General features: G+C 46.6%; 3 protein-coding genes across 5 annotated transcripts; 2 read left to right on the forward strand and 1 right to left on the reverse strand.

The window, feature by feature from the left end:
• Window positions 1-5,716: 5,716 nt before the first annotated feature.
• Window positions 5,717-9,165, forward strand: CLPS (colipase). The gene is made up of 3 exons (XM_045016729.1): window positions 5,717-5,818; window positions 7,169-7,291; window positions 8,367-9,165. Exons 1-3 carry the CDS (start codon window positions 5,732-5,734, stop codon window positions 8,496-8,498), a joined length of 342 nt encoding a protein of 113 aa, XP_044872664.1. The 5' UTR covers window positions 5,717-5,731; the 3' UTR covers window positions 8,499-9,165.
• A 2,929-nt stretch (window positions 9,166-12,094) lies between these two features.
• Window positions 12,095-19,800, reverse strand: ARMC12 (armadillo repeat containing 12). The gene is made up of 6 exons (XM_045012788.1): window positions 18,132-19,800; window positions 15,806-15,954; window positions 14,520-14,654; window positions 14,075-14,248; window positions 13,277-13,348; window positions 12,095-12,508 (listed from the first exon to the last, which is right to left on the reverse strand). Exons 1-6 carry the CDS (start codon window positions 18,268-18,270, stop codon window positions 12,170-12,172), a joined length of 1,008 nt encoding a protein of 335 aa, XP_044868723.1. The 5' UTR covers window positions 18,271-19,800; the 3' UTR covers window positions 12,095-12,169.
• A 26,662-nt stretch (window positions 19,801-46,462) lies between these two features.
• FKBP5 (FKBP prolyl isomerase 5) lies at window positions 46,463-102,190 on the forward strand. Of its 3 annotated transcripts, none has more exons than XM_045013512.1 (12): window positions 46,463-46,525; window positions 64,063-64,207; window positions 75,746-75,874; window positions 77,239-77,383; window positions 79,019-79,161; window positions 80,645-80,759; window positions 90,067-90,223; window positions 91,253-91,343; window positions 92,688-92,771; window positions 94,984-95,169; window positions 99,083-99,322; window positions 100,618-102,190. In XM_045013512.1, the coding sequence occupies exons 3-12, from the start codon at window positions 75,770-75,772 to the stop codon at window positions 100,705-100,707; spliced, it is 1,356 nt and encodes a 451-aa protein (XP_044869447.1). In that variant the 5' UTR covers window positions 46,463-46,525; window positions 64,063-64,207; window positions 75,746-75,769; the 3' UTR covers window positions 100,708-102,190. The 3 variants fall into 3 exon arrangements, with proteins under 3 accessions (XP_044869447.1, XP_044869448.1, XP_044869446.1); XM_045013511.1 differs by lacking the exon at window positions 46,463-46,525 and adding an exon at window positions 51,065-51,422; XM_045013513.1 differs by lacking the exons at window positions 46,463-46,525; window positions 64,063-64,207 and adding an exon at window positions 51,064-51,422.
• Window positions 102,191-102,603: the final 413 nt, after the last annotated feature.

The raw sequence follows: 102,603 nt of genomic DNA on the forward strand, positions 1-102,603 counted from the left end.
GAATGGGGTCAGGGGGCTGTGCCTAAAACAAGGGACAGGAAAGGTGGGGAACCAGCCAAGCGGCTCTCGGGGCTTGTGGGGGGAAGGACAATATGGTTATAGGGCCAGATCTTCAGCTGGGAGGAAATCACTGCACCTCCATTGAAGTTAATGGTTCATTTAGCCCAGCTGAGGATCTGCCCTACAATCAGAGAAGTGACTGTATATACAGCACCATTTCTGTGCAGGGGGGCTGGAACAATTTGTGTAGTGGGGGTGCTGAGAGCCATTGACCCAAACTGTCAACCCTGGATATGATGGAAACCAATTCAAGCCAGGGGGTGCGGCAGCCCCTCTCATTCCAGCACCTGTGTTTTTATGTTTTAGTGCTGGTGAAAGTGCTGGATTGACCCTCCCACATGGGGAAGTCCTGTTTGTTCGCAGCTCAGATACACCACCAGTGAGTTTTCTCCTTCTTACTCAGCCTAGCTGCCCCTTACCTAGCTGTATCTCTGCTGGCAATTTGGTGGGAAATCTTCCCCCATTGCACTAGCCTCAATAGTGCTAGCATTGGCCACAGCAAATGGTGGAGGCAGGATATTATGCCCGTCTCATCTAACCCTGTCCTGACATAGGTGTAAAGCAACCTTAGCCCCATCTCTGTGGCTGCGTCCAGGGGCAGAGCAGCATCGTTGTTTATTTGTATTGCCATATGCATAAGAGCCGCAGTCCTAGACCAGGACGCCATGGCGTCAGGTGCTGTACAAACCCAAAACAAAAGGACAGTCCATGCCCCGAAGGACCTACAAGCGAAGTGCAGTGCAACACACAGCGAGATTTCCCAATGATGTCGTTGCTTTCCTGGGGGGAGGGATTTAATCGATACCTCGGTGTTAGCATTCAATATTGTCTGAACTCCTTTAAAAGGAAGAACTTTATTATTATTCTAGCTCATTTAGAAGGGATAATTTCATGTGCTGTAGCATATACTACTTACTGGATGTTTCACTCCATGCATCTGATGAAGTGGGTTCTAGCCCACAAAAGCTTATGCCTAAATAAATGTGTTAGTCTCTAAGGTGCCACAAGGACTCCTCATTGTTTTTACTGTTATCTGAGATGATTGCACTGATCTGGAGAGGTTTCAGAGGACAGGGGAAGAGAGTTATACCAGAAATGCGCTTGACCCACAGGGATTGCCTTTCTGGTTTCCCAAGGGTGCTGCGTCTACCAGGAGCAGGATGATGTTGACTCTGACGGCCAAGGTAAATGTTGGGATGGTGCTGAATTATTATGAATGACTGGTTGATATGAATGTAGTAAGGCTTGGTACATCTGAATTTGCTAAAGGATTCTGGGAGCAGGGTTCTCTTAGTATCAGATAGCATGCTGAAATTGCACTTGAATGCTGATAGAACTATGGATTATAAATGGTTAACCAGAGGCTCTATGTGTGTGTATTTTAGCTGATGCTTTTATCATGATTAAAGCTATGTTTTAGTCATGGGTATTTTTAGCAAAAGTCATGGACAAGTCACGGGCAGTAAACAAAAATTCACAGCCCGTGACCTGTCCATGACTTTTGCTATATACCACTAACTAAAACTTGCGGGGGGGGACGCAGGTGCTCTGGGGGGTGCGGTCCGGGGGTGCTGCAGGTGCTGGAGGGGGTGGCCTGGGAACCCCACTGTGTTGGGGGGAGACGGGCAGCAGTGCACAGCCCGGGACCCCTGCTGGTGCTGGGGATGGGGGAGGAGGGCAACGGCAGCATGCAACCTGGGACCCCTGATGATGATTGGGGGGAGGGTTGGCAGGCTCCCTACCTGGCTCTGACCAGCATGTCCCTGCAGCTCCTAGTGGGAGGGAATGCCGGGGTGGGGGGCTCCACGCACTGCTCCCACCACAAGCGCCTGCTATGCAGCTCTCATTGGCTGGGAACCACAGACAATGGGAGCTGCCGGGGTGGCGCCTGCAGGCAGGGACAGCGTGCAGAGCCCCTGGCCCCTCCGCCTAGGAGCTGCAGAGACATGCCGGCCACTTCTGGGGAGCCCCAGCCCCCAAGGTAAGCACTGCCCCAAACCCCTGCCCCAGCCCTGAGCCCCCTCCCACACCCAAACCGCTGCTGTTGCTGTCCCAGGGGCTGCCCAGCCACAGGGCATATTTCAGGGGCATGTAACTCCTTTGAGAGTGAGGTGTATAAGTACTAATAACATCATATGTGCAGTGGCAGTTCCCCAGTTAATATCTAAAGAAGTCTGTGACTCTGTGGGACGGGGTCTCGGGGTAGTCAACACCCTGCTATGAGGGATTTTTGTGGGACTTTTGGACCAGAGGGCTTCAGGGTAGCCAAAACCCAGCTCTGGGGGACATTTGACAGACCAAGTACTTGAGAAGAGAAGAGAAGAAGAGGTCTCCATCGAGGACCGATAGCTATACCTGCTTTGTTTGCAATCAGGATACTGTGTAGGGCCAATGTTGTAGGGCCTGAGGGTTTATGCTTGGGGAATTGAGGCTTGTTGAGAAGACATATTGTATAACCTTTTACTGCTTGTGTGAGTCTTTCTCAAATAAATTGCTGTGCATTAAGCAAATTGTATCTGAATTTTCACTGGTACAATCTGCCCAGCTGTGGGCCATTAAAGATCTGTTTCAATGGTCAGGACAATAAAAAGAAGGGCTGGAGAAACTCACCTGCTGCTGACCATCTGTTACCGCTCAGGATGGCTAATAAAAAGGCTGCAAACTGAAAGGGTAGCAAACAAGTTAATCATTGTTAAAAGTGGACCGAGTGTAACAGGTGAGAAACCTGCCCGTTCCCAGAGCTGGGTTCCTTTTATCATCCAGTCAACCTGAGTAACTGAAATGTTTTTTAAAGCAAATATATCCAAGAACAGGTGCTGTTTGCCAGATCCTTCTTGAGGCTCAATGCTGCCAAGTGTTTATCAGTAATGCTGTGGAGCTCTAGCAGACACTTTTCAGGAGTGCAAAGTACAACTGGACTGGCTGAGGAGAGAAGGTGGGCTGGATGTTTACAGGTTTTTGTCACAGTGCTCTGGCTAATTTATATTCAGATGCTACTAAATAGTTCTAATTAGACTATTTGCTCATTTCAGTGGAACGCCCACTCTTTTAGATGCATCTGGCTATACTGGAGAACTAAGTTTCCTAGCCCCCTTGTGGCACATTGTTTGGCACTGAAGTGGTTAAGTGGACTAGATTTACTGATACGGGTTTGCAAAGCAGCAGAATCAACTTTCATTTTATTATCGTATCCCTTTAAAATGAGGTAATAAGTGAGAGAGGCTTGTCTGGTGCTTAGATCATGGGACCGAGCGCCTGGGGTTCTGGAGTCTATTTCCGGCTTGGCCAACAAAGTCACCTTGTACAAGTCACTTTAGCTCTTTTGTGACTTGGCTTCCCCTTCTGTAAAATGAGGGGACAGTGCTTCCCTAACTCCCTGGTCTGAATTCGCAACTGGTGGTAAAACGTGCTAAGGTCCTTGGAAGAGAGGTGCGATATAACTGCAGAGCAAAATAGAGTTGTCATGGAGTCCCCGGGCGATGCTTTGGGACTGCTCCCCACAAAGCCAGTCAGGACTTTGCGGAGCCTCCTCTCCCTTGGAGCAGACTGTCTTCAGGGCAAGAAGCTCACACAGTTTCACCTTCCTGGGTCTGACCTTGGAGCATTCAGCATCCTCTGCCCCTCCTTGTGCTTCCCACAGTGAGTCCGCCCCGGCGGGGTTCTGGGGAAGCCACAGGGTCCTGCACACATACCCCACTTCGCAGTCAGACGTGACTCTTAGCCAGCCAGTAAAACAGAGGTTTATTAGATGACAGGAACATGGTCTAAAACAGAGCTTGTAGGTACAGAGAACCAGACCCCTCAGCTGGGTCCATTTTGGGGCCCAGTGAGTCAGACAACCCCGTCTGCCCACACTTCCCGTCCCCAGCCAGCTCCCAACTGAAACCCCCTCCAGCCCTTCCTTCTCTGTTGAGTTCCTTTCCCAGGCCAGGAGGTCACCTGACCTCTTTTTCTCCCACACCTTTAGCATCCCCTTGCAGGGGGGAAGGGCCCGGGCCATAAGTTACCAGGAGATAGAGTGGCAGCCAGAAACTGAGGCACCCACACAGTATTCAGAGAAAACATAAAGAACAGTCCCACTTTGTCACAAGAGTCAATGCAGCAAAACTGCTCAGACCATCTTGTACGTCTCAGAGCTCTTTACAAATATTAATTAAGCCTAAGCAACTAGCCCAAGGTGACTCAGTGAGTCCAGGAATACAACCCACAAGCAATGACTCCAAGTGGTATAACCACTAGGCAGCATTCCTACCTTGCAGAGGAGGACTCATTGGATAGGAATGGTACCCTCTGATGTGAAATTGTCTCTTTTCTGGTGAAACCTTTGGGTGCCATTTGTATTAGCACATGAGGGCCCTTTGCCTGTTTCTTCAGGCTATTGAGCAAGCATGGCTTGATCACTCATGTGTATATTTTGCTTAGCTTGCTTGGCTTCTTTCTCATGCCAGTGAATATGAAAGTGGAAGTTTGGAAAATGTAATGCTCCCTGTGGCATGACCTAAAGAATGAAAATATATGGAGGTAGGCCCTGATCTGAACTCTGGGTCCAAATTCCATATATCCATCAAGGGCTGGATCAAAGCCATGACTCCCCAACAGCTTGGGCTTTGGAGATCTTGGGTGCCAATCCTGGAAAATCTGATCTCCTGTTTCCATGGAGTAGATTTCATTTCTTGATATCTCTGTTAAAAAAACCAAAACAGCTGTCCAAAGATCTGTTTGATGGAGATACGACCCGCTTCTGATTCTGTTCATGAAAGATTTTCTCTTTGTCATAGGAAAAAATTACCAAATTTCCCTCAAATAGTCTGATATTTGGATCATGGCCAGAGTGGAAGGTCCTAGCTCAAATTCAGACAAAAATAATTACAATGGCGAGTTTAACTAGGAAAAGGCAACTTAATTCCCTAGCACAATCTTTCTCTTAATTCCCTTTGTTCATAGACCAAAATGTGTTTTCATTGGGTGGCTCCCTGTCTGCACTGATGGTTCTGGTTCAGTGCCATGATTTTCATTGGTTCTCTGCATTCACAGTTCCCAGACAGAGCAGTGCTGGCTCATCAGACCCCAACAAGGTGAAATCATTCCCCGCTTTGTGCTTTCAATGAGCTCGCTGACATTGCCTGTGAGGGACACGCAGGTGCACTAAATAATCTTCGGAGCCTTTGAGAATGATCAGAAAGAGCCCAGAACAAACCGGGTGCTTCTTAGCTGGTACAGGAACCTTGAGGAGGAGATAACAGCAGAGAAATGTCCTGATCCTGCACTCCTCACTCGGGCAAAACGCCCATTAACTTTAGTGGGTATTGTGCCCAAACAAGGACTTCAGTAACAGGCTCTAAGTCCTTGTATGGTATAAGGAGGCTTTACCAACTCGGGGCGGTGAACTACACAGGCATATTCAGGTTGAGATTGCCTGCGTAAGGACTGCAGGACTGGGGCCTTTCTTTGTTACTCTTGATTCTTCTCTTCTATTTCCACCTTCAATATTTCAGAACATGAGAGAATTCATGGGCTGGTGTGGCCTTATCAGCAGAGAGAGGTGTGCTTATGTGATTGGGAGAGGGCTGGTGACGTGAGAGCAGATCTGCTTTATAGCCCTGGGACGCTGCTGTGCAGCTGTTCCTGCCCTGAAAGCCCCAGACGGGTTCTTTGGCTGCCCTCAGGCCAGATGGCGAGCGCCCTGCTCCTGCTGCTGCTGCTCTCCCTCACCTCAGCCTGGTCGTTTTCTCACCAACGAGGCCTCATCTTCAATTTGGTAAGAGGAGGCTGGGAAATGCAGTTTGCCTGGGCCTGATCCCACGTGCACTCCAGGGAGGGAAAGTCTCTTGGAGCGGCGGGGAACTAGCTGCCCTGCGGATGTGCAGGCTGGGGCTCAGAATATCCCGCTGCTTCCTTTCGGTGTTCAGTCAGATTCCTTGGGAATTTCCTGTGTTGGAGGAGAGAGGTTTTCAAAGGCATCTGTTGCAGCTTAGTACTTCATTTCAATTGATTTCCTTCATTCTAATGACTTTATGGGCGTTTCTGTGGCCCCTCCCCATGCTCGTATTGTAATGACTTACAACCCTAGATGGATTCATTCTAACTGCCCCACTCCCCATGGGGCAGGGAATTATCATTCTCCCCATTTTATGGATGGGGAAACCAAGGCACAGAGTGATTAACGGACTGCTTTGCAGCCGTGTTAAGCAATCCCATCTCCCACTGAAACCAAGGGGAGGGGAAGGAGCTCAGCATCTCTGAAAATCAGACCATTGCTAAGTGTCTTGGCCAGAAAGGAAGCTTATGGCAGAGCCAGAATGGAGGTTTCTGGTGTCCCGGTCCAGGGCTTTAGCCATATGGCAATTGCCACACATTGCCTTAACCACACGCCAATTCATTGGGATTGGGACATAAAAGGCGATGGAGCCAGTGAGAATGTGTAACTCGAACCAAGCCCTGGAAACCACAGCCAGGACCTTCATGGTATTCAGGGTGAAGAGGGGGGAACGTCAGAGTCTCGGACTAGGACACTGGGGCTGGGACACGCTGCCTTCTGGGCACATCCCATGCCCATTCTGGGCAGATTTTGTGTGTGTGGAACTGTGCACAATGGACTCACTTTTGGGGGAGGATTCTGCTATTCTTACTCATGATTTATTCAGGGCAAACTACTATACACCTCCCTGGCAGTCTTACTTGAGTCAGGACTGAAGAAAAACTTCAGGAATTGGCCTACAGTGAATTAGATGAAATAAAACTTGGTTTAGACGTGTGTGTGTGTGTGTGTGTGTGTACGCGCGCCAGCGCCATACGTGACTGGCCACCTCAGACAAGGTCCACTTGGTGTGTACGTGCCTATAAATACACACTCCGTACTGAGATATAAGAAACCACCCAGAGCAATTTTTTTTCACAGTCACTTCATTCCAAGTGACACTCATGTTCTCTGCCAGCGGAGACTCACCACAGCAGAACTGGCTTGAGGCAGGGCCCGGCGTGCAGGTGACAGAGGGCAGCTGCAAGGTGTGGCTCCCCGTCTGTGATAGGAAGAGGCACAGGGAGACAGACCTTAGCTCTGGGGCCCTTGGGGGTCCATGCGTCGGCTCTCACTGTGCGTTCCTTCCAGGACAATGGGGAGCTGTGTCTGCAAAGTGCTCAGTGCAAGAGCAGCTGTTGCCACAGGACTAACGGGTTAAGCCTGGCTCGTTGTGCGAACCGAGCAGCCGAGAATCAGGAGTGTTCCCCCAAGGTATGTGGCACGCTAACTCTTGCTCATGCTCCCACAGATGTGCCTTGTCTTTCCTCCTTAAGCAGCAGGTAAAGCAGCTGAGATCTGGATGTGCAGGCAGCTGATAGAGACCCACGTTTGTAAATTGGTTGTGAGTAACAAGTATGGGGAGAGGAAAAGCTCCAGCAGCTTGGGGATCCCAGTCCAAACACCTGAACCTTTGTGGTCCCTTTTCTGTGACCTGCCGATAGTCCCTAGTGCCCTTCCTCCTTGTGCCACCTCCTCGAAAGATCTTGGGTGCCCTCAACACCTTCCATGCAGCCAGGGCTGGATTTTCAAGGCAGGTCCCTCCCACTCTGGGGACATCTTTTCCCATTCCCCCTCTAGTAACAGCTGCTTTCTGAAGGAAGGCTGCATGGCTCCCTTGCCCTCTTGGCAGGCACTTACCTGGTCATGGAGCCCAGCAGCCCCTCTGCGGGGCCTTTCTAATGCCCCACTCAAAGACTGGGCAACTCTGGAGCTTCCCATTTAGCTGCCTCCGGCAGTGGTGTCCTAGCCACAGGTGTGGCTGATGATTTGCTTCCAGACTGTGCTGTACGGTCGCATAGGAAGGCCCGATCCCTGCCCAGAGAGCTCAGGCTGGATGGACAAAGAGTACGGGACAGGGCAACACCACCTCCAGGTCAATACAGGGAGGCAACAGCGGGCTTAGAACGTGGGACCCTCACAGCTAAAATCACGACACTTGGCTGCTTGAGCTAAAGGACCATGTTTCCTACCTGGAACTCTTATCCGGACCAGCCAGTAGAGGGTGACAAAGACCCACACTGCATGAGGTGTGTTACTATACACCGTCACACCCCACTGGCCCCTCCCCTCACTGTTAGGAGCTGGCTGGTTGCTTGCAGGCATCATGGCGGAGGTGGGATTTGAATGCAGGGAGGGCTTTGTGGAGCTGCTCAGGAAGGGTGTCCCACAGCAGAGAGCTGGTTGTAGAAGATTACTGGTTTGCTGAGGCCTTTCTGATAGACCAGAAGAGGCGCTGGGCATGCTGCAATGTGCCATACTATTACCCAGACCTTTGTGTCTCCTGCAGAGCATCTATGGGGTTTACTACAGGTGTCCCTGTGAGAATGGCTTAACCTGTGAGGCCGATAAGAGCATTGTGGGATCCATCACCAACACCAACTACGGCATCTGCCAGGATCCTAGGAGGTCGTCCAAGTAAAATTGGAGTAACAGCATAGGAAATGTTCCCACGCACGTGCCCCACAGCCATCCCCCTCTTCCCACGCACGCACCCCACAGCCGTTTCCCCTTCCCACGCACGTGCCCTACAGCCATCTTCCCTTCCCATGCACGTGCCCCACAGCTGTACCCCTTCCCATGCACGTGCCCCACAGCCATCACCCGTTCCCACTCATGCGCCCCTCCTCTCCACCATATCTACTGTATACACCAGGCACCTCTTCCCATGCTCCTTCCCCACACCTCTCCCTCCACCACATACAGATACCTGACTCGTTACATACTTACCTCCATACCCGCTTCCACCCAACCCACACACTGATCCCTTCTGCTGTCACCAACACCTGCACCCGTCCCTCTCCACTGACCCACACCACACGCACACACACCTACACTCAGTTCTGCTGGAGTAATGCACAGGGATCCTGAATGACATTTGATTATCGGGTGTCCCTCTGTGCTGGGTCTAACAATTCAGAACACCCTTTCCGTGTATGTGGGTGAAACAAGAACGCATCAGTTCAATACCCTCCAAGAGCCATTCTTGTCTCTCCTCCACCCCCCAAAATAACTACCTGCCTCTATCGCGTGCTGTATCTTCAGCTGACACTTTGCAAAAGGGGCTGCAGTCCCCTTCCTGGTGCCCCCTCCTGAATCCTGTTCTTCGTAAGCCGTGCCGCCCTCACCCAGCCTTGGCCCTGACTTCCCACTGATTACATCATTGTCTCTCTTTCCGCAATAACTGACTGGCTTCTCCATGGTGCTGCAGCAATTCTTGTGCCCATCCATGTACCCTAACCTCATCCAGCTGGGGATGGCGGGGCGGGGGGAGGAAGGAGTTCTTGTTGAACTTTCCAGTAAAACTTTTCTTCTCCTGGGGTAACGTGAGATCAGGTGTCGTTCCCCACCTCCTTCAGTTAATGCAGAGGTAGCAAGGCCAGGACCTGTTCCAGGGACCAAGTTACAGGGAGCAAGAGGTCTGTAGCAGGTGGGAAGGGAGAGGCTGGGTGGGAGGTAGGGTAGATGGGACTTCAGACCAACTCAAAGAAGGCTCATGCCTTGGGCAGAACAAGGTTGGAGAGGGATTTCCTCTCTCTGGGTGAAATCCACCCCTGCACATGGGGTATTTCAGGTGGTGCAAAAGCCCTGGTCCAGGGTGAATTTATCTCCTAGACTGATGCTTGCTCAGTATTAGCGCTGGGCATATAACTGCAATCAGTACTGTAGCTGGTTAACTCAGCCAGTCATTCTCCCTGTGGACTATGCGGGGCAGATTGCAATTTCCTCAGATTGAGTCCATCACTGAAATCATTCAACTAGCAGCTTTCTTTGCTCTCCAGCCAGACCTCATCTCCCAGGATGCACCGTGGCCATGCGACTCCCACAATGCACTACCTCTCCTCCCCCTGAGAGGAGATCAGGATGCATTGTGGAAGACTAAGTCCAGTCAGGGAGCCTTGTCTACAGAGGTGAATGGGAGCATGAGGCACCCAAACAACAATTCCCATGAGGCACCGCAGCAGCCTTTCAGAATTGAACCATTTTGGTTTTCCCCCAAAATACTTCAGACTTTGATTTTTATTTCTCTCCAAAAGTCAAATTTTTCAGGGAAAACCCCCATTTTCTGGCGAGCTCTATTCACACCACCTCCTAAGTGGTGTTACCAGAGAGCTCTATGTATGTGTATATAATCCGTAATTATGTGTAAATACTTAATAGATAAGGTGCCAATAGTGGGCAGAGTTCCTGGATTTTGGCTAGCCCCAGGCTGCCAGTTACAGCCCTGCATGTGACCATCTTTGCCCTTCCTGATGCATCAGTGGCACTTATCATTGGCCAGCTGGGTCCAAGTCTAGCAGCCGGGACAGAGGGGTGCAGAGTCCTGCACTTAGGACGGAAGAATCCCATGCACTGCTACAGACTAGGGACCGAATGGCTGGGCAGCAGTTCTGCAGAAAAGGACCTAGGGGTTACGGTGGACGAAAAGCTGAATATGAGTCAACAGTGTGCCCTTGTTGCCAAGAAGGCTAATGGCATTTTGGGTTGTATAAGTAGGGGCATTTCCAGCAGATCAAGGGATGTGATCATTCCCCTCTACTCAGCACTGGTGAGGCCTCATTTGGAGTACTGTGTCCAGTTTTGGGCCCCACACTACAAGAAGGATGTGGATAAATTGGAGAGAGTCCAGCGGAGGGCAACAAAAATGATTAGGGGGCTGGAGCACATGACTTATGAGGAGAGGCTGAGGGAACTGGGATTGTTTAGTCTGCAGAAGAGAAGAATGAGGGGGGATTTGATAGCTGCTTTCAACTACCTGAAAGGGGGTTCCAAAGAGGATGGATCTAGACTGTTCTCAGTGGTAGAAGATGACAGAACAAGGAGTAATGGTCTCAAGTTGCAGAGGGGGAGGTTTAGGTTGGATATTAGGAAAAACTTTTTCACTAGTAGGGTGGTGAAGAACTGGAATGGGTTACCTAGGGAGGTAGTGGAATCTCCTTCCTTAGAGGTTTTTAAGGTCAGGCTTGACAAAGCCCTGGCTGGGGTGATTTAGTTGGGTTTGGTCCTGCTTTGAGCAGGGGGTTGGACTAGATGACCTCCTGAGGTCCCTTCCAACCCTGAGATTCTATGATTCTATGAGCCCAGAGCCAGGACCGACTCTCCATGTACTTGAAAGGGGAGCGAATTCTGCAGGAGACCCTCTGCCCCTCAGGCCTCTTCCTTTGGCAGGGAATAGGAGAAGGGGTCCAGGAGGCAGCTGGGCCCCAGGCCCGTTAGAGCTTTGCTGGTGGGGCCTACCACCTTGCAATTGCCACAGGAGCTGTGGGGCAGGCAGCATGGCATGTGGGCATAACAGCCTCTCTCCAGTCTGCCTTGCTCAGCATTCACCCCATACTAAGCCCTGGCCGTGACTCCGCTTTGAGCCCAAGCCCCGCTTCTGTCCATGCACCAATCGGTCTGACTTGGGTCAGCCAGCATGCAGGCCTCGGCACCTAGGACCCAGCTAGGGGGTGGGTCAGAGCCCATGTCTCACCATGACTCAGGCCCAAGCCCCTTCTGCAGTGTGGACGCAGCTTGAGCCACAGACCCGAGTCAGAAGGTCTGCGTGGCGCAGTATGGCCGCGTGGCAAAGCTGCAAGACCCGGATCCGACAATGACCTGTCTGGTTTTACAAGGCAGTGTGGATGCTCAAGTGTGGGCTTGGAAACATCATATCCCCAAGCTCAGATCCCACCACTCTGGGCATAGAGGCCTTGTCTGCCCTGAGGGTTTGCCCCAATTCCAGTCACCTTGTCACAGTTTACACTTACCTGGTTTCAAGCAGGGGTGAAGCCCCGCCCCCACCCCCACGGTGCGAATAGCAGCTTTGCCTGTCTGCACTGAGGGGTTGCAGTGACGGCTGGAAACAGGGCAAATCCCCAGCCTAACTAAGGCCTGAATTTAGTTATCAAGGAAGGGGGCAGGGGATGTTTTCCAGGGGCTGCAGTGCTGTGCCAGGAGCCAGGCTCCTGTGAGATCCCCAATGACATTGGATTCTTCCTGGGGAAAGACAGAGACAGACGGCAACAGCCCCTCGCTCCTGAGCTCTTTTATTAGCCTCTGGTGATTCTTCTAGTCTGATCTGGCTCTACCCCATCCCCGTCGTGAGCCAGCTCAGGGGTTGTCGTCCTCATCGAAGTAGGAGCAGTCGATGCGCTGCCTGCTGAATTTGGCCTCCTCCTCCTTGCAGAGCTGGAGGCTCAGGATGACCTTGCAGGCCTGGATCTGCACCTCCTCCTCCGGGTGGATGATGAGGGAGAGCAGGCGGTCGGCCAGGTGGGAGTCCTCTCCGAAGAGCGCCTCATGGAGGGACAGCTCGTTGTACTCCCAGTGCACCGACTGGTACTGCGGGGTCAGGCGCCCCTCACTCAGCTTCTCCACGAACACCAACATCTCATAGAGCAGGTTGCCAGGCAGCGAGGTGTGGAAGAGGTTCAGGAAGTCGGGGTGCACCTAGGGGCCCACGGATGGTACTGCTATGGGCTGAGGTCATCTCTGCCTCCCCCACATACTTCCCTCCCATGGCTCTGCCAGGTGGGAATGTGGGAGGGAGGGTGGAAAATCCCTTCCCAAAGACAATGCACAATGTCCTGAGGCTCTGGGGGGATTCTGATCTAGCCAGGGCCGTAGATTTCTGTTCATCCTTGCCAGCCTCGAAAGAAGGAGCAACAGCAGCAGTTTCTCTGTGCTTGAGTCAGATCCCTGAGCCCTGCCCAATGAGTGTGGAGCGTTCTCAGGTGCTCGCTGTCTGCTCCTGCTGGGCTTGAAACGCTTTGAGATCAGCTTTTTGGGGGATCCCAGACCCACCCGCCTCTTGATGGAGAAGGATGGGGCAGGAAAATTAAGGAGGTGTCTACGAACCTCAGCAGTTCAGTTCCAGGGCCTGGAGCAGAGAGTGGGGGAGAGCTGGCACGCAAGGGGGGGCAGGGGGGAAAGCGCTTTGCTGCCCCGCCTCACGTTAATGCCCCACATTAACGCTTCCAAGGGTATTCAGCCTGGCGCACAGTCCCAGAGGGGAAACGTCAGCCTGGGCAGCTGAATTCTGGCAAAGTCATAAGCAACTGGGTCTTATAAGGGGCAAATGCCAGGCACAGCCTGTGCCACCTATAATAGAGGACTCCAGATGGCCCCGGCCTTGCCTCCTCTGTGTTCCCTGCTCCCATCTGCCCCAGGCCCAGCTCCTCAAGACACTCCCAGCCTTGCTAGCAGGCTGGCCCTTACCTGGCAGTTCATGATGTCATACAGAAGGTCTTCTTTCTGGGCCAGGTTGCTCAGCAGCTTGAGCACCTGCACCTAATGAAACAGGGCAGGGTGTCTGAGCACATGACTCAGGGAGGAGAATGTCACGCTGGGCCCCGTCGCTGCTGAAACAAAGGTCAGTGTCCAGCAGGAGCCGCTGAAGGGAATGAGGTGGGAGAACTCACAGCTGCTCACTCCAACCCCAGCCTCTCCCAGCAAGGGGCACCGTAGGGCATGGGCCTAGGATCAATGGCTGTGGGGGAGCTCCCAGCTACTCCAGTCCCAGCCTCACCCAGCAGGGGGCGCTGTAGGGAATGGGGCAGGAGCGCTGACTATGGTGTGCTCATGGCTACTCCAGTCCCAACCTCTCCCAGCAGGGGGCGCTGTAGGGAATGGGGCAGGAGCACTGGCCATAGGAGAACAAGACCAGCCTAGTGGTCTGAGCTCAGGATTGGGAGCCCATGTTGCCTGCATTCCAAGCTGAGCTGGGAGAGGGACACACGGTGTGGGTTTAGACAAGTCCCAGTTTCCCATCTGTAAATCCGGTCTGAGGGGTGAGGTGAGTGGAGTTAATTAGTTAGTGCTTGTAAAGCCCGTGGAGGACCAGTCCTGTGTACTACTGGCAGCGTGGCAGAGTCACCCAGCGGCCCCCTTAGGGAACAGCTCGAGGGCAGGGTGTGGAAGGAGTTCACACTGACTCCTGACCCAGACAGGGACTCCCCATCCGTCATGGTGCAGGAGCTCCTGGCTGGAGGAGAAGGAATGCCCCCATTTCTGTACCTGGGTCAAAGGGCTCCCCGTCTGCAGGATCTCCATCAAGGAAGGTATCATCCGTCTCAGGAGCAGGTGGGTGTGATCCGGCAAGGGCAAGCCGTTCAGCAGCCTCAGGCCAGCAATGTGCAGCTCCGTGTCCCAGATGGTTGTGACCAGCTCCAGGATCTTGGGCACAAACTCCTGCACGGAAAGACAGAGCAGCCCCGTGGCTGGTCACCCGACTCCACAGGCCTGGGGCAAGTGCAGCCCCCTAGCCACGCCCTCCAAGGGTGCCTGCTACTGGACTTTGTGCGACTTTAAAGAAGGATTCCCACATGTTCCCTTCAGAGAGAAAGATCAGCACAGGCAGAGAACCGATACAGCCGACCCCAGAGGCAAAGGTCTGAGGGGTAACACTGAAGCCAAAGGAGTCCAGACATATCGAGTGAGAGGCAGAGAGGGGAGCAAATACCTGGATTTTAATTTTAAATTTCCGGATACCAGCAAACGCCTTGAGGGCATTTAACGCCTGGATTTTGATGCCTTTATCTTTGTCATCCAAGGCTGAGGCCACCTGTCTGATGTCCTCATAGGTACAGGCTGAGGCCTGGAGAAGTAAGACACAGACATGTGAATTAAAACACATGCGAGGGCCTCTCATTATTTGTGCCCCTAAATGGAGGTACTGGGGGGCTGGGAGCCATATAAGTACCTGGGGGTGGGGTGGGGAGAAAGCCAGCGGAGCTTCCTTTCCAATCAGTCTGCCAATGGGGTGACTAGGCAGTGAGCTGCTGAGCCCGGGCAGAGCCCCACCAAGCCCAGAGCTGGAGCCCTGTTGCTGTCTCTTAAAGCCGGCCATGTTCCAGCCAGGGGACCAACCCTGCCATGTGAGGGCCACCGTTTACAGGGGTGAGGGACAAGAATAGGATTAACTCTGCCCCCGTGTCTGTTCCATCCCATCTCTCCCACTGAACCACACCAGCAAGGACCCAGAGGCCCCTCCCCACAGTGCGCGAGAGGGATATCCCATGTCTACCGCCCTCCTGGGGCACTTGGTCTATTTAATTTTGTACAAGAGATCTAGCAACCGTTTGTGCCCAGCCCCACTAGCTTGTCCCATTCCCCTCTGCTCTGCCGTGGGGCTCGCGTTACATTACGAGGCCTGCGCCACCCCGTCTGCCACTCCACCTCAACCTGCTGTCTGTGGCCTGCTGTGGGGAGTGAGGTGTCTGAAGGCACCCTGGGCTTTGATCTGAGCTGGGCCAGTGCAGCCACCGGGAATAGCTAGGAGGCTCTGTACATGCACAGACGCAAGGTCGTTGAAGCTGAGGGAATTCTGAGCACAGACCTGGGGGGTGCTGGTTTCCAACAGGGTCCTCCCAGAGTTAGAGAAACTACGTGATAAGAAACCGGCCTCGCTCTGGTAATAAACATGAGAGCCAAATCCTCAGCCCCTTCAAACTCACACAGTCCAGAGCCAGGCTTTACACCTGGTCCCAGCTCTCCTTAAACAGCATCTCTGCCTGCTCGGCCCCATCAGGGCGAGATTCTTTGGCACCATGGAACAGCAAGCAGAGTCCCCTGAAAACTCATTGAGCCTGTGATGCCAGCTGAGGTCAGAGGCTGGCTCGGGAGTTGCACCCTGGTCCTTCTTTCTACCTTCCACCTTCCACCCCGACCTAGAATCTCTCTTCCCCCAGCACCCAGCAGGTTTGGAAGAATCTCTGATTGAAAGGACCGGCCTGCCTTTGCTCTCACCTCTGACTCCAGCAGGTAAACGCAGCGGGTGATGCTGTGTAATATCATGCTCTTGGCGTAATCGTCCTGCTTCTGGTTCAGGGAAACCAGGAGTCTTCGCAGCTCTCCGGAATCTTTCACACCAAAATTCCCAGGCTCTATGGCGAGTCCTAGGAACAATCACCCGGCAATAAGTCACCAGTGCGGAGGGGAGGGCACGGCACAGGGAGCAGAGTTCACCCCCTGGAAGCTGGTGTGAAGCCACCCAGCCTGCAAGCTGAGCTCCAAGAGGAGAGCAGCCAGGGGAGGCTTTTAATACCATAAGGCAGTGTTGCCTAGTGACTGAAGCACTGGCTGGGGACTCAGGAGACCTGCATTCTATTCCCAGTTCTGCTGCTGGGTGACCAGGGGCAAGTGATTTTGTTGCACTGTGCCTCAGTTTCCCCATATGTAAAATGGGGATAACGATACTGTCCTCCTTTGTAAAGCACTGAGAGATCTATTGAGGAGGGTGTTATTATTCTGAGACAGACAGAGACATTTCCTTGCTCAGCTCTTGGGCCACGTGTGACAAAGCCCAAACCCAGACAAGGCCAAGGGGTCTGGTTGGCCAGAAGCTTTGCCATGGTTCATGGACCTTTCAGGCAACCTCAGCACATGCACTCCCCTCACGCCCCAGGATTTAGCATCTCTCCCAGACTGTGCAATATGCTGTGCTCCCAGCTGAGTTTTGCTCTGAGTTTTCAGGCTGGCTCTGGGGGTGCAAAGACCACACAAGCCAGACCCAATAAAACAAAGGTTCATTGACTCCAAACAAACTGAAACTGAAGCGTCCCACAGGCTGTGGGTCCAGCAGGGCAGAGAGGGCGAGCAGGCGTCCCTGTTCACCTGGGCCATCCCTGTCTCCCATCCCTTTCAACAGGAATGGGGATTTTGTCCCTTTTCCACCAAGCCCCTGAGCAGTCTGATCATTTAATGCGGAAAGGAAGGATTCCAGGAGAGAGCCACATGCACAGGGCACCAGGCTGGCATGTAGAAGGGGTGAGGGGAGTTTATGCCATGAGTTCAAGGCAAACAATCCAGCCGTTCAGCCCAGTACTCAGCCATGTGTCCCGTTGGGGAGCTTGACCCAGGGCCCTGATCCAGTTCTCCCTCCCAGCTCCCCAGAGTGAGACGCTGTGCCCACCGCCTCTCCGTGAGTGAGGCTGTTCTAACCTGCTGCGGCACTAGAGGTATCCCTGCCGCGATGGGTCGGAGCGTGCACCGGTGGATGGGAGGTGGACAGCAGTGGCTCACCATGGCCCAGCGCAGAGGTTTAGCATTACAGCAGGGAAGGGAGAGCCTAACGCAGCAGCCAGCGAAGCCTGGAGAGCCGGCGCTGGCACCGGTACCGGCACTGGCCTCTGCGAGGGAATGAGACAAAGATCCTCCTACAAACCCTCAGGGCCAGCAGTTTGGGAATAGCCACGTGCTGCAGGTTTGTCGGATAGCCAGGAGGGGCAGCTTGGCATCAGGCCATGGGATCACGCTGGCAAAACTCCAGCGAGGCTGCCATAGACGGGCAATCCTGTACCAGCCACCAAGGTTACCTGGGAGAGGGGTCCCCCTGCTGGCAGTGAGGGAATGACACTTTCAGAGAGGGGAGCGAGAGAGATGGGCTTTGACCTTTAACGAGGCCTCACTCAAAATTAGGGCAACAAACAAACCAACCAAGCAAAATAACCCAGTGCTATTTAGAATCATGACAATAACAACACAGAGGTGACAGAACAAATGTTCCGCAGCCCGGACTGTTCTAATCAACACTCCCACGGCACGTGCCTTCAGTAAACACGTTGATTGTACATAATCATGACGCTATCTGACCCTTTAAAACTTCCATTCGCCCTCCTGACGCTAGCAAGCTAATGCTAAGGGCCTGAGGCTCCCCTGATGAGGGGGGCACGTATCATTACGAGAGAGGGGCCTGGGCTGCAAAGTTAGCTCTGGATCCGAACTCCCCAGAGGTTGTTTGAGTCCAGGATTTTGGCTTGGACTCATCGCCAATAGATGGGGAAACTGAGGCACAGAGCGGTGAAGTAACTTGCCCAAGGTCGGCCAGCAGCAGAGCTGGGATTAGAACACGGGGGCGCCTGTTTGCTCAAGTTTCCCTCGAGTCCACACCAGCCAGCACTACAGGAGGCTCACGGGGTATCAGCGACAGGAGTAACTCGTCCTTGAGGGCCTGATCCCTTCTGCTAGCCCACTGGGCCGAGCCCTCCCACCGGGGCGAGCTGCTGTCAACGGCGCCTGTGAACGGCGCTGCACCGAGATCTCCTGGAAGCAGGCGGCTGCTCCCACTACTCACTGGCTATGCTGACAGGCTCCAGGCTGAAGGGGGGGCTGTTCAGGCCTGCTCGGATGGTCTTGTAGAGCAGGTAGATGGCCCCGGCTCCCGTGGCCACGCTGAGCATGTTTTTACGGGTGCACATCTCTAAGTACTCCATCTTCTTGCCTCGCTGCCTGGCGGCTTCTGAAGGAAACACCAAGAACCGGCTGGGGGTGGGGGCGGAGGGGGCTGTGCTCTAGAACCGGAATTCCCAGGGGCCCAGAACAGTGGCTTCAGATAGGCCCCCAGCTGGAAATACTCAGCTGCTCATCACATGGTTTGTGATGTCACCAGAGTCCATCATGGCATCTGTGGCACATCTGCCCCGGGTGTGTTTCCTACTGGCTGGGGGGAGGGGGTGGGAGGAAGGACTAACTCGGACTGTGTCAGCTTGGGCAAATCCCTTCCCCTCATCTGTGAAATGGGAACAATGATACTCCCTTTCCCTGGTAAAGTGCTTTGAGATCCATGCATGACAAGTGCTGGGAAAGGGCCAGCACGGGACAGTACAATGACTAGGAATTGGCCAAGTCTAGTTTTAAATGTCTCAACCAATAGGGCTCCCATCTCTTCCTCTGGGAGACTATTCCACTGTTCTCACCATCAGGAAGTTTTCTGATGTCAGCCTCGATGGTCCCTTGCCTCAGTTGGTCCCTTCACTCCTAGAGACACCTCCCTTTACCAGGATTAAACTATTCCTCCTCTCTCTGATGTCTGAACCCTTCATCAGTTTGGAGCAGGAAGGGGCCCTCACCTCAGCCACCCCAGATCCAAACACCTGCAGGCTCTGGGGAAGTTCAGATCTGCAGCAGGGTCAGGATCCAAATTCTGCAGCTATCAACTTTCTCTGTCGTGAGTCTAACTGGCCCCTGAATCCAGCTGTGGATCTGAACCCTGGTCGCTGAGTGGTGGACTATTCTCACATTCCCCCTCCCTTCCCACCTCGGTCATGGGCGGAGTGATGGAGCGCTCGGCCCGTGAGATTGAAACCTTGCACTGTTTGCTGGGGATGCAGCCGCCGGGGGTTGTTTGTTTGTCAGTGTGGGGGGGAGGGGTTGCTATTTTGGGGTGAGAGTCAGTCGCCAGTGTCTTTTAAAGCATATGGTGCTCTGGCCCCTGTGTTACTGTCTAGCACCCCTGACAGGATGCCAGAAGTGCTTGGAGGCAGGAGGGCAAGGCAGACTGTTCTTTCCAGAGAGCCTGGGGGGCCAAGGTGTGTGTGATCTATGAAAGGGGGGCAGTGTTGCCTAGACCGTAGAGCACTGGACTGGGACTCAGGAGAGCTGGGTTCTATTCCTGACTCTGTCACTGGCCCATTGCAGCATGTTGTGCCTCGATTTTCCCAGCTGTAAAATGGGATAGTGCTATTGCCCGCCTTTGTAGAGTGCTTTGAGATCTGCAGATGAAAAGCACCATATTGCAGCAAGGTATTAGTGCAGTCACTGGAAGCCAGCACCTGTGTGAAGAGAGTGTGACTCTGCTACTGCCCAAGCTCCATCTTTCTAAAGGGGGTGCGGGGTTGGGAGCGTCCAGGATGTGTTCCTTGAACCCAAGGGCCCCAGCCGGCTCTTGCTGCTGGATCCCTTGAGGCAGATCCAGCATATGCCATTGGAGGGCAGCAAAGTCCTGGAGATGGCCAGAGGGTTTCCACCAGCCTCCCCACCATCCAGCCTCTGAGGGATCCTCTGGGGCAAAGGCACCATTTCCACAGCGTGCTGGACCGAGTGGGTGGGCTGGAGGGAGACTCCCTCCAAGCAACCTGCCTGCTGCACTGAAGGCTGCAGCACAGCACACCCAAACTCTCCCACCAAACCCGCATCTTACTGCAGATGCTCCAAGTGTTTCCAAACGCTCTCCCAACCCCTACCCCCAACCTCACCCCCGGGGCTTCCCAGAAACAGGAAGGTGCTACCTGGAATGGTGCTGGGCCACTCCACCTGCCCCAGCATGGCCCGGGGGTGCTGTGCTCCCTCAGGTGAGAGGTTACACCCACATCTTGACCCCTGGCTGCTCTGTGCCACAACAGCGGTCTGGGTGTTAATCTCAGTGCCCTGAGAAAACCCCAGCTTGGGCCATGCTCGGCCTCTCCAGGTTCTCCCCAGAACTGGGGGCAGGATTCTTCACTTCCTGTCTCAAACTGTTCAGGAAGGTGGTAGTGCCCCGTCAAACGGCCGTCCCGTCCCACTCCAGAGGTGGCTGCATTTCAGTGGCGGGGGACATGAGCTGGCATATTTGGTCTGTCCCTCGGTCCCCTGGCACCCCGCTGCCAGCTGGAATGTGAACGACTCAGCTGTGTGTCACAGGCCCTGTTCTGTAGACTCTAGTGGGGATTCTCTTGTGGCTGCAGCAGCTGGGGGCTCAGCCTTGCAGAGCATGAGTGGGGGGCAGGGGAGTATGTGGAAATGGGGCGCTGAGAGATCTGGCCCAGAGCCAAACGCAATCAGGATTTTCCAGCTTGGACCTATATTTACTGGTGAGGCTGCAGCTTTATTTTGGCAGCTTCTGCTGTGGTAAATATTGGTTTAAACCAAAAACCAGCTGCCTGAATCTGGGAGCTTTAACAAACGCAGGAAGGGGCCCTGGTGAGTGAGGTGCTGGGGAGCTCTCAGAGCAGGGGGCACCCTGGGGGGGCAGGCACACAGGCATCAAGGAGGGCAGAGCAGGATACTGGGGCAGGGACCCAGGGAGTCACACCCAGCATGCAGGGGGCCTGAGTGTCCAGCCTGGCCCACGGGGGCATCGCTGGAGCTCGTGCAGAAATGGATGCGCTAGGCTTTGGGCATGAGAAGCAGCAGCTGATGAGGCAGGGGCAGGAGATCCGCTGATCAAGCAGGGGGCCTCTTTTCTCAACTCTACTCCGCTAGCAAAGTAGGGGCAGGCACAAAGCAGTGGGGTGAGGAGCAGGGCCCATGTGTGGTGGGTGGGGGCTGAGGGACAGGAGCTGCCTGAGGGAGACTTAAGTCCATGGGGTTTGCATTTAGTTCTGAGCCTGGCAGGGGCACGGTCTCTTCTCAATTGCAGGAGCAGGTCCAGCTCCCCTGGCAGTTCTGTCTCCTGCACGCGTGAGCCTCCCTGTGTCTGAGGAATGGAGCCGTGACTTGTAGGCCATGGTTGTGGAGGACGGCGAGCTCGCCGGTATCGAGGGCCAGCCCCAGGCAGCGCTTTGCCAGTCAGGACAGAGACCTGGCCTCGTCCCGTGGGAGGCGGCGCAGGGAGCGGAGCAGCAGGGTGGCGTGCTTGCGGTGACCTGTGTTACTAGGCAGATGGACGTTCTGTACCAGCTGGAGCTTTCTCAGGGCGATGACTTCACCCCTAGGTGTCACGAGTTGCCGTAATGACGCCTGGAGGCTCCCAGCGACGTGACTCTGCTAGGATGAGGCATGCCCGCACACATACACCCCATCCATGCCTGCCCAGTCACATCCGTGTGCACCCAGCCCCGCCCCGCCCACCCGTGGGCACCGACACGCCCGGCTCCGAGGCAGGACCCTGGTTCCAGGGCGACTGCAGCCCGAGGGCATGGCAGGGGCCGGGGACGCCCACAGGCTGCCTTTCCCCGGCCTGCCCACTCAGCCCTACCGTCAGTGAGCTGTTTATGCTTCTGAAAACACACACACACACACACACACACACACACACGCTGAGGCCTCGCACTCCCTTCCGCTGAGTGGCTCCCTAAAGACTTTTCGCTCTGTCTCTCTGTCTTCCTTCCCCTCCCCCTCGCCAGGCTGTTTTTAATGCCGAGGGTACAGGATGTTCTGTTCTCTCTCTCACTCTCTCTCGCCCCCCCCCTTCCTGTTGGGCTTGTGGCCTTCACCTTTTTTAACTCTTTAAGGAGAGGGGCTGTGCCTGCCCTCCCCAGGTTGAACGGCTGATGGCTCCCACAGCCCACAGCAAACTCCCACTGCCAGCCAGAGGCTGTTTGCTTTGATGGGAGGCGGCCTGGGCAGTAAGCAGCCTGGGGTTTATTAGGTGATCGAGGAGGGTATTTCTTCCCCCTCTCCGTGGTGTAAATTCCCTCCCCGTTGCCCTGCCCCTGTGCTTGCTAAGCTCCAAGGCTTGGATGGCAGGGCAAGGGGAGGGGACGGCCCGGCCGGATGGAGACAGGGACCATTGGGCGAGAACTAGCTTCAGCCTGGGAAAATCCCTGCTGGAGCCAGGCGAGCCTTTTCCCCAGACAGGGTCTCTCGGCCCCGGGATTTATAAGCTGGATTCGTCTCCAGAGTGTCGATCAGGAGAGGCTGTGGGCGGCTCAGCCCCTCTGAAAATCTGGCCTGTGTCTAAAGCTGGGCAGCCAGATGCTGAGCCCGATGCTTTTGAAAAAAACTTTGGCCTAAGTGGCCTGGCCAAGGTCACACCGCAAGTCAATGTTCCGCGTCCTGTGTTCTCTCCATCCCCACGACCCCGCTGTCTTTGCAGTAGGCAGCATTGGTCACATCAGCTCTTCTGTTTTCCCAAAATCTATAGATTGGGCTTGATTCCCCGCTATTCATCCTGGTGTAAACCAGGACTAACTCCACTGAGCCTGATTCCCCCCTCACTCACCCTGGTGTAAAATCAGGAGTAACTCCACTGGGCCTGATTCCCCCCCCTCACTCACCTTGGTGTAAATCAGGAGTAACTCCACTGAAATCAATGGGGTAAAAACTCCATTGTTTACTCTGGGATAAAGCAAGTGGGAGTGAGTGGCGAATCGGGCCCATTGACTTTGTAATGCATGTGTGGTCTGGGTACCACTAACTTCTACTTGTTCCAAACACACCCTTCGTTCCAGAATTACTAATGTCCCTCACAGATTCATAGATTCCAAGGCCAGAAAGGACCAATGTGATCCTCTAGTCTGACCGCCTGAATAACACAGACCATGGGACTTGGCTCTATTATTTCCTGCTTCCTGTCCAATAGCAGTGGTTGAACTAGAGCGGATCTTTGAGGAAAAGTATCTGATTACTATAATGTGGGTGCACCACCGGTTGAAAGACCGTGTTCCGAGAGTCGTTATCGATGGTTTGCTGCCAAGCTGGGGTCCCGCAGGGATCTGTCCTGAGTCTGGTACTATTCAATATTTTCATTAATGACTTGGAGAATGGAGTGAAGAGGATGCTTATAACATTTGCGGATGGCACCACGCTGGGAGGGGTTGCAAGGTTTAAAATTCAAAATGACCTTGACAAATTGGAGAATTGGTCTGAATCCGACAAGATGAAATTTAGTAAAGACAAGTGCAAAGTACTTCACTTAGGAAGGCAACATCAAATGTACAGCTACACAGTGGGGAATAACTGACTAGGGGGCAGTACTGCTGAAAAGGATCTGGGGGTGATAGTGGATCACAAGCTGAATATGAGTCGTCAATGTGATGCAGCTGCAAAAAAGGCTAATATGATTCTGGGGTGCATTAACAGGAGCGTTGTATGTAAGACACAGGTCATAGTTGTCCCACAAACACCTGTCAGGGATGGTCTAGGTTTACTTGGTCCTGCCTCAGTGCAGGGGGCTGGATTTGATATCTTCTCGAGGTCCCTTCCAGCCCTGCGTTTCTAAGATCCTGTGGTTTGTCTGGGAAGACTGTGATGTGCAAAGCAGTGTGATCTTTATATACTTCGGGGAATGTTTACTGATGATACATATGAATCTAGAATGGGCCTGCTAAAGGACATTTAGGTGTGGCCAGAAATTGTACAAACCAAACGCAATGGCTAATTAAAGCACTTTCTTTTCTCCCCCCCCCCAATTACCAATTGACACTAACAAAACAGCTCAATCTTGCACCATGCCACACTATGAATGGTATATAGCACCTTCCTCCATGACTAATCATGCTGTGATTACTGATGGGCTGCTGAATGGCTGTTTGGTCCACAGCTCACTTGGATTGGGCTCCTAGCACTTGGATTCAAGGATGCAAAAGCTTGCAAATGTTTTGTATGAGATTGACTTGACCAAATGGTAGAAATCAGGTGAGATTTTTTTTTAAAGGAATCTTCCATTGACTGTAGGTCAATATCACCCAAGAGATGTTTGGCTCCATCTAGTCTGGAAAGTAGGGTCCTTTGGGGCTTCAGATCAAAACCAGAACACCGGGGGCTGAGGGTGGATCTGATGATCTCTCCCTCTCCCCTCCATTCCCTCTAAATTCAAAGGGACTCACATTACAGGTTCCAGTTGTGGCCTCTCTCAAGTGGTGATGTCCCCCAGGCCTGTCTTTGAGCCACGTTAGTTCTGAAATTCTCCCTCCCAAATCCCACTCTTATTTTGCTGAATTTTGGCAACAGCTACTTTTAAACCAGTGCACTGGCACCACTTCAGCAAAGACACCACCTATGCTGATGGGAGGGGTTCTCCTGTCACTCTAGTTAATCTGCCTCCCTGAGAGGCAGTAGCTATGTCAACAGAATAATTCTTTTGTTGACCTAGCGCTGGCTACACTGGGGATTAAGTTAGTTTACCTATCTATATTGCTCAGGGGCATGGATTTTGCACACTCCTGAGCAATGTAGCCAGGTCAACCTAACTTTTTAGTGTAGACCTGGCCTTCAAAGCCACAAAGTAGCAATCCTCTCCTGCTTCTCCAAACCCTTCCATCCTAGAATCCCAAAACCATTTAGGAGGGCCTGTCTAAACACAAAAGTTAATTCGGATTAAGGTAGGGTGACCAGATGTCCCGGTTTTATAGGGACAGTCCCGATATTTGGAGCTTTTTCTTATATAGGCTCCTATTACCCCCCATCCTCTGTCCCGATTTTTACACTTGCTGTCTGGTCACCCTAGATTAAGGTAGGGTGTGAATTTAAAATGCAGTAGCCATACCGGAGTAACTCCAAGTGGGGATGATCTAAATCCAAGTGGATTAAGCAAAACCAGAACAAGGCCCACATGGATATGGCCGTATTCAAGAATAACAGCATCAGTAGACGAGCCCTAAGCAACAGGCAAGTGTGACAGGATGGGGTCAGGGGGTGAAGTGAGTTGCCCAAGGTCACGCAGGCCTCTGTGGCAAAGATGGAATCAGAGCCCAGGAGCCTTATTTCCAGGCAGTGCCTTGGGTTAGATGTTAGATATGTGCTACCTCTTCTGAACCAGATCTGTACCCAAAATGGGCTCTGAGTGTGCCCCGTCAAGTCAGCCTTGTTTCTGTGTGTGTGTGAGAGAGAGAAGGGAGATGGAGGGAAGATCTCTTTGCGGGGCCTCTGGCTCCCTGTCCTTCAGGAACCTCCCATCAGCCCAGCCGTGGCAGCTGGCAGAGAATCAGAGGGGAGATAGCAGAACTGGCCGCCTTGATCCACAGCAGCTGTTCCCAACTCCCTTCCTCTCACTGTGCTGTATGGCAGCTCCCTCACAATGAGAATTGTAACCCTTTGCCCCTGGATAGCATCACCCGTCTGAGGGGCTTTATCCCTCTCGCACGAGGTAGGTCAGCATCAGCCCTGTTCATAATGGGGAAACTGAGGCACCAAGGGGCAGTGAGTTGCCCAAGGTCAAACGACTGGTCCTTCCCACTCTTCCACTAGAACCCTGGAGTCCTGACTCCCAGCCACATCCTTGGGGTATGTGACTGGCCCTGGTGACTCGAACAGGCTGCTGCTTGCTAACAGCTACGGGAACTGTGGCAGCAGTGTGTGTTTGGGGGGGAGGGGGGTCTGTGCTCCTGGTGCTGAATGCCTGGGGTCTGATCCCTGCAGCTGCCTGTCGTACTGATCTTTACCACCATCCAGGAGAAGAGATCAGTGGGTGAACCAGAGCTGGAGAGCTCATCACTGCAGTCATAGGGAGTGTTGGTGCGTGTGACCCAGCTGCTGGGTAAGAGCATGAGTTGACTTCACTGCGTGTTTGCTGTCAAGGCTCTCTGGGGGTGCAGGGGAGCAGGCGTAAACCACTGTCAAGTAAACGATCAGCTGCATTCTGCACTCACGGAAACTGTCAAGAGCTTCTCAAAGGATCCCTAAATAGAGGCGATTGGCTATTGATGTGTTGTTCCAATACTGAACTCCATAAAACACTGCCATCTTTAGGAATGTGGCTTTAGGCTGTGGAAAGCCTGGCTGGCTGCAGAATTTTGGGCTGCAAAAGGCACCAGGCCTTCTTTGTGAATGGGCTTTGGGGAGGGGAAAGGGGGAGATGGTGCCCAACTCTGGCCTAGGATCAGTCAGAGACCAGGTGAGTGCCGAGTCAGGGAGCGGGGCCATTAACATTTGCCTGTAGTTCTCTCGTCCCCGGGCTTGTTAGTGGTGTGTGCTTGCTGTATCCGGGAGTAATTAAAGGGTTTGGTAGCACAGGAGGTTAATGTGACCTAGAACAAGTTAGAACAAACAAAAGCCCAGGCGTTGCTAGCTGGGCCCGATCCTGCTCGTGCTGGGGCCAACGGGAACCTTGCTACGGATTCCAGTGGGAACCAAATTGAGCCTAGAATCGCTTGTGAAGAGTTGGGCTACACACACAAAGAGCACGGGTGTCACGCGCTGCGTCTCAGGAGAGGCCGCTGGCATCTTTGGACATCCCCCACCCTCTCAATCCTAGAGAAATCTGCAGCGTGGAAGCTGCCGGGCACTCATCCTGCCGCTCTGCAGGGGAAGATCATTCCCCACTGCTGGCACATTCCTGTGGACACAGAGTCCTAGCTGGGGCCACGGGATAGTACAGCAAGCACAGCAGCTGGCCTTGAGGAGGGGCAGGCGGGCAGAGGGAGTGTGTGTGTGGAGCAGCTGATGCCAGATGGAGCTGCTCAAGGAAATGGATTTCTCTGCAAAATGAAGATCCGTGTTCTCCAGGTGTCTCTGTTTCTGGCCTCTGAGTGGCCCTGGCCCCATGGTGCTCGAGGCCTGAGACAGAGATGATTGTGTCACCGTAAGACATTTACGTGTTTCAACATGACTTTGCAGCAGGCAGTGTTGTCTAGCCCAGTGGTTAGAGCAAAGGACTGGGCTCTCCTTGGTTCTTGTCCCAACTCTGCCTGTGATCGTGCGGGTTAATTTGCTGGCTGTTGCACCAAAGAACACTCCAGTCCCTTCAGGGCTTTAACTTTATCCCTTCAAGAATAAAAGGGTTTAACACAAGTTCTGCATCTCAGTCATGGTCCTTTCCCAGACCTGGCGTCTTCTGCAGGAGCCTGTCTACTCCCTGCAGCTTTTGTGGTCCTTCCTACCCTTCTTGCAGGGTTACGCTGCACAGGCCAACTGCCTACCTGGGAGGTGCCTATGGCTTTTCCCCTTGGCCCACGGACTCCTGCAGGAACCTGCTGACTCCCTGCAGCTCTCAGTCACCCATGTTCTATCACAGGAGAACCTCCCTGTTGGTGTCCTGTTTCTGGGCTCCCATTGTCTGAGCTGGGAACATTCCTTTATATGCTCACACAGCTCAGTATATCGACGTTGCCAATTAAGATGTAACTGTCGCACGGGAATCCCCCTGGTGTGGGTTACCATAGTAGTGGAGACGTGGCGACGTAGACTTCAGCACAGCCTGGCTGCCCCAGTACAAGCCTGCTTTTGCCCCCTAGTTGTGTATTCAAGTTGCTAGCGCATCACTGCACGTCGCTTCTTCCCAACTATTGCTGTCCCTGCAGCCTCACTCCTTTTTCCTCACCCCTCCAGCCTTCCCTCAGCCCTGGGTGCACGCTCCAGCCCCCTGCATTGCCCTCTTCGCCTCTCACTCCTCACCCAATGCTTCAAGCTCTTCACTCTCCATCCCATCCTTCGTCACGTCTCGCTGAGCCTTCCCCAGCACCCCCAGCCCATCTCAGTCACGCCCGCCCCCCCCCGTATCAGGGCCACCCAGAGGGGGAGGCAAGTGGGGCAATTTGCCCCAGGCCCCGGGCCCTGCAGGGGCACCCATGAGAATTTTTTGGGGCCCCTGGAGCGGGGTCCTTTACTCGCTCCGGGTCTTCGGTGGCAATTCAGCGGCGGGGGGTCCTTCCGCTCTGGGACCCGCTGCCGAAGTGCCCCGAAGACCCGCAGTGGGGGGTCCTTTCACACCGGGACCCGCCGCCGAAGTGCCGGGTCTTCGGCGGCAAGTCAGTGGCGGGGGCCCCCTGCCGCCAAAGACCCTAGGCCCCCCGAATCCTCTCAGCAGCTCTGCCCCATATTTCATTTCACCCCCCTACACATGCGAGAAGGACACAGGTCCGTGCTTACTCCTCTGCTTGGATGCATCTGCAATTTGAAACCTCAGACTGCAGTGTTGGGTGACCCCCTGACCTCAGTCTGCCACAGCTCCTTCCAGCCCAGACGCATCAGGAACCCATTAAACGTCCCACTGGCTCCTTGCTTCGTCCCAGAGCAAACGGGGATGCCTTGCCTGGTACCCACCCTGCAAGCTCCCAGCGGGTCCCTCAGGGAGCAAGCAAACCCTCCCTTGAGGCCAGAGCTTGCCACAAGCAATGTCCTCCAGCCTCTGGAAAGAAAACTGCCTGTGGATCCTGCTACCCCAAAGAGCAAACTCCCTGCTTCTCCGTGCAGACCCAGTAAGGTAAACGCTGCGTACAGGCCTCCGCCCACGTCTTACCTCTAGGGAGAAAAAAAACTACCCACAAGGAATAATTTCCTTCCCACGCCGGTGCTCTCACGCACTCACTAGTGGAAACACAGGATCTTTTCCTCCCCAGAGGGAAAAGCTCAGCATGCATGAAATACTGCTAAGGAAATGGTCCGCTGCATTCTGCACAGGGGGAAATGTGCAAGGGGCTTTCAGTGGAGGTAATGGGCTATTAACACATATTTCCGATACTGAACTCCATAAAATATTCCACAGCAGCTTACATTTTGAAACTTCTTTGACAGCTCCAGGCCCAAGCCCAACCACCTGCCGTGCTGACAGCCACGGAGCCAAGAACAATGCCACGAAACATCTTGCCCGGGGGGTCTGACGGCTGGTTCTAAAGAACCACGACGAGGCTGAAACGGCTGCCTCAGGTCAGCCTCGCTCCTGCTCTGCCTTGGGCATGGGTGCTTGAATCTCTACAGTCAAGTTACTGCTGCTCCCTGTGCTGAGACGTGCCCAGACGGGGCAATAAGCTCGGCTCGCCCCTTGTGGACCGTGAATGGGGACTACATAATGGCTGCTTTGTGTCCTAGTTTCTTGCCACGCTGGTGCGACTGCCTAGTGCAGTGCTGAGGCAACCCTGCTCTTCAAGCCTTGCTGGGACCCTGGGGAGCTTGCTGTTCCCTGCCGCCCATATCCAGAGCCTGGGAGCAGAGATGTGAGTCGAGCCTAGAAGGGTCACTTCCTGAGTTCAAGAACAGCAGTTAAGAGGCTTCCCTCCGCTGAGGCAGACAAGGGTGGATGAGAACAGGAGTGGTGGGCAAGAGGCCGTTGTCGTATGGTTGCCTGGCAGGGGCAGCTCTAAGAATCCCGCCGCCCCAAGCAGGGCGGCGCGCCGCGGGGCGCGCTCTGGCGGTGCCGGTCCCGCGGCTCCGGGGGACCTCTTGCAGATGTGCCTGTGGAGCTTCCACTGGTCCCGCGGCTCCGGTGGAGCTTCCGCAGGCATGACTGCGGGAGGTCCACCCGAGCCGCGGGACCAGCGAACCCTCCGCAGTCATGCCTGCGGGAGGGCCCCCGAAGCCGCTGCTCCGCTGGACCTCCCGCAGGCATGACTGTGGAAGGTCCGCCAGAGCCGGCTGCCGCCCTGCCGGCAAAATGCCACCCCAAGTGCACGCTTGGCGCGCTGGGGTCTGGAGCCGGCCCTGTTGCCTGGTCTCATTGGATGAGCACACAGCAGAGGGTCTCAACCTATTTACCATTGTGGGCCGCGTATGCAGCTCTCTGTGTGTTATGTGGGCCTCATCCACACAATATATATACAACCTCTATGACCCTGAGGATGTCACGTGGGCCGCAGCTGTGTGCTGATGGGGCTACAAGCAGCCCGTGGGCCATGGGTTGAGAACCACAGGCACATATGAACTGCCAGCCTGGATCAGACCCAAGATCCATCTAGTCCAGTGTCTTGTCTCTCTGACAGTGGTCAGCACCAGCTACTTCAGAGCAAGGTGCAAGACCCCCGCAGTAGATAGATGTGGGATCATTTGCCCCCCTACATTAGGTCTCCTCTTGATTCCTTATAGGGATTGGCCTAGACCCTGAAGCATGAAATTTAATACCCCTTCCCATTTTTTTTCTTGCCATTGATTGATAGCACGGACTATTCTTGCTATCCATATAAATATCCACACCCCCCGCTATTTTATCTTAAATTCTTGGTCTCAGCAGCTCCCTGTGGCAATGAGTTCCACAGGCAAGCTAGAGTTGGGTGAAAAAGTATTTCCTTTCATCGGTTCTGAATTTGCCACCTTTCAATTTAATTGAATGTCCCCTTGTTCTTGGGTTATGGGACTGGGAACTGCTGTTCTCCATCTACCTTCTCGACACTATTATTTTCTATACTTATATTACATCCCCACTTATTCATTTCCTTTCTAAAGTGAACAATCCCAGTCTTTTCTGGGCGGGGCTGTGGTTAGGACTCTGGGGTTCTACACCAGCTCTGCTCTGTGGGTCTTTGGCCAAGTCACTTTCTCTTCCCCAAACTTTCTCTGCCTGTGAAATGGGGCTATGTACTTTCAATATGACAGGCGTGTTGTGAGGTTTAGTTCATCTCTGTACAGTGCTTTGATCCTCTAAGACATCCATCATTGTGGAGTCGCAGTTATGTCTAATAACTCCGGGAGAAGGCAAGTTCCCAACATCCTCTTTCTTCCCAGCCAACTTCTCCTGAATCGCCACTAGCACTAAATTTGTTTCCATGGGCTATTCTAGGCTGGATTAGTTCCTATAGCACGTTCGCCACAGTAGTATCTCAGCTCTTTCCAATAGTGCATCAAACAATGCGACCACACCTCTGTCATGTGTTGTTTGTTCTCTCATCCTCTCCCCAGAGGCAGAATTGTGTGCAGCGGAGTGCCGGGTTTTGGTAGGTTTTTAACGAATATGCCTGTTTTCAGGGCCGGCTTTAGGAAGTGCAGGGCCCAATTCGAACAGTTTCGACGGGGCCCTGGCAGGGATGACTAAAAAAACAAAAAAATCCCACATGTAAAAAAACACGTGGGGCTTGTACTCACCGTGCGGTGCTCTGAGTCTTCAGCAGCTCTTCAGCGGTGGGTCCTTCACTCACTCCAGGTCTTTGGCAGCACTGAAGGATCAGCCACCAAAGTGCCGCTGAAGACCCAGAGAAAGCAAAGGATCCGCCACCGAAGTGCCGCCAAAGACCCGGAGCGAGCGAAGGACCCACTGCCGAAGACCCAGAGCGCCGCCAGGTGAGTAAAAATGAAAAAGGCGCCTCTAGCCAGGGAAGGGATTTTCACTGGGCGCGGGGGCCTCTTAGGCGCAGGGCCTGATTCAGGGGAATTGGTGGAATAGTCCTAAAGCCGGCCCTGCCTGTTGCTGTGTGTTTATGTTAGGGGAGGCAGGCCAAAGCAGCGCGCCTTGCACTAGGGGAGGAAAGTGGTAAGGTCTGTGATGGTCCTTAGTTCCTGGGGGAGTTAATTCCACTGGAGAAAGTTCTGTCTCCCCCACAGATGAGCTTTGATTTTATTGTTGAGAGTTTCATTGTGTCGGAGGAGCCAAGTTGTTGACCACGGCCTTTGTCCCGGAGCTTTAGATGCTTTTTTCAATAGCCTGGGCTCAGGCCATGAAGCACTTTGAAGATAAGGACTGAGACCTTGAACGTGATGTGGAATTCTATGGGAAGCCAGCATCCAGAGTGGAGGAAGGGTGTGATCTGCTCCCAGTAGCCTGTGTTGCTGAGGAGACATCCTGCAGCATTCTGTACTAGCTGGAGTTTCCTATGAAAGCATCAGGTCCTGCCCAGGTCCTGTAATCCAGCAGAAAGGTGATGAAGGCCTGAATAACTGAGGCCTGGTCTTTGTCTGCCCAGATGAGATGCAGTCTCCTAGTCAAGGGCAGATGGTAGAAAGCATTATTCATGGATACTGCTATGAGAGAGCTCAGTGTCAGCGAGAAATCCAAGAGCTCTCCTTGAATACAGACTGCACTGACCACTTGTGGGTTTGCATCAGCGAAGATGCTTGCACAGTGGCTGCAAAACTCTTCAAAAGTCTTTCCTCTGCCCACCAGCATCACCTCGGTCATGCTTGGATTCAGCTTCTGTCAGCTGTTCTTCAGCCATGAGCTGATCTCCTCCGAGCACTGACCCTCTAGGTCAGGGGTTCTCAAACTGGGGATTGGGACCCCTCGGGGTTGTGAGATTATTACATAGGAGGTCATGACCTGTCAACCTCGACCCCAACCCGGTGTTAAATATATAAAAAAGTGTTTTTAATTTATAGGGGGGGGTCGCACTCAGAGACTTGCTATGTGAACGGGGTCACCAGTAAAATAGAGAACCACTGCTCTAGGTGGTAGTGACGCAGTCGTATGTGGGGAAGGATAGGTAGAACTGTGAATCATCTGTATATTGCTGTCACTTGGGTCCATGTTTCCTGACCAGTTCACCTAGTGCTTGCATGAAGATGATGAAAAGGCCCAGAGGGAGAACTGATCCTTGTACTCTACAGGAGAGGGGTCTAGTGGGGGGCATGCAGTTTCCCAGCTCTAATCACTGGATATGTCCCTTCAGGAAGGATTCAATTTAGCTCTCAGGCAAGACAGCAGAATCTCCTGGTCAACGGCGTCAAATGGTGCAGAGAGGTCCAGGAGGATGAGCGTAGATGTCTCTCCTCTATACATTGACAGATCATCCTTTAGTGAGACCTAGGTGGTTTCGGTTCTGTGTCCTGGCTTATAATAGGTTCTCTCTTTGAATGATTTAGTTGGGGATTGGTCCTGCTTCGAGCAGGGGGTGGGACTAGATGACCTCCTGAGGTCCCTTCCAACCCTGATTCTATGATTCTATGAATCCAGACTGAACTGGGTCTAAAACATAGGTGCTGGAACTAGGGGTGTGGGGGGTGCTGCTGCACCCCCTGACTTGAAGCGCTTTACACTTTGGTTCAATGGCTCTCAGCACCCCCACTATACACATTGTTCCAGCGCCCCTGCTCTAAAACGCTAGCTTCGGTTAGAAATGCTGCCTCCATCTGAACTGCCAACTGTTACTGTGTGTTCCATGTATCTTCAGGGAGGAATGTCAAGGAGACTGATAAAGAATATTTGGCCTTCTACCGCATCTCTCATCCAAGGACCTTGAAATGCTTTGCAACTGCTAGTGGCTCAAGCGAACACAAGCGCCAAGGAGGGGCAGACGGAGGAATTATTAGAGCAGGGTGACTCAGCTGCCATGATTATTCACTCTTATTAGTATCTCACGATTCACTCATTTGGGTTGTGTTTGCTTTCTACGGACGTTCAAGCAACTGAGTTACACCGTCACCAACACACAAAAATAAACATTTCAAAGTTGTGTGCACAAGTATTTGTGCTGGCACAGGGCCCGGGTGAGTGTGTGGGCCAGGTCCCACTCTCTGCCAATCCGCAGAGGCTCAGAGTCTGTTAAAGCCCCTGCTAGGGCAGTGGCCTCTTTCGCTCCAGGTGCTTTCAGCTCTGGAGGTCCCTGAGTTCAGTCCCCGGTGTGCTGGCCAAGATGGCAGCAGTCATATTAGTACATAGCCCAGTGTGGGGGCGGGGGGCATGTTACAAATCCCCCTCTGCATTGTAACACGCTCGCCAGTGGATTACACTTGCATCCTCACCTAGTGAGCCAATGGAAACAACATCATGGGGCTTATCTGCCCAGTTGCAACTAACGAAATCCAGTGCTTAATTTGGGCCTGGCAGTTCCGAGCCCCGGCACCTCTGAGCCTGGCAGTTCCGAGCCCCGGCACCTCTTGGCTTGCCACATCAGTTATGAAAGTAAAAAAAAATGGCTGGAGCCCTGGCACCTCTTTCGTTGCAAAATAAGCACAGAAGGCATCCAACTTCAAATTCAGAGTTAATGCAGTGCAGTGTTCAGGATCACCAGCCGCAACAGAAACTTTCTGATAAACTGGATGGACTCATGGTCTCCAGCTATTCCCCCTGCAGCAAAAAAAAAAAAAAAAAAAAAAGGTTGGGGGGAGCAAATATTCCTGATGAATGATTTGCTCTGCTCTAGGAATTAGTGCGCTGGGTAGGAGGCCGTGTAAGTGAAAACGAATGGGATGGAATTAGCATGGGGAAAACCTGCTCTCTTAGGACACTTCCCGACAGTTTGATCTATTGGACCATGGAACATTCTTCCGAGGGAAGAAATGGAATCAACATCGCTTGGCATTTTTAGCACTAAGTTGAACAAAATGCTGGCAAACCACCATGCATGGCCAGGGACAAGGATTGGGGGTGGGGATTTTGTACTGTTTGTTTGCCAGATTTCCCCTCTGATTTTGGAGGAGGAACTGAGGCCCGGCGAGGTGCCGGCGCTGGGCATACAGAACCCAGGAGTCCTGAATGTTGTGTGCACCTTGCACCTAGTCCCATTTCCACGAGACCAGCAGGCTCCTGTGACGGTGCAGAGGGCTGTGCTGGACAGATAGCCCTGAGAGATGGATTTGGCTTTTCAGTGCAGCCCCGGGCGCTCTGCTCGGAAGCCCTCAGCCTCTCTCTCTGTCAGGTTTGTGGCTGACCGCAAGCCTGCAGGAGTGGTTTATCTAGAGACAGAGCACACCCACTTCCCCAGCTGCTGAGTCAGGCTGTTCCCTTCGCTTGCCTCGCAGCTCAGTACATTGTGTCCCAGCTCTGCTGCGCTGGCACCTCGCCCAGCTCACATCAGCTTCTCACTCTTGTTTGTGTTCTCATCTTGCACCGAGGGCTGGTTTGCAGCTCGGCAACCCTCCCCTGCCCACCCCCCTCCTTGGCTCCAAAGGGATAGGGAGAGCGGGAGAGGAGGAGTGAGTGGGCGGGTTAAACGGGGGCACCTCTGACACCGTGGGTTGGGGGGGGGCCCTGAATAAGTGGCTCAAAATGAATGGCCAGTTTCATAAGAGATTAACCGGGGTCATCTCTACACTGAGTACATATTGGTGTAGCTTTCCCCTCTCCCCTACAAGGCTAGCCAGCCAAATGCCATGAGACCCGGTCTGATATGACACACAAGTACGTAATCGTCTCACGGGGGACGTATATCTGCTACACGCTCCAGATATTAGTCAGTCGAATGTAAATGCTTCCCAAGGACCCCAGATCACATAAAGATCTCTGCTCCTCTCGCATCACCCTGTGTCATCTCCCAGCATGCTTCAATGTGGGGGGTTGGCCCTTAGCCCTTGACCTGGGCTAGCTAGTTTCTCTGACCATCCGAATGTTGTTCTAATGCCCCCGGTGCTGCTGTGTAAAATGTCATGGAATGACCCAGTCCGCTCACAATAACGAAAGGCTCTGAGTGCAGCCAGAGCGTGGCTCCGGGGACAGGAGCGGACGCAGCCCATGGATGTAGTGTGCGGCGGTGAGTCTGTCAGGGTGCTCTCAGAAGTGTGTGCCAGCCCTATGGCTGTGTTAGCCACCTTGGCCATGGCAATAACCCAGGTGTCTTGATGAAGAAATTCTACCAAGCTTACAGAACACCTTGAAGTCGCAGCGGAGATCAGGGCCAGCTAGGTGCTATCCATACACTTCAGAGACGGTTCCTATGCCACAGCTCAGTCTGCTCTGTGTGAGGGTTAATTGCCCCCTTGCCCCTGCTCAAGCATTTGGGCTGGGGGGCCTGCCCCTCTGCAGGAACCCAGAGAGCCCCTTCCCACCCTAACTGTTGCTGCACAGAAATGGGGTTTCACTTCTGCAGAAACTTAAAGACATAATTTATGGGGCAGGAGCTGCCCAGCCAGCTGTTCCCCAGGGCCCAGCCTCGTTTACAATCTAACTAGACATGACAGAGAAAGAAAGCATTTCCCCCATTTTACAGATGGGGAAACTGAGGCACTAGAGAGGTTAGGGACCAGATTTTCAAATAAGCTCTGCACACTGGACGCTGAGCACTTGAAAATATGCCCTGAATGCTTCTGAAAACCTGGTCTCACAGGACTTGCCCAAGGTCACACAAAGAGTCAGTGGCAGAGATTGGAATTAAATCCAGATCTCCTGAGTCGAAACCCAGTGCCTTCCTCATAAGGCCAAACTCCTTCTCAGAGGCTCTATTGACTCCAGAGTGCAGCTGGATGTATTTGGAAAATCATATTTATTCTCCAAGCTCTGTCTCTTAGATAGGATTGGATAGAAAAACTCTGACTCAAACTATAGAGACGCTGGGAGACCAACGCAGAATGTGTGACTAAAGAGGCTGTTAGAAACCAACTTCAAAGGAACCCACCAACAGCTAGTTACAGGAAGATAACCTCACTGGTGGCATGCAGCTGACCAGTGGATTCATTCTCAACTGTGAGTTCCCTGACTGTTTTGGTTTAAAAAAACCCAAAACTTGGCATTGTTTTTCACACTTGTTTTGGTGAACACCTATCTGCGACTGGTACTGTGTGCACCCTCTTCACGTGAGGTAGGGTTAATTGTTCTGGGTCAACAATTTGTAAAATGGGCAGCTGAGCACCGGCCCCACGTGGCTTCGTGAATGAATGTAAAGTGCTTTGAGATCCTTGCCTACGCAGTATTGCGCATGCCTGATTCGGCCGGGTCTTTAGCCCGCTCCACTCCTCTTGAAGCCAACAAGTGTTGCGAGTTTGCAGGACCTGGCCCTAGCCTGGAAACACTGAAGCATGTGTTTAATGTTAGTCACATGAGTAGTCCTATTAAGTTCCAGGTACCTGCCTTTCCAGGGCCTAAATCGCAAGCCACGTGAGCCAGGGGGCGAAGTTGGCAGCAAGTGGCTGGGATGTGGCTAGCTCGGAAGAGCGTGGCTAGGATGTTGCACCACCCATGATGGGCCGGGAATCTTTTTGCCTTATCCCACTGCACTAGCCAGTACCGCACCACAACCATGCCAGCCCCACCAGCTGCATCTTGCCACGGCAGACCCTGTTGTGGCCAAGCCTACCGACCAAAACTGAACTGGGGCGCAGGAGGCAGGCGAGCCGTCTGTGGAAAGCAGTTTTCCCAGCTGCCTGAAGAGCTCTAAAGGAGGGTGCTGTGAATAGCCAGCCAACTCACTGTGTCCTACTGCTGCTGCACAATATAGGGTGCTGCGCTATCATCTCACTGCAGCTATCAGCAGGAAACCTTTCCCCCCACCCCCCTGCTCCCTCCCCTCCAGTTCCCAAGTCATGACCCGGGAGGAGGTTGGTACAGTTTGTTACGCTCAGGCCGGAATGTACTTTGTGTTACAAATGGCCTCAGGCCAGGACTCAGAAGCCGGACTTTATTTATACTTCCCTGCTCCAGGCTCAGCAACATCCTGCTGTCAGTTACTTCTGCTTTTATCTGCGAGGGGGATGACCTGATCTTAAAAAGCCATTCATACTATTTAATGCATGGAAATAGACTTGGACCCTGCCTGCCTGCTCTCCCAGGCTGCCAACTCGCAATTAATTTACAGACTTGTAAATTTTTTACAAGCCCATTTTTAAAATAAAGCAAGATCATCTAGGAAAGTATTTTGCCCTTTCATCTGGTGGAAGTTGTTAGAGAGGAAGTGCTTTCTAGTGAGTAAAAAATACGAGTGAGATCGGCCTCCTAGTTCTGTTAGCGACTCTGTATAATCCTGACCAAGTCTCTTAACCAGTTTGTGCCTCGGTTTCCCATTGAGTACAGTGAGGCCTACCTCACAGGGAGAGTGTGTGTCCATTGCATTGCACTGAGAGCCTCTGATGGAAAGCGCTAGGGGAAAGGCAAAACAGCTTTTTGATTCTAGATTTAGGGGATTTCTTTGTGGTAGAAATAGACAGGATCCTAAACCAGTAGTTTATGGATCCAGAACACCTTTGAAAATCTTTATCCTGTGTTCACTGAAGTCAGCGGGAGCAGTACCCTCCTGTAAACGGTCGCAGCTCACACCTCATTTTCCCTGCTGCGAGCTAGGTCATGTTATTTATTTGGGGACCTAAAAGCTGCACTAAGGAATCTATGGAACATTCAGATAACAAGGATCAACTGAGTCTGAGTGGCCTCCACATGGGGGCCGGAGTTAATGGCCGCTTCTCACACCTGAAATTTCATCACCAGCAATGTGAATCGGCAAAAAGAAATGGGAATGTTGTACCCAGTCCGTGGGTAGCTAGGGGTTCACAGTCGTCACTGCCTCGTGGAGTACAGCTTCCGCCTGTGAACGGAAATAGAACTCTGGCCTCTTGCTTCAAAATCACAGGCTGTCGCCGCTTGAACTCAAAGGAAAATATCCGTTTGCTGGTCGTACCCTCATGCCTGACCCAATTGAGCAGCTGTGATCCGAGCCAGCAGAGGGCAGTGCACACAGATACTCATTGACACTGGTGCCAGTGGAGATTTTTGGGAGGGGGCTGCAGGGACGCTCTTGGCACCTGAGCTTATGCTGCTCAGCGCTTTCAAGCCATTGCCAGTCGGATATTAAATACCCTGATCCTGCGCTGCTTATACCCTCAAACTCCCATTGAAATCAGGCCCACGAGAGAGAGAGAGAGGCGGGGGGATAGAGGGGGGAGAAATCTTGGAAGCAGATATACTGCAGGATGAAGCACCAGCTCTTGCAGTGCTTGTACTTTTAAGCTTTGTCTAAGCTAGCACATTCTGTACCCTCACTGACAACAGCTAAGTATTAGCATGAATGGGGCCGCACCATTTTAGGTAGTCTCAAGATGAGCTGCTCCAAACAGGTGGTCTTGACATGGCATTGAAAATGGTTGAAGTGCTTGGATAGACAAGGATAACACCCTTGTCATCACTGGTGCAGCCTTGCCCGTGACTGACAGCTAGTACAGAATGTGCTTCGCAGTAGGCAGGCTCTGGTGTAATACGGAGACCGATCTAGCAGTAAATACTGTGTAGTCCTGCTGGGTTAGACCCAGGTTCACTCTAGCAATGGTAGGCAGTGGTGCTGCTGTTCAGTGTGAACGGCCACGCCCGCGGTTGACCTCCACATGTCAAGGATTCTTGTGCAACCAGATCACTTCCCCCCACTTCAGGTTGAAACTTGGCACGGTGCAGTGGCAGCCTTGAAACAAATATACTTAGAAAATGTCAGAAAAAGGAAGGCGGAAAGGGAATCGGTGTGTGTGAATGAGGCAACCGCTCGTACAGGCTGTGCAATAGCCACCTACTCTACCAGCAGAAAGCAATCCAATTCTAGATCTAAGTTCAAAAGGCACGCGGCGTATCCTTACATGGGAAGTGGATGGCACCTCCAGAAACAGGCCAGCTCATTTGCAATGCAGCTTCTCAAATACGTAGCAATGCAAACGTCATGGACTGCATGAGAACTGGCTGCCAAATCCCCAGTTATTTGGCACTTCCAAACTGGATGTCAGAACACCAGCTTCCTTACTTTGCTGTTTTAACATGGTTCTTGTTTTGGGGCTCAAAGCAGACACCTTCCGAGGCACCAGTGCAAAGAGCTGAACCTCCCTGACAGTGTCGTCGATCAAATTCAAGGCATTTTTGGGGGTTCCCTTTCCCCTTCCCTCCCAGCAAGCGAATACTGAGGAATGGAAACCTTGCCTGGTAAACGTGACTCAAAACTTACCAACTTAACAGCGCAGGGTGAGGGGGAAACCAAAAGGAAGCCTATTTGTTTTTAATCTAAAATGTGCTGGAGGGATTTGCTGATGTGGCTTTTAGATTTAAAGCAGCATAGCAGGGACTTCTTTTTCTTCTCCATCTCAAGTGGTTAAGGCAGATAATACAGTCTATTTTTAGAATGAGACCCAGATGAATAAAAATATCTCTTTTACCTCCACTCTCACGTCATATCAGATGCTGCTGAGATTCTCAATGCCACAAAGAGTAAAAAGCGACAGGATCCTATCTATGTCAAAAGGGAGAGAGAGGTCTTATAAATGGGGGTTGGTTCTGCTATATTAATTCTTGCAACAAACTGATCTGTCTAACCCTGAGCTTGTCCTCAAGGGCCTCTCCCAGCTCCCCCGCCCCCGCCCCCGCCTCTGCCCCTGCTCCACTGGAGCCAAGGTAATGAGCTTGGAGTCAACCTAGACAGCTCTGCCTCATGCAATCAGGTAGTACATCAAACCCAGCTGTCCCGTTTAGGCAGAACAGCCAGTCCCTATGGTAGCAAAGTATTGGGAGATTATTTATGATGTCATATCTTGGGGCGAGCAGAGATTTTCTCTAGAGATGATGCTGTAGTTCATGGTAGAGGGTGATATCGAGCTGTTAGCATGCAGGTCCATCCTGGCTGCACCACATGCTCCTGCAGGAAAACTCTTTGAGAGGTGAAATTTGTGGAATTTCCCACCCCACCTCGTAGGGCTGGTGTTAAGCATTCACGATAGGTACCAGATTTTCCAAGCAGCTCAGCATCCAGCGTGTTGAGCTCTTCTGACGATCTCTCCCACGCTGTCTAAGGGATGGAGGGGAGACAGTTTCACCTAACAAAGCTGTTGCCCTGAGATCTATAGCATTTCCTTGCAGACTTTGGTGGAACAATGGAAGACTGGGAGCACCCCCATGAAAAGGTCAGCCTTTCTGCATTATTACCCTGGCTTCCCCTTCCCACCTCATTTCTGAGCTGATATAATCCCCCTCCTTGCACCTGGGCCCAGACCCCTATCTAGTGGCTTTGGAGCAGGAAGTTTTAACGCCACTGGGGACAGAACTAATTTCCATAGAGACTTTCTTGGGGCGTTGCTGTCTCTGATGCAGATTAGCTGTGTTCCTCTCCCCTTCCTGCCCCCTTTGTTTAACAGAGCCCTGACCACGTGATATTCACATTCAGGGCTTGCGTGGATTTAGGATGGGTGTGGAGTGGGGTGGCCGTTGTTACTCCTCTCTCTCCTTACACACTTGCCTGGTGCCTTTGGTTGATCTTTGTGCATGTTTCACCTGAGTTGGTCCTATATTTCGGAAAGCTTTGCTGGAGCCCTGAAGGTGCCATAGCACAGAGATGGGCAGTGTATAATCGGAGTCACTCCTTAACACGGGCTGTGTGTGCAATGTATTGTCCAGATGTGTATCTGCATGGCATACAGAGTATATATTACTAGTTTAGAGTCCGAGGTTACTAATGGGGCCTAGACCAGTGGTTCTCAAACCCAGTCTGCCGCTTGTTCAGGGAAAGCCCGTGGCAGGTCGGGCCGGTTTGTTTACCAGCCACGTCCACATGTTTGGCCAATTGTAGCCAGGCCAATGGGAGCTGCAGGAAGCGGTGCGGGCTGAGGGACATGCTGGCCGCCCTTCCTGAAGCCCCCATTAGCCTGGAGTGGCGAACCGTGGCCAGTGGGAGCCGCGATTGGCCGAACCTGCAGGCGCGGCAGGTAAACAAACCGGCCCAGCCCACCAGGGGCTTTCCCTGAACAAGCGGCGGCCCTAGTTTGAAAACCACTGGCCTAGACTAACGATAAGGGAGCAGGTCCTGGCTGCATTCTTTCTAGACACAACATACTGTACATCATTTCTTGTTATACATTGTACCGGTCAGCTTAGACACCTCATGGGCCAGCTGGTAGGGGCTGAAAGTTGTGCCGAACTGGCAGGTAAGGTTAACAAAGTTAGACTCTGTCAGACCAGCAGAGGAAGCAGCTCTCAGTGATAGAGGTTCTTTCCCTTCCTCCCCCTGCTCCAGATTCCCAGCCCCAGGCCCTCGATGTACACTGGGATGATGGTTAACTTGAGCACACAAGCTGATGAACTGCAATGGCCACTCACAATGGAAGTGGTGTAGCTATGGCCTGAGCCAGTACAGGGTACTGACATCTAATGGAGGATGAGGTGGTAACTTGTGTTACTGCAGATGTTGCTCTACTCAGCGCAAAGAACCACCACACCTTCTACACACCATCACTAAGACGCTCTGAACAGCATCCTTAGTAATAATAAATAATGCTATGCCATGGCTAGAACTACCTTATTCCCCACCCCCCAGCCATGTACTGCCATAGCATCTAAGTATACATAGATAACACGCCCCTGTATCTATATGAAACTTACGAGCTATATTAGACGTGCTCCTGTACAAATATCCAGTGTACATTCTTATCCCATGTTTTTCTGTGGTTAACATTAAATAACTTTTGCATAGCAAATACTAAAAGCTACAGTAAGTTTTAAATGGTATTAAGGTTATATCCTAAACAGCCAAAGCCAGGAAATTGAGGCTTACACAACTGGCAATGTCTGCTCAAGAGAGGCCCAGCACTGAAATAACAAGGTATTTGTGTTAGGACTGAGGTGCTTTGGAGTCGAATGTGTTGTCTGGGCTCAGGACTGGAGTAGCAGAGGCTGCTGCTGGTCATGACTCAGTGCACTAGGAGAGCTGAGGAGAGGGGGATGGGCAGGACTGAAAAATGTAGTTAACATAGCAGGGGGCCCCACTGCTAGAGCTTTATGTGACCCCAAGACTGGAGTGGTGAGCATTACTACTGGTCAAGGGAATGGTGCATTGGTAGATCTCTACAGGGAAGACTGTCAGCCATATACCTAGCTGAAATTGCTGCTCTTAAGGCTTCACTTACTCATCTGCTCCAAATTCACTTATGAAAGCCTGAGAGAAAAACAAGCAATCTGAGGCTTCTATTTTGCTCTAAAGTCAACCACTTTAACATAAGCATTGCAGAGGGCTCGGAACATTGTGATCTTACATAACGTATGTGCTGCAATACGCTGGCACAAATAGGGTGAATCGAGGACAGAGTGGCTGCCTTAACTGTGAATTTCCTGGCTTTTGTGAGTTTACATCAGTCTCGCTGTTATTTTAATGTGTTTTTTAAACTGTAATCTCCTTTTTTGATTCTACTATAAAATAAAGAGGGGAGAGAAATAGGAGTAAAATGGACACTGTATCTGTCTTTAAAGTAGCTAGAATCTGGTATGGAATGTCATCTGGATTCTAAAGATCTTTTTGAAAGAAAATTCCATCACCCTCTCGCCAAGAGATTGTAAAAAAGCAACCATTTTTGTGGGACAACACAAAACCAATGTGTGATCTCCCCCTGCTGGTGTCTAGGATAAAAAGTTGAGGACTCTTAGAATTATGCATATTTTCTGAACAAAAATAACAGTAAAGTGATCGGTCTGTGTTTGCTTTTGTTTGTTTGTTTGTTTGTTTGTATTAGAAACACACAATTGCTTGTTAAATGGAAAACTAAAACTGTTTGGGATAGGGACCGGGAAAGAGTGTATCTTTCAATCTTCTAGAAAATGTTTAAATTCAGAATAAAAATCATGATGGTAAACTTTCTTCTCTCCTATATTTCATTTCTTTACTATCAGTGACATTTAGTAAGCTCCATATTTTCCCCACTATATTTTAAAGAAGGGAAAACGCTGTTAAAGTGAGTGAGTCCTTGTTACAGTGAACTAGCTAGCTGAACATTCAGCTTCAAGTTAAATTCCTCATTTCCAACGTGTGCTGGCGGTGTCTAATTCAAAATGCAAAAACCTAACAGTCTTCAACATTGTATCAAAGAACAGAAGCTCTAAGGAAGACTTTGTTAAACGTTATAAATCCATTGACAACTAAGCACATTCTTTGGTCAGCTATTGTAGTCATACAGGGAAATAACCGGGTCAAAATGCAGATTTGTAAGAACCAGCATTCCTAAAATGAACAGAAATGCCTTATTTCATATTTATACAGCATTCAGGACAATGGGGTCCTGAATCTGATCCTGGTTACAGCCTCCGGTTACTGATTTTCAGTCAAATAGAGACACATTTTCAAAAGACATCAGGGTCGGATTTTGAAATACTTACCACCCACAACTGGAAGTCAGATTTTTAAGAGTTCAGCCTATTGGGGGCAAAGGCTTGATCGAAAATGTGTCTACCTAATTTGGTGCCCAAGTGAGAGCTGAGCTGTCTTGAAAATCTGACTCTAGGTGTGGGTGCTGACTCTGAGTCCTGCTAAAACAATGGCCATAGTGTCTTCACTAAATATTTCTTATCTAGGTCCCTTTTGCAGTGTGTCCAACCCAAACACTGCAGCACTTGTGCTACTGCAAGAAAACCTGAAAGTGAAACTGACCAGAAATACAAGTAACTAGGGTAGGGTAGGGTAGTTTCCTTATCCAGGCTGAGTGATACAAAAAGGTAAACCAGGTTCAACAGTACTGAAAAACTATCAGAGGGGTAGCCGGGTTAGTCTGGATCTGTAAAAGCAGCAAAGAGTCCTGTGGCACCTTATAGACTAACAGACATATTGGAGCATGAGCTTTCGTGGGTGATGCAGCCGACGAAGTGGGTATTCACCCATGAAAGCTCATGCTCCAATATGTCTGTTAGTCTATAAGGTGCCACAGGACTCTTTGCTGCTAGTACTGAAAAAGATAGTTTAAAAAAACTTGATTTTTTTCTAATCTAAGGTGGTTCTCCAGCCCAGATTAGCATTTTCGATTAACAAACTTCTTTTTTAAACCAAACAATAGCTATCCTGATTATTGCAACAGTCCATGTCTGCTCTGAAATCATTCCTTTCTATCATTGACTTTCAGATAGTCACAAAGGATTTATTTCTCTATTCACTATTTTTTAAAAGTCAAGGAAAAATATATGTCCAGTTAATGGTGCTGCTAGTCTAATATTAAACCCACAATAACAAGGGATATGAAGAGTGCAGTTAGTATTTAACTCCATTCTCCCCCTCCACTATTGCTGTGTCTCTACACTGTGTTTATAACATGCCATAAATGCTGCAATATCCAGACATACACAAAGAGGTGTGTTGAGGATAGAGTTTTTGCTTTAAGAGGGGTGGGGAATACACTGACAGGATCCTGCAGGCCTTAAATTGGGCTCCTTGTTCACCATCTTTGTGTTAATAAAGAAGAGTTAGGTAGGACCCTTTCCCCCCCCACTTCCTTCCACCCCAGTCACAAAGCAGCCATTTCATAGCTGTTGCTGCAACAGTGGCCACAGCTCAAACAAGTGGCCCAATTTTTCATACTAGCTCAGCCCCCTGAGTGCTGAACTCCTTTGAAAACCTGGCCAGAAGGTGTCACCACGGGGGAGCTGCTGTGTCCTCAGCCCTTCTGAAAACCAGAAATCTGGGCCAGCGGATCTAGGTATAGAGTAGTTTACCCAACCACCCACTTCCCCAAATAATGGTAGCAAAATGCAGCAGTGTCTGTGTTTGTATGTAAAAATGGAGGGAAGAGAAAAGCAGGGGAATGGAAGCCACAAGTCTGTTGCTTGGTTTTGCTCCAGTGAAAAGAAATTGCTTAAAGGAACAGGGCCACTTTATCTAGCAAATAGAAAATAAATAATTACCAAGGAACCGCAGGTTCTATACCTGCTGCTGATTCCTTTGCCCCCTTATGTGGCCTTACAATCTGCATGATCATGAACCGTAGTAACATGTTTTTCTTTCTACTGTTGCTACGTTAAGGACCCAAACAAACCCCAGGCGAAACTGACTATACAGTGGAAACGGTGAAACTGACTATGTACCAAGTGCTGTCATGCTGAAAAAGGGATACAAAATAACTTCTCCAATCTTTCGGTTGCAGTAATTTGAGGTGTTACAAGTAATAATTCCGGGATTTAAAAACGCCAGACTTTAAGCAGTGGATATGTGCTTGATATTATTTTGGGGACTCTGAATATTATAATGGGTTACACTCCTGCTACAGTCAGGCAATGAAAGTTGTGCTAATCTTCCAGTCTAAATTCCCACTAAGGTCTTATCTTTGTCCTGAACCGTTGTGGGTTGCATGATTACAGCCGAGTTCAATACCGTTGCTTTCGTATAGGTTTCATGTTTGTTATAGTGCCGCGTTTGAGATGGGTTGGGGTTTTCCGTTGTACCACGCAGCATCATCGTTTTGGGCTGATGTGTGGGTTTGGGGTTATGGGTTGCAACGGGCGGGGCCGGGGGGAGGTTGCACTGATGGTTTGGGGGTTGCACGGGAAATCGGGGGTTGCACTGACTGTTTGGTGGAAGGCACCGGGTCTGGGGGGCGGGGTTGCACTTGCACTGATGGTTTGGGGAGGTTTGCACGGGGGCTGGAAGGTTGCACTGACAGTTTTGGGGTTGCACGTGGTCTTGGGGGGGCTGCCCTGAGGATTTGGGGGGTTGTACGGGTGAGTGTTGGGGCGGTTGCACTCAGTTTGTCCGGCTCCGGCGCTGCCCCTCTCTTGCAAAGAGAGCTCGAGGCTGCGGACTGCTCCCGACAAGGGGGCTGGGAAGAAGCCGCCTTATTTACATGCGGGAGGAGCGATAGCCAATGAAGAAGCGCCTCGGGTGCCCTTGACATAGACGGGCAGGCTCGGCGGCCAATAGGCGCTCTGAGGGGCGGGGCCTAGCGGGGGCAGGCGGGGGTCTCGGGGCCGGCTCCGGCAGGGCGCTTGGTGTCAGTCCTAGCCCGGCAGCGCGGCGGCGGCGGGAGCCAGAGGAGGCGGCGGCGGCGGCGGCGGCGCGGCAGGTACCGGCGCCCCCGGGGTGGATGTCGGGACCGCGGCTTAAAGCGGGGGCGATTCCCCCCCCCACCGTCCGCCTTAGGGGCAGCCCCCGCGAGGGGGGTCGCGTAGCCCCCCTGCCCCCTTGGGGCAGCCCCCCCATGTCAGGCGCAGCCCCCCGCCCCCTAGGGGCAGCCCCCCCATGTCAGGCGCAGCCCCCCGCCCCCTAGGGGCAGCCCCCCGCTAGGGGTAGCTTCATGGACAACTTTGGGTACAGGCTCTCCCTCCCCCCCCACTGGACCCCATGTCTCTCCTTTCCCCCAGAACAGCCCCCAGCTTCCCTCTTCCTGTGTCCCCCAAACCCTCCTTCTTACCTCTTACAATCGCAAACCGCCCCCCTCACCTGCATGGATGTATGTTGAAGGGGAGAAGAATTACATCCCCCGAGGGAATATTTTGGGGAGTGTGGGTGTTTGGGGGGGGAAGGGGGGAGGATGAATTACACCCCCTGCAACAGGGAAGGTTTATACAATGAGACCGTGTCAATTTTAGTATTTCTGCCGAGAGGAGAGTGAGGGGGGATATAACCCACCGCCCCCCGCCCCCCAGATAACCAGCAACATAGAGACCCTGGGCTAGGAGGTCACGGAGAGTTGCAAACGGAAATGCTGTATATATTGCACTGGGTATATTTATTGAAAGCGCTATGTAAGAGCCAGGCGGTAATAGTAACATTGGAGGAAGGTAATTGAGGAAGCCTGGCGGAAAGGGGGCGAAGGAACGTGGTGAGATGTGGGATCAGGAAGAACCTGGAGAACGGGTGGGTTATTTGTGCTGTGGCTAAAGAACCCCAGGTAAGTACCACAGGAGAAGCCTCCTGTGTATGGAAGGTGTGTGAGAGTGGAGTATCTGTGTAACTGTCGTGGTCCTTAACCTTGGGAGGTAGCTCTGCCTTATGCTCTGCTCCTAACCAAGGATTTCAAATTGTTTTTACAAAACACTGTTATCTCTATAAATGCAGTTATGCAAGGATAGGGAAGGCAGTGTCCGTAGGTTGTGCTAGTTTTTTGGGTTTTTGTTTTTCTTTTTTTGCTTTAGAATCTGCTGGCTGGGCTTACTTTTTTTGTTGGGGGGGAATGGAATGTAAGAAATAAATGAATCTGCTTACACTGTTGTGATGTGCCCTTTGTACTCTTGGAAAATAGGCAGAGTCTGCTGGTGCTCTTAAATTCTGAAAGAGCCAGGTGAAAGGACCGGATTAAATCAAACCTTGAGCAGATGATTGAGGGAGAGAGGGAAATGTGTTTCAATCTTCACAGTATATGCATATCAAATCTACCCTGTGGGTGCCTCCAGCAAAATTAAAGTAGATGCAGAATCTGTTTTAATCTCACTCTCAGACAAAAAAGTGAAGTATCAGAGGGGTAGCCGTGTTAGTCTGGATCTGTAAAAGCAGCAAAGAATCCTGTGGCACCTTATAGACTAACAGACGTTTTGCAGCATGAGCTTTCGTGGGTGAATACCCACTTCGTCGCTGCAAAACGTCTGTTAGTCTATAAGGTGCCACAGGATTCTTTGCTGCTTTTACAAAAAAGTGAGTTAGGAGTCTTTGCTTCGTATCTTCTAACTTTTGTCTAATTATGTTACAACTGTGATATTTAAATATCATTTTGATCTGGAAATTTTAAGTTAAATTGACTCTGCATCCACCCTGTTTATTCCAGTCATTTATATCTAGATTAATATTCTTTGTCCCATATCTGAGATTTCACCTGTTTTCAAACAATTTTAGATCAACTAATTGAGAAGTGGTCTACTTTCATTATAGGCAGCCCTGTATCCTTTGCTGAAATACTGTTTTGCAACTTCCTACAGCAGTGCTCTTCAATGAATCGGAACATGGTCTGCAGCCATGATAATGGTGCACTGGGGAGGATGTTTTTTAATCCAGTTGTGAAAGCACAGTGTTGTCACAAAATGAGGTTTCTGTGTAATGACACCTTCCTAAAAATGTCCCGTGGATTGTAAAAGTAAACGTATATCTCAGCACAATTATCATATATAACCCAAAATAAACATGATTGAAGGCTCTTGCCCTCGCTTTTTCTCTCATTCGATAGCCCAAATAGCTCTTGTGAAGTTGCTATTTTCCTGCTGCTAAGTGCATATTCAGACGTGCATATCAGTGCCACAAAGGAATATTATTTATCTGAAGAGCTGTAAGAGCCCTTGAAGGGTAAATTCAGAAATAATATGTAATGTCTCCAGATGATTAATTCCGGTTCGTATTTTCAGTGCTATATTCAAGGTTCCTTCTTTGATGCACCATTTAATTAATCCTGTCTGTGAGTGAAATTGACCATCATAAACAAACAGAGCTTTGCTATGTTCAGTTCCACAGTGTAGACTAGGGGTAGGCAACCTATGGCATGCATGCCAAAGGCGGCACACGAGCTGATTTTCAGTGGCACTCACACTGCCTGGGCCCTGGCCACCGGTCTGGGGGGCTCTGCATTTTAATTAAATTTTAAATGAAGCTTCTTAACATTTTAAAAACCTTATTTATTTTACATACAACAATTGTTTAGTTATATATTATAGACATACAGAAAAAGAGCATCTAAAAACGTTAAAATGTATTACTGGCACACCATACCTTAAATCAGAGTGAATAAATGAAGCCTCGGCACATCACTTCTGAAAGGTTGCCAACCCCTGGTGTAGACAGTGCCCTTAAGGTGCCAGTTTGGGGAGTCTCTTTTCATCAGATGAGTGAATTGATTCCATTTAAATATTGCTTCCTCAAATATCAACCTTTTTTTTAGGACAAATCATTTAAACCAAAACTTTCTCTACAAGGGGCTGGGAAAGATGCTTAAACTTGATTTCAAACACTTCTTAATCACCATGGAAACTGGTATTATAAACAGGATTGAAAACATTATTTACCCCATCCTCATCGATTAGTCAGGTTGTATTAGAGAGAGGGTTACCTGGAACCATGTGTGAACACTGCCCCATAAATGTAATAATGGACTAGGAACCAAAGAAATGCTGTTTGGCACAGGGAAAAACAAAGCTGCCTCCTTTTGGCAAACTTCACAAAGATACAGTTGAGTTGGGTCAAAATAAGGTATTCCTAAGTGGAAAATGAAGGAAGGCAAGGCTGTTGCTCTCAATCTACAAATTCTACTTTGAGTCCTGAATGTTCTGGCTTTTAATGTTTTTGAATTCTATTTATATTTGATTTTAAATGTTGTAATATACCTTACAGGTTCTTGAATTACAGCAAGTATTTGAGGGGTATAAAAACCAAGGAGGCAGAGGAAATGACTACTGAGATCCAAAGCATAGTATCAAGGAGAAGTGGGATGAAACTGAGAAAAGAACAATTTGTTTGCAGTGCTGTGGGGTATTTTTTTTTCCAGAACAAAGATGTAGTCCCTGCCCTGACGATCGTATGATGTAATATTAGATGCAAAGTCATGAATGAGGGCAACAAATATTTAGGGAGTAGGAAGATGAAGGGGAGTGGAAGGACAAAGTGTTGCCTGTGCCTAAATTAAGTGTGTGATCTTACTGCATGTCTTGGTATTAATTACTTTTTTAAAAAATGTTTGGGCATTTAGGTTAAGTAGCAGGAAAAAATGCCAAACAGTAGGATAAATTACCCGGCAGTAATCTTCCAAGGGGGTTGAAGCCCCACTGGCTCAATCTAGGAGGTAAATGTGCTTAGTGGTAAGAGCAGGGGACTTGAGAGACAGAGCAGGGTTTTGTACCTGCCTCTGTCACTATATTTTTGTCCCCTTAGGGAAGTCACTTCAACTCCTTATCTCTGGTTTCCCCATCCATAAAACAGGAATAAATACCCATTTGGCTATGCAGTGTTTTAAGATCCTCTAATAAATTTATCTGTACTTACAAAGTATTTCAAACTGGGTTGGACAAAACACTAAAGGATGATGCACTATAGAGAAAAGGCCTAATTAGGCAGGGAAGGGACAAAATAACCCTATAGGTGTATTCCATTTCTAACTCTTACTAAGGCCTGGGCTATACAAGCTTATGCCCAAATAAATTTGTTAGTCTCTAATGTGCCACAAGGACTCCTTGTTGTTTTTACTTAGGTCGACATAGCTACAGCGCTCAGAATGCTTCTGTCGATCTAGCTACTATTGCTCAGGGAGGTGGAGTTTCTACAATGATGAGAAAAACCCCTTCCATTGCTGTAGTCTGCACAGTGATGTAAATTTTACACTCGGCTTTACAAAGCAAGGCATAATCCTTATCCTGACGAACTTGTATCCTAATGTGGACGAGACAAATGCAAGACTACATAGAGATAAAGATGAGGGAAGGAGAATGAAGGGGGCTAGTTGGTAAAGAGAATGAGGATTCTTGGGGAGGAGGGATTCAGAGAAATAAAGGGTGGGGCTGACAGATTTTTCTAAGGCCAGTGGAGAGTGTAAGAGAGGGAGTAAAATTGATAATAAGAAAGACGAGGGAAGCAGCAAGGCAGGAGAACTGGGAGGAATGTAGGAAGGGGGTGGGGATGGAAGACATGGGTGGTGTAGGAGGAGATTAGATTCCATGTCATTGGGGCTGAGTCTATATAGGGACCTGAAGCTGAGGAAAACAAGCTTGGGTTTGATAAGTGGAAGGAAGGATGGGATTTTAGGAGAAGGGTAACTTAATCAGAGCAGTGACCAAGGAAGATGACTTCAGCATGAGCTTTTTGAAAAGCCAGGAAAGTGGAAAGTTACAGTAAATGAGGCAAGAGATGAAAACCCTTGTCCACGCCTTACTTATTGGTGGGACTAGTGAGGGAAGAGTGGACTTTTTGTGAGACGTTACTGGAATAAGTAACAATTTGAGTGAGAGACTGCAAACATAGGAAGAAGAATCACAGATGACCTCAAAGTTGTGAGTATGGGAAAGAGGAAGGATAAAGTTTTCAGTGATAAAGAGGCAGGTGTTACTCAGGGTTCGGGGTGGGCATGTCTACATGAGCTACAATCACACCCCTTGATTGCAGTATAGACATGATAAAAAGGGAGAAGAATCCTTTTGACTTGGCTAGGAGTGGGTTGTTAATGATGGAAGGCACAGCACCCTCAATGGAGAAGGCCAAAGTCTAAATAACATGCTAGCTCAATCTAAGACAAGTCCACACAACAGAAGGAGAGAGAGGCACATAGGAGCAGGTCAGGGAAGGATGTTTTTAAAGAGATGTGTGAAGACAGGGATGGGCAAGTAAAGTGTGCCCTTCAGGGAAAAGGAAAGTTGTGTGGAAGGGAAGAAGATAGATTTGAGAGGTGACAGGTAGAAACTGCTGTAGTCCTAGGACTTTCTCCAAAGGCTTGGGATACTAACTAATACCTAGTGTATCCATTTGAATTCAGGACAGTTCTATCTGTTAAGCAACTGTGAGACCCCATGTGTTAACATCCTTTGAATTAAGTAATAGCAGCTTAATTTAATATCAACGATCTATAATGCAGTTACTAGACTATTAAATGTTCTAGCTTACTAAGTCTGTATTTATATGGAGAGCATTTCTGAGTTGTTACGAACACCTTTTAAAAAGCTTTTTCATATGTTGTGAGGTATAATAGAGTAAAAATATGCTCCCAAGAAAGAACTTTTATCCTAAATTTAAGCTCAAACAATTAAATAATAACCCCCTGAAAAGAGATGAATGGAAGCAGTCACAAATCAAACTGTATCATTCATGAACATCAATGTGTTACTACATAACAAAGTGGGCTTTAATGACAAGGGTCGCTTAAGTCTTGTGTGTGCGTTGGTCTAGGAAAGAGGGTTTGCCCTGGGGATTAGTTCATGGTATTCGCTATTAAGATTGAGAGAAATCTTATAGGTGGTCTGGTCCTTCCCCCTGATGTTTCAGGTTCCTAAAGGGGAATCTCCTTTAATACTTCTGTAAAGTTTCAGAATTTCTCTAAGTGTTGTACACTTAGCTGTGTAAAACTGGAGAGAATAAAAAGTTCCGGGGCTGTTGCTACCTTAATTTATTTAATTGAATAACACTTGGGGTGAGCTTGCCTATATTGGCTAGAAGGAGTTAGGTGCCTAACTCCTGATGAAATACCATAAGCTGGGCACCTAACTAATCAATGCATCTTTTAATTTATTTTTTTTAAATCTCACCCTTCATTTTGTGTCTGATATTGTACCTCTTCTCCCCACTGCCCCCCGAAAAAATAAATAATTGATTTAAAAAAATGTATTGTGACATGGAAAAGTGTCTGTAGTTGTATTGTTCTATAAACAGTCCCTGCTCTGAAGAATTTACATCTAAAATGTACGGGCTATTTTTGATATATTGAGATTGTGTGTAAATGTGGTTGTTGTCATGACTAACACCACATAAACATGTTTTGAAAGCATCCCCAGTAGTTACAGAATTCTATGTATAAATCTCTAATCCCCTGCACCGTTGGGCCCTTAGTCAGTGATTGAAATTGTTTTTCAGACACAGCATCCAAAAAAGTGCAGGGACTACTTAAAATCACATTAATCAAGAACAATTTACTGGCAGTAAGATTATACAATTATTATTAATCCAGAATTACGGAATGTCCCTGATTTAAAAGTTCACTTGGTTTTTCCCCGAAAGTATAATGTTGTTCAGACATTTTGATTAGAACAGAAATAATGAAATAATAGCTCCCAGAGGCTCTGACCAGGATTGTGCAAGGTGGTATAAAATACTGTAGTACTTGTATTTCAACTCTAGAGAGTAATCAAGTGATGATGGTGCAGCCTCACAAGTGGGCAGGTTATGTATTATTGTTTGAAACCTATTGAATGTGTGAATGTTATGAAGAGCTGGTGTACAGCAACACCGACACAGAGGAGAGCTTTGCAAAAATGACTTTTTAAGATAGTTTGGTCTGTTTTGAAAATAAGGCGTCGAGAGTTAGCTTCACTCTTCAGGGTTTTGAGCAGCTCTGACCGCCACTTGGGGGAGCTACAACAGCTTTAAACTGCAGATGCCTGCTTTGATCCCATTCAAATCAATGGGAAACAGGAAAAACTAGCAGGAAAAAAGCTATAATTTATTTTCTCTAGGTTACTGGGACATAGAATAATGGTGAGGGGTTCTATAAAGCTTGAAGCACTGATTGCAGTTCGTCTGGTCTGTCATATGAGTAACAAGGTTTTTGTCTAAACAGCAATTGCAATCGAAATAATTTTTTTTGGCCATCCAGACTTGGGATGATGCAGGCCCTCTGCTTAACTCTCTTGTTAAGAGGCTAGAATTAAAGCATCTTCAACTGACTGAGAAGTGTTTTTGTAACTGCTCTTCTTGTATTGCATTTTTGGTTTTATAAACTAGTTTCATTAAAAGGAATACTCTTAGTGAAGTTGAAGACAATAGTGAAAACTATAGCCCAGGGGTCGGCAACCTTTCAGCAGTGGTGTGCCGAGTCTTCATTTATTCACTCTGATTTAAGGTTTCACATGCCAGTAATACATTTGAATGTTTTTAGAAGGTCTCTTTCTATAAGTCTGTAATATATAACTAAACTATTGTTGTATGTAAAGTAAATAAGGTTTTTAAAATGTTTAAGAAGTTTCATTTAAAATTAAATTAAAATGCAGAGCCCCCCGGACCGGTGGCCAGGACCCAGGCAGTGTGAGTGCCGCTGAAAATCAGCTTGTGTGCCACCTTCGGCACCCGTGCCATAGATTGGCTATCCCTGCTATAGCCGATGCCACTCTTCTCTGATGCCACCTCTTCTCTGATTGATAAGATTTCTGATATGTGGGTTGCCACTCCAGTCCCAGTGAAAATGATTATTGCCTTGACTCTTTGAACTAGTTGCTGTTTCAAAAAGAGATGTTTTTATGTTTAAAACATCCTCTCCCATCCAACGATGAAACATGCATGTCCATGAGCACACTCAGGTTCCTGAGCATCACCTGAGGTATTGGAGTCCTCCCATAATGCTGGCAGTAGAGAGAGCTGAAAATGCCCCTTTTTTCCAATTAGACTCTACATTTGCAGTATGTTACTTTTCAAAGACATCTGAGAGAAGTTTTGCTGTATACCTAATTGGGTGCGTAAATATAGAAATCACCTTGTGTTGTGTGGAGATCAGTGGTGAGATTATCCCCTCAGGACTTCCTACCATGGAGGCAGGAAATTAGTACAAAACCTGCTCTTCTTGACCAAATTTGGTTGAAAATCTCATCCCTCCAGCTCCTGAGCCTGGGGGAGGGGCAGCTTCTGCAATCTCCATGTGAGTGGAGGGGAGGGCTCGCTTGGGGAGAATGTCACCTCCCTGCAGAGATCTCCCCACTTCAGATAATGCTAATACTTTCTCAGCTTGAGATAGTCAGCAATGTCGACCCAGCAAACATACCATCCTTCTAAAGATGCTACCAGGATCTGTGGAGATAATTCTGGGGCTCTTGGAACATCCATAGCTTATTGGAGCCAAGCTGCGTTACCCACCCGCCCCAAGTCCCGTGTCTGATTTGGAGAAAACTGAGCTGACACTCCTGGCATTTCCGGGCCCTCCCAAAGGAAGCATGACTTGGCCCTGCAACAATCTTGTATTTCAGTATATACAGGAATTATTGTTCACCCGGGTGCATAGGATTCAGTATCAACACTAAACCATTTATGTACACAGGGCTTAAAGAAGTCTCAGGTGTACAGCTATTACTTGGGCTGCCCCACCATAATGCCTGGTGGCTCCTGTCAGATTGCTTAACAGTGGTGCTACAGTTTGCTGTGATGGAAAAACACTGAGTTAATTGGTAGTTACTTTTCCTCCTTGTGGTTACACCTGCAGTCTTTCTAGAGTCTTAAGTTCACCGCTAAACAGTACAGAGTCTTCTGACTTACAGGGAACTACTTTTACTATGGAGCCGGCCTTCCAGTTTATACCAACCTGCGTTGTCTTGTAAACACTTTAAAATATTCAGTTGTGTCTGCATCTCAGCCAGTCACTTACCACTTACATGTCTCCCTCATGATTGTAGGATAAGATTAATTTACGCTTATAAGCCACCTCAGCTAGACCACTGATCTCTAGTGTAGTGGCTAGAGCAGAGGCCTGAGGAGTACAGGCTTACAAAGTTTAGTGACAGACCCATAAAGCTTACATCACTTAATTTCCATGTGCCTCCATTTGCCCATCTGGGAAATGGGTATTATTTGCCTTTCAGTTATCTCTTATGCATATTGTTTGTAAATCACTGCAAAATCCTTGGATTAAAGGTGCAGTATAGGTGCACAGTATTATAGTAGCTGAGTGTAGGATTTCTGATATAACCAGCATATAGAGGGAGCTAGGATTCCCTAAATTACAGATCAGACTACTTGTGAGGCCCACGATTCTGCAAGTACTAAAGCAGATACTTGACCTCGGTGCCTAAAGTTAAGCACGTGTGTAAATCTTTTCAGATTGGGGTTTAGTGATCATTAGCTTTCTTGTAGTGTCCTGTATCAGAGGGGTAGCCGTGTTAGTCTGGATCTGTAAAAGCAACAAAGAATCCTGTGGCACCTTATAGACTAACAGACGTTTTGCAGCATGAGCTTTCGTGGGTGAATACCCACTTCTTCAGATGCAAGAAGTGGGTATTCACCCACGAAAGCTCATGCTGCAAAACGTCTGTTAGTCTATAAGGTGCCACAGGATTCTTTGTTGCTCTTGTAGTGTCCTGTTATATCCCTGGGCTAAACTCTTCCTTATCCTTGTGCTCTCCTTACCCTGTGGAATCTGCAGAGTGGATTCTCTGGGACTGGCTGCGGCCTGTCAAGCAGCAACAGAGTTCCTCCAGATGGAGTCTTGCTATTTTCTCTCTCCTTTTCAAACTCAAACACTGGGTTTTCAAAACTCGTCCTCCCTTTTTGAAGCAGCCCTGAGGAGATTCCTTATCATTGTGGATTTCTCATTTTAAGTGCCGCTGCTCTGTGCTAATGTTGATTCAATTCATGACCATACTAAAATACTCATCCCAGCTGGCTGGTGCTCATTTTCACTCTAATTCTCTGCTGAGTTGCTTGCTTTGACTCCTGAGATTTCTGCTGGCTCTCCGTGTCCTTGCCCTTTCCCAGGTAGAGTGAGTTTGAGGTTGGTAAATTGGTTAATAAATCCCAATCTGTGGTGGTTACACATGGAAACCACCACAGCCAGAATAGTTGCCACCCAAGCAAATGTACCCTTTCATAACAAGAACAGGAGTACTTTTGGCACCTTAGAGACTAGTCATCTCAATTATCACTTCAAAAGTTTTTTTTTCTCCTGCTGATGATAGCTCATCTCAATTGATTAGACTCTTCCTGTTGGTATGCATACTTCCACCTTTTCATGTTCTCTGTATGTATAAATAAATCCTGTCTGTGTGTTCCATTCTATGCATCCAAAGAAGTGGGCTGTAGCTCACGAAAGCTTATGCTGAAATAAATTTGTTAGTCTCTAAGATGCCACAAGTACTCCTGTTCTTTTTGCAGATACAGACTAACACGGCTGCTACTCTGAAACCTTTCATAACAGTCATTTTATAATTGTACATCTGAACATATGCAAAGTATATGAGATGTTTTGCTGGAATGTGTGTATTAAAAGAATGTCTAGGTGGTCGTCATTTTGAATATTTTGGTTCTTCCTGTTTATACAGTAACTTCTTTGGCCGTCTGAAACAGATGTATTCCCCACTTAGCAGTACTCTGGCTTGCTACAGTGTTGCTCCTGAATGCTAGACTGCTGGTACTGAGCAATTTTTTTTCAAGTGCCTTTTTATATTTAATTTAAAACTAACTGGAAACACTCATTCCGGAGGAAAAACTAAATGGATACCTTTTGTTTGCAGATTCCGTAATAAAATCAGGAGATTTTTAATATATCTCCACACATCGAGTGGCTTTTCACTAGTGCTCAGGGTTGGCCTAATTAGTTCCATTGGGAATCTTTATCCTGGATTTCAGTGTTAGGTCAACGTTGAGTGCTTTGGAAAATCTCACCCAGGTCAGGCACTGGAGATACACATTGTTCCTCTGGTAAATTAGATTTAGCATTTTTTCCAGTGCCCAGAAATGTGCATGCGTGTTCATGTTCCACACTAACACTTCGCTAGGAGCTGGCTGTGCTCCATTTGAGGCTGTTTTTTTATTGTGGACATTGAAATTAAAATAAGCTAGAGTTATTCGTAAGAAAAAGTGACCAAGGAAGACTAACCATAATAGATGGTAAAAATAGATTGCAGTAATAGAATAGCAAGCAGTGGGTAGTCAGATATTTTAAATATTTTCACACCTTTTTAAAGATGACCACCTGTAATCTGATGGGGCTGTCTGTTATAATGTTGTTATTCCTAACTTGTGAAAACCTTTGAAATCACACTCCCTATTATTATGTATTTATATTTAGGTAGTGTTTGCTAAACATGATGCCATAATGTAATGCTGGGTTCATAATTACCCCCACAGTTGCCAATGGCAGGAATAACAGGTGTGGTGTACATGTTTATATATTTTATGGCAGCATCCTCACCAGGCTCTCACCCACTCAGGAAGCAAGAAACTGAAAACTAGAGGTTCAGGAAATAGCATATTGTATTGCATGTGTGTAGGGTGTCTTCTGTAACCTTTCCATACTGATGGAAATACAAAATGGGAATCAGGAGGTTTCACAGGTGATTTTAAATCCCATCTCATTGATGGAATATACAATTCTCTCTCTCTCCTCAAAAAAAAAAAAAAAAAAAAAAAAGATTGACCATGGATGTTTCTGGAGTTTTGTCTCGTGTCATATAAATCTCATCCTTAAAGGAACAGACATTATGAAATAACATTAAGAATCTGGCATTAGACTTCTAGATTTTAAAATTAAAGGTGACCTTCCTTCCTTGAGCCAAGATGTTATGTCTAGGCTGGGTATGCGCATGCTGAATGTTATGTAAGAATATGCCTGTTAACTGGGATCCTTGTAACGTGTGGATACAGTGGGTTGAGTCAAAAGGAACTTTGCCCATGCTAGTCCTTTATTTTTAAGCAATTTGGAAAAATTAAAATCAGCGATCCACTTCTAAACAATGCCTGAATAAGTAGGCAAATTATTCTTTTAGGCTTGTACCGTACTTTGAAACTGCGCATCTATAAAACTCCTATACCTCTTTAAAATGTCACTGCTGTTGGTTAGTACTGTCTTTAGTCCATCCTTCTTAGGGATGCAGGCAGGCCTCACCAGTTCTGCTGTCTGTTGGCAACAGTATGGTGGGTACTCAGAGCAGCAGGATATTGAGCCATACTGTTCACTTTCTCCTACTACTTAAATGTGAGGGTGGCTTTTTATTCAACATATTTTAAAAACTGGTTGTGACTTGGATTCTAACTAAAACCACTAGAAAGTTACAAGAATATTAGGTGGGCAGAAAGGTTATCATCTGTGGCTAAGACACATGCTCCTCATATTAGCTGCACAACATGTACAGCTCGCTCTCTTTATTTTTAAACTGTCAGGAACCTTTTAGCACTGCTTGTTAGGTAGCTCTCCTGCTGCACTGAGTTGGTCTCTTCAGAAGTTGTACTTACTGCCAATTTGAGAACAGACAGGGTTGGCAATAGATAGTTAAATACAGTTGTCAGGTACCGTATGCTATGATTACACTTGCCTTTGACACATAGTCTTGTAGTCTGAAAGTGGATCTACAGGAAAGGGGAAATTCCAATGCTAGAGCATGGGTCCGCAGTGAAGTCTTCACAGCTGTGCTGAAACACTCTGTGCTGAAACCGTTTTGTATGCTGTAATTAGTCTCACAATATGGTGTGTTGTGCAGGATGGGAAACACTGCCAGGGAAGTGGGTATTTCTCAAAGAAGTGTAGCATGTATTTAAGGTCTTCCCTGACCCTGCAGCCCTGGCCAATGCTGGACTTCCAATTATCCGTGCTTCTTGGGAAAACTGTAAAGCACAATAGGAACATAAGATTTGCCACACTAGGTTTCTAAGATGATTGATATGTTGCTTCTGGCAGTATGTGATGCTTGGTACTTAAGAGGAAGGCAAATCCATAATGCACTTATTCAATTATTATTGTACATGGGAGGATGGGCATCCCTTTCTGTCTTCTATTTTCTGATGGTAGAGGTACTGTTTAGTTAACCCTGGCACAAGTGTCTTTGAAATACTCCTTTTAGTGTTCCCTAATTAGTTTAATTGTACTTGGATTAGATTAAACTGTGAATCTAACTATGCCAAAATGCCAATGGCCGCCTGTAGATGGTGCTGTAATTACAAGTTCAGATAAAGTTGCAGGCAATGTGGTGGCTGAGACCTCTAAATATAAATGAAAGGGAGCTTTGGCTGAGGAGCTGCTCTAATGCACTATGAGCATTGTTGGGATTCCTTTGGCTGTTATACACTCTTTTATAAGGTGCCCATCCACTGTAGTATGCGGCTGCATTGTATGTGATCTAAACAATTGGATACGTTTCCCCAAAAGGAGGCTCTGTGTTCTATGTATCTTACAAGCTAACAACCTAAATTAAGAAAACATCAGCCAGGAGACTGATTGCTAGAAGAGAGAGATCCCACTACCTGTGGGATGCTTTAAAAATGGGCATTTAAAAATGCTTTTTGCCATTTGTGCATATCTTTAGTAGGCACCTGAAAAACCAACAAGTTATAGGGTTGAAAGCTTCCGTCTCACCCAGGTGTTTGACTCTCTGATGGCAGCTGTAACTTCCCAGGCGAGGGAGTGAGCCTTTATCCCCTCCCAGCAAGGGGAGCAGTGAACTGGAGACTGCACAGGGGCCCCTGAAAATACATGTAGTCCTGATTTCTGTGACTCCCCTTGAGAAACAGCCAATCTTAACTATGAGCTAACTGATGATAATCTAGAAGTACGTTGGGTTCATTTTAGCCTAGTCAGTGACTCATAATTCACATTGTGCATTTGGTTCAACAATGTACATTGCAACTTTTCATTAAAAAGGAGCTATTTTGATTGTTATGACTTTGTGTGGTACATTTGTTGGCTTCTTGCGTAACGCCCACACTAGAAGATAAGTATACCCAGACAAATTGGATTAAACTGGTGTTAATTTGAAATTCATAGCTGTCCCCCTTTCCTAAAGAAGAAAAAATCTGAATGTTAGGCTGAAAGCTATTCTGAAAATTACTGTACAAAGTTGTGAATCTTTGAATTCAAATGCTGGTACATCTTAAAGTACATACCTGACATATTGCCTTGTTTTTAATGAAATTTTGTGTATCTGAATTAGAGATACAAACCCTTAAAGGTACATAGAGAAAAATGGAGTTCCAAAAATAGTAGGACTGTAATTAAAAAGAGAGAGAGAGAGAGAACTTTTTTCTATAGAGGCCCAAATGTAACATTTGGGCAGATGCATGTCGAAGATTGAATTGAAGTTTATTTGGAGCTGCTTGTGTCTCTAATTCTGAAGTGGTTTCAGGAAGAACACTATGTGCCTTCTTGGGAACTGAGTCAGGTCTCAAAATAAATGACTAATGAAGTAATACAGTACTAAAGATTTCTTTTTATCAGATTTGCACAGCCAGGCTAGTGGAGAAATCTGTTGCTTAACGGCAACCAAGCAGAGTGCAAATTATTCTATTTATTTCATTTTCGTTGTTGTTGTTGTTCCAATACAGATTTGAAACCCCGCAGCTGTATAATTTGATTTGGAAGACAGAGAGCCAGTGTCAGGTTTAAGAAGGTTATATTTTCTCAAATCCAAATTGCAGTTGGTTACTGAATCAAAGACCATTTATCTCTGACTTCACTCTGCAGAGAATGTAACTGTAGGGACTGTATTACAGGCATCTTAAAAAAGCCTGTCACCAGGGAAAAATCACTTCTTTCCCTCTGTCCTGGGGTATGTCAATATTTTGGTCAGTCAATTTTCTTCAAAAACAAAACAGAAAAAAATCCGCTTTCTCAATCAAAGGCAGGCAAAAACACATTAAACTGTGAAGGGAAACTTCAGCTGTTGCATCCACCCCCTTCCGTTTTCATTATCTAATCAACACACAGCTGCTTAATCACTTGAGTGCCATTTAATGGACAGTATGTACGTATAGCTACTCAGCTAACTGACATGGTTGTGGTTTTAAAGGGACCTAAGCTCAAAATCTAGTCAATTTCAAAAAAGTTACAAGTAGCTGGAGGTCCTGCCCTGACTCCCTCTATCAGTTTACTTTATTTTATTGTTGTAGTTTCTCAGACTAACTTTTCTATTTTAAAAATGTTTTATTTTTAAAATGTGTTTGTCTCCCATGTTGCTGTGTGAAGGACATGCTGGAGGCCATGGTTTGTTGTTGGAAGCAAAATTGTCTATGCACAGGAAAGAGTGAAAATAACTATACAAAACTGCTAAGAGTACAAAGAAGAAAAATATAGATATTCCTCTTTTTTTCTGAGTTATAGTAATCTTCAGTGACTTGTAATAGTTGAAAATGTTTGACAGAATTGTGCCCTTTTTTAAGGTTTATGGTGTCCCTTGTTTAATAATGCTGCACAGAAGTAGCAAATAAAACTTTTTTCTTTAGCCTATGGGAAATAAACTGCAGGAGCTCTGCATTCTTAAAATGTTGTTCTTGTAATTCTGTAAAGGCAAGCATTACAATCTGTTTGGATGAGCGTTTGAATTAGGTTTTGTAACACCCTCTTAGCACATGGAATTCTGAACTTAAACCTGGCTTTGAATAGAAGCTGGTTTTCTACATACCCATGTGTTGTTTTGTTTGTTTTTAAAATAGTTTTTCTTTTTGGGGGGGGTGTGTGTGCGGGCGCATGTGATGTGGCTTTCACTTGGTTTACAAATAAAATGGCTCATAATACAATAAACATGGGGTTTACAGACTCCTTACTTACTGAAATCAATTTTTTAAAAGGCTACCAAATGATATTCCCCCCCCCCCCCTTAACAGTTTAGGTTAGGTTCATGGTTTAAAACTATGTCCTCTGTTTACTTATTCTTTTTTAAGTAAATTATAGTTTAGGATTAAGAATCCCATGAATTTATTTTTATATAGCAGTTGGCTGTTTGCTGTCATAAATTCCTGTCGTGTCTATTGGCAGTTTCCCTCCTGTAGCGGAAGATCATTATTACTTCAGACAATTTCAACTAGTAAATTGTGTTGGGGTGAAATGTTTTTTTGATTGATTTATGGTTTTATGGCTAGACATTTTGTTCCTTTTTTTCTTTTAACACAAAGTCCTTTCTTTTTCGTTTATACAAACATCCAGCGGAGATTTACAAAGTCCAGTTTCCATTTGGAGCTTGAAAGAGTCTGGCGTGTTGATTTCTAGGAAGTGTGAATCAGGACTGATGTAGTACTTATTTTGTTGAAATTCTAGTATGTGTAATACCTGTCTGTTTTCATGAGGTAGATTATACAGCTGCATCCTGTTCTCTGCTTTGCATACTTTTCTGGACACTGGATGTTAGCAACACCTATGTAGTGCAAATGGCTTGTAGTAAAATTCCACTTGATAGTAAACACTTGGGTGGTAGCTGAGGGGTGGTTTGAAGAAAAACAACTTCAACTTTAAGAAGGTTCCACTATATTTTATAGACTGCCATTTTTTTCCGTGACAACATATGTGATGCCACATGTCTGGCAGTGGCTTTAGACAGTCTGAAAAATCATCAAAGTACAGAGGAATTTAAAAAAAAATATGTCTGCAACCACAGAACATAGATGTAGAGAACATTCCAGAAAATTGCTTCACAGCTGAACATTGTCTTTTTATCGTGCTTGTAATGATTGCACAACATTTTTCTAAAACAAGAGCCGGAATTCACTTCTGTACATACGGCTGTTTCAAAATCTGGATAAGAAAAGCATTTCATAGTGGTGACTAAATATTCTGGATTCTAGGCACATGGGCACAGGCTTGTAATCTGTGCATATTGTGGCATGCTTCATTTGCCTGGGTGCATTGATTACCATCATTCTCAGTCTGGGGAGTTGAAAATGTTAAATGAAAGCCAATGTTTTCCACTGCTCACACTAATGTGCTGGATTGTGTTTGGGGAAACAACAGATTTGCAAGAATAAAAGATGCAGAAACAAGTTCTGCTTTTGATCAACTCCAGAATTCACAATTATTTAGCAGAGTTAAATATGAGGTCTGCAGTCTGTACTGGGTCCTTTTTGACTGGACCCATTGTGAACTGGGTATTACTGTGTGTTCCTGCTTAACGTTCAGTACATGGTAGTACAGGGGCAATGTGTTGATTCAAGGGTGGAAGGGACAGCCTTGTTTTGTTCAGTTAGGCAGATCCTTACAGTTTCATATTCTATTAACTTGGTTTATATAGTCACACTTGAAGGGTATGTTAAGACCTCAATTTTTTTCCTTTTTTTTTTAAACTTGTTTGTAGTTGCTCCTACATTACAGATTATGCCGCCATGTTAAATTTTCAGATAATCTTTGCAATGATAAATAGCTAAAAACAAGTAACCCCCCTCCCCTTTTCTTGAATTCCTAAGCAGCTTTGTGCCCACTTGCAATGGCTGTACAAAGTAAAGGTTAACAGCTTTTTGTATTCCCCACAGGAAGCAATTTCCTAAACAATTTGTTAACCAGATGATTTGGTGGGCCATGGAGCAGGAGAAGAGAAGAGTGCAAGAGAAAGACACACAATAGGATCTGGCGGTTAAAAACTGAATCAAAACTTTTGGTCTCACCCATTTAAAAACAGTAAGTTAGAATGTGGGGTTTTTTTCCGCGTGTTTGTGTTCCTCTATCTTAGGCAGTGTTTCAGAATTAAAGGTATCAGATTCTGCAATACTGCCCCATATTAAATAAAACAACCCTTTACTATTGTCGCTAGATAGAGCAGGGAATGAAACCCATCGCTATATCACATGACATCTAAACTTCTGTTCTCCAATTGAGAATATGCTTGACTTTGAACGTGTGCATGAGTTTCCATGACTTCAGTGGTCCTTAAATATGTGCTTAAAGTGAAAGTGCATAAGTGATTGCTTAATAGGTATGCACTTCAGTGGATCGGTGCCTATTCAGGAGGGAGATATCTACACTGATGTAATTTGATTATCCCTTCCTTTGCACCTGTTGTGTCTCCCGCTCCCCCCCCCCATCAACATTAAATTAATGGCATATCAGGATGTGTGGTACATCAAGTAGCATAACATCTAGATGTACAGACCATCTAGAAGCTGCCAAGTAATTTATCTTTCCACTTGGCTTTAATTTTTAGGACCCTCCGGGAATACTTTTTGACAGTCTGACATTAAACCTAATGATATCCTAGTCCTGTATAGTCAAAGTGGTGGTAGAACAGGACCTGGTTAGGATGTGAGTCTGTCAGAAATGCCAGTTCCTTTTGTCTTAGATAATTAATTCCCTTCTTTTGGCCAGAATACACGTGGTCCCACAAAGAAAAATGTCAGGCTTTGACATCTAAAAGCCCATTTACAAGACTGTTTGCAAGAGTCTGTTTCTCTCTGCCAGAAGACTTAGTTAAATGCTCAGTGAGTGGCAGATTTTTCTACCATTGCTTGTTTCAAATTAATGGAAAACGTGGATCGTAGCCAGCTAGACTGGCTACGTTTGTGTCTCTGGAAGGGCTGCTATAAATTGCAGATAAGCCTGACCAAAGCACATCCTCTTTTATAGCTAAAGGCAATTTCACTAGATAAGGGTTCTCAGGCTCTCTCATAACATGGGCCACGTTTTAATAGAGAATCTTGTGAACACCTTCCCTTTCGCTTGCTGTGACGCAGACCACCTCCCCTCCCATTCACAATTGTGTAACATCCTTGTGGTGACGACAGTAATTGCTTACATAAAAAAGTTATACTAAGGATGTACTGAATGTGTTTTTAATAGTCTCTTAATGTGATTGAGCAACTGGAAATAAAGAGAGCCAGCATCTATTGACCAACCAGTTCTCGGCAGACAGTCAGCAACTGCTGCAGTCCTTTGGCCATGGTTTCTGCACTAGACAGTTGATCATTCTTGAGATTAGGCTGGCCTGGTTGTAGAAGTTGGTATTCAGGATTGATTTAGTAAATGATCTCCTTTAAGATTCTTCTGCCCCTGGTTTAATTGGTTTTGGTGATGGGAACTGCCTGAACATTGGCATTATGTAGGCAATAAGGAAGTGCTTATTCTGTTGTGATAGGTGCTTGTTGGAACTGTGGGAGAACACAGCAGTAACTTGTGGGCACGTGGAAAAATTGTCCAGTAGTTTAGAGCGCAGAACTGCGAGTTGGGACTTTGGGTTTCTGTTCCTGGCTCTGCCGTTGGCTCACTTGTGTAACGTTTGGCAAGTCTCGTAAATCTTTCTGTACCTCATCGTCCACACCAATAAAACAGGACAATGTGTAACTGCTGCTTTGGGGAGTTCTGAGGCTTTGGGGAGTTCTGAGGCTTTGGAATATTTGTAGAGACCTTTTGAGATCCTTGGACGTGAGTGCGGTAGAAGTGTTTATAGTAGCTGTGTGGAGAGAGAAAAAGGCTACCTGCTTGTTGGCTGGGGTAAGTACCCCTTTTTTGGGGTGCAGTAGGGTTTGTTTGGTAGCTTTTTTGTTGTTGTTTGGATTAATATCTATAGCTATAGCTGAGCTCTTAAATACCGAATAAACCTTAGGGTGGATGTCCCAAGGGAAAAAAAAAATCCTTCTCAATTAAAACAAAAAATGAGATATACAGGAGTGGCTTTGCCCTAACTGCTTCTTTGAGTGTATAGTGCACAAAATGTTTATAATTTTAAAAAATACATAGTATAAAGATGAATATCACTGGGAAAGAGAGCTCTCAAGGAACACCGTCAATCTAAAATGCAATCCGTTTTTAAAAAAATGTAGATAATTTTGCAGTTATATCTGCCACTAAGTCCCTCTGCTGAGGTTTCTGGCTTTAGGACATTTAAAGGTTGTTATTTTTCTTTTCCCCTGTTGCAGCCTGCGAAACCCACAGGTAACGGGAAATTAACTAAACACAACATGTTTTTTACTTTTCTGTTTGTTTATCTCATGTATTTAACAACACTGTCTCTAGTCAGTTTCCCGTTAGCATGAGTTCAAAGTCATGTTCACCTTTAAAGGTGGATGTGTCCTTACTAAATGATTTCTCTACTTAAACTCGGAAAAATCCATTTTCTGTTTATAAATCCCTGAATGAATGATTTCTCCCACTGGTTTCTATTAGCCTCAACCCCAAAGGCAGTGGGAAAGTTTCACAATTGTAACTAGTTTAATAGATCTGTTTTATGTCTAAACACAATTGCTTTTTAGTTCTACGTCATGCGTTTCCTTGATTACGCATTGCACAGCAGTGCAGCTACCAAAATAGAAAAATGATTTTAAGGAAATTGCCAGGAAATATTTTTAAAATGTCAGGCAATTCCTTTCTCATTGGGGGGTATTGTAAAACATGTGTCCTTGATGGAGAAAATTGCCTTATTGTCAAAGCCTCAGCCAGTTGCGCAGTGAGTCCAGAAGAGCCTGGTGTTGTCGCAGGGCTGTCTGTAATTACACAAATTCTATCCTCCATCCTTCTGACCTTGTTGCCAACTCACTGTCATTACTGTCTCATGCAGCTTGCGAGACTTGGTGTTTTTCTTAAAGCTCCAGCCCATGGGGTTCTGCACATGTGTGAGAATCTCATCTTTCTTTCTTCAACAAGGGCAAGATTTTAGCCCTTTTTTGTCACAGTGAGAGCCATGAAAAAAACCTTCAAATACACCCTAAAGGCTAATAAAGAGCCCCACACTTACGATGTTAAAAAACGCTTATGATATATAATAATTTTGGCAGGGCCTGATTCATGATTTTTGAACACTCCTCCCCCTCTACCCTCCCCACCCCGAGTAGTGTGTTTTCTCAGGTAATGGCCATGTCATATATCTTTATAAACAAGAATTGTTTGCAGCAATGGGCCTAGCACTCCAACAGGAAATCCAGCTTACCAGGTGCATTGGGCCCTGTGCATCTCTTCTCTGCTCTCCCCATCTGAGCTATGTGTTTAAAAGACAAACTTACTTTAGTCTCTCTCTGAGGCCTGTAGTCCGTGAGCAGTGGAAAGCGGAGGAACATGGAAGAGCCAAATGAAGGAGGTGGAAGTGGGAAGAGGAATAGGGCAAAAAGAATAACATGTGGTGAGATGATTGAGGGGAAGGAAGGCAATATTGCCAGCCCTCAGTGTACAAAAATCATGAGTCAGTACCCCCGCAATTGTGCGATTGGCTTAACAAATCATGGGTTTTGAAACCAAAACAAAAAACATGGGGTTCTTTTTATTTGACTTTTGGCTTTTGAACCTGTCTCTGCACAGCTGGGGATGTGATTTCCCAGCCCAGGTACTCAGACTTGCACTAGCTTAGCTTGACCTAGCACACTGAAAATACCAGTGTGGCCGTTGTGTTCTGGACAATGCCTCCGGCTAGCCATCTGAGACCAAGCCTGCCCAACCCCCTACGTCCAAGTGTGGGTGGCTAGCCCAAGCTGCCACCCATTCTGTAGCATCGATACTGCTATTTCAGCACACTAGCTCAAGCTAAGCTAGTGTGACTCTGCCATAGAATCATAGAATATCAGGGTTGGAAGAGACCTCAGGAGGTCATCTAGTCCGACCCCCTGCTCACAGCAGGACCAATCCCCAACTAAATCATCCCAGCCAGGGCTTTGTCATGCCGGGCCTTAAAAACCTCTAAGGATGGAGTGTCCACCACCTGTCGACATGTGTTGGGAATCACTCCTCCCAGGTGCAGTGCATATGTACCCAAGGGCACACTTAGGTCATGTTGTCAAGCTTTCCTCTGCAGCCGTGTGGGTTAAACCTATTCTAAAAAAAAGCTGAGCTTTTTATGTAAGCAGAGGATTCCAGGAATTTGAGCTTAAATAAAAATACCAAGTGTCTTGAGACTTGTTTTACTGCGTGTGTCAGCAACACAGGGAACAAGGAAAGACATTGACAGGACAAAAAGGGGGAGCAGTGGGTCTTAAAAGGCAACAAGCATGCAGAGATTTCAGGATGTCAGCTCACTGGAGCAGGAACTATACTTCCCGGCACGTCTGTACAGTGCTGAGCATATTTTGGATATAGATCTAAATTTTTTTTCAAAAAATGAGATGGACCAGAAGGGTGGGCAAGAAGAAACAAAAAGGAATCTGGGGTGGGGCTGCTGCTTTTAAAAATAGCTTTTGGTTTTGATTTTCCAAAGACACAGTAAATAATCCTCTATGGGAAACGGTTGACATGTACTGTGGGCCTAAAGTAATTTGCAGTACAATGCACAAAAAGGTTAGTGTTCTAAATAACTTTCTCAGCTTGTGGGCCCTGAAACAGCTCCTCAGTGATCAGGCTTATTTGGTTGATGGATGAGGGGGAGTTTGCACATGTATGGTTTTCCATACCTTGTAAACAGAAATGTCTACCTTTTAGGGAATGAAGGAGTTTTCTATGTTACTTGGCATCTTTATCACTAAACTTAACACACGTGCTGATCACCTTGTGTTTGGAAGCTTTGTGGTCACGAGGACACTGGGCTGGTCCAAGCTGAACTTTTTGTATGTTTTTCTAAAATGGGTTCCTCTCTAAGATCCCGGAAGAAATGGCTAGTGTATCTCTGATGGGGGTAGCGCTTGTGCCTGTCTGTTACGGTTGGTCAGGAGGCTGAGACTGTCATCCATGCCTTTGTCACCTCTCCGCTAAGCTTCTACTGTAATGTGCTACTCTTGCAATCTAGGGATGCAGAACACAGCTGTCTGTTAGCTAACCGGAATGGGACACTTGGGGCGCACAGATCTGGTGCTCAGGTCTCTGTCTTGGTTTTCTGCTCTGCTTGGGTTCCATTTCAGCACGTCGGTGGGAATCTTTCAAACCCAGAATTATCTGGAGTTCATCTGCCTGAGACCGTCTTTGACTTTTTGTCCCATCATAACAGTTGATTATCTAGCATGCTCTTGCTGTGGGTCCCTGGTGTTAAACCTTCCAGGGCCATTGACAAGACTCATCTGAGGGCGTTCCATGGCATGATACGCTGATTTGTGATGTCATACTGTTGCCTCAAAACATGGCAGTGATTGATTGACAATGACAGAACATAAGGATGTGAAACCAGGATAACTTTACACCTCTCCGTGACTCCATGTAACTGAGTGATTGTGTATTGCTAAACAGATCCTCAAAGAATTAACAAGACTGTTAGTAGCTGAAAACCCATGCTTGTCACACAGGCGTAACTTGTATTTATTAAAAGCCAAAAATGGCTGCAAACTTAAATTGGACGGGAACAGCCCACCAGCCCTACTGATGATTGAACCTGGTGATATTCTAAACAAAAAGAGCTCTCCACCATGCTTGTAGCTGTTTCATTACTTCAGACTGACTCATTTTAGGCTTCCGAGTGACACTCCTGGAATCCTACTATGTAGACTGCAGTGGTGATGAAGTCATATTGGCTATTCAGAGGAAGCCTTGCATGGAGAAATCTGGCTTTCATTGACTGTTTTAAAAAAAAGTTGTTCCCAGTGTGACGGAGCGATTCTGGCGGGACCCAACTGAGAGTGCCAAATCAGGACCAATTGCTTAAACTGGGCAGTCACAGCCCTAGGCTGGGGTTTTTCCACCTCTACACAAGCAATTTCCTTAGACACTCCAGTCTCCCAGCATCACCACCAGTGCACTCGTCCTGGGGATGAATGGTTATGAAAACCAACACCCCAATAAAAGAAAAAGGTTCCCTCGATCCCAAAGGACCAAGCCCCAGACCCAGGTCAATATACACATCAGATCTTACCCACAAATCACGCTGTTGCCAATCCTTTAGAATCTAAAATCTAAAGGTTTATTTACAAAGGGAAAAAGGTAGAGATGAGAGGTAGAATTGGTTAAATGGAATCAATTACATACAGTAATGGCAAAGTTCTTAGTTTAGGCTTGCAGCAGAGATGGAGTAAACTGCAGGTTCAAATTGAGTCTCTGGAACATCCCCCGCTGGGATGGGTCATTCAGTCCCTTGTGTAGAGCTTCAGTTTGTAGCAAAATCCCTCCAGAGGTCAGAAGCAGGATTGAAGACAAGATGGAGATGAAGCATCAGCCTTATATAGGCCTTTCCAGGTGTAAGAATCTCTTTGTCTTCACTGTGGAAATTTACAGCAAGATGGAGCCTGGAGTCACATGGGCCAGTCCCTGCATACTTTGCTGAGTCACAAGGCGTGTCTGCCTTCTCTCCATGGGTCCATTGTGTCCTTAATGGTCCTTAATGGGCCATCAAACAGGCTAGGCAGAGCTAACACCAGCTTGTCTGGGAGGCTTCCCCCAGAAGCACAGCACAAACTTGAAATACAGACAGCATAGAGCCAACATTCATAACTTCAACTAAAAATGATACAGACATATAGACAGCATAATTATAATCAGCAACCCAGAACCTGGTCTTAGACACCTTATATGACCCCCTTTACTTAGGATTTGGTGCCACTACAGGACCTTGGTTGCAACCCATGTTCTATATGGTCCCCATTTATATCAATAACGTCACACCCCCAACGCAAAATTGATGCAGGAAGGGATGACAAAACATCGCTGACTGCATCCCAAGAGCCCCCTTTCCTTGGGTCTGTCTCACTACAGCTAGTGTTGGGCTAGAGGCCGTACCAGTGTATAACCGAAATGGTTTATCAAAGTCATGTTCAATAACATGAATGAATCTTTTTACAAACTTAAGGTATAACTTGGTTAGCTTTTGCAGCATGGTTCCTGTATGTTTCAGGTGATCTTGCCAAGAGCTAAAGAAAACAGCTACTTTATCCATACCAGCTTTGGCCAATGTTTTGAACCCAATTAACATTAAACCAATGTAGATATTGATGTTGTTCATAGTACAGGACTTTCGGCATTTAGCCATGAACGCAATATGGTAGTGTGCCTCCGTTTCCCCTTTCATACAGCACATCAGGTCTGGAATGTATTTTCCCCTGTGAAAAGTTCCAACACTGTTTACAGGCATTAACTGTGAAACATCTGTATAGCAAGGCCCTTTAACATAAAGTGGGTTTTCATGTATTCCTTTCAACATGTTCAAGGGATTTTCCAAAAGATTAGGCACATTATACATTGTTACAGTTAGCATTAGCAATAACAACAAATTGATTGCAAGTGTCCATCTACAAACATGTTTGTCATGCCACATCCTTGGCTCAATACCATTGGAGTTTGGGCCTTTTAGGGTTAACCTGTGAGTTCCCTTTGCAAAATTCAGTCTTCTCTTTCCTTCTTGTCCTTTAGGATTAAACCCTGATTTCTCTTGCTTAACAGAGATCACTGCCTGATGGGGTGGGCCCTCTGTGCTAACAGCTATTAGCAAGTCTTTCTTCTCCCTGCCAGCCAAGTAATTCGCATCAACACAGACACTAGCTTTTAACTTCTTAGCTGCTATGGATTCCACGGCTGGACTTTGTCTAACAGAGATACCACACAAATCCAAAGAGTCTGAGGGTGAGAGCTGGCTTGCTCTCCCCTGCCTCCTCAAGCATTCAGCCATAAAACTGTTCTGCTTTGAAAAACCAGTAACTGAATCTGTCCTCAGATCCTGAAGCACAGACTGCTCACTTACCGATTCAGCATGGAGACATTCCTGTCCCAACAGCATTGTCTCCCCAACAAGCTGGCTACACACAGCCAGGTGGTTATAGGGCTGCTCAACTTCCTTAACAGCTTCTACTCCACCTGAGACCTTTTCAAAGCTGCCCACACTGGATCTTTCAAAAGGAAAGTCAGTGGATCCATTCACAACAGAAAATTTCTGGCTGTTAGGAACTGAAACTTCCCTGATTAAATCACTTTTACACCCTTCAGTTGCAGTAAACTGCTTGCACAGGCTACCATGAGGATTCCTTTCCCTAGGAGCTTCTCTAAGCAGCAATTCACCCCTCACAGAAATTCCTTCCCCTCTCCACCTAGGGCTTGCTTTACAGGAACACTTCCCTGAGCAACCACAGCCGCTTTCTGGGTCTCACCTACACTTAGACTCACTTCAGGCCCCACAGGCGGATTTCTACACAATCCCCTTTTAGGCACACCTACAGACTTTCTAGATAACAGGTCAGAAGCAGTCTCCTTCCCTTGGCCATGAACAAGTTCAGGAATCTTTTCCTTCTTGCTACAAGTTGTCAAACTGTCAGTAAGTAACACCATTAAATCACCTTCATGCTCTCCTTGTGCCCTGGCTAGGGTATCACCCTGATCAGACAGAGTTGCTACACCCTTTTCCAACCACACATTAGCAACTGGCAAACTACAAGCACCAGAATTGTCTGTTCTCTGGGATTTTGCTAAGACACTAACTGGATGCAACCTAGTCACAGTGCCATTTTCCCCAGCAGACACAAACTCAGGACCATTCCCTTCCTGGGCTTTAGCTGTATTTACAACCAACTTCGAGACAACTGAATCACCCTCAACCATCACAGGCTGAAAGGCCCCTTCTGTCTGCTCCACAGACACAGAAGAGCCGGAGACACATTCTCCTTCACCAGACACACAGCTTGGGATTTCATTTCCCTCGTCCCAGCACACAGGGCTGTTCACAGACAACTGCTTGGAGACTGGGGTAGCTTCCTTCATAGGCAAGTCAATACTCCTGACAGAGACAGGCACATTCCCTCCACTGTCACATTTCTCCACACAGGAAACAGGTAAGGGATATGGACACTCATCTTCCACTATCCCTCCCTTCCCAAACTGCTGATTAGACAAAGCCATCAGCTCACAAGGCTGCCTAGGCTCCTCCAAACTTTCCCTACCAGGCACATTGCCACTCCCAACAGATAAGCTGCTGCTCTTTTCACTACACTGAGCTACTTTTAGCAAATCACAGTTACCCATTTCAGGTTTACTTCTACAAGCTGCACTAGCCACCAATCCATTACCCATTACAAATTTACCCTCTCCTTCCTTAGTTAGGGCTTTAACCTGACCATCTACTTTAATCTGCTCCTGAGAAACATTTTCCTCCCCAATGAGATCTTTCTGCTCTTGATCTAACTCCAGATTAACTTCTGAGACATTAGACAGACATTCAGAAACTTCATTTCCAGACACACTGCTTTTTTGCACAGACAAACCTTTGGAGCAACCCACCTCAGGCAAATTATTGCTCACAATAGACACAGGTTTAAGATTATTCCTCTCCTGTGACTGGCTACCTGGATTGAACAAAGCTTTAACATTTTCCCCAATTAAAAGATCTTTAGGCAATAACTTCCTGACGCCAGCTATCACCTCATGCTGAGCCCCATTCCACTCAAGGTGGATTCTGGCTAAAGGCACACGGACAGTAAACTCACAGAGGATTACAACATTCACACTCTGATTTGGTAAATAATCTTCCTCTTTGACCAGATCTGCTCTAACAAGAGTGATGTTAGAAGCCATAATTTGCCCTAAACAGCTTTTACCATTGACTTCTACACACTCTATGAATTTTCCATTACCATTCCCATCCATAGCACTGGCACAATTTATGGGGCCACCCCCTACTGAACACACAGTAACAGCATTGACATAAAAGGTGGCATTGTTGGGGTACATTTGGTTACCCCCAGACAACTGCTCAGAGTTATACAACATACCAACATTGTTACAAACTGGACTTTCAAGAGGATACAGTCTCTGCTGTTCTTCCATTGCTTTTTTGACTTGGATTTGGAGTCTAGCTGTCTCCTGTTGCATCTGTCGAGTTTTCTCCTCAGCAGCCAGCAGCTCCAGACGCCTCTTACGAGCTTTTTCTTCTCTCTTAGCAACTTCTTTCTTTCTCTCATCAGCCTCTTTCTCCATTCGAATTTCTGCCAGTTCTTGCTCATAATCAAACTGCAGGCTGTCTCTCAAGGCTTGCAGTTTCCTTGCTTTTCCTGATGCTCTCTGTCTCATGGTCACTGATCTTTAACCAACCAAACTCTCAATCCCAAAGTTAAAATTTGGATAGCGTGGGGTTCTGACCCAAAACTTAATTGACCTGGTTCTGTGGATCCAAGCACGACTACGCCACTGTGACGGAGCGATTCTGGCGGGACCCAACTGAGAGTGCCAAATCAGGACCAATTGCTTAAACTGGGCAGTCACAGCCCTAGGCTGGGGTTTTTCCACCTCTAAGGCAAACCAAACCAGCCAGACAAAAAGGACTTTGGTCTCACCCCACTGGCTAACCACAAGTCACACAAGCAATTTCCTTAGACACTCCAGTCTCCCAGCATCACCACCAGTGCACTCGTCCTATCAATTACATACAGTAATGGTAAAGTTCTTAGTTCAGGCTTGCAGCAGAGATGGAGTAAACTGCAGGTTCAAATTGAGTCTCTGGAATACACCCCCGCTGGGATGGGTCAGTCAGTCCTTTGTGCCGAGCTTCAGCTTGTAGCAAAATCCCTCCAGAGGTCAGAAGCAGGATTGAAGACAAGATGGAGATGAAGCATCAGCCTTATATAGGCCTTTCCAGGTGTAAGAATCTCTTTGTCTTCACTGTGGAAATTTACAGCAAGATGGAGCCTGGAGTCACATGGGCCAGTCCCTGCATACTTTGCTGAGTCACAAGGCGTGTCTGCCTTCTCTCCATGGGTCCATTGTGTCCTTAATGGTCCTTAATGGGCCATCAAACAGGCTAGGCAGAGCTAACACCAGCTTGTCTGGGAGGCTTCCCCCAGAAGCACAGCACAAACTTGAAATACAGACAGCATAGAGCCAACATTCATAACTTCAACTAAAAATGATACAGACATATAGACAGCATAATTATAATCAGCAACCCAGAACCTGGTCTTAGACACCTTATATGACCCCCTTTACTTAGGATTTGGTGCCACTACAGGACCTTGGTTGCAACCCATGTTCTATATGGTCCCCATTTATATCAATAACGTCACACCCAGTCACTAACAGTGCAATGGGAGATCAGATTGGTCTAGTCCTGTTTGTGTATACAAGGTAGATTCTGTGTTTTACGAATTTTCTCTTTAACAATTTGTGGTTCGTGTCCTCCATAGAAAGGGATGTTCCACTTTGTATATGTAGATCAGTTTTATGCTAATAGATTTTCTTTCCTGCAAAGGTCAAATGGGAGAACTTTGTAGTTAAGTTTCCTCTGTCACTTTTCTAAAATGTTTCATACCCCTCTGGGCTTGTGCTCTAGCACTGGACACCTTAGAGGAGCGTAGACCTCTGAAAATACAAATTGCCACTGAGCATGGTGTATTGTGTGTGTTTTGACAGCGTCTGTGCTTATGAAAGAAGACAATGACAACTGACGAGGCCACAAAGAATGAAGGAGAGGTCCAGACAGCAGCTCTTGCTGAACAAGGAGAGGACATCACACCGAATCAAGATCGAGGGGTTCTGAAGGTGAGGTCATTGCCAAAGCTAATGGCACATTTCAATAGCTACTCTCCTACTTCAGTGAATCTAGAGCACGTACACATCTGTTAACTATCTGAATGTTAGTGACATGGGTTGTCTTACAGCTTCTAGCACAATAAAGCTGAGCTTTTCAAAGTTGTCTAGGGGATTTCGTTGTCCAATTCCCTTTACAAAAATAGGAAGACTTAAATGGCATGGACACCACAACTGCAGTACAGATATCAGCCTTCGCTGTGAATTTCACTGCTAGTGTATGTCTAATCAGATCTTTAGTAGTACATCCATGCAGTACTCATAGGCTTTTCCCTAGATCTAATTTCCCCTTTTCCTACCGGAGGCAAATTCAGAATTGTTCCACTGTATATTTTCGAGTGCTTCATCCTATCGGTGGAATATAACTATTTCCCCAGTAGTATCTCCTCTGCGCACACTCCCTGCTCCTTTTAGCTTAAGAACTACCTGCTCCAAACAGTAGCATAAAAGAATTTTGACCAAAAGTGAATGGAATGATTTTACCCCTATAGATGTGGCATTACATTGGCAGCAAGTAAATATTATTTTACTAACTAGATTTCTAAATATGATACTTAAACACATCCCTGTATAATTGTAAAGCCTCTACAGCTCTCTCTATTGAGGCCTGTAAAAATCTCCATATATGTGATGGAAACAACTAATGCTATTTATTGATTTTTTTATTTTGAGGGGACAAATTAATAAAAAAGGCTACTTAAATCATTACCTCTTTAGATTTCTGCCATCGTGAGTTGGAAGACAGGGTTGATCTAGAGATGTGGTTATGGCAGAAGATAGCTTGAATAGCCATGGCCATTGGGAGGCTGAATCAGCATCCCTAGATCTCCATGGAAACGGCTATAAAAACATGCTTTGGGTTCAAACGTGGCATTAAAAAAAATACCTGGGAAAGTTCAGCAATTTTACTTAAACACTGTGTCAGTGGTACTACTTAAACTTAAAAACAAGACCGTGTTGCTGTGCTACCAACTATGGACCTGCTGGCTGGTATGCAACACTTGTGGAGCTTGTTCTCTGGGATTGCGACTGCGCAAGGAACTGTGTGGTGGGTGTTTTATTGCATTTTTGGAACCACAGCTAGGCTGAGGTTGGTGTGCGCCAGCACCACCTTATTAAAAATATGCTTTATGTTATGGGAGTTTGGAGTTGTTGGAGAGAGGAGCTGTGCTAGCAACACTTAGCTGCACAGTTGTGTCTAGAACCAAGACACTTGCGTGAAGTAGAAGAACCGTTGGACTCAGTCAACTGAAGCCTGCCTGTTTGTTGAAATGGACTCCTACCATCTTCATCCTAGTTGTCCTTCTCTCTCCTAGATCGTGAAGAGGCCAGGTCATGAGGATAAGTCCCCTATGATTGGAGACAAGGTTTACGTCCACTATAAAGGAAAGCTGGCCAATGGAAAAAAATTTGATTCCAGCCGTGATAGGAATGAGCCATTTATTTTCAGTCTGGGAAAAGGTAAGGAGTGAAATGGAAATGCAGTCTCAGGGCTCCAAAGTGCATTTTCTCTGGATAATGTCAGTTTGTTGATACATAATTTTGTTGTTAGAGAGAGCGCATGATTAAGTGGAATGAACACAAGACTGGGAATAAGGAAATTTTAGGTTGTAATCCTGGTTCTGTCGCTGAGTAAATGTGGCTCTGGGTGATTCAGTCACTTTGTGGTGTCTGTTCAGGACCCCTGGGGTGTTGAGATCATATTTTATTAGGCCCAAATTTTCAAATGTTTCCTGATTTTGAGTGCCTCTGGAAATCTGACAGTAGGTGTCTAATATCCAGCAGTTTACATTAAGTCAATGGTTGATGCTTGCGCTCAGCACCCCTGAGAACCTGTCTGTAAGTGCTCAAAATCAGATCACAGAGGAAATAGATATTTCCTTTCCCTCTAATTTTGTATGCTGCTTTACCCATTCCTGCTGTCCACATAGTTATAGCCGCTTGCAAAATGGGTTTTTTAAGTGTGCTTCACGTTGAGTGTGACAGGATTTGAACTGAATACCTGCCTATTTGTATCTTTTGCAGCCAGTGGTAACCTTTATATCCCCCCAGCTTGAATAATGACTGAAGAACTCTCATGAAGTTTTAAAGTTCCTGTTGTCAGGCAGATCTCACTAGTAACATAAATGCAGGGAGTGGGGAGAGTGGAGCTATAGCGAATTAAAAATATAAAGGAGTGATTTCTAATTAGAATGCTTGCTTTTCAAAGCTCTTATGAGGTATCAGCAGATCTTCCAGGCAGTTTGGTTTTGGCCTTCCTGGTACCCCTTCATGAGCAACAAATGGAGTTACGCTTAGATAAATGAAATTCTACTCTGTTTGCTACGTGGCAGGTTGAGAACAAAAAGGAATTGTTTTGGAGCACATGGCTTTTAATTATTTTTTTTAAATGAAGGACCACCATTTACTAAAGGCCTCTCTATACTAAAATTGCATTCCCCTTCACGGCTCTTTAAGCTTACAGAATGGAAACATTTGCTCCTGTAATGGCTTACAGCTCCAAAATCCTTCTGTAGAAAGTGGACTGGAGAACGTGGACCAGACTCATGGATTGTCAAGTTTATGTAACTCTGTCTATAGAATTTGGGGTATTAAGCCAGAAGAATAGCTCAGTGCAATAGTCCTTCCCTCCTAGAACTCTGCTGTAGGGCCTTTCATGCAAGCTTGTGGAGGAGCTGCCCTCTCTTCCCAGGGGGTGTCAACACACCCCTTTTTAGCCACTCTGCGCATATCCCCTCCACAGCCCTATTCTAGCACCTAAATAACACAGTGCTATGCAGCCTCTCCTTGTTGGGGTGAAGTTCTCTACTAATGTGGAGGGGACGGCAGCAAATTTCCCTGCTCTACTTTCCGACGTACGCTTCAGAGTGTCCCTAGATAATGATGACAGGTGGATCTGATGGATTCCTTGTAGTAGTTGAGTTGTGTAGCTGTTGTGACTCTTATTGTATTGGTTTCATGACCACAAGTAAAGACCATACATGCCCAGATATAGCGCAGCATTTGAAACTAGAAAATGGACTGTGTCTAAAACTTGTTTTTGGCAAGTTTGTGTTATAAATCATTCTCTCGTATTGAAGCATGTCCTTCTCTTAGGCCAGGTAATCAAGGCATGGGACATTGGGGTTGCCACCATGAAGAAAGGGGAGATCTGCCACTTGCTGTGTAAACCAGAATATGCGTATGGCTCTGCCGGCAGCATCCCGAAAATCCCTTCCAATGCAACCCTCTTTTTCGAGGCAAGTATGTGTAAGAGTGTTGGTATGGAAACTCCCTCCCTTGGGGCATGCTGTTAAAAAACAATTCAACAAAGCAGTTGGCTTCTTGAATTGTTTTCTTTTTTTCCCCCACCTTCAGCAATTCATGCCCATGCTGTCTCAGAAATGTATGTCTAAACTGGAGAAGCAGTGCCCAAACAGGATCTGAAGCTACCAAGCCCAGAAAAGAAGTCTTAACTTGGAAGCATATGGAAAACAGTGACACAAATAGGACACAGATTCTGTTAATTCTCTGCTCTGTGTGTGTGTGTATACACACATCTATAAAATAGGGGGAGGGCAGGTCAAAAATGTTTTCATGTCATAAAAATCCATTAATGCCAGTGAGCTAAATCAACATGAGAGTTGGCATGGAGCAGCTGTTGGTCAGCCAAACTGAGCACAGTGTGTATGTGTTCATTTGGCAAAACCTTGTAAAACCCAACAGAAGTAAAGCATCTTTAGTTAATTAAGGCACAGATTGTCCCAGCTCTGGCTGCAATTGATTGCCTTGGAGAGCCATTGGCCTCAGTGTGCCTGTTTTCATTGTCAACAGGCTTAATGGCCTCTTTCTTAGTGGTGCTATGTCTGGTCAACAGGGACCGAGAAGGGCGACAGAAACGATTAGGGGAAGGGAACAGCTTCCATGTGAGGAGAGATTAAAAAGACTGGAACTGTTTTGCTTAGAAAAGAGATGACTAAGAGGGGGAGATGTGATAGAGACCCATAAACTCATGAATGGTGTCAAGAAAGTGAATAGGGAAGTATTATTTAGCCCTGTACAGAATGCAAGAGCCAGTGGTCACCCAATTAAATTAATAGGCAGCAGGTTTAAAACAAACATAGTGAAATACTTCTTCACACAGTGCATAGTCAGCCTGTGGAACTCTTTGCCAGGGGATGTTGTGAAGGCCAGAAATATAACTGGATCCAAAAAAAAAATTAGATTAGCCATAGAGGACAGGTCCATCAATGACTGTTAGCCAAGATGCTCAGGGATGCAATCCCATGCTCTGGGTATCCCTAAACCTCTAACTGCCAGCAGCTGGGACTGGATGATGGGATGGATCACTTGATAATTGCCATGTTCTGTTCATTCCCTCGAAGCATCTGGCATTGGCACTGTCAGAAGACAGAATATTGGGATAGATGGACCATTGGTCTGACCCAGTGTGGCCGTTCTTACATTCTTATGGTCTGTGCCTTTTAGGGCAGTTTTCATAGAATCCCACATCACTGTTTGAATTACACCCTTACAGGATTAGTAAACTCTAGTTTTATTCTTTCTTTGTGCTGCTTTTCAGGTATTACGCATGTTCCAGTTTTTAATACATTGGACCTGTTACCTAGCTTAGAGCTGGCTTTTACGGGTTTCTTCCATGTGTCAGCAGAATTGGATTGGTTGGTTTTCCACATCTAGGATCAACTGTTGCTTAGGCTACCTTTTTATTTATTTATTTTTTAGATCGAGCTTCTTGATTTCAAAGGGGAGGATTTATTTGAGGATGGAGGAATCATCCGGAGAATCAAACGGAAAGGGGAGGGATACTCCAACCCAAACGAAGGAGCCACCGTAGAAAGTGAGTACCGGCTTGGCTGCAGGAGTAACTAAACGCACCTTAGCAGCCGAGTGCAAATATGTTGGTGAGATGAAGCTTGTGTAATAGCATTCCAGAGGATTTGCAGCAGTGTAGCCATCTCTGACGATGAAGCAGGTTGACGGGGTTGTTTCTGAGGAGTGCTGGGAGGCTCATCCATCGTCGGGTTGCCAGTCTGTATTTTGTACTGTCTCTCTGTGTGACCAGGTCAGACCCTGCAGCTGTGCTAGAATTGAGTTCCTCAAGCACATGTTCTAGCTCAAAGACCGGAGTGTGCCGTTTGTCCAGTAGCACACAAGGTATACATGTAGAGGACACTGGCCATGGTTTGTGTGGTTTTATGTGAAGATGGGGATGTGGAGGTGGGCGGGAGGAAGTAGAAGAAAGAGGCAGTTAACTCCCAGCCTGTGAGTGTCAGCATTTCATATGTTAACACATTTCTTCCTTCCTTGGCCAATCCAGAGACACTGGCTCATAAGAGTTTAATGGAAAGCATTAAACCAAGGCAGCAGGTAGGTGATGATGAAATGGCCACTGAGGCATAACTCCGGCTCTTCTCTCTGAGTCACCCTGCTCCTGCATTCTGTCGAAGGCCCCCCTCGGGCTTTGATAAACAAACCAATACTAAATTGTGCAACCAGTTCTCCTTAGCTTGATGTGGAAACTTGGAAGAAAAATAGCGTGTACGGTATGAGAGTTCTGTCTCCTTTGTTGTCTTCCTTTATTCATTAATTATTTTGGGAAGATTTTCCGTTCTCATGTTGCAGCCTGAAAGGCGCTGCAATGCGGTAGGGGACAGTGTGTAGGCTGCTTTGTATATCCAAACTCTGGATTTCCTTGTGTCAATGTGATTAAAATCTCAGCCTCAATTTAGCTACTATAGCTTTTACTTGAGTCCAATATTTATTAATTGTTACGTGCATGCATGTCTTGGCCGAAACTAGGCAGCTTCCTATTTTCATAGTCCTATACGATGTTTGGGTTGCATCCATAATACAATTAAGTTTTTTCTTTCCCTCTGCCTGTGACCAGAATACTACTGCTAACTTTGGATGGCTACTAACTGGAAGGCACAGATTAATGAGAAGGGTCTACTGGAGTCAGTACTGTTCTATGGGCTTAACTGAAGTCCTAATTTGGCCCCAAAGTAGTGAGCTGAAATCCCATTCAGATTTCTTATAGCACTCTTTCCAAGCTTAAAGAGAACAATTGAACCATAGAATGAGAGAGAAACAGCAGTTATGGAAGTCTTGGCCATTTGAATGGCCAAATTGTACGTTTAGGACTAGCAGGTCACCCTTCTCCCTATATCAGAGCTTCTGTACATTATGAGTTTCTGAACCTTTTTGGGAGGGGAGAAATTGATCCAAATTGTCACATTCAGCTTGTTAAGCCTGTTAGTTTTAGTGTCTAGTCCTTTAGTGGGACTGATTTTAGAGAGAACTCCTTTGGGCCCTGCCAATTTCACTCTGCCTATGAAATGTTTTGGGTTGTGGTTATGTGCACTGAAACAAGCTTTGTGTAAAGTTTTAAGCTTGCTTTATTGTACCTAAAGGCCAAGTTTAAAAAAAATCAAAATAGATACCAGTTTAATAGTTCTAACTGCTGCATTCTTTATTACTTATTTTTTTAGTTTCATTTAAACATCAAAACCCATTATGCTTTCGTGTGCGCAGAAAGTTTGTAACCAGACACACAATTATCTTTATTACGCCACAAAGTAACAAATAGAACAAAGCCCTGTTCTCATTGAGCACAATTTTTGTTTTTAATCACTATGTAGTGAAATTGATATTTTTTCCTCTTTCTGACAAATCAATCAGCAATTTGGCTCTTCCTTAAGCATAGATTCTAGGGCCAGAAGGGACCACAGTGATGATCTAGTCTAACATCCTGCATAGCACAGACCATAGGACTTCCCGAAATAATCCCTAGAGCAGATCCTTTGGAAATATATACAATCTTGATTTAAAACATCCTGATATAGCAGGTCTTTAAAGACTCCCTCAGAGTGGTGGCTAGTAGTGGGCCTTTCTCATGGCACATGATTCTAAATCCTCCTTTAATTTTTTTTTAAACTATTTAAAAGGTACATTTTCTTCTTAGCTTATTGCATTAATTTGGACACAAGCATAGTCAGGACAGTGGAGATTAATGCCCTCTGAGGCAGTTTTGTATAACACATGCAGCCTGTGCAAGGCAGAGGTCAAGAACTCTTTACTAATCCTATTCCCCAAAATTGTGCTGTACCAGCAGTTTGATTCAGAGCAAGTTACCAATGTGGCCTTCAGTTTCATTCTGATCTAACTAGGGCCTGGGTTTCCTTAAATGTGCTTCAAGGATAGGGGCACATTTCAGACCTGACAGCCTCTTAAAAACAATATTTTGGTTGAGTGTCTGTCTGTCTGCCTCTGTGTGCCCCAATCTAGACTCCATGTCTGGCACAAAGCAGTAGGATCAGACACAGGTAGTAGGATTAGGATGGCACAAAACCAGAAGAAGAGCAATGATCTGTCATAATCTATTTTCAATCAGACAGCTGCCACATTTTCACTGTTCAAATATTTCCATTGAGTTCTAGTAAAAAACCCAGTATTAACTCAGAAACTAGTACAAAGGAACCTGACATCACTGCTATAATTAGACTGGAAGAAAATGTGCATTTACCAGAACTGACATCTCTGGGTTGGATTTTCAAAGGCAATGTTATTAGCTTGAGTTATAGGGCATAATGCACAGTCCCACTTCCTAAAACACAGCCTGCAGTAGAATTTGTGCATGCCAGCTTTTGTTACAGCCTTTTTTCTGTTTTAATAGGAGTACAAATTGCAGTCAGCACATCGGGTTCATGTGCCAGCCACATTCAGAACACAGCGTTCTGTGCTCTTCAAAACAAAATCGCTCTAGGCACTGAGAGAACAATAAGTCAACGCTGCAGCTGAAGTGATGTGCTGCAGCCGGGCTGGGGTTTCTTGCTGTGTAATCCAAGTGTAACTGTATCCAAATGGTCTGCTTTAGATAGCTCTTAAATACAGTAGAAAAATAGAGCAGGAGACTTTCCTGTTGCCATTATATTTCCATATAATTAAAACAGAATAAAACTATTGTGCCTTTAAAAAAAAAAAATAAGCACGCTTGAATTCACAGCAAGTCTGTGAAAGGCCAGCTGGAAGCTTCATGCCATCCTGTGTGTTTTAGTCTTAAAGCTCGCACCTTAGATCATTGTCTTCTCATGCTGGCAGAGGCTGGCAACAGATTAACTGTGACTGCCAAAACCAGGGATCATAGAATATCAGGGTTGGAAGGGACCTCAGGAGGTCATCTAGTCCAACCCCCTGCTCAAAGGGGAACCAATCCCCAGACAGATTTTTGCCCCAGATCCTTAAATGGTCCCCTTAAGGATTGAATTCTCAACCCTGGGTTTAGCAGGCCAATGCTCAAACCACTGAGCTATCCCTCCCCTCTTCTTTATCCCTTTTATATCAAACTCTCAGAATTATTCTGCTAAAGGCAAGGATTTGGGTAATTGGGAGCACTTGTTTCAATGAGCCTTCTTTTCCCTCTTAAGGCAGCATGGAACTGGAGTAGCAAGGAGCTCCCTCTCCAGCTCAGTCTTTTGGCTTATTCCCGACAGTGATTCCTGCCGGTTTCAATGATTATAATAACCTGGATAGCCCCATTATTGTGGTTGGTGTTTATAGGCAATAGCAGGCCAGATCTCTGCACCAAAGCAAAGGAGGAGGGAGGCTTTACATGATACTGCAAAGTTATCAGGTTACTTGTTTTCAGAATGTACGCTGAGAATTGGTGTGGGAGTGTGTGAGGTGCACTGCTTTTTGTTAAAACAGAAAACCAAGGTGACTTGGTGGTAGTGGAAGAGTGTAGGTCAAGAGTCACCGTGCTTTTGGCTAGGGCTGGCTGGGATAACAAGGATTCCTTTTCATGAAAAATGGAGGTTTCAAAAACTGTTTGTGTCCCCCCCACAGACCTTTTTGAACCCTTTTGCAGAGGGGAAGATTTGCAGCCGGGGCTTGAGCCTGGGTTTCCCACATCCAAGGAGAGTGCTCTAACCACTGGGCAGTTGGCTATTCTGAGGTGTGGTGTTCCCGTCTGTCTCTTGCGCTCTCGTTTTCGGACCCGAGAAACCTTCCCAACTAAAGTTTCATTAGAACCGATACGTTTGCGCAGAGAGTTTGTTTCAAGGAATTGGTATTTTCCTACAGAAACATTTGATCAAAAACTTCCCGACCAGCTCTCCTCTCTCCAATTGGCGTCCTTTCATATCATTCATACAGGGGCCCTCTTTCAGCAATGGGATAAGCCAGAAATCAGTAGATTTTCTGTAGCTCTGGCTTGTGTAGGGAGCTGTGACGTTTAGGGGATCACTCAGACCAGTGAGGAGTTCTGTCACTGCCTGTCTGGTAACCACGGGTGCCTTTATGCTGTGCAGTGTTGGTTCAGGTCCCTCACATTGGAAGCCTTCCCACAAGCAAAAGGTCTCACCCTAGCTTCTGCCAGGCTAGTTACTCTTTGCAGGGTGATACCTGCACGACGTGCAGTCCCGAGTCTCCCTAGATCCGTCCTTCCAGAGTTCGTAAGTACCGGACACTTGGACTTTTCCTCTCTCCTTCGTCACTCCTTCCCCCAAACCAGCCACCCTGACACCGCTTCTATTGGGATGCGTGCGCCACACAGTTTGCACACCAGAAACCTGATTGGGTAAAAATAAACAAAAAGTTTAGTTAATACAAACCCCCCAGATTGAAAAATGAAATTGTCAGGGAAGAAAATAAATGGAAAGATGCAACCTTAGGCTTTACACTTCGATGTTAAATAAAATCCCTTTCCTAATGCAAGTTTCCTATTGCCTGGGAGCTGTTTCCCAGCGTAGCCCTAGACCTGCATGCCAAACCTCAGACACAAGCCTGCTTTTTTTAAAAGACACTTTCTCTCTCTGTCCATGGTGTTTCCTTGTTTATTCAGAGTAGAGGAAATTCCCTCTTGACTTGATAGCTGAGGATGTCTCAGTGTCTTCTGGTTAACTCCTAATGGTCCACCATTGTCCTTTCCTAGGCTGCACAGTCAGTCATTTCTTGGAACTGGGTTTGTGTAAACGCCTGGTTTGGGAGCTGCTCCTCTCCACTTAACTGCTCCCAGCCCTGCTCCAAAGGGTAGTGGAATGTTGCAACACAGATTCTGTGTAGAGTTTTGTATGTACACAAATACATACATTCATAACCACAGTCTGTGTACATATCTCATAATGACCCTCCAGTTCAGAACACTGCAAATGTTGATAAAATACAGCTTGGCATCAGTCGGTTCAGCTGCTCATTTTGGGGAAGGTTCAACCTGACGTTCTCCCCTTGGAGTCTCTTGACCCTGCTTGTCATAGGATCTCTGTTACCAATTGCACAGAACTTGTCACATTGTGCTTTCTAGTTCAGTGACTGGCCAGCCACGCACTGGCCTGCTGTTCTAGTTGTTAACTATAGATGCCCAATGCAAGACATGTCCCGAGGCTGTTGGGCAACTCCAGAGCATCATCACAATCCCTGTCCTTCTCTGCAGCATTCCAGGTGCAGCATCAGTGCTAAGATGTGGCTTTAAGCTGGTAAAGATGCATGTGTCTCTCTCTAGTGATTGCATTTTGTAAAAGTTCCAAGCGCCTCTAATTGTAATTAAATGGAAACTGGATTAGTCATCCATGTTGTGGGCTGGAATTTCCCAAAATCACGCAACAGTGCAGATGTAGCGATAGAGAGTGATCTGTCTCATCAGAAGGTTGTTTAACTGCTGTGTGCTGAACTGGGGTGGTTCCCACCAGACAGGGCACAAAGCAAGATAACCTCTGCATGACAGAGGTTTGCCAGCTCTCTACAAGAGAGATCAGTAGCTCTTCCTTTGTGTCATTATGTTACTCCTATTTGTCTGTTTTATCGACTTCTGACACTGAAATGGATTCTCCTTCAGGTTGTCCTGGAGAACATTTTAGTTTGATATCTTTTCTCTGTTCCTTACCACTTGTAGTAACTTTCCTCGTGGATTGTATTTTCTAAATGAACAGCCTACCCTAAATTCTCAATTACTGAGGGACAATCTTCACTCATTGCTATATTTGCTTTCCACAACCAACTCTCTGTATAACTTTTCATGAGTGATGTACCCGAATACTTGGATGCTAATATCTAAACTGTATTCTTATATTTATTCACCTAAATTTGGGTTATTGCTGATTATGCACTATATGTATCTTATAACTTTAAAAACAAACTTTGTATTTGTGGATAATCTAAGCACTATATCCAGATGTACAGACACTCTTTTCTTAACCTGTGTACTATATAATTTTTTACCATTAACTTTAATAAAATGTATAAATCTATTAGCCCATATGGGAAACATCTGAGCTGGTGCAGCAGCACCTGCGGAGCACACCAGCAGAGTGTGTTGCTGATTTAGGATCATTAGAAATAAGTGAATAGAACCAGAGAAGTTTAAAGATTGGGAAGGCCATGGAATAGATACAGTTGGTCAGATATTAGGTAAAGACACTTTTCTAACCTATTTAAAAATCAAAACTAACTTTAACTGGCTCACTCTCCCATGGTGCCACTACATTCCAGTTAGGCATTATGTTTCTCAGCTTTCTGTATAAAACAACTTTCCTAGAAAGTTCACTTTTAATAGATGTGATGGTGACTGGTCAATTAAACAAAAAATTATAATGGATTATATCAATCTTTGCAGACAACTTATTCTAAGTGCGCAGGAAAAAAAAAAGAGCATCTGGATAGACAGATTATCCCAGAGGAATGGGATTTGATTTGGAAAAGGGGACAAGCAACCTTAGTCTGTAGCATGATGAAAGAACATTTCTTTAAGGTTCTGCTTCAGTGGCATCTTACACCAGTCAGCTTAAAAATATGTGTATACGTGACTGAATGGGGACAAGTGTGTGTGTGGGGGGGGCGGAATTGTGGTGAGAGAGGACATTCTATGAATATCTGCCATGTCCAGTCTTGAGAGCATTGGGATAGTTTGTAACTTGGGTATTTATTACCAAACCTCCTGGGGTTTCCTAGCAAAAATGAAAGGAAATGGAGAATTACTCTCTCATCTGCTGGGAGCTGCTAGGCTACTGATAGCCTCTCACTAGAAAAAGAAAAATAGTCCAGCTGAGGAGGAATGGCTAAAAAAAGTGGGAGGTGGTTATGGAAAAATTTAACGCACCAGTTACATATCCCTGCCCCACCCCCCAAAAAAGCACACCTGTCCAACTTCTTTGAATGTTAACATTGGTTAGACACACCTGATTTGTTAAATATGTGGGTCGTGTGAAGATGCATGCTTTAGTATGGTACACCCTACGCCTATTGGGTAGAGAGACCTGATGGTAACATTTGTGTGTTTCCCTACACAGAACGTCAGTGTTATAATGATGATTGTTTCGTCTGATATTTACAAGTAAAGGATTTATAAACCTGTTAAAACTGCCTAAATCAATAGTTTTTAAAAAGTGAGTATCTGAGCACCAGTTAGCAATGAGCAGGAATTATACCTGCAGCCTCAGGCTGTAAGTCAGTTTCCTTACTCAGGCCAGGGTCCTGTTGACTTCAGGAGAACTGGTATGTGACTAAGGATGGTGGGATTAAAGGAAAATACACCTTCAGTTATTTTCCCATTGCCTTGCTTTGTAGTGCTTCTGGTCAGGGGAGACAGGAATGTTGAACCTCCTCACCACCAGGAATCTGGGCCACATGGTCAGTAGCTGGCTAGATTTTGCATAAGCAGGGAGGAGCTGAACCTTCCAAAACCCAAGGAAAGTGAACTGCTGTGTTGCAAATCTCACTGCAGGCTGTGTGCTACATGAAGACAGAATAAAGGAATATATCCCTGAACGGTTCTAAAGCACCCCTCGCTGTAGTGACTAGGCACAATAGTATGAATACACTTCTCATTGTTGAGAATTTGCAAGCTGAAACCCAATCTAAACTACTGTGGTTCTTGGAGTGTCCAGACTTTATGATTCTTAGTAACTTTTATTTAAACATACAGGAGATGTTGTGGGTATTGGTACCACTTTGAGAGCACAGAGCACATGAATCTTAAACAAGCAGGGAGTTCATGCTTTTTCCATAGCCTACAGATTGTCTGTCACATTCTGTTCAGCCATGGGTTAGGGACAGCTTTCCCCCCAAATGTTAAAGGTATTTTCACAAGAACTAATTTTAAACTTTATATTGCAAAAGAACGAAAACCCTTCCTTCTTTTCCCAGATTGTAGTGACGCTTACACAAAGTCCCTGACCTCTAGTAGGCACCCACTTGTCTTAAGTCGCCACTTTAAATAATCACCAAGATTTTTAGCAGCATTGTGGTAACTGTTTAAGAGACTGCCCTGGGGGGTAGGCAGTAAACTTTTAAAGACAATTTGGTTGTTGCTTACAAGAGGTTTCACTTTATCTGTAAACAAACATGGATGCTATAGACAGGATTCTTCTTACCTGTAGCCAGAAGCTACGTACCTGAGACTGTATTTGTCTCTGTCTCAAAAGAGAGCTGGGTTATTCCCTGAAGATTACAAAATGTTAACCTTGTACTTGAAACTCTTAAGGGCAGGGGACTTGGTCTTAGCTGTGTAAAGTATAGGGCAAGCTTATAGCACTATGCAGAGGAGTTGTAATTGCAATGCAAGGGGCTGTGTCTATTTCAGATTCGAGGAGTCTGTCCAGTATAGTTTAGGACAAGAGGATGTGTTAGCCATTGTTCTTATCTGATGTCCTAACTTTGGACACAAGGTGCATGGTCAGAGATTCAAATACAGTGCTCTCCAATACTAGTTTTCAGGTCCTTCCCCGCACCCCTCATGACGGGCTAATCATCGGTGTACCGTCAAGTGCTGCACAGATTGACGGGCTGGCTTCCCCACACTGTTCTGCAGTGTTGCCCCAGTTATCGATCTGATCCAAGATTTCTGGTGGAGTTTAGGCGATAATCACAAATGGGAATTAGATCAAGACCATCAGACTAGTTTTCTCAACCTGGTAGAACCCAGATGTCCAGAGACAAAATGCACTTCTAGATCCTTAAGACTGCCTTACTTCCCAAATGCAGGGAGTAATTTAGAGAACTCCATATTGGAAACCGATTTGCTGTGTTGGATAACAGCGCTGTAACAGTGCTAGCAAAACAGTCTTTAATTGTGCAACTCTGTCGGCCCAGTGAAACTTTTCTGGCAATTTTGTGTGCCTTCCTTGCATCTCTTACTCTGTTTTGTTTCCCTGCAGTCCACCTGGAAGGATTTTATGGTGGCAGAATGTTTGACTGCAGAGATGTGACGTTCATTGTTGGAGAAGGGGAAGACCATGACATTCCAATTGGAATTGACAAAGCTCTAGAAAAAATGCAGAGAGAAGAATACTGTATCTTGTACCTTGCACCACGGTAAGAAACTCTTCGCTCTGGGTGAGCAGTATCTGTCTGAGCATCATGCAGACAATCTCAGTAGCAGGCTGTTACTGAAAAGGAGATGTTTCTTTCCTAGGATGTTCTCTACAAATGCCCACTTCTACAATCTCCTAGGAGCCACCCAGACTTGTAAACTGATATTTTCCGTTTCTGGAAAGTTTGACAAGAGCGGCGTTGTACCTGTGCGAAACTCTGTCTGTGGAATAGATAATGGCATCTAATTTGGCTTTGTTCATAATATTAATAAAATCTGTCACAAACACAGGATTAAGGAGAGTTGAGTTGTGAGCGAGCGCTCTCATTCAGGTATTTTGTATCTGAACTATTAAAGGAAATGCACCCATCACTATCAGTGCAATCCACGGCTTGTTTTTGTGGCAGCCTTATAGCTTCCGCATATTACATAGACCAAAATCACATGCGTGGTGGTTGATGAATATCCACATGCACCCAAAGCATCCTATGATCTAAGATATCTTCATTTTGCTCTTACGGAATAAAGTCATCCTATCCTGACATGTTTAAACACTGGGAGAAGGTTGGAACGGCATCCAGTTACCAAGATAAATTTAGGCCAAAACGTCCAACTCTGGTTTGCAGGTTCAGGTGCCTACATACGGATTTAAGTTGCCTGCCTTTCAGAGGCACAGGGAAAAGAGCACTGCCCAAGAAGGGTGATATTGAAAGAAAATGGAAATAGACAATGAATTGAAGAACAGCAGAGCTGCAGACCAGGTGGGGTTAATAATTCCTAAGAGCATGGGTGATTGCATCCCATCTGAATGCCAGGGGAATAGGGTTGAATTCAGTCCTGTTTCTAAAAACAACATTGCCACTGACGAGAAACTTGGCACGGTTTCCTGTTCAACATCTGGCTTGTCTCTAGGGTCTGGTGTTTAGCTCCCCACTGGTACCTCCATGCGTGCGTGAGTAATCAGAATATTGAATGAAGTGCCTGATCACACACCCTTTCCTCTGACGCTTTATTTTTATGCTGTGTTTCAGATATGGGTTTGGCGAGGCAGGGAAGCCTAAATTTGGCATCGAGGCAAATGCTGAGCTTGTGTATGAAGTTACACTTAAAAGCTTTGAAAAGGTGAGAATAGAATTTCTCTCAACAGAGACACTCTCTCTCTCTCTCTCGACCTACTGGAAGCCGTTCTGCATTGAAAGCGTTTAACACTTTGTCTTTGGTGTGGCTGTAACGCAGCCCTGGTAAAGCAGTTACATCAACAAAGATCTCGGTGTTCTTAATTTGTTCTCCTATGTTGGTTTGTTTTATTTTTTTGGATGCAGTTCAAGACTTGTTCCTTTATTTGTTCCTAGGCCTGTTCTCTTTGTACTTTTTTTTTTTTTTTTTTTTTTTTTACTGGGCTGCAGACAAAAAAGTTCATGTCCTGCCAAAGTGCTCTGAAAGGAGGGCAGGGCTGGGCTGCTGAACAAGCTGTGCCCTCTTCGGGAGGCTGGAAAATGTGCCTGTGTTTGTACAGTGTTAATGAAGAACAAGATGTACATGGGGTGGAGCAGATGCTGCCAGGCTCTGTCCCGGGGCATGTTTGTGGGAGGAAGGCCTGGCTTCCCTCCCGCATCTCTTAACAGGGGAGAGGGCAGAATTTCCCTTCTCCCTGTGGAGACACTTTACCCACCCCTCCGATGCTGGCTGGTGTGTTGTTTTGAATGGGGTTTTGGAGCACGTGGGGTTTGAAGGGACCAGTCTTGTTAAACAAGTGTCCTCTTAACTGATCTTAGGCACAGAATGGCTTTCTTTAACATGCAGCACTGCCGAGCCCAGCCAGTCAAGGAGAAATCCTAGACAGCTCTGGCCACTTGACGTGAAGGACTTGAGTCTCAGGTTACCACCGCTCATTTTGACTTTATTGCCTTTTCAATTCCTAAAGCTGAATGGATCTGGTGGAGATCAAGGATTTATTTATGACTATAGACCCATACTTGTGATCCACTCCTCCCAACTGCCTCCAGTGGGTAAAGTGGCTTCCTCCTGACACCAGAGAACAAACTCCTTCAGATAATGAGTGAGCATTGGCATGGCAAAGAATTGGTAATAGCAGTGTGGCTTGGAGCCAGCATGTCTTGAAATCTGGGTTTCTAGAAGTCAGTTTCTGTTGTTGGGATAAGGAGAAGTGAGGTGGGTGGGGTGATACCTTTTATTTTATTCTGTTGGTAAAAGACAAGTTTTCAAGCTACACAGAGATCTTCAGATCCCCTACGTAGATCGAAAGTTTGTCTATTTCATCACCAGAAGTTGGTAAATAAAAGATATTACCTCCCCCACCTCGTCTATCTAGTATCCTGGGACCAACACGGCTACAACAACATGACAAACAAGTTGGGATGAGGAGCCGCCCTAGAAGTCAGGAACTCCAGCTGATATTGTTTCCTGTCTCATCTTCTAACAATTGTTATAAATGTTTGCACACAGGCCAAAGAATCCTGGGAGATGGACACCAAAGAGAAACTTGAGCAGGCTGCCATTGTCAAAGAGAAAGGGACAGTGTATTTCAAGGTTTGTAAAGACTTAGTAGAAACTGGGTCGCCAAGAAATGAAACTGGGCTTCCAGTCTAACATTTTCTTAAATTGCTGGTGGACCCTTCAGAGAAACAATTGAAGGGCTTGTCAACACAGGAAGTTACTGTACAGCAAGCTGGAGTTTGCCTTTACAGGTGTGCTAGCTACTGCTCGCTAAACCCCATCTGGGCGCACGCTTATAGTGCCCTGAAGGTGCCTTTGTGTGCTTTAGCTTTAAAGTGTAAGAAGCTAAACTGCCTGAGGGTACTTTTAGTGTGCAGTAAGAGTGTTCACTTGTGGAGTTAATGCGAAGTAGCCGGCGTGCTGTAAATTCACACTAACTTCCCTGTGTAGACAAGCTCTAAAACATCATTGAACAGGCGTAAAGTGTTGCAGTTTGTCCCTCCCAAACAGTTTTAGCCCTAGGCAAGGCAAATATTGCCCCTCTCCTGCCTACCCTCCTCTTCAGATGACCAATATGGTCTATTGCAAACTTGACCTTCCCAGCTTGGCATAGCACAGAAGCCCGAGGAAGGATCTGCAGTGTAGGACAGCAGTTTGGCATTGGACTGTTCTTGCCTGATAGATGGTTCCTACTGAATAAGGAGGTACCGCTAAGAAAAGGTTTCTTCATTTAATACTACTGGCTGCCTTTTTGGGCACTGTATGGAATAGCCTTATGACTTCCAAACTTCATGCAGCTAATGCTTATTTACACAGTGCAAATTTAATCCGTGGAACTCATTGCCATAGGATATTAAGGTCAAGAGTTTAGCAAGATTCAAAAAAAGGGATTGGGCATTTATATGACTAGTGAGAATATCTACAATTACATTATGCCAAACACAATTTATGGGGCTATAAACCCTCCTGCTTCGGGATATAAGCTCAACACTGAAAGGAATTGCCAAGAAAATTCCTGTATAGGTTAGTTATTCTAAACTGTCTGCTGTGTGGTTTCTCACCCCTTGCTCTGAAGCATCTGGTACTGGCCACTGTGCCATGCAGGATATTGGCTTCATCTGGTATGACAATTCCAATAGCTCCTAATAATAGTAGAGAGCTTTATTGAAAGGAAGATACACGCTGTCCATTTTGTAAGTAAAATGAAATTACTTGAATTCAGGGAAACATCAAAATATAGCTGACCTTGAAAATCAGATCGCTTCCATCAAGGTTACAGCGAAGGTTGGGAGAAGATGTTTTAGTCTCCAGACTTTGCTCTGTCAGGAGATATCAGCATCTTTTATCTGTTACAAATCATATTGTTTAAATGTAGTTGGCTGTTTTGATGGATTTGTATTTGAGTTAATGAAGATATTCATATCCTTGCCTTTCAGCCTTCCACTTTCAGCTGTGACGCTCTGTTTAATTTCTGAAACTGGATGAACACCATTGGTCCTTCTCCCCCTGTGTCACAGCGTGTTTCTGAATAAGCAGTTCCCTGTTCAGGCGATCTCTCATGAGAACTATGGGACACCCATCTTTTGGGTCCCTGGAAACTGTACTGGGGGGAGGGATAGCTCAGTGGTTTGAGCATTGGCCTGCTAAACCCAGGGTTATGAGTTCAATCCTTGAGGGGGTCATCTGGGGCAAAATCAGCATTGGTTCTGCTAGTGAAGGCAGGGGGCTGGACTCAATGACCTTTCAGGGTCCCTTCCAGTTCTGAGATAGGTATATCTCCATATTTATTTACTCTAGTTTTGCCTGTCCAGCAGGGGAAAGGGCATAATTTTTTTCTACTCCCACAGCGGGCATCCTATCAGGTGGTGTTGGCTTGCATCCTGCCCTCCTAGCTTCAAGGGGAGTGTCTCCTTGGAACCCTGAAAAGAGAGAGATGGCCGTTGAAAGGGAAGGACAGGAGAGAAGCACTGTCTCCCACTTGGACCAGGCTAATGCTGAGTTCATTTCCTCAGGCAGGTGAAAGCCTAGGACGGTGGGATGTGTGGGCATTCCTCCTAGCACTCATGGGAGTGGGGAGTAGAAAACAGGGCCTGACTTTGCAGAGGTGCTGAGCATTGCGGCTTCCATTAACTTCCTCTGGAGTTGTGGGTGCACGGCACCTCTGAAAATCAACCCCCTTGTTTTTAATTTTAAAAGACTCAAGATGGTTCAGATTGTTAAACTGTCTTTTAAAACTGTTCCAGAAGCATATCCGCTTCAGTTTGCCAAATAACAATCCTTTAGCCTTGTCTTCCCTTCATCCCAGGAAGGCAAGTACATGCAGGCAGTGATTCAGTATGGGAAGATCGTGTCCTGGTTAGAGATGGAGTATGGCTTATCAGAAAGGGAATCTAAAGAAGCTGAATCCTTCTTGCTGGCAGCCTTCCTCAACTTGGCCATGTGCTACCTGAAGCTGCGGGAGTACATCAAAGCTGTTGAGTGCTGCGATAAGGTAAAAGTACACCTGGCTAGAATAGGTTGTTTTTCTGACCACTACCTCTCCTGTCTTTCTCCTCTTCCCTTACACTGAATTTCTCTACAGTCCAGAAGCAACTTCCAAACCTCAGTGTAAGTTTAGTCTTCTCTCTGGTGGGCTTAGAACTGAAACTTAAGGTTTTCTGAATGTAACTTTTTTGGAGGGGTAGAGCGGTAGCACCTCTGTACAAAGTTATGCACAGAGTGATCTTGGACACATTACAACTCAAACCAAATTAAAAGCAGCATCGAACAAAATGAGGGCTGGCATCAAAGAAGAATCTTCTCAATTAAAATGTGAATTAAGAGCAAATTTGGCTTCTCAAATATTCAGAAGTTGATTAGTGTCTAATTCCTAAATAGCCTCAGCCCAACTAACTGCACTTTGTATCTGTTTTATTGATAACGTGCCAGCCTTCGTATGTTTAGGATGACCAGCCTATCTTGTAATCAGGAAAACAAGTAATTGAAATGTTCGGTGGACTTGCAGTATTAATAACCTTATAGGTTAGCAAATGTACATCAAAATCCCGGTGCTGGGATTAAATAAGATTACTCTTGTATGTATTCTGCTCTTGAAACAGTATTCTGCTAGTAGTCATTTAGCAGCGAAAGTTGAAAACGTCAGAAAATAGTTACAGTAATCCATCCTGTCGTACAACATGCATACGAATCAACCTATTCATATCAAAGTGCCTATATCGCTGGAAGGGTGTGAAGTAGAGCCAAACAAATCCTTCTTGCCGAGCTTGGCTCTGTCTAGCAATGTTGTTACAGATCATTAAACTGAAGTTTTGTTAAAAGATGAAAAATGCTAGCATTTGTTGTGCTACTCTTGCTGGGGCTATTCTAATGTGCTTTTTCATCATGGCACTTGGACAGTATAGACTTGTTTTTGTAGAATCTCAGTGTTTCTTTAAAAAGAAAAAAAAAGGGTCTAGTGCTCTTTGTGGATGGAGAAGTTAAAGTAAGTTGAAACCAATCTGTTAAGTTTCAGGAACATACAAGCATCTGAACTAGGTCAATTTCAGACATTTGATTATTTCTCTTACTCAACTACAAACACTTCTAAAAATTGCTTAAAAATAAATTGCTGCATGCGCTAGGAGTGGTGATCTCTTGATCTCTGCTGCATGTCTTGTTAACCCTAGTGAGGAAATTATGTGCTCTTGTCCAGGGGAGTTTTGGTCCCAAAGATTTTAAAGGGACACAATTTCATTTGTACTAAGATGCTTTGTAATGCTGGTATAATTTTATTTTGAACAGTGTCTTTCATGCAAACTTTGTTAAAATGAAATGCTTCACAGAATTAGTTCAGGAGCTGATTCATGCAAAGGAACTGCCTGGTACAGATCGGTTGGGTGGGGAAAAGCATTTCAGATGGGGGGAGGTGGTCCCCCTGATCTTCAGGTGTTCAAAATTTAGCCCTTTGGTCTTTTTAAAAAGTGTTTGTCTGACATTTGGAGCCAGAAGGTATGACTTTTAGGGCCAGATCCTGCAGCTGGATCCATGTGGATAGACCCCAATGACTTCAGTGGAGTTCTACCCACACACAGAGCTAATTTGAATCTAGCCCCTAGGTGCTGACCTGTGCATCAGTGACATTCTTCAGCGTACCAACAGCCTTTTGGAATGTCAGCAGACATGTAAGCATATTGGGCATGTAGGCAGCAATAAAGGAGTTTGTGTAAACTAGAAGCTAGAGTGCTGAAAGTTTTGTCTTGTGCTAAGTTTTTAACTTAAACTTAACTTAGCTTAAACTTGTGTCTAAGTTTTTGTCTTAGACTTTGGTGGCTAGGATTCTTGCAGACTTGATCTGTAGTATAAGTTAGTCATTTTAACTGGAAAAAAATAAAGCTGAAACCTTTAAATATCAGCTTCTGCGTGTAATCATGAGTCATGGTACATTTGTTCAACAATGCTTTTCTAAATGAGTCTTACATTCTTTCCATGTACTAATAATGCAGTTACTCACAATTACCAATGGGCCAAATTCTGGCTTGGGGTAGGCATGTGTGTGTGTGTGTGTAATAGATAATAATATGAAAGATCAGAATCTTGTCATAGGGAATTCTAGAAGAGATTCATAGATTCAAGGACTGGAAGGGACCTCGAGAGTTCATCGAGTCCAGTCCCCTGCACTCATGGCAGGACCAAATACTGTCTAGACCATCCCTGATAGACATTTATCTAATCTATTCTTAAATATCTCCAGAGATGGAGATTCCACAACCTCCCTAGGCAATTTATTCCAGTGTTTAACCACCCTGACAGGAACTTTTTCCTAATGTCCAGCCTAAACCTCCCTTGCTGCAGTTTAAGCCCATTGCTTCTTGTTCTATCCTTAGAGGCTAAGGTGAACAAGTTTTCTCCCTCCTCCTGATGACACCCTTTTAGATACCTGAAAACTGCTATCATGTCCCCTGTCAGTCTTCTCTTTTCCATACACAACTAAGTTTGGAAAAGAGGAGACTAAGGGGGGATATGATAGAGGTGTATAAAATCATGAGTGGTGTGGAGAAACTGAATAAGGAAAAGTTATTTACTTGTTCCCATAATATAAGAACTAGAGGCCACCAAATGAAATCAATGGGCAGCAGGTTTAAAACAAATAAAAGGAAGTTCTTCTTCATACAGCGCACAGTCAACCTGTGGAACTCCTTGCCTGAGGAGGTTGTGAAGGCTAGGACTATAACAGGGTTTAAAAGAGAACTAGATAAATTCATGGAGGTTAAGTCCATTAATGGCTATTAGCCAGGATGGATAAGGAATGGTGTCTCTAGCCTCTGTTTGTCAGAGGATGGAGATGGACGGCAGGAGAGAGATCACTTGATCATTACCTGTTAGGTTCACTCCCTCTGGGGCACCTGCCACTGTCCACTGTTGGCAGACAGGATACTGGGCTGGATGGACCTTTGGTCTGACCCAGTCTGGCCATTCTTATGTTCTTAAGTATAAGTCAACTGAAGATAATTTTTAAAAAAGGAGAGAAAGTAATGCAGCTGCCTCAAGAAGGGGCTTACAGCAGTGAAACAAACTTGTGGAAAAAACAGACACTGCTAAGGATTAAACTTTAGTGGGTTCTGAGAGTTTCACTTTACTGTTGTCCATGTGTGTTCCTCTGGGCTTGGGTTTGGTACTTACCCATGAATTCTTGCATTTGTGGGTTTGTCTCCCACTGACTGTTACTTTTCAGGGGGAGGAGCAATTATAATATTAATCAACTGCAGTATATTTATATGGATTTTCAACCAATACTGGAGGCCAGTGCCATTTTCTGTAGACAAGTTAGGAGCACTGTCGAGATTTCAAGCCATTCCAATTTTGTCATGCTTGATGAGGCTTTAAAACTTGCAATGCCTCTGAAAGAGAGACACATTCACGTTAGCAGAGCGTTTAGGACCCCAGAATAAGGAGCACTCAGGTGACTGCATGACCTCAACATTATTGGGGTGTCTTAAAGCAATGTCTCATTTTAGGGGGTTAGGTTCTGAGTTGTGGTGGAAGTATTTATCCCTTTAATCTGATCTTAGTTGGAGTAACTTCAGCGAAGTCAGTGGAGTTAGACTGGTGTGAGATCAGAATGAAGCACTCCATCTCACCAAAGAGTAGCATGCGACCATTTTTGTTGTTGTTGCGCAACCTAACAGCTAGGTAATGGAATTCTTCTATGTGCCTTTCGGTGGCAGACTGTTCTGCCAAAAAATACCTGATGACGCCTGTGGCCATGTACATCTTTTATAAATTTTACCTGGTGCATATTTGCTAAAGTCATTTCCTCCAGCACAGTCCTTGCTTCTGTTAACTGGAGTACAGTAAAGGGAAACCTCAGGGTAACTAGCAACGCTTAGGATGGCATCCAGCATTAATGTGGAAATGTCTCTTCACAGGCATTAGGACTGGATCAAGTCAACGAGAAGGGGTTGTATAGGAGAGGCGAGGCCAGACTACTAATGAATGAATTTGAATTGGCGAAATATGACTTTCAAAAAGTACTGGAAGTAAACCCGCAGAACAAAGCTGCCAAGTCCCAGATCACAGTCTGCCAGAAGAAGATGAAGGAGCACAATGAGCGTGACCGGAGGATATATGCCAACATGTTCGAGAAGTTTGCAGAGAGAGATGCAAAGGTTTGTATTGTGTTGATGCTTGGAGCTCATCCATCATGACTTGATAGCTGACTCAAGTTAAGTGGACTTTGTGATGGAGAAAGGGACCAGATTAACAGAACTGCAGATTGTATTTTTCTAACAGATAGAGCATGAAGGGATGTTTGACCCATTACATGGAGGGACCAACCCTATGGAAAGAGAGTCTATGTATTTTTTGATGGTCCATTCTTGGTCTCTCTACAGCTGAGGCTAATATCACAGGTATCAGTTGTTGTTGAGGGTATTTGCAATGTGAACCTTTCCCAGGGACCAAGACTCAATTTTATTATTTCCATCTGACAGTTGTTTGGCGGCATGCTCCTGGTCACGGCTGACCTGTGCTGGATTGAAGGTGTCATTCAGTCCTATTGCTAGGCCTGAAATGTCTGATAGGAGTTGGTAGTGGAAATCCACTGGGTATCAAGCATGTGTCTTGCAACACAAGACCCCATTTCCTCCATCTATAATATAGATTCTCTTTCTTACAAAAACAAGCTATGAGTCGCCTAAACAAACAAGTACCTGATGCACACACTACTCTAGCAGGAGGGAATACATGAACTATGAAACCAATTTGTATAAATCCTTTACAGCATTACCTTCAGAACTAATGCCTGATAAATAATTAACTCTGCCAAATAATTAACTCTGCCAGACATTACTACATAAGGATCAATGAATACTCAAGGCTATTAACTTCCTCTTTGTGTCACAGTCAGCATAGCCAGTTGAGTTGCTCTCCCAGGAATAATGTTCTCCTGCTTCTGTAGTGTTGGCCCCAGGTATCTGAGCATTGGCTGCAGCTCCATCCATAACGTCATGTAGTCTATCCTGAAGGTTTTACCTTGTTTCCCTCTTCTACTCCCCCATGTCCCCAAACACCCACTTCGGTAAGAGTTCTCAGTGATGGACCAAATGTCCACAGAGGAGGGGTGCATCATACAACACCCCGTTCCTGTGAATTAGTTGCAGAAGTGCTAATCCAGTACTTTCTATAATGTACCTAATCTCGCTTAGCTAAGAGGAGTGGAGTGTGATCTGCATATGATGTACTAACTCTCCTAGCCAAGAAGGTACACGTTCCCAGTCGGTGTGCGCTGTATGACTACCACTGCTACGCCGTAGGCAAACCTGAGATTAGGAAGAGACGTCCTTTACAATGTGTTTGCAGGGATTGTCTGTCCTCACGAAGGCATGGGAGGACCCTTGGGTTCCCTTTGTCTTTACTGCTTGTGTCTCACCTAACCATGCGTGGTTTACTTGCCGTTGTGCAGGAGGCCAGCAAAGCCGTGGGAGAGAGCGAGGCGGAGAAAGAAACATGTGAAAAGGGGCTAAAGACTCCAGTGGCTGAAGGCAAAGTCTGAAGGGCACATCCGACGGAAGCGAAGGTGGAAAGTTGATCTTTATGAACTTGGCCTGCGCCAAAACAGGTTTCTGCGGAACTCAGGACTCCACAGTGTTTATTGTAAAGCTTGTTACAGTTTGTGTGATCGTGGAAGCAAAATGCCTAACCAGCAGCTTCACAAACAAAAATGTTTAAACAGCCCTTCTGCTTTGAGCATGCTCAGCAGTGGAGCAGAAGCAAAGGGACGGTGGGACCACTCCAAGTGGAACAAGTGGGTTTTTAAAAAGAAAGGGGGAATGACAAAAAAACAACAACAAAGCAACAAGGGGGTTAACTGAGGTGGCTCAAGTCCTGCTTATTTCAGTTTGTGTCAACTTTCCGTACAATGTCCAGGGTCCTCTGAAATGAGTTAGAATGTAGGAGCTATCAGTTGTACAATTCAGTATTGCATTTGGTTGTACTGTCATAGCACGACAAGGGCCTATGTTGTTGTTTAAAAAAAAAAATCGACCCAAGTGCTACCGATTCAAGGTATTGCGCTGTACCTACTAGAACAAAGTGCAAAGCAGTGTGCCATGGTTTGTGTACCGCAGTGTTATGGACTTGAAAGCCAGAAGCAGAGAGGTTACCTTCTTCTATAATTTTTCTTCTCTCACTCCAGTGTAGACTTCAAATGGGTTTGTGTAGCGCAGGGGACGGAACAATCTAGCTCTTATGGTTACATTCAGCGGTTGGGGGTTGGCTTCTGTCTGGAGGTTTCTTGGACACATTTCTGGGGATGTTACAATGTGATGACAGTAACCAGCATTAAAGTACTGCATTTCATCATGACTTTCCCATTTCCTTTTCGGACACTGTTACAACGGCTCCCACTAGTGCTGCTTCAGTTACGTTTTTCATCCCTTCCATTAGAACTCCTCTCTCTTCTTAGGGATTTATAATTTGGCTTTAAAATAGGGTTTCATTCTGGGAGTTAATTTATTTACATTTTAAAAAAAAAAGTTGCACCACATTTTAATGTTGTTGGTGTGCAAAAGATTGTTTTCAGAAGCTGCTGTTTTCAGATGCTTAATTTACATTCTGCAGGTTTAATTTTTTTTTAAATTGAGTTTACAGCTTATTAGGGGGTTGTGCAAAAAAAAAAAGGCAGATGAAATATTGTGGTTCAAAATGGTTATTTGGTCTCTTACTGCACATACGTGGTACCAGGAATCATAGCTTGCCAATGTATATCTTTTATCCAACACTCAGTGCTGTTTTGGTGAGAGCTGTATTTGTTTATTAATAACTTACAAAGCACAGAAATACGTTGTGAATTACAGATCTGACTGGGAATACACATTCTCAACATACACCATTATGGCTCCTTTGAAACCTAGTACATACTTCTACCTTAAAGGGACACTGTCACTACCTTTTTAAACCAGCTTTTAAATTTTTATTTACTCTCCATTGTTTGTAATACCCCCTTTTGAAGCTTGAAAATAAAACTTCTTTTCCTATCAGTTTTGTTCTCCATTTAGCAAATACCGGATTTTATTTTGCTCTTTCTTCTTTAATGCTGCAGAAACCAACGGGCTCTCTCTCTTCACTTCTCAGTCTCTCGACCTTGCACTGTGACATGGGGAATGTGCATGGCTGATAATGGAACCAACCTGAAACTCTGCGTGACCATAGTGATGGAGTCTGTTGATTATATCAAGGCACAGGCTAATGCTGCCCTGGTGTATGCATGCAAAGGTGCCATTGACCATCCTTGGGAGTTATGTACCTGAGGGCAGAATTTAGCCTCTGCTGAGGGCATAGTAGAGGGAGTTGGTTGTATTTAGTTGTATTTTAGTGTAATCCCATCAAAACAGAAAGCAGCTTTAAAAAAATCAACTTGTAATGAATTTAAACAATGTTAAATATTGTG

The sequence above is a fragment of the Mauremys mutica genome, chromosome 4 (assembly GCF_020497125.1).
Source record: "Mauremys mutica isolate MM-2020 ecotype Southern chromosome 4, ASM2049712v1, whole genome shotgun sequence".
Classification (NCBI taxonomy): Eukaryota; Metazoa; Chordata; order Testudines; family Geoemydidae; genus Mauremys; species Mauremys mutica.

Coding starts and splice junctions, on each gene's coding strand:
- CLPS (XM_045016729.1), top strand. CDS start 5,732: ATGGCGAGCGCCCTGCTCCTGCTGCTGCTGCTCTCCCTCACCTCAGCC. Junction 5,819..7,168: donor GAGGCCTCATCTTCAATTTG/GTAAGAGGAGGC, acceptor CGTTCCTTCCAG/GACAATGGGGAGCTGTGTCT. Junction 7,292..8,366: donor ATCAGGAGTGTTCCCCCAAG/GTATGTGGCACG, acceptor TGTCTCCTGCAG/AGCATCTATGGGGTTTACTA.
- ARMC12 (XM_045012788.1), bottom strand. CDS start 18,270: ATGGAGTACTTAGAGATGTGCACCCGTAAAAACATGCTCAGCGTGGCC. Junction 14,249..14,519: donor AATTTAAAATTAAAATCCAG/GTATTTGCTCCC, acceptor CTTTCCGTGCAG/GAGTTTGTGCCCAAGATCCT. Junction 12,509..13,276: donor ATGACATCATGAACTGCCAG/GTAAGGGCCAGC, acceptor GTGGGCCCCTAG/GTGCACCCCGACTTCCTGAA.
- FKBP5 (XM_045013512.1), top strand. CDS start 75,770: ATGACAACTGACGAGGCCACAAAGAATGAAGGAGAGGTCCAGACAGCA. Junction 92,772..94,983: donor AAGGGACAGTGTATTTCAAG/GTTTGTAAAGAC, acceptor CCTTCATCCCAG/GAAGGCAAGTACATGCAGGC. Junction 95,170..99,082: donor CTGTTGAGTGCTGCGATAAG/GTAAAAGTACAC, acceptor GTCTCTTCACAG/GCATTAGGACTGGATCAAGT.